General features: G+C 48.3%; 1 protein-coding gene across 1 annotated transcript; it reads left to right on the top strand.

Moving 5' to 3' along the window:
* The first annotated feature begins 5,633 nt into the window (after positions 1–5,633).
* Positions 5,634–94,277, top strand: MCM3 (minichromosome maintenance complex component 3). The gene is made up of 17 exons (XM_029596118.1): positions 5,634–5,877; positions 6,994–7,106; positions 10,702–10,910; positions 17,150–17,280; positions 18,959–19,197; positions 28,768–28,876; positions 47,794–47,947; positions 49,394–49,525; positions 50,940–51,148; positions 55,942–56,116; positions 63,163–63,289; positions 75,909–76,059; positions 77,037–77,177; positions 77,557–77,654; positions 85,905–86,011; positions 93,644–93,728; positions 94,079–94,277. Exons 1-17 carry the CDS (start codon positions 5,800–5,802, stop codon positions 94,275–94,277), a joined length of 2,457 nt encoding a protein of 818 aa, XP_029451978.1. The 5' UTR covers positions 5,634–5,799.
* Positions 94,278–122,578: the final 28,301 nt, after the last annotated feature.

Raw genomic sequence — 122,578 nt, 5'->3', positions numbered from 1 at the left:
AAAGGCACAAACACACTAAATAATATTCCCAAATAGTTAACTTTGCCCCAATACTTTTAAAAAAGTCAATGTCAATGTCCCAAGCAAAAACTTACTGATTCCTTTCAGCCACCAGCAAGGTGATCCTCTCCTCTCAGTGTTTCCACTGGAATGTGGGTTACTGAGCTCTTTCCTTCTAATTTATAATGTGCTTCTAAAGTAAATTAGCGCAAAATAATCCCTTAGGAGATGTACACTTCAGTTAGATTTCCTGAGTGACCTTTCAGTTAGATTTCCTGCGTGACCTTTCAGTTAGATTTCCTGAGTGACTCACTGCTGTGCTGATTAACAAAGAATAGCACCTATTCACAAATACACAATAGTACCTATTAACAAAACACACAATCTTCACACTTAGTTAGTCAGCCTGAGTGACTCACAGCTCCCTTGATTAACAAATGTTGTTCCCTATTCAAACCTAATCACACTACCTCAACACCTTTCCAAGGTGAGTAACTGAGCTGAAATATTCAACTTTTTTACTTTGGTATATACTGCTCCTAGCTTATTTCTAGCTTCTGGCTACTTTTTTGTTGGGTTTTTTTTTTTTTTTTTTTGTGGTTTTTTTTGTTTTTCAATACAATGCACTCAGTTATTTATTAAATAAGACACTTAGCTCTTTAAAAGTCTGGAGGACACTTTAATAGTCAGGCAGACTTTTTAAAAAATAAACACACTACCTACTGCTACCTTATTGACTGACTATTTAAAAATGCAAACAGTCTAACTTGTTTTATTTACTGACTGACTATTAAAGGCACAAACACACTAAATAATATTCCCAAATAGTTAACTTTGCTCCAATACTTTTAAAAAAGTCAATGTCAATGTCCCAAGCAAAAACTTACTGATTCCTTTCAGCCACCAGCAAGGTGATCCTCTCCTCTCAGTGTTTCCACTGGAATGTGGGTTACTGAGCTCTTTCCTTCTAATTTATAATGTGCTTCTAAAGTAAATTAGCGCAAAATAATCCCTTAGGAGATGTACACTTCAGTTAGATTTCCTGAGTGACCTTTCAGTTAGATTTCCTGCGTGACCTTTCAGTTAGATTTCCTGAGTGACTCACTGCTGTGCTGATTAACAAAGAATAGCACCTATTCACAAATACACAATAGTACCTATTAACAAAACACACAATCTTCACACTTAGTTAGTCAGCCTGAGTGACTCACAGCTCCCTTGATTAACAAATGTTGTTCCCTATTCAAACCTAATCACACTACCTCAACACCTTTCCAAGGTGAGTAACTGAGCTGAAATATTCAACTTTTTTACTTTGGTATATACTGCTCCTAGCTTATTTCTAGCTTCTGGCTACTTTTTTGTTGGGTTTTTTTTTTTTTTTTTTTTTTTTGTGGTTTTTTTTGTTTTTCAATACAATGCACTCAGTTATTTATTAAATAAGACACTTAGCTCTTTAAAAGTCTGGAGGACACTTTAATAGTCAGGCAGACTTTTTAAAAAATAAACACACTACCTACTGCTACCTTATTGACTGACTATTTAAAAATGCAAACAGTCTAACTTGTTTTATTTACTGACTGACTATTAAAGGCACAAACACACTAAATAATATTCCCAAATAGTTAACTTTGCTCCAATACTTTTAAAAAAGTCAATGTCAATGTCCCAAGCAAAAACTTACTGATTCCTTTCAGCCACCAGCAAGGTGATCCTCTCCTCTCAGTGTTTCCACTGGAATGTGGGTTACTGAGCTCTTTCCTTCTAATTTATAATGTGCTTCTAAAGTAAATTAGTGCAAAATAATCCCTTAGGAGATGTACACTTCAGTTAGATTTCCTGAGTGACCTTTCAGTTAGATTTCCTGCGTGACCTTTCAGTTAGATTTCCTGAGTGACTCACTGCTGTGCTGATTAACAAAGAATAGCACCTATTCACAAATACACAATAGTACCTATTAACAAAACACACAATCTTCACACTTAGTTAGTCAGCCTGAGTGACTCACAGCTCCCTTGATTAACAAATGTTGTTCCCTATTCAAACCTAATCACACTACCTCAACACCTTTCCAAGGTGAGTAACTGAGCTGAAATATTCAACTTTTTTACTTTGGTATATACTGCTCCTAGCTTATTTCTAGCTTCTGGCTACTTTTTTGTTGGGTTTTTTTTTTTTTTTTTGTGGTTTTTTTTTGTTTTTCAATACAATGCACTCAGTTATTTATTAAATAAGACACTTAGCTCTTTAAAAGTCTGGAGGACACTTTAATAGTCAGGCAGACTTTTTAAAAAATAAACACACTACCTACTGCTACCTTATTGACTGACTATTTAAAAATGCAAACAGTCTAACTTGTTTTATTTACTGACTTTCTCCATCACAGTAATGGATGGGTGTTGGACAGGTAGCTGAATCTATGACATTCTCTGAAGTGGTACATGCCTGCAACAAGGGAGTAGACAAAATTGTCCTCACAAAACACTTGAACTCATGGTTGAAAGACTGATGGAGAAAAAAAGATTTTGAGTTCAGTGGTGACTGAAGATGTACCTGAGAGGTTAAGGATCTTTACAAATAGGATGGTTTATATTCATAGAAGGAGGGTACTATGGTTCTTAACTTAGACCAGTATTTAAACTAAGAGATGGGGAAGTGCATACTGCTCTCCCCCACAAGCAAAAAGAGATGAGGTAAACAAGCCTTGAAGGGATAAAAGCCCAAAATAAAGCATACATCATACAGGAGACAGCATGGAAAAGCAGACAAGAGATAACATATGGAACAGTTATACTGTTCCATATGTTATACGGTTCCATGTAAAGCTCCGCTATCTGTTGAGCAGTTCTTCGTTTTATGTAAACCGGAGTGATTTGTAGTCCCTACTAGAACTTCGGTATATAAAAATTAAAAATAAATAAATAAATAAATAACTTCCATTCTTAACAATAATAAACCCCCCACCAGACAAAAAAAGAGCAGCTCATGATAACCTCCTAAACCTTTCGTTGTGGTTATAACTGAAGAACCTACTTGAATAAATTAGTTTTCTCTAATTCTCAACAACATTGTGTTGATTCTAAACAAAGACAAGAGAAGGGGAGGAACAAATTATTTTGTTCCTCTGAGTATCAGGCTTACAGCAATCGTGTGAATACCTTGGTACTCAGTCGTCCAGCAGTATGTCCACACTTTATATATTCCTTAACTGACCAATCAAAGTACATTCAGAATGTTGTTTCTAGATAAGTATAGTCCATTTCATTTGAGAATGTATCAGGCCAATCAGCTAATGGGTCTGGGGTGTTGGCTGGCTGCATTCCAGCATGTAGGCTTGGCTGCATTCCAGCACGTACACTGGGTCCTCAGTGGTCTTAAACTAAAACTAGCATTCTTGAATACAGCAGAGATGAGGTACTTTAGAAAGTCAATGCACAATATCACATACAATTGCTTGTCAAGTGAACTTCAACAGGCTCCCATAGTTTGTTCACACTACTCCACATCAAACTGATATTTTCAGTTAACAAATCCATTTTCAGTCACTTCCTTCTTTCTTCCAATCTTCAAGAGAGGGAGAGCAACTCTTTCACAAGGCTTGTGCAATGGTATTTGATGCCCTAGGTGAAACTTACAGTCTCATAAGAACATAAGAAATTGCCATGCTGGGTCAGACCAAGGGTCCATCAAGCCCAGATTCCTGTTTCCAAAAGAGGCCAAACCAGGCCACAAGAACCTGGCAATTACCCAAACACCTAGAAGATCCCATGCTACTGATGCAATTAATAGCAGTGGCTATTCCCTCTTCACGTTCTCCCCTCTTCCTCTTGGAAGCACAAGGCCATCAGCAGCTTCCACCTTCAGCCCCCTGTGGCCGAAGGGACTCTTCCTCTTACTTTTCAGGCTGCGGGGGCTAATGCTCTGCATTCTGCTTCTACTGCTGATCATGGACTGGGGTTAATGCTGCTACTTTCTGTGGCAGGCGCGGTCACACTGCTGCTGTTCTTCCTGCTCTTGAATGCCACACAGGCCTGAAGCCAATACTACCTTTTTCTGCAGCAGGGGATGCTATTACTACTACTACTTAACATTTCTATAGAGCTACACGACATATGCAGTGCTGTACAAACATACAAAAAGTCCTTGCTCAACAGAGCATACAATTTAATAAGAAAAACATACAGGACAAGAGACGGGATATTTCATAAAGCAAGACAATGGTTAAAAAGAAAAAGTTAGTTAACAAGTCTAAAAGCAATCAAGCATAAGATTTAAAATTGGTTTTAAAAAGGTGGGTCTTTAGATGGGATTTAAACACGGCAAGAGAGGGAGCAAAACACACCAGTGCAGGAAGGTAGAAAGCACAGTCTGGAATTAGCAGTAGAGAAGGGTACAGATAGGAGTGACTTGTCCAATGAGCAGAGTGCACGAGGAGGGGTGTACAGAGAGATAAGAGAGGAGAAGTAGTGAGGTGCTGCAGAGTGAAGGCATTTGTAGGTGAGAAAGAGGAGCTTGAACTGTATGCAGGAGTGGATAGAGAGCCACTGCAGTGACTTCAGAAGAAGAGTTATGTGAGCATAGTGACTCTGGCTGAAATGCTGAATTTAGGATGGATTGCAGTGGAGAGAGATGGGTTATATATACTGTGATCTCAGCTTGCTCTGTCTCCCTCTGCTGGCAGAGGGAGACAGATGTCTAACCAGAGATGTGAAACATTATGCAAAATTATACACGTCATAACTGCCAAATAACTTTTAAAGATTGTCACAGAATTTGCTAACTTTTGCAACAGAATCTTGAAAAATCTGGAGGATCCGAGTATAGTCCATTTCCCTCTACTGCTTCTGCAATTATGGTGTTTTTCAGTGGGTACATTAAAAGTTTTATTTTGACATCTTCCTAACAGAGGCCTGGATTTATCAAAATGCGAAAAATATCGCATGCGATAGGAAAAGGGGCATGTTTTATGGTAATAGGCAGTTTATCACAAACTGCACTAATACCTGTGTGTGTGAGTGAGAGCGAGCGAGCCTAGCCATAATGCCCTCACACTAGATAGATATTAATATCTCTATGGGAGGCCCACCTAGTAACTCAGGGTGAAGTTTAGGTATTAGTTTAGGGGTTAGGGGCCACTTTGACATTCAAAGTGAGACCTTCGAACAGCACAGTGCTTTCTTGTGAAGATTTGAGGACCTTCGGAGTGAGGAAACTCACTCAAAGATGAGATTTGTGCGTTCAGGTGGACTTCGCATAAAGATATAAATACCTATCTAGTGTGAGGGCATTATGGCTAGTCTCTCTCTCTCTGTGAGCCCAGCACATACAAATACATCTACACTGTTAGAAGTTACCGTATCTCGTAATACCCCAGCGAAACACCTGAGAAAAAAAATTACAGGACACCAAAGAACATCTAAATTAATTACTTCCAAACGTAAAGAGCTCGCAGCTTTATACCGTCAGAAAAGCATAACAACCCCTACGTCGGTCAGCCTCTTGTGGATGGGTGGCTTACGTTTCGCTGGCTTGACCCCACGCTAGCGTACCATTCGCCTTCGCGATTGGGTGTTACAGTGAAGACACGCAACAGGGTTCTGCTCCGCCGCCCAATAGGAAGCTAAGACGACCGGCGACGGCGACCTTTGCTGGCGGGAAACTGAGAATTTCGCGCCACTTTTGTACCGTGGAGAAAGAGTTTATTGGGTCTTACCGTAAGGTTCTGTCGGAGAGCAGAGCGTGTGCACCTTTTTTTTTTTGCTTTTCTTTCGGTGGACAGGCACAGGGGAAGTTCCGAATATGGCCGCTACAGCCTTGTTAGATGACCGGGAGATGCGAGAAGCACAGAGAGATTATCTGGATTTCTTGGATGATGAGGTGATTGGGGGCCGTTCTGTGATGTCTTCGTGAAGTTGTGTAGTGGCGTCCAGGATCAGCTGTTGGCGGGGTTTTCAGTGCTTCGTTGTTATTTTATTACTAAAAATACCTACAGTACCTGGATGTAACTCGCCTTGAGCTACAATGAAAAGGCGTGAGCTAAAATACATAAATCACTAATACTTGCGATGTGTTTTATGCATGTTCATTTGAAGGCAGTGGTGTGGGGCGGCTCGGGAAAGTTTCTCCTTTTAGCAGCTTCTCAGGGTGAGGTGACTAGCACAAGGACATTATCAGCGCATTACTTCAGTTTTCCTTTCCTAGCTATAAACTGGATTAAGTGATCTTCCAAGAAGCTGAATAGAAGTTACAGCACGCTGTAGATCGTATACGTGAAGTATTGGTTAATATACGTGAAGTATTGGTTAATATAATTTTTAGACATCTTGATACAAAAATGTTATCTCTCGGGCCTTTATTGGGTCCTTTCGCTTGCGATATCCTATAAACTAGTGTTGCGTTTGGGGGAAAAGATTTCTTAGAAAACATTCCCTGTGTAGTAGTATTTTGTTTCGAAAAGTGTAACGGGGTGATCGTTTTAAGAATCTGTTTGCTCCAGTTATTTATTTGTGTTGACATTACGAAATGAGTCTATGAAAAAAAATATGGGCGGGTTTCTGTTTTTTTTTAAACAGAACTGGGATGTTTGTCGTTATTTTTATTTATTTATTTATTTATTTATTTATTTATTTAACTGGTGACTAAAAAACAAATATCCTTGCCTCGGGTCATGCTCCACATTCTTAACTAAAAGATTTTGCAGCCTGTGCTGTACAGCTGATTGACAAGTCACTTAACACACTGCGCTCTTGTTTTAAGGGATCTGTAGTTGTGGCTCTTAATCTTCATCTTTATTGGCACATTGCAGCAACGTTTTTCTGGCAAAAATATAAGGCTTATTATAGTGTTTGCATTTTTCCAGTGTACTTTTTTGGGTACCTCCTAAGATTTTTGAAACAAGGGTTCATACAAAACTGCTCAGTGGCCTGAATGGTTTACGTTTTTAGGACTATTGACTTAAGATCTTTAACAGTAAGACCAATGTTTATGTTGCAGGAAGATCAAGGGATTTATCAGAGTAAAGTGCGGGATATGATCAGCGACAATCTGTACCGTCTCATTGTAAACATCAATGATCTTCGCAGAAAGAACGAGAAGAGAGCCAGCCAGTAAGTATAAAGGGGGATTCCCCTCTCTCTAGTGGGGTACAAAAGAATTAAGTGCTGTTACTAGTCGGTGTTCAGATGCAGGGTTGTGATAAACCATGGAGAGTGATACATGCCCAGGCAGGGCATATTCCCTCTTCCTATTCCTGTGCAAACTTGTTTTCATTTCACTTCAGCCGAACACAGTTATGAGACGCTGTGACCCCAGTACAAGCAAAGGGGTAACAAAAGTACCACAGCACCTACAAGTCTCCAGCTTTCATTCTCTTGGGGGTGATTTAGCACATCTCAGAACTCTGCCAGACCTTGCTAGTTACCCCTACCCCCAGTTGGTTTCCCATTAACTTCACTGTGGTTGTTTTAAGTTTGTCTGCAGGAATAAATAGGAAAGTTGGCACTCTGGTAAAGCATCTAGAGAGAGCTTGGCATAGAATTGAATGGGGAGAGCAGAAAAGGTGGATTATTGACTGCCCCATGATCACAAGCAGGTTATCATGAAATGACTGGACCTACAGTTTAAAGAGAGGCTTCAAATATGGATGTATAAGCCTCCTCCCTTCACTTGTATCCATACAGAGGTATAAGAACATGCCATACTGAGTCAGACCAAGGGTCTATCAAGCCCAGCATCCTGTTTCCAACAGTGGCCAATCCAGGCCATAAGAACCTGGCAAGTACCCCAAAACTAAGTCTATTCCATGTTACCGTTGCTAGTAATAGCAGTGGCTATTTTCTAAGTCAACTTAATTAATAGCAGGTAATGGACTTCTCCTCCAAGAACTTATCCAATCCTTTTTTAAACACAGCTATACTAACTGTACTAACCACATCCTCTAGCAACAAATTCCAGAGTTTAATTGTGCGTTGAGTAAAAAAGAACTTTCTCCGATTAGTTTTAAATGTGCCACATGCTAACTTCATGGAGTGCCCCCTAGTCTTTCTATTATCCGAAAGAGTAAATAACTGATTCACATCTACCCGTTCTAGGCCTCTCATGATTTTAAACACGTCTATCATATCCCCCCTCAGCCGTCTCTTCTTCAAGCTGAAAAGTCCTAACCTCTTTAGTCTTTCCTCATAAGGGAGCTGTTCCATTCCCCTTATCATTTTGGTAGCCCTTCTCTGTACCTTCTCCATCGCAATAATATCTTTTTTGAGATCGGTGACCAGAATTGTACACAGTATTCAAGGTGTGGTCTCACCATGGAGCGATACAGAGGCATTATGACATTTTCCGTTTTATTCACCATTCCCTTTTCTAATAATTCCCAACATTCTGTTTGCTTTTCTGACTGCCGCAGCACACTGAACTGACGATTTCAATGTGTTATCCACTATGACGCCTAGATCTTTCTTGGGTTGTAGCACCTAATATGGAACCTAACATTGTGTAACTATAGCATGGGTTATTTTTCCCTATATGCATCATCTTGCACTTATCCATATTAAATTTCATCTGCCATTTTGATGCCCAATTTTCCAGTTATGTCATAGTGGATAACACATTGAAATAGTCAGTTCAGTGTGCTGCGGTAGTCAAAAAAGCAAACATATTGTTGGGAATTATTAGAAAGGGAATGGTGAATAAAATGGAAAATGTCATAATTCCTGCAATTTATCACAATCTGCTTGTGATTTATCTACTCTGAACAATTTTGTATCATCTGCAAATTTGATTATCTCACTCTTATTTCTTTCCAGATCATTTATAAATATATTGAAAAGTAAGGGTCCCAATACAGATTCCTGAGGCACTCCACTGCCCACTCCCTTCTCATTTTATCAAAGTTTCCCTTTTGAAAGTTTAGCACGAGAGCCGTGGATTTGCATACTGTTCCTCTTCTAGTCATTAATTCAAATTTGATCATATTATGATCACTATTGCCAAGCGGCCCCACCACCATTACCTCTCACCAAATCCTGTGCTCCACTGAGAATTAGATCTAAAATTGCTCCCTCTCTCGTCTGTTCCTGAACCAATTGCTCCATAAAGCTACCATTTATTCCATCCAGGAACGTTTTCTCTCTAGCGTGTCCCGATGATACATTTACACAGTCAATATTGGGGTAATTGAAGTCTAAAAGAGTCAAGAAGCAAACACCTTGCACATCCGCAAATATCAATATACACTGGTGCAGGGTAAAATGTATCACCACCAAGAGATTCGAAAAGAGATTTTTATTTAATGTTTCAAGTAAAGTGAAACAATGTTGAAACGGCAACTCCACAAGTTACATAGTATATCAATTAAAGCGATCCCCCGACACGGACCGTGTTTCGCTAGGCTGCATCGGGAGGGACCAGCACGCACATTTAAATCTTCTCATATGTGCAACTTGTGGAGTTGCCGTTTCAACATTGTTTCACTTTACTTGAAACATTAAATAAAAATCTCTTTTCGAATCTCTTGGTGGTGATACATTTTACCCTGCACCAGTGTATATTGGTAATTGAAGTCTCCCATTATTACCGCACTACCAATTTGGTTAGCTTCCCTAATTTCTCTTAGCATTTCACTGTCCATCTCACCATCTTGACCAGGTGGACGGTAGTATACTCCTATCACCTATAGTCTTCCCCGACACACAAGCGATTTCTACCCATAAAGATTCAATTTTGCATTTAGTCTCAAGCAGGATGTTTATCCTGTTGGACTCTATGCCATCCCGGACATAAAGCGCCACACCGCCTCTCTGGTGCTCCTCTCTGTCATTACGATATAATTTGTTCCCCGGTATAGCACTGTCCCATTGGTTGTCCTCCTTCCACCATGTCTCTGAGATGCCAATTAAGTCTGTCATCATTTACTGCTGTACATTCTAATTCTCCCATCTTACTTCTTAGACTTCTGGCATTAGCATACAAACATTTCAAAGTTTGTTTTTTGTTTGTATTTTCATTCTGCTTTTTAATTGATAGGGATAAGTTAGAATTTTTTAGCTCAGGTGAGTTTTTAATTACAGGCACTTGGACTACTTTTCTTATTATTGGAACCTCTCTGTTGGGATCCCCTAACTCTAATGCTTCATTAGTATCCTTTGAAGATACCTCCCTCCGAACCATGCGCTGCTGAGCGATTGTCTGCTTTCCCCTTTGTTCTAGTTTAAAAGCTGCTCTATCTCCTGCCGCTGCTTGACTACTTACTGTACTTGTAGTACAGTGTACCTCAGAACAAATACCAGTTCCCACAACCTCATAAGAAAAGGGGGAAGTGACAGCCGGGATCCAGATAACCCACTGCAGAAATATGGCTGTTCCCCAGCTTAAAAGACAAAGGCAGACAGATTTGTCTAGTCACTGTAAACCTTTCCTATTGAGACTGAGTGGAATTTGGTAGGCCTGCACCATTGGACTTTTGCAGGATGGAGTGAGTCCGAGCTTCTTTGCGTTCCCACGTAATAGCCCAGAGACGGTGCATCTGGGCTGTTAGGGTGAAACACTGAGAGAACCAATCAGCAGGCAAGAATTACCTTGTGCTTTCCTCCAATCGGGACCTTTTGGTTTCAGTGTTCAGTGAATAGGTTTGAGTTTGGGGCATGATGGTGCAATCCACTCTGTTGTATTGACACTGGCTGTTTGTGTTTGTCCCTGTACCAGACTCTTGAGCAATGCCTTCGAGGAGCTGGTTGCCTTCCAGCGTGCGCTGAAGGACTTCGTGGCTTCCATTGATGCCACCTATGCTAAACAGTACGAAGAGTTCTACGTTGGCCTGGAGGGCAGCTTCGGGGCGAAGCACGTCACCCCCCGCACCTTAACATCTCGCTTTCTCAGCTGTGTCGTTTGCGTAGAGGGAATTGTCACAAAATGTGAGTTGGGGGGGGGGGGGAGGGGGGTGGGTGGAATTTTAAAAGGGGCAGGAGAATCCCAGGTGACTGTTAGAAAGTCAAAAGCTATAGGAGATATAAAACCGGACATCGGGCTGTGTGTTATACAGAAAACATTCTGGAGGGAGGCGATACAGGGGAGATGTTCTTAAATTTCTTGTTTCACATCATTGGTAAGAATCCAAGGCTAATTGTGGTATCAAAAAACATTTTGCCTACGTGACCACCTTGGTTTCTGCTATGAAGCTTTTGCCAGCACTGCTTTGTTTGGTGAGATGTGCTTAATTGTTTGAATAAAATAAGGGGCTCCTGGGCTCCCCCTGCAGCGACTGGCCGTCTGACCCTGGGCATTTGGTGGGGGTTAGACTACCAAAGTTAAGTGGAGATCCTGCACTTCAGTTGAATGTGAGTTTCAGGAATAAGACCTTGGTGTCCCGGTAAAAGATTTCCTGTTCATATCCAGATCAGTCCAGACTCCTGAGTTTTGCCTCCCTTCCAGCAGATGGAGACAGAGAAAGTTTCACTGACCTTGGCATATAACCTGGTGTGCCACCTGCAGTCCCTCAGTATTTCTCTGTCTTCAGCAGATGGTAGAGGTGCAATCCCTGGGGGTGGGGGAAGAAATTCAGATAATTCTTTTCAGTGCTAGGCCCTGATATTGAGGAGATTGAGCAGAGGGCCTGTCTCTCTTTTGCCGGCGGGGGGGGGGGGGTGTGTATAGCTGGTGGGGCCAGTTCCCTCCCCCCTAGGAGAACAGTTGGAGGCCCACAGCTCTTGAGCCACAGGGAAGTACCCTTGGTGTTTTCTTCATGGCTTTTGGCAGTTAAAAAAAAAAAAAGGAAGCGAGAGGAGAGCGGCAGGGTTTTAGCAGCCAGGATGGCTGCGGGGAGACCTTGCACTGCTAGATAGTTGCTGGGAAGGGAGTTCTCAGATGGCAGAGCTGGTCGACTGTGTGGTGCGGCAGTGGGTTTGCCATGCTGTTAGGCCTCTTTCGTGTTGGTGCAGCATTTGGAGATGGCGCACGGCAGTGCTTTCCGCTCGTACGGCTTTCCCGCTCCAGGCTTTGTTCCCAATGCCTCTCTGGTGGAGAGGATGCGTTGCGGCCGGCAGAAGCCATGCCGGAGCGGCAGCCTAAACAAAAGACAGGTGCTGGAACGCCTTTGAAGTTGGCCACCCTTCCCCTGCTGGTGCAGGAAAGGCAGCCAAGTTGTCAGGGGCTGAAGGCCCTTCAGGGCAGGTTTGGGGGTATGAGGATTTCCGCCCCCCCCCCCCCCATTATCTCTGGTAATGCAGGGTTCTGCTAACTGGAGGGAGCCTGATTCTGACAACGAGGGGGATCCTTCCGTGTATGGATCAGAGGATCCCGCAAATGTTTTCATCAGAGTTCATCCTACTCATGCGTGAGGCATATTTGGCGTGAAAGGCAGCTGGGAGGCAGTCGGATCGGGTTCAGGGGCTCTAAGGTCTGGTTCTTGGCAAAAGACCTGTAAGTTCCAAGGGTCCGGTTCCGTGGGATGAGGATGGGTCCAGACATGGGTCCAGGCAGGGGACGGGGCTCCGCAGGTATCTGCCGCTCTGGATCCAGCGGTGTCTGACAGTAGCCTGGATGTGCCAGACCCAGATGGAAGGTTGAACCAGGTGTCTGTTGCTGAAGGGGATGACCCAAAAGTGGTGTATCTTTTCCATAAAAAAGAGTTGTGGCCCTTAATCCCTCATGTTCTCAAGGAGCCAGGGAGCTATGGATCAAGGTTCCTCAGGAGGAGTCCGATGAAGAGGGAATGGACCTAGTCATGGACGGCCTGAGGGTCCAGTGAAAGTCTTCCCTTTTTACAAGTCAGTGAAAAAGCTGGTGGTCAGGGAGTGGGACACTCCAGAGATGGACCTGAAGGTAGGCCGGGCGATGGCGAAGTTGTATCCGTTGACTGAAGACACGCTTGAGCTGTTGGCGGTCACTAAGAAGACCTCCATACCTGTGGCTGGTTCAGTGGCGCTGAAGGATTTGCAGGACAGGAAGTTGGAAATTCATCTCAAGAAGATATTTGAGGTTTTTGCGCTTGGCATTTGTGCTGCTGTGCAGCAGCTTTATGCAGAAGGCAAGTTTATGCTGGGTTCAGCAAATGCAGGCTACAAGAAAGCTATCTGCGTTTTGAGGCAGCAGCTTGTGTCACGGATACCCTGTATGACATCCTCAGAACTTCTTCGAGAATTATGTCTGCAGTCTCTGCCAGACGGCTTCTTTGGTCAAGGAACTGGTCGGAAGGTGTTTGGTCTAAGTCTCGTTTTAGGAGCATTAACTTTCAAGTGAAAGCTTCTGTGTGGCGAAGACTTAGAGAAGCTTGTGAAGCATCTTGGAGAGACCAAAGGGCTATCAGAAGATACAAAGGAAACAAAGGCTCCTTTGAGGGGCCTTTCCAGTTTTGGGTGACTAGAAGGTTTCATCAGAGTGTAGGCCCTTGGTAGGAGTTCAGAGACAAGGCACCGGGAGGCAGCAACCCTGGAACCAGCCCTTTCGAGGGGGCAGAAAACCGAGCAGAGAAAGTCTTGACCAGGGCTCTGGCGGAGCAAAGTCCTCACAATGAAGTGAGGCTGGTCCACTCTCTCTTCCTCCTTTTGGAGGGCATATGACTCTGTTGTACAAGGAATGGACCAAAATCATGACAGACCAGTGGGTCCTCAGCGTAATAAGAGATGACTATGCGTTAGAATTCTCTCATCCACTGCGGGACTTGTTTATGGTTTCCCCTTGCGCTCTGTTCAGAAAGAGAAAGGTGGTCTAAGGCACCATGGAGCGGTTGCAAGAGTTGGGGGCCATAGTTCCCGTTCCTATGGGGAAACAAAAGATGGGAAAGTATTCCATATATTTTGTGGTGCCAAAGAAGGAAGGGTCCTTCAGTCCCATTTTGGGTTTAAAGAAAGTGAATCTGTCTCTCAGGGTTCCTCCTTTTTGAATGGAAACTCTGCATTCAGTGATCGCAGCAGTGCGCAAAGGAGAGTTCCTGGCTTCTCTAGACTTGACCAAGGCGTACCTGCACGAAGCAGTCTGCCCGGATCACCAGTGGTTTCTGCGATTCATGGTCCTCGAGGGAAACCTTTTCAGTTTTGTGCTCTGCCATTCGGTCTGGCAATGGCGCCACATACATTTACTAAGGTGATGGTAGTTGTGGTAGTGACTCTCAGGAAGAAGGGCATTTTGGTTCATCCATATCTGGACGACTGGCTCATTCGGGCGAAGTTGGAAGCCCTCTGTACTCAAGCAGTGGCACAGGTCTTACAGCAGTTGAGGTCTCTAGGCTGGATGGTGAATCTGGCAAAAAGTCTTCTCACCCAGTCTCAGGTTCTGGGGTTTTTGACCGCGTGCCTCGACACCGGGTTAGGAAATCTTTTCTTGCTGAAGGTTGCATTCTCGAGCTGCGGAAGCAGGTACGCGGACTGGATACGGCAGTGCCCAGGGTCTGGGATTACCTTCAAAGTATTGGGCTTTATGGCCTCGATGTTGGAGTTAGTTACTTGGGCCTTTGTGTACAATGAAGCCTCTGCAGAGGTCTCTCCTTTCCTGATGGAATCCTTTGTTGAAACAGTTTCATCTTCCGCTGTCACTCGAGGAGTCTGCCAAGTCCAGTCTTTCATGGAGGCTTGGCCAGGATCATCTAAGTTGCAGAGCGGACTTGGAGGTCCGCTCTGCAACTCATGCCAGCCTTTCCATCTGGGGGGCAGTTTGCCAGAATCAGTTGGCCCAGGGACAAGGTCCAAGGAAGAGGTAGCCTGGTCTAGCAGTCATTTGGAGATGAAGGTGGTGGGGTTCACGATACTTGCTTTTCTGCGTCTGTAAAGCGGCCACTCATTGCACATCTTGTCCGACAACGCAACCACGGTAGCTTATATAAACCGACAAGGGGGAACCAAGAGTCAGGTGGTGGCCCAGGAAGCTCAGGAGTCTTCTCTAGGTGGAACAGCATCTAGTGCTGCTAGCAGCGTCTCACATAGCGGGGTGGACAGTGTTCAAGCAGATTTTGTTAGTTGCCAGAAGAGGGATCCTGGGAAGTGGGCGCTGTTGGAGGCGGCAATGACTCTTTTGTGTCACAGGTGGTGTACTCCCTGCCTGGACTTGATGGCTTCGCACAGGAATGCTAAGGTGCCCCGTTTCTTCAGTCACAGAAGAGAGCACTGAGCAGAAGGAGTTGATGCCCTGGTCCTACCTTGGCGATGAGGGATCTTTCTTTACGTGCTCCCTCCGTGGCCTCGGAGTGGCCACGTCACCTGAGGTTCACGGACCTAGTCCACCTGGCGGTGGACAGTCTGCTGCAGCTCATCCATTTGCTGAAGCTTCTTCGTCGGGGTCCAATATTTTCGGATCAGGTAAATTGCTTTTGTCTTGCGGCTTGGCGTTTGAGAGAGAGGATATCCAGAGGATGTCATTTCCACTTTGTTGCAGGCTAGAAAGACTTCCACTTCCTTGTCCTATGTGAGGGCCTGGTGTACTGGTCAGGGAGTAAGATCTACTCAGGCCTTGATAGTTCATATCCTAGCCTTTTTGCAGAAAGTATTGGTGAAAGGCTTGGCCTTTAACTCTCTTAAGTTTCAGGTTGCGGCTTTGGTTCGAGCAAAATATATGGAATGTCCTTGGCTGCTCACCTGGATGTGATTTGCTTCCTTCGAGGAGCAAAACATCTATGTCCTCTAGTGCAGAAAATATGTCCCTCATGGAATCTTAATTTAGTCCTAAGAAGGATGTGAGTGGCACCCTTTGAGCATTTAAAAAGGGCAACAGTAAATGATCTTACTTTGAAGGTGTTTTTTTTTGGTAGCAGTTTGTTTGGCCAGAAGAATTTCAGAACTACAAGGTTTGTTGTGTAGAGATCCTTTTCTGAAGATCTCGGATTCTGGGATCTCTTTGTGGATGGTACCCTCTTTTCTCCCGAAGGTTGTGTCAGTGTTCCATCTGAATCAGACAGTAGAACTCCCGGCTTTCCCAGATTTGGATGCATCAGCTCTGCATGCTAGAGACCTGCAAATTTTTTTTTTCTTTGGATGTGAAGCTTTCTTTGATGCGTTACTTCAAGTTCACCAATAACTTCAGGGTGATTGACCATCTCTTTGTGCTATGGAGTGGGCCTAAGAAAGGGCAGAAGGCTTCAAAGTTCACGATAGCAAGGTCGTTGAAGGAGGCAATACGCTCGGCTTTTATCTGTAAGGGGCATCCTATCCCGGTGGGATTGAGAGCTCACTCAGTTCGGTCACAGGCAGCTTCTTGGGCCGAGTGCCAGCAGGTGTCACCGCAAGAAATTTGTTGGGTGACTACTTGAAAGTCGTTGAATGCTTTCGCCAGACATTCTCGTTTGGATATCCAGGGGTTTCAGTGAGAGCGTTCTTCGAGCAGGACTCTCGCAATCCTACCATAATTAGGGAAGCTTGGGTACATCTCAGGAGTCTGGACTGATCTGGGTATGAACAGGAAAGGAAAATTGGTTCTTACTTGCTAATTTTCGTTCCTGGAATACCACAGATCAGTCAGGAGTTTCACCCCGGGTGAGGAGAAGAGTCTGCTTGTATTTCTGTTGTATTCCTATTGTGTATATAGGCGGCAGAACTGCTCAACTGCTCAGGATTTCAGGTTGTTCTGGTTTGGAATTGCAAACAGATTTTTCGAGAGCGGGATTCCGCTTTTCCTCCTGCTCGTTGTGGGAAGCTGTTGTCTATTTCGTTATAATTGTTATAGGATGAATCTTGGCTTGGGTACAGGACAATACTGAGGGACTGCAGGTGACACACCAGGTGTTATGCCAGTGTTTGGTAAAATTTTCTCTTTCTCCATCTGTTGGAAGGGAGGCAGAACCCAGGAGTCTGGACTGATCTATGGTATTCCAGGAATGAAAATTAGCAGGTAAGAACCAATTTTCCTTTTTAGTGGAGACAAAAATTGCTTTCCAAATAAAATAACTTCTGTTTCAGAGTCTGTTACCTATCAAATTAGTAATTGCTATGTTACCAGTCCTGGCCCTTGGGGTGGGTAGGTAGAGTCCTGCATGAAGTTTTTCATCCGCTTTAGAAATGTTTTGGTATTCTGCTCCTGAAAGACTAGGGTGAGGTTAGGATAGGGTCACAGGTCACCCTTGCATTAGCTTTTCGTGTCTTGCATTTTAATAGCATGGGAAACATGTTTGCTGGTATTACTTAACAGGGCTTTCCATTGAAGTATTTTTCCCTTCACTTTGTGTTGCTAGGTTCTTTGGTGCGACCTAAGATTGTTCGCAGTGTCCATTACTGCCCTGCCACCCAGAAGACCATTGAACGGCGCTACACAGACATGACCAGCCTGGAAGCCTTCCCCTCTAGTGCAGTATATCCTACTAAGGTGAGCCAAGGTTGTGGGACAGGCATTCAGACACAAAGACTCGGAGGCACACTGACCTCTAAAGCATCTCCCCAGACCCTGCACGTTAGGTGATCGAACATTTATTCTTCCTTTTTAATCCTTGTCACTTTCTTCTTTGCCTTGAGGGTGTTTCATAGGTCACCCCAGGCCATTTCTGGCTATAATTGGGAGAAGCTGTTTTGGCTGGCTTTCAGGCTGCCTCCAGGGTTGACCCTCAGCACTGCTTGTAATAAGATGAATAACTCGGGCTGCATATACTGCCTGCCTCCCTTCCGGAGGTCTATGTACATCACCCAAATGACTTGCCACTGTCCCTGCTGTCCCAGGCACACATGAGGCCTGCACTGATGCCACATGTGTTGTGGCACACTGATGCTACCAAGCTCCGCATGCTGTTATGTAGCCAGACCTCTGAGGCAGTGGTGCTAGGATTTGATCACAGCCTCTTCCCAGCATTGTTGGGTAGAATACAGGCGATAACGTTTGCAGCTTTGTTCTGCACCCCCGCACGTGGATGCATCTGTGCTGCTCATGCTGCAAGGAGATTCATTTATTTCTAAAGTGCAATATGTAAAGCTCTATGCGGTGTATTAAAGAATCAAAATGATAAACAGATATACCGACCAAAACAGAGAATAAACACGCATGGCACATGTTATAGCTATCTTAATCAAACCAGCACAGGCCCTAATATCAGTCGCGCTGCACAATCACAAAAACCTATTTATGCCACAGCTTTTAGGCAGGTACTGTAAAAATTTTAAACTGGGGCTCAACGTGGAGCACACTTGGAAGCCCTACATTCAGTATCTCTAACCTTGCTACCCAAAAGCCCAAACAAATAGCAATGCTTTGAAGACGTTTTTTCAACAGTTGCCAAACAGGTCCCCGCTCTCAGATATTGGGGAATGGAGTTCCATAGTAAGGGGCCTGCAACTGAAAATGTGTTTTCTTGTGTCTCGGATAGATATGCACATTTCAATGATGGTACATCCACAGGATTCTGTAGTGATGTCTCCTTTCCAGAGCTGGAAGTGCACGACTGGAACAGAATTGACATGGCAAGGCAAAGCTAGGAGAGGGTCTCTCCCTGGTGCCAGAAGAGCATTTTCGCAAGGAGCGATTAGGGATTAAATAGGTCTTGTGAACTCTGTATTCCTCGGATGTTGAGATGTTAATGGTTGCTTATTCAACTGCATTTTAAATTTGGATGGCATGCTTTTATGCTGCACCCCTGATATGATTGTGATTTCAGGGACTGTAAGTTGTTTTGTTAATGTACGAACTTTAGCTTCCACTGGATGATTGAGATTCTTTTTTAAGTTCTTAGATTTTGTTTAAGATCACTATTGCTGTCCCATGATTGAGTTGATTTGATATGTAGTGTCTTACCCATTTCTTGTAGCTGTGTGTATTTTTAAAGTGCTTTGTCTTTTATTTACTCATGTTTCTGTCAAGGGCTCCTCCCAAAAGTTAATTTGTATTATTCTAATTATCTGTTATCTGTAAGGGCCCCACCCAAATGTTTTTGCTTTTTGTGAACCCATGCGATGTGCGAACGGATATCGGTATAAAAGAGACGTTAAATAAATAAATAAATAAAATAAGAATAATTTTTTTTCTTGGTTTAATAAAAAAAACTCTTGTGCTTCTGTAGGATGAAGAGAACAACCCCCTGGAGACAGAGTTTGGCTTGTCCTTATACAAGGATCACCAAACTATCACCATTCAGGAGATGCCGGAGAAGGCACCCGCAGGACAGCTGCCACGCTCTGTGGACATCATTCTCGATGACGACCTCGTGGATAAGGTGAAACCGGGGGACCGAGTGCAGGTGATTGGGACATATCGCTGCCTGCCTGGGAAAAAGGGAGGCTACACCTCTGGCACATTCAGGTAAGAGGATTGTTATTCTCTCCTGTTCCTGTATTTATTGGAACTTTCTAAGAGGAATGAGCCAGGCAGGAGATCGGGGCTCAATTGTCAACCCATCATCTGTGGATCATTTGATTCTGTAGGGTGTCCCTACTGTTGCTCCTCTGGCTGGTTCGAGGGTACACTTTGTGCCAAACATTTGCAGTCCTTGTCTATCTGCAAAAGAAGCATACATGCAATGGTTGAGCTGGTGCTGGAGGAGGTGGGAGGCTTAATTGGGAAGGAAAACCCAAGCTGCTGTGGCTGCTGAGCTTCCTGCCTCCCACCCTGTCTCCATAAGCAGCAACACCATGGGCTGAAGCAGGTTCAGTTTAACTGAAAACTCTGGAGAGTGTTTTGCCCAAGCAGAGCCTGAACTGGTGTGCATTCAATATAACAGTGCTCGGAGTTTAACGAGGAATACCTTATAAGAGGGGAAGAGCCTGATCAGACTCTTTGTACAGGTCTTCTTGGGTAGCTAATTTCTGAAGGCCTCGCTTTATTGCTTGTGTTGCAGTTGAGCACAGATATGAGATTACCGTTCTTTCTCCTCTACTGAAAAACAGTGTAGGATTTTTTTTTAAATATCCAGTCAGTTGGTGGGAGCTTGGGCTTAACATCTCGTCTGAAAGTTGGCACCCTTGGGGCACATCTAACCACAATAAATATGTAAGAGAGGCATTTGCATGCACTGCCTCCAGTGTAAACTGTAATATGTATGCAGATCAGTCCAGACTCTCCTGGGTTTTGCCTCCCTTCCAGCAGATGGGACAGAGGTGTGCCACCTGCAGTCCTTCAATATTTCTCTGTCTCCAGAAGATGGAGGTGCAAACCTGCAGTCTGTTAGATTTAAAAAAAAAAAAAAAAAAAAAAAAGTAAACTTGGATTAGTGTAGTGAAGTTAAAGAAAAGAAGACTGGGAGATCCAAGATGGCACGCTAGGGTGAGGACGTATGGCGACTCTCTCTTCACTTACCTTCAGAATTTTTCCTAAATGCCTCATTCGGGGCGAAAGTGGAGGGCCCGCGAGAGGCTGGTTTTGGAAGCCTCATCGCCGGGTACTATTCGAGGGCAGATGGACGCCCATTTCCTCAGACGAAATGGCTTGCCGGGTGAAGAATCGCAGGAGGAACGCCGAGGAGACGTGCAGACATCCGGCATCCTCCATGACTCCTTGACATCATTATCCCCGGCCGAGAGAATAGCCCCTGAAAATCCGGTGGTGAGTCAGACAGCCAACCTGACTCATCTGGAGTCACTCTCAGATGACATCAGGGAGGGGGTCCTGCAAGGAATGGAGGTAGCTCTGACCAGAGCGGCGACACCAGGAGAAATCGGGCTGGAAGGGGAAGACCCACATAAAGGTTCTATAGGAGCTAATATTGGGGCGAAGCAGAGGAGAACTTAAAGAAGAAACACCATGCGAATCTGGACTGGAACTGACTCCAATGGTAAGACCTGAAGTCTTTACCTTTAGAAACAATATGGAAGGCAATAGAGACATTGAATAGTAATGTAATGGCACAAATTAGCCCAATAGTAAAGAAAGTGGGGCAAATGGAGGTTCAACTACAGAAATTGAAGGAGAAGCAAGTAGAAAATAAACGGGAAGTGGACTTATTTGAAAGCAAATTATGGGGATATGAAAAGTCAGTGTCAAGACCTGATGAAGGATAATTTGTATCTTTTAAGGAAGTTGGAAAATTGGATACTCAGCAGACAGGCAGAAATCTAAGATTAATTAACTTCCCAAAGAAGAACCAGTGTCCCCAACAGAGATGTGGACAAAGAATGCATTAGAAGTTCTGAAAATACCTCAAGCAACTTTACCACCATTCTCAAAGATTTTTTACCTTCCTTCAAGAAAACAAATACCTGTTGAAGGTAAAGAGTTACAACAGTTATCCCCATTGAATCTCTCAGAGATCTTTGAATCGTCAAGTGAAGAAGAGGCCCAGCCAGCAACTCTGGTTATTTCCTTTTAATTAGATTCCGACAGAGACTGGGTGCTCAAAGTATACTTTCGAAATCAGCGAGAATTATTCATGGGAATGAAAGTACAGATCTTTCCAGATTTATCCAAAGAGACACAGTTAAGAACGAAGCAATTCTTGGAGCTGAGATCTAGTGTAATACAATTGGAAGTGATATTTTTTCTGAAATTTCCGTGCAAGTGTGTGGTTAGGTTTAAAGATTTAACTTACACTTTTTTCCAGCCTTCTCAGTTGGGTAAATTTTATAAAAGATAGATCTTCTGTTTTGCTGGAGAGTAGTCCCGTATTAGAGCCTGTATAACCTCATAATATGTGGGTAAAAGTTCTCTGAATTAGAAACCGTTTCAGGATCCAGCACTTTCAATCAATTGTAATTGTTTTTCTTTTTCCTCTTAAGTATAAATAAGTCGTCTTTTGTGGTGGGTCTCCCGTATGGTATAGAGGGCTATGGATATTTATGACAATATTGTATTTTCTTTAAAAGGTTTAAGAGGTTATGTATGTTGTGGAATGTCATTATTTTCTTTTCAAATGTATACAAATGTATAATTGAAAAAAGAAGTTAATAAACAGAAAATTTAAAAAAAAAATACTGGAGCTTCTAGAGGTGTTAGGCACCTTCATAGGCCATCTCTCTGGTCAAGCAGGGTGAACAGGGGGTTGGATATCCCTGGCCAGGCTCGACCCTTGTTTCCAGGGGGAGGAAAAGCCAGGTGTCCTGGTTCTCTCACTCCCTCTGAGGGTCTTCCTCCTCATGTGGCCTACTGCAGCTTCCTGGAGAGTATCCTTTTTATTTAAAAAAAAAATCATAATAATAATTAGACCAGAGAATTCCCTCCCAGGAGGTTGATAGGTCCTGGTGGGGCCATCCCTCCTGGTTTGAGGTGGACAAGCAAGGGGTCGGGGACCCTTGGTGCTCAATTTTTTCATGCCGGGAGGCAGGAAGCTGGTGGATCCAGTAACCACCTCCAGGAGCACTAGCAGAGCATGCTGCCAATCTTCGCTTCAGGGAAGTTCTTTATTTTCTTGTTCTTTTGATAAACTTCTCTTTTTTTTGTAACTTTATTTGCTTTCCTGGTTGGTGACGTTTGCACACAGCTGCCTTTGATAGGGGCTTTGCTCCAGCGGCTGCTGCTGGTGTTGTGCTTCAGGTGTCTGCTGTGTGGTCAGCGCAGGGCCACAGCATGCCACATGGTTGCCATGCACCGCATGTGGAGAGATGTGCACACGTCTCTCGTGTTCCGGACAGTGTTACCAATGTCTCTCTGGGAGAGAGGGCACATAGGGAGCGACCGCGGCGGATGTGACTCAGCAGTGTGGGCCTGGGAGGTCTTTAGCTGCGTCGGGGGAAGTGGCCGATGTGTTCCTGGTGAGTGCGGAAATGGTGACCATTTTGTATTCCTTTGCGGCTGCTACAGAGACTGCTGCAGGGGGGAGGGATCTCCCCCACCCCCACCCACCACCACGTTTTCTGGCACAGAGCCCCCGAGGAGGCCTGGGTGTGGGGCAGTCAGAGGACTTTTTCTTCTGATTTCGTCCTCTTACTGCACGGGGCTTATTTGACCTGGAAAAACCACGGGGCGGCACATTTCCGAACAAGGAGCGTCAGAAGGTCTGCTGCCCAAGAAGAGGTCCAGGCTTTCAGGGACTTCTATGGCTACCAGGGTTCGGCGTCCTGCCTGCGCAGGGAGCGACTAAGGATGACTCCTCTGACTATTCTGAGCATGGGAGCCTGTCTGGCGGAGGTTCCCCGGAGGCAGATCCTTCCCTGGATCTAAATGCGGAGTAGGGGAAACTCCCGGCTGTGGAAGGGGTTGATCCCAAAGTGATTCAGCTGTTCCACAGAGAAGAATTGGGACCCTTGATCCCCTATGACCTTGTGGAATTAGGCATAATTATTCTGCAGGAGGAGTCTAATCAGGAGGACATGGACCCGGTTATGGATGGCTTATAGGGTCCATTTTCATGCCTGCAAGGAATTGTTTATTTTTGGCTCCTCGACCTGAAATTTACCCCTTTGTTGACGACTGTGTGGCTGGGCGGGTCGGCTCATGGCGCCCCAAGTAAAAATGCCGACATGATGTGCGTGTGTCACGGCATCACAGGCCCTGGATTCTTTTTCCCTCTGTGCGGCCTGTACTTCAGGGCAGGAGGGAACGTCATTGGGAGAGAGGCCTGGCAGGCAGGGGCTTCGTTCCTCAGGGCCAATGCATCCCGCAGCAGAGGAGGAGGGCTCGCAGCGGAGGTCACAGGAGGAGGACGCCCCTCCCATGCTATCCCTTGTAGAGCAGGTTTGCTCCTTTGGGGATGACTTTGTGCTACTGGACCCCCCTCAGCTGAGGGGGGGGGGGGGGGGTGACGACTCGGGAGTTCTGTCCTGAGTTTGTGCTGCTGCTGCTGCACCAGGCATTCCTGGCAAGGAAACAGGCGATACTGAAGAGAGCAGCATGGCCGGACATTCTGTTGGAGCCTCCACCCAAGCAGGTATCCACAGGGCCTCCGGACCTTCAGCAACCTTCAGGGGTTCGGCAGGGGGCCCGAGTCGAGGATAGGCTGCCGTTCCTGCTCGGAGATACCACAGTCACCGGAGTAGATCAGGATCCGGGGCTCACCCATGAGAAGGGTGATGGGAACCAGAACGACCCGGGCCCAGATGAGCTGCCACCCTCGGAAGATGATGATCCCAGCGTGGTGCGCTTGTTTAAGCAGGAGGAGCTCCAGCCTCTCACCCCCCAGATCTTGGAGGTCCTGGGGATCAAGGTGTTGCAAGAAGAGAAAGAGTTAACCCAGTCCTGAATGGGATTTGGGGACTGGTGACTTGGTTCCCGTTGCCAAAGAAGGTCCACAAGCTGATGACCTGGGAGTGGGACTCGCCAGAAGCGATTTTGAAAGTGGGTAGAGCGATGGCAAAATTTATCCCCTTTCGCAAGATGTTTTGGATCATCTGAGGGTACCCAAGGTGGACACGGAGGTGTCTGCCGTGACTAAGAAGACCACCATTCCCGTGGCCAGCGCTGCTGCGCAGAAGGACATACAGGACCGCAAGCTGGCCATTCAGCTTAAGCGAGTCTTTGAGGTCTCCGCGCTGAGTCTCCGGGCAGTTATTTGTGCCAGCCTCATGCAGAGAGCCTGCCTTTGTTGGGTCCAGGCGGCATCCGCGTGCTGATGGTGGTGGGCCCTTGCAGGCCGTGCAGTTGGAGGCAGGTGTTGCCTATGTTGCAGGCGCTTTGTATGATTTGGTTCGGACCTCAGCGCGTAGTATGGTATCCGCTGTCACGGCTCGTAGACTCCTCTGGTTGCGGAATTGGTCAGCAGATTTATCTTCCAAGTCTCAGCTCTGTAACCTCCCTTTTAAGGACAGGCTTCTCTTCAGGGAGGACCTGGATCAATTGGTAAAATTGCTTGGGGAGTTCAAGGGCAACCGGCTTTCGGAGGATAGGAAACCTTCAGGGAAGGTTTTTCCCCCTCAAGCTCGATTTCGGGACTCTCGCAGATTTAGCACTGGTAGGTCTTCAGCTCCTTCGGGGTCCAGGCTGGCCTCTGGGCATCAACAGTCCTTTCGTGGAGGTTATCGCCCAGGCAGAGAGTCCACGGGCCAGGATGCTAGACATGGAAAATCCTCCCAATGAAGCCAGGGGCACCCATTCCGTCGAAGAAGCTGACTGAGGCAGATTGTCTAACTTTTATGCAGAGTGGGCAAGGATTACCTCGGACCGCTGGGTCTTGGAAGTGGTCTGGGAAGGTTACGCTTGCTTGCGCCTGGTGCGGGAGGCCTTTGTGGAGTCTTGCGTAGCTTCGTGGGCCAAACGTGAGGCAGTGCAGGGGACCCTACAACGGTTTTCGACCTCAGGGCCATTGTTCCAGTTCCCCTAGTGGAACAGGACAAGGGACGGTATTCGGTGTACTTTGTGGTTCCCAAGAAAGAGGGCACCTTTCATCCCATTTTGGATTTGCAGAAGTGAACCGGTGTCTGCGAGTTCCTCGTTTTTGCATGGAGACCTTGAGGACAGTGGTAGCTGCTGTGCGCAAAGGGGAGTTTCTCGCATCCTTAGACCTCACCGAGGCGTATCTCCACATCCCGATCCGCCAGGATCACCAGCAGTATCTCCAATTCAAGGTGCTGGGTCAACATTTCCAGTTTCAAGCTCTTCCTTTCGGCCTGGCGACTGCTCCGCATACCTTCACCAAGGTCATAGTGGTCGTGGCGGCGTTCCTGCATGAGGAGGGAGTCCTAGTTCACGGGAGGACTGTGAGAGATCGGTCCAGAGGGTGAAGCTCACATTGCAGTTGCTCGGCTAGGTCATAAATGTCCAGAAAAGTCACTTGGAGCCCACTCAGTTGATGGTTTACTTAGGAGCGCTTTTCAATTCCTCTCAAGGCAAGGTTTTTCTAGCATCAGACCGTGTGACGAAGTTGCAAGATCAGGTCAAGGCCCTCCTTCAGAGGAAGGATCCGACTGTTTGGCATCACTTACAAGTCCTGGGACCATGGCCTCCACCTTGGATTTGGTCCCGTGAGTGTTTACTCATTTGCAGCTGTTGCAGTGTGCGCTGTTGTCGAGGTGGAGCCCAGTGTCGGAACAGTTCCATGTACCGTACCGTTGCCTCTGCTTCCAGAGTCAGTCTATTGTGGTGGTTTTTGTGCAGCAACCTGAAGCAGGGAGTGGATTTGTATCCGCCGAATTGGGTTGTATCTCCACAGATGCCAGGCTGGGGAGCAGTTTGCCTAAACAAATCCAGTGGTCCCCAGTGGAAAGATCCTGGTCCATCAACCGCCTTGAGACGAGGGCTGTCCGATTGGCCCTGCAAGCATTTCTGCCCCTAGTCGAGAACAGAATGGTTCGAGTGTTCTCAGACAACGCGATGACAGTAGATCACATCAACCGGCAAGGCGGGACAAGGAGTCTCATGGTAGCGCTGGAAGCAAGGCTTTTGTTCGCTTGGGTGGAGCGCCTTCTCAAAGGAATCGTTACGTCGCATGTCGCGGGGGTGGAAAATGTTCAGGCGAACTTCCTCAGCAGGCAACAGCTCGATCCAGAGGAGTGGGAGCTAGTTCCCAAAGCTTGGAACCTCATTTGCGCCAGGTGGGGCGTGCCTCATTTGGATCTGTTGGCAACTTGGACCAATGCGAAGACAACGCTTTTTCAGTCATCTTTGAGAGGTGGGCTCTGTAGGATTAGACGCCCTAGTGTGTCCTTGGCCCACGGGAATTCTTCTCTATGCCTTCCCCCCTGGCCTCTCATCGGTCGGTTTCTCCAACGCATAGAGAGACATCCAGGCAGCGTAGTGCTGGTGGCTCTGGAGTGGCCGCTTCGTCCATGGTTTGCGGTCCTGGTTCGAATAGTGCTGGAAGGTCCCCTGCAGTTGGCTTATCTCCCACGCCTGCTCCGTCAGGGGCCCATATTTTCGGATTGGGAGGATCACTTTCTTACGTCTTGGTTTTTGAGAGGCGATGATTGCGATTGAGGGGATATTCAGAGCAGGTCATTTCCACTCTTCTTCAGCGCGTCGATCGGCTACTTATATGGCCTGTGTTAGGGTCTGGAAGCTGTTTGAGGCATGGTGCCTCCAGCGCTCCTTGGATCCATTGTCAATGGAGGTTCCCCAGGTGTTGGATTTCCTTCACAGGGGTTGGCTAAGGGGCTGGCTTTCAATTCCCCTCTGGTCCAGGTAGCGGCCATAGGTGCCTTAAGGGGCAGGTTTCACGGTCGTTCGCTGGCGGTTCACCCAGATATTTCACGGTTCCTCAAGGGAGTCAAACATTTACGCCCGCCTGTTATGTCTGGATTGGAGCTTGAATCTGGTGCTTCTTGGGCTTTGCGGAGCCCCCTTTGAGCCTTTACGCAGGGCTCAGATTTAAGGATTTGACCTTGAAGACTGTTTTCCTGGTAACTATTTGTTTTGCGTGACGGATTTCAGAGTTTCAGGCTTTGTCGTGTCGGGATCCTTTCCTTAGGATTTACGATGATAGTTTTGCTGCGCACGGTTCCTTCTTCGTTCCCAACGTGGTGTCTGCCTTTCATGTCAATCAGGCAGTGGATCTGCCAGGATTCCCACAGTGGTCCCGGGATTCCCCTCAGGAGAAGGAGCTTCATCGTTTGGATGTGTGTTACGCTCTTTTGCGCTATTTGGAGGTTACAAATGACTTCCGGCGGTCAGACCATCTGTTTGTCTTGTTCGGTGGACCTAAGAAAGGTGACAAGTCTTCTAAGGTGATGATTTTGCGCTGGATTAAGGAGGCTATCTGCTCGTCCTACGTTGCCCGAGGGCATCAGGTCCCCTTGGGTCTGAGGGCTCATTTCACTAGGGCCCAGGCTACCTCCTGGGCTGAGTGTCAGCTTCTGTTGCCACAGGAAATCTGCAGAGCGGCGGTTTGGTCCTCCCTTCACACTTTCACCAAGCATTATTGTTTGGATGTTAGGGCGCAAGATGAATCGTCCTTCGGTGAGAGTGTTTGTGTGCGGATCTTTCGGGTTCCCGCCCAGTATAGGGTGGCTTGGATACATCCCACTGGTCTGGACTGATCTGGGTATGTTCAGGAAAGGAAAATTGGTTCTTACCTGCTAATTTTTGTTCCTGTAATACCACAGATCAGTCCAGAGCCCCACCCCCAGTTCAGATTCCGAAAGACTGCCTTGAGAGATGATATTTTCCTGAAGAAAGAAAATTGTTCTATTGCAGTTGAAGGAGCAGGTTCCAAGGTGGGCTAGTGGTTTTGTTGTTTTTTCCGTTATGGGCGACGGGTTGGCTGTTGTGTTTTTGGGTTCCAACCCCCTTCACCCTTTAGTAAGGTTAGTTATTTGGGCTTGGGTACAGGCCAGTACTGAGGGACTGCAGGTGGCACTCTCGGTTATGTAGCAGTGCCCAAAGTTTTTGTTCTCTGACTCCATCTGCTGGTAGGAATGCACAACCCCACTGGGCTGGACTGATCTGTGGTATTACACGAACGAAAATTAGCAGGTAAGAACCAATTTTCCTTTCCAGGACCTCATACTATAGCTTGGTGGGTTTTTAGGAAAGGTCTGTCTTGGGCAGCTTCAGAGGGCGGTAAGTGCAATGTATTTGGGAAAGGATTTGCCTACACTATTTCTACACATGACAGAAATTAAGAACAAAAAAATCTGTAGGTTTGGATAGGGTAGAATGTGGTTGGGGGGGGGCGGGACAGAGAGCAGCCAGGATTATATGCTTTATGTTGTAGCAAAAAATTCAAGTTTTTCTGGTACAAGATTCCATGGAGCCCCATCCTCCCCTTCCCCAGTTTGAGGTTTTGGCTTGGGCTGTGATAGATCTCTGCTGGTGTTACACCCTTTAGTGGCCAGTTGCACAACTATCTGCTCCCCTGTAACAGCTAGCTCCAGGTCTCTGCCCAATGCTCCAACTTCTTGCTGCTTCTCTGGGAATTCACCATATAAACATTTTTAAATGTACACAAAATGGAGCAAAAAAAGTCTAAAGTTCCCCATCCCTCCACCCTCTCTGTTGTGCAGGACGTAGTAAGGGGGTGGTATTTTGGTATTGGGTGCGAGGGTTAATGTGGCTTTCTGGACCTTTTCCTAGGACCATCATGATCGCCTGCAATGTGAACCAGCTGAACAAGGAGGCGCAGCCATCCTTCTCTGCTGACGATGTGGCCAAAATTAAGCGTTTCAGCAAGAGCCGCTCCAAGGTACGGGATCTCTCCCCCCCCCCCCCCCCCTCCCTCCGAATCTCTGGACAAGTTGGGAACCCAAAACCAGAGTTTAGAAATGAGCAAGCTACTGCATCACGTTGGCTGAGTGCACATGGGAGATGCTGGAGGGAGAGGACACTGCAGGAAACTTTCTTTCTAGCCGTGTGTCCTCTAGAGGACCTGAATCATCTGGGCTAGAAGAAAAAAAAAAAGGAAAAATAAATCCTCCACCCTTATAAAATAAATGTATTTTTATGACCCAGAACAATTGGAGGGATTTTTACAAAATAGAGAGTAGCCCACTGAGAGTCCTGTTTAAAACCTTGTTGAGGTTTTTATACATACAAATAAGTTGATTAATCTTCTTTGACCTTTCTAATACTCCTCCTGCGCGCCCCCCCCCCCCCCCCCAGTATTTGTGCTCTCAAAGAATGGGGATTATTTGCTTTTTATCTTTTTTTTTTTTTTTTTAATGTTGTGCATCTGATTTTCTTTTTAACCCAGTATTACTTGAATGTAAAGGTTTGCTTGACCATAATGTTGAAATATTATTTCTTCTGCACTCGGGCAGACCAATCTGCACGAGTAGGTTATGCACGTCTACCAGCAGATGGAGACGGAGTGAAAGCTGATGTCACAGATGCATAGCGCTGCTCCGATATCAGCCCGCCAGTATTCTCTGTCTCCAGCAGATGGTGGCATGCATTTCCCTACTGGGGATTGCCTGTTTAAAAAATAAATTTTAAAAAAGACGACAATGGACTATTTCTGAAGAGATGAGCGATTTGGATAGCACCACTTGCCTCCTGAGGTGATACCGATGGGTCCCTCCCTCAGTTGAGAGCCTTGAGTCCGGTAGCCTGGTTCTGGCATGGACTTAAAAAAAAAAAAAAAAAAAAGTGGTTAAAGGCTGAGAGAGGCTCGGCGGTGAAGGCTTTCACCACATTCCTCCCCCCCGGAGACCTGTTCCTACTTGCAGCTAGGGGAGGGCTGAACTCAGGTTAAACAGAAAAATTTTATTTTAAGAGAGCAGTTTTAGAGAGGCTCTCCTCCTGCCTTTCGAGTGGTCTTCAAGGCATTGGTGTTTGGCATCCCCTGTTCACTTCTCTGGTGAGTGTAGTGAGGTGTGGTAGCGCAGGCTTGGTGGATTGAGCTGCCTTTTGGGCTAGGCCCCGCTTCCAGGCTTCCTTTCGCTGGCTGCATGGTAGGTTGCAATGGTCCTTTGTGTGTGACGGTGTGTGCCTGTGTGCCTATTTCTGCGTCTCCTGTTGTGCAAGTACCTGGGTGGCCTATCAGTGTGTGCGCTTTGCAGTGCCTGTATTACATGTGGGACCTGTGTGTGCATTGTGTATGTGTGTTTGTGCACAGTTAAGCATGTAGCTGAGCATGTGTTGTGCGCACAGGGCTGAGTGTGTATAATGCGCCTAGTTAAGCGTGTAGCTGCGCGTGCAGTTGTGCATGAAACCTGGCTGCGTAATTGCCCACTGTGAGTGTATTTGGCGCATATCTTTCTGAGTTCACAACACACCTTGGACCTGGCACCGAAGAAAACTAAGCGCTTGGCTATCTGAGCTGCATGCTGTATAAGGATGTTCTCCTGTATGTACCCAGATCATTCCAGACTCCTGGGTTTATGCATCTGTGCCAGCAGACGGAAACAGAGAAAGTTTAACTGACATGACTTGATAAGCACTGGTGCCACCTGCAGTTCCTCAGTATTTCTCGATCTCCAGCAGATGGTGGCTGGTGCATTCATCTGCAGTTTGTAGTGATTTTTCGGTCTTTTTTTTTTTCTTTTTCCATTTCTTTTTCTCAGGAGCATTTCTCCCAGGGGTCAGGTTCCCTAGGGGAACCCTTCCCTGTTTGGTTGCGGTGGACAAGCTGGAGTTGGTGACATGCCCATCTCCTCAATGACATGTAGGTGTTCCCTTCTTCAGATGATCCATTGACAGAGATGTCCTCTGCAGATTCTCGCTCCCAGGATATCAGGTTTGGATCTGTGGAGTCTGATATGGAACCGGCCACCTTTTCCTGGGTGGAATTTTTTCCAGGGACTACAGCCTTCTGTAAGGGCGTCCTGCAGAGATGGTAATGCCTCATAAATCGGAGTCGCATGGTCAAGGCCCTCCTGTGTTCGCCACCGCATGCAAACACTTTGGTGCAATAATCACTGACAGTGTTCAAGTGGAAGTGGATCAGGACGACACTGATGATGATTTGAGTTGCTCCCCTCTTGAGGACGGGGAAAATCCCTCGGATTTAAAGCCACATAGAACTCTTTTCTGTTTCTTTCATAGAGGTGAGTTATTGAGTCTGGTTTCTCAGACCTTGAAAATTCTTGGGGAGGCTGGGAGTGTCTCTTCGGGTGTACAGAAGGAGGATCCCATATTAGTCACCCTCTGCAAGGCTTCATGTTTCTTTCCCCTCCAGGATGTGATTCAAGAGTTGATTGACCTTGAATGGAGTGCATCGCAGGCGAGTTTTAAAGGAGGACTGTTCTTGTCTGGGTTTATATCCCTTGGATCCGCAGGCCAGAGAATAGTTGCGTTTCCCAAAGATGGATGCCTTGGTGTGTTCTGTCACTAAACGAACCACCATATCTGTTGCAGGATGTGCAGCTCGTAGAAGGATTGAAGCTATCCTTAAAGAAGCCTTTGGGCCATGGTGACAAATTTACATATCGCTGCATATTGTTTCCTGGTGGCTTGAGCTACTCTGTGCTTCTTCAGGAGTCTGAGAGGACTGGTTTCGGATGGCAAAGTGGTAATAGAATCTGGGGTAGCCTTTTTAGCTGATGTGGGCTGGGACCTTGTTAGCACTGGCACTAGGTCCAATCTCATCAAACTGACCATTAAGGGTTTTCTTTTGTTTGGCAGTGAGTTGGGATAGATGATGAATAAATGGGAATGCTCAGATCCCTTGTTTGCTGGAGGATCAGAAGCTGGCTGGCCACTCCCGAGATTTCAGGCAATTTCGGCCTTATCAGGGAGCTTCCTTTGAGACCCCATTCCTTTGGTAGGTCTCAGTTCTCTCACCCCAGAAGGCTTTAGAAGGATGCGGGCTCCAGAGGTGGAGCCCCTTGATCTTTCCAATGAAAGTTTGTGGAGTCTCCTGCTAGAGCAGGAGATAGGTAGCCGCCTTTCTCCTTTTTCTCAGATCCTAGAAGTGATTCGGGATGGCTGTGCTCTAGAGTTCCTTTCCATTCTCCCAGATGCTTTCATGATCTTGCCGTACAACTCCCCTCAGAAGAGGGTAGCAGTGGAATCTATATTGAGAAGACTATTAGATCTGAAAGCTGAACTTTCTGTTCCCGAATCACAAAACAATACGGGCTGCTATTCCATCTATTTTGCCATACCCAAGGAGTCAGTCATTATTTACGAGGCACCCATTTCCAAATGGAGACTGTTTGCTCCTTCATAATGGCGGTGCAATCAGGGTGATATCTCTTGTCTCCAGCTCTGATGGAGACATATCTGCATATTCCCATTCTTCAGGAACATCAAAGATTCCTGAAGTTTGCCATTTTGGGATGTCGTCGTCATTTTCAGGCCTTGCCTTCAGGCTGGCCACTGTGCCCAAGACCACCTCCAAGGTCATAGTGGTATTAGTGACAGTTTGACGCAATGACAGCATCCTAATTCATCCATATCTATACAACTGGTTGGTTGGAGCTAAGACTGTGGAAGAGAATCATTGGACATTTCGCAAAGTGGTCTCCTTGCTGCAGGATCTAGGTTGGGTTGTGAACTTGTCCAAGAGCAACTTACAGCCGGCTCAGGCACTGGAGTATCTTGGTGTTTGTTTTGATATGAAGCAGGGAGTGTTTCTGCCAGAGAAGTTGATCTCTCAAGTTTAAACCCTTATGTCTTTTGTTATGAATGTCTGTATAGAAAAAAAGTCTCAAATAAATAAAAACCTCTATAAAAGCATGGTTATTTCCAATGGCTTTTCCAGTCAGGTTAAATTGTGAGAGGTAGATGTTTGTAGAGTGAAAGGAAATGGATTTAGAGTGTGGTGGCTATGGGACTGGAGGGATGGGTTTTTTAATTTGATTACATAATATATTATGTATGCTTTGTTTTGATGAGTGTTTAGATATTATAGTCTTAGTATTAAACAAAGTAGGGATGCAAAGATATTTTGTTCAAAAAAGTATCGGAAATAATATGCAACACAAAATGATTATCCTCAAAATTTCAGACGCTATTACCAATACATAGAGGTGTCGTTATGTCATGACCATCATACTAGGCTTCATCGTGTGGGCTTTCGCATATTGAGACTCGGCCTTATATATAATCGTAGGTCATTTCAGTTCTACCAACAAATGCAATTATAGCATATATTTTTTTTAAGAGTTTTGTTTAACTGCAATTAAAATTAGATTCTTGAAGAGCAAAATCTTGGACGTGTAAAATTCCACACTTATCTTTAAGAGTTTTTACTTCTTTCATAACGATCTTGCTGCTGTTAGCAAGAAGCTGGGTATGATGGTCATGACATAACGATACCTCTATGTATTGGTAATAGCGTCTGAAATTTTGAGGATAATCTACTGATCAGTATTGGCATTTTGTGTTGCGTAGATATTATAGTGCCATTGTTGGGTGTATTTTGCTTTTTTTTTTTGTTATGCTTATATATCACTTTGAGTGGCTGATGGAAGCGATTAACAAATATGATGATGATAAAACATTGAATGAACAGATGATCCTTGATTTGCAAGGACATGAAGGGAAAATGTTAGTTCCCTGTACATACCCGGATCAGTCCAGACCATGGGTTGAGCCTCCTTTCCAGCAGGTGGAGACAGACCAAAACTGAAAGGGTATCCTATATGAGGACAGAGCTTACCCTGTAGCACTTCAGTATTTGTCTGTCTCCAGCAGGTGGAACAGCTCACCCTGTGGTTCCCTGTTAACTTCTACGTGTCCCTTCTGGGCGTTTTTTCCTTCTGTGTGTCTATCGTGTTTGGATCAAGCAAGTATTTATGAGTTATTGTTTAAAAAAAAAAAGTGTGAACTCTGTGGATCCTTCACAGGAGACTGTCCCAGTCTCCTCACTCTTGCGGGGGCCTAGGGGGGGCTTGGCCCCTTGTTTTATATAGCCTAGGCTCCCTTTTCCTGGTGATCCTTGGCTGCAGGGGTGAAAATTGGTGGTGCCAGTCACTCCCCCTGTTCGGCTCCTTCTCTTCTGTACTGCTCTCCCTTCGGTGGGATCCATGGTTTTGTAGCTGCTGACAGGGACCTTTGTGTAAAAAAAACAAAAAAAACCCCCCAAAGAATAAATAAAAGGTGATTTTACACAGAGGAGTCCCTGATAAGTTTAACAGAAGGCTCCTGCCTTCCCTACTCACTTTTGCAGCTTGAGGGAGTGAATTGAGAGCGTGCGCAGTTCATCCTGTGCCTCCACTCCTTCAGCACTGGCAGCTCAGCTTATCTTAGTGCTGCCCCTCCCCCACCCAGCAGCCATGCCACGATCTCTGATGTGTTTAGCCTGTGGGGATTCCTCGGTCAGGCTTTCACGGGAGGGGCTCTGTTCACGCTGCCTACCGGGGGGGGGGGGGGGAAGGTTCCTCTGGGGTCCCGATGCCTTCCGGGACCCGGACCAAGCCACTAAAACGTTTCCCCCCGCTGTTCCCGGGTCCTCAAACCGCGGGAACGGTGGCCATTTTGGGTTTTTCTCCAGTTTCTTTATCGTAGCTCCCTGAAGCCCCTGACCCGATTTTTATTTATTTATTTATTTATTTTTCTGGTGCCCCACACACTCCTCTACCGGAACCTGCCCCCCCCCCCCCCCCCCGGGGCGTTGGGACCCGTTTTTCCACTGATTTTGTGCTTTTGCTGCACAAATCCTATTTAGTGAGTTTGCAGGAAGAAGCGCCCCCCCCCCCCCCCCCCCCTCCAGCTAAGGTCCCTCGGCTCTCTGTCCCTCTCTCCCCTGCGGCTCCTGATGGGCAGGGGCGACCTGGGTCCGGGTGGTTCAGGGAGCACCTCAGTCTTGCCCACCGGCTCCCGCGGCCCCCCTGCCTGCCCAGGATCCAGACCAGGACCCAGATTCGGCTGACGCTCCCCCTCTCCCCCCCCCCCCGGAGGGAGATGACACCCGGGTTCTCCATCTCTTCCGCAGGGAGGCACTAGAGCCACTTCTCCCCTTCATCTCACAGGAATTGGGGATTGACTGTCCCTCAGTGGACGAGTTCTCGACAGCGATGCCAGCTTCCTCTGACCTGGTCCTTGTGGGGCTCAGGGCCCTCCCGTGCTCTTTTCCGTTCCATCCCATGCACAAATTAATGCTTCTAAGGGAATGGCAGGCCCCCGAGGCGGGCCTCCGGGTTGGGGGGGCCATGGAAAAACTTTATCCCCTCCCAGAGGAGTGTTTAGAATTATTAAGAATGCCTAAGGTGGACTCCTCTGTGACCGCAGTCACTAAGCATACCACTATACCAGTCCAATCCATAAACTAATCCACGATGATAAAGCCGACTGGCTTAACACGGCACTGCGCGTGCATGTACCGCAAAGAAACCTGAGATCTGCAAATAAAGCTCTACTAACTGTCCCCTCTGTCAAATCAGCACATCTCAGCAAGTAAGGGAAAGAGCACTGTCACCGGCTGGTCCTGTACTCTGGAATACCATGCCACTCGAAATAAGACTACGGACAAATCTGAAATTATTCAAAACTAATCTGAAAACCTGGCTTTTTAAACAAGCATTTTATAAAGATAAAGAAAAGGAGAAAAATAGTTGAGCGATAAGGATGCACCAAGCTAGAAATTTTTAGTAACCTACATAAGCATATTAATGTTAAAATCAAACTGCCTAATTGCAGATCAATACTGTAAAGTGCGGCTGGAGATTCCCCGTCTATAACTCGCTGTGGGCGCACAATTCGGACGCGTAAGGCGATCCTGTGATACAGTCTCCAGTTTCACGCGTCCTTAGCGCTTCTTGAAACCGACCCGTAACCCCTTCCGCATGCGGCATGTATATCTGATGTAAATGATCGAATTAGCTATTCCCTCCCATACAGTGACGCGCGCCCCGACTATCGCTACTTTACCCTGCCGTTTTGCCCCGCGTTTAACCTGCTAACTTACCGCCTACCCCTACCCCTGCGTTACAAGCAGGGGCAATGGTAGACGGCAAACTTTCCCTCAAATCATTGCACTACACATGCGATTCCTTAAATTAACTTAAAACAATAATGCTAGATCCATATATACAAACATTTGCAGCGAGCCCCGGGCGGCAGCGGGAGCCGGCGGCGAAAGCGGCCTCCAGCAGCCCCCGCCGGCAGTGAATGAATGCACGCCTGTGTACGACCGTGCAATTTCGGCGCTCAAGGCAGTCACATGCCGTGACTTCAAGCGTTGTGACGTCACGCCTTGAGCGCCGAAATTGCACGGGCGTACACATGCGTGCATTCATTCACTGCCGGCGGGGGCTGCTGGAGGCTGTTTTCGCCACCGGCTCCCTCCGCCTGGATGAATGCACGCCCACCCGCCCGCCGCCGCCTGGATAAGCGCCCTCCCGCCGCCGCCTGCATAAACGCGCGCCCTCCCGCCGCCGCCTGGATGAACAGGTGCCCACCAGCCCGCCGGCTCCCGCCGCCGCCTGGATAAACGCGCACCCTCCCGCCGCCTGGATGAACGGGCGCCCACCCGCCCGCTGGCTCCCGCTGCCGCCTGGATAAACGCGCGTGGAGATGGGGGATTCGGAAACTGACATCTAGGTATTTATATATATATATATATATATATATATATATATATTGTCGCGGGCACCTCTGGAGTTCTCACCAGCGAGATGTGGTTCCTTCACTCACAGGGCTGTCATCCCTCTAGGCATCGCTGCAAGGCTGAAACGGCTGGGCTCTGCTGCAAATTCAGACGTTCTGGCAATTCTTTAAAACAGTTTAGGAGTCAACCTGTTGAATGAGGTTTCCCATTCTGTCTCTGACTGGCCCTCCTCCAGTCAGGTATTTTTCCTGTGCTCTCACCGAGATGCAATTCCCAGTTCTTCCCCCTCCTCCACTGAGGAAGGAGTCACAAACAAACATATAATAGTTTATCAAAAATCCAGGTCTTTTTGTTTGGTTCCTAAGATTGTGCAGAAATTGCAATTCACTATTGCCTCTGCACTGAAACCGAAATGTCTGTAGTCAGGCTTCTAACCTTGCACTGACTACCCAGCGTGGGGATCCAGCATCAACTCACCCCTTCTCCCCTATAGTTGTGCTCCCCGTCCTGTCTCACCTCTATCTCTTGCGGTAATCAACCTTGTCCTCCTTGTAAGTGTGTAGTGAAACCAGGTAACACCAATGCTGCAGGACACACTCACTCCGTCTCCATGTCCGACCCAGAGGAATCCTCGGAAGGCAGCTCCCAGTCCATCTCCTCCTCACCCTCCATGCCACTGCTCTCTGAGCTTTCTTCCTCACTCCTGGACACACCCTCTGCTTCCCACAGCATGCTCTCAGCTGCCTCTAATTCCTCCAGATTACCCTCGGCCTTCACCTCAGCCTCCTTCTGGTTAGGAGCCTTCCCCTGCCGCTCTGGGATTCTGGGAACTGTAGTCCACACAGGGTGTCTCCACGCCCCCTGCTGTTTCCCCTTGGTATCTTTGGACCACTGCTGAACGGGGACCTGTAGAATATCCTGCCGTGCTAGGAGTTTGTCACTCTTCTCCTGACATATCCCCCCCCTTTTGAAAACGCTGGAACCCCTAGGATTGGGAGTTGCAGTGTTCTCCTCCAGGCGAGATAAGAAATCTGCATTTATATGCTCTTTGCCCGCTCTATGGCGCACTTCAAATGCATAGGCCTGTAGGGCTAAATACCATCGGGTTAACCGGGCATTAGAATCTTTCATTTGGTGTAACCACTTCAAGGGGGCATGGTCGGTAATAAGAACAAACTGTCTACCGCCCAAGTAATACTTTAGAGATTCCACAGCCCATTTCACAGCTAGACATTCTTTCTCTATTGTAGCATAATTCTCTTCATGGGGGTGTAATTTCCGGCTTAAATACAAAACTGGGTGTTCTTCCCCCCCTTCGAGCTGGGATAAGACAGCTCCCAAACCTCTTCCAGAGGCGTCAGTTTGTAACACGAAGGGCAGAGCAAAGTCCACTGCCTTTAGTAGGGGCTCTTGGCATAAAGCCTGCCTAAGCGTCTTGAAATCTTGGGTTGACTCCTTTTCCCATATTAACTTATTAGGAGCTCCTTTTTTTAACATATCATTCAGGGAACAGGCTGATTCTGCGAAATGTGGAATGAACCTCCTGTAATACCCTACTAGACCCAAGAAAGCTCTTAGTTGCTTCTGCGTTTGGGGCAGCACATAGTCTCTTATACTTTGCACTTTGTCCAGTAATGGCCTCACTACTCCCCTCCCCACTATGTGTCCTAAATATTTCACTTCTCTTTGAGCCAGCTTGCATTTTGTGGGATTGGCAGTTAATCCTGCCTCTCTCAAAGACTGCAGTACCGCTTTGACATGGCCCAGATGGGTTCTCCATTCTTTCGAATAAATAACAATGTCATCCATATATGCAGCGGCGTACTTTAGATGGGGCCGTAACACTCTATTCAGCAGGCGCTGACAACTTGCGGCTGCCCCTTGTAAGCCAAACGGCATTCTTACAAAATGGTACAAGCCCCTAGGTGTAGCGAAGGCTGTCTTCTCTTTTGAGCACTGCTCTAAGGGGATCTGCCAATATCCTTTGGTTAGATCCAAAGTCGTGAGATACTGAGCAGTACCTAGTTTCTCCACCAGCTCATCTACCCGAGGCATCGGATAGGCATCAAAGGTGGAAATGGAATTAACCATTCTGAAATCAATGCAAAAACGCATGGTCCCATCCGGTTTTGGTACTAATACCACTGGACTACACCACGCGCTATTGGACTCCTCAATAACTCCCAATTGTAGCATTTCTGCTACCTGCTGATCCATCTCTTTCTGCATGGTCTCTGGCAAGCGATAAGGTCTTCTTCTCACCACTTGACCTGGAGGGGTACTAATTGTGTGCGTCACTAACTTTGTGTGCCCGGGTAACGGGGAAAATACATCCCGAGCTTGGTCTATTAACCTCTTGACTTGTCTTTTCTGCATCTCCGTTAGTTCGCTTCCTATAAGTACAGTCCCTCCTAATTTTATGTCTCTTATTTGGGGGCCCAATTCTACCTCCTCTTCAGGTCTTACATCTGCCCCTAATCCCTGCCTTTCTACCCAGGGTTTGAGTAGATTAACATGATATACTTGGGGTTTTTTGGATTCGACCTGTACTTCATAATCTACGGGTCCTAATCTCCGTACCACTTTACCGGGCCCCTTCCACTTAGCCACTAATCTGTTTGGGGAAGTAGGAACCAGAATTAATACCCAATCACCTTCCCTAAATTCCCTTTCTCGGGCTTCCTTATCATAATAGGTTCTCTGTTTATCCTGGGCTTTTCTTAAATTTTCTTTAGCCATACTAAGCGCTGTTTCAGCATGTTGCTTTAGGTTTTGCATGTAACTCACGATATCTTGCTGCTCCGGTTCCTCCCCCCTCCATTGTTCACTGAGAACATCCAATAAACCTCGTGGCTGACGCCCAAAGGTCAGTTCGAAAGGGGAAAATCCTGTAGATGCTTGGGGCACTTCCCTAGTGGCAAATAATAAAAACGGCACCAACTGGTCCCAGTCACTAGAGTCTTGTTTCAAACAGCTCCGGAGCATAGCCTTCAGGGTTTGATTGTATCTTTCCACCAACCCGTCTGTTTGCGGATGGTAAGCAGCCGTAAGCAAGTGTTTAATACCGAACTGCTTCCACATTCTGGCCAACTCCCGGGACCTGAAGTTAGACCCTCTATCCGTTAGCACTGCTCTGGGGAACCCGAATTGGCAGAAAATTTTAATTAACTCCTGTCCTATTACTTTGGCTCCCGTAGACCGTAGGGGGATTGCCCAGGGGAATCTAGTAGCATAATCAATTACTACTAGTATGTATTGGTGACCTCGCTTGCTCTTTTCCAAGGGACCGATAATATCCATCGCTATTCGATCCATTGGTTCTTGCACAACAGGTAAAGGTACTAACGGCGCTTTTGGAGGCCCTCGGGGTGCAACCAATTGACAGTCCCCACATGACCTACAAAATTTCTTGACTGCCGCATATATCCCTGGCCAAAAAAAACGTCTTTTAACACGAGCCAAGGTACTATGAACCCCTAAATGGCCCGCTAGGGGATGCTCATGAGCTAACGCCAAAACCCTATCCTGGCAACTGCTAGGTATCAGTAATTGATGGTGAGGTTCTTCTGGGGTTAGCCCTTCCTCCACTCGGTATAATAAACCTTGTTGTATAACAAAATAAGGATAAATACTTTGATCTTTATTAGCCACATTCGAGCTATCCACTTTAGCCTTTTCCCAAGCTATTTTCAATGAAGGATCCCTCCTTTGTTCTTCCCTCAAATTTGGAACTTGTAATAATATTTCCCTTAACAAGTTTGGTGCTGCCACCCCCTCTGCCCCTTCCTCTAGCAGCTCATTAAAGTGCTGCTGGGCTTTCTTCCGCTGTGCCGAGGATTTGCGATCCTTCCCTGGAGGTGCTATTACCTCCTCTCCTTCAAACGGAAACACCTCCCCCAAAGTCTGACCTCTGGTTAAAGAGGCTTGCTCTTGGGCTCGCGTGGTTACAAAAGTGTGCCTATCCTCCATTAATTCTCTAAGGCGCCTCCATTCTCTCCCCAGAATGAGTTGCACTGGTAGCCCTTTCACCATAGCTACTTCTATGAAGTCCTCGTAACCCCGACATTGGATCCATACCTTCTGGACAGGGTGTCGGATCGCATGCCCGTGTACACATCTAACAGTTACATAATTTCCCTGCTCTTGGGTATCATATAACCCTATTTCCTGCGCGGTGTGGTCAGAGATCAAAGACTGGTTGGTACCTGTATCTAGTAATGCCTGAACCTCATGTCCGTTCACTTTCACCCTCTGTAAATAGGGATTGCTGGTAGAGCCATTCCCCTCCTTTTCGGTTGGTGGAGGGTAAGTGTAGGCCGCCGTATAATGCGGACATTCACTACGGTAATGCCCTACAGCCCCACAATGATAACATCTCCGGGGTCCGGCCATACTACTCCTTACTGGCCCTTTTCCTTTCTCCTTATAGGTAGGCCCCTCCCGCCTAACTCCAGCAGTGTTAATTCGAGGAACACCTAAACCTTCTTGTCCCCCATTACCTGAGGCTTTAGCTTCTTTGTGCTCCTCTACCCTCCCTTTATGGGATGAAGCTTTTATCGTAGATTCGGATTCCATATACCTTTCCGTATTTATAATGGCCCTTTCCAACCCTCCAGCCCCTTGCCGCACCACCCAGGTTCTCATGGGCAAAGGTAGCGCCTCAATATATTGTTCTAGTACCACCATTTCTATTATCTTAGAAACCGATTTGCCCTCGGGTTCTAACCAGCGATGAGCTAAATCTTTTAGCCTTTGGGCTACGGCCCTAGGGCGCTCATTAGGCTTTAGGCAAGTTTCCCTAAAACGCCGTCTATAGGAGTCTTGCGTTATACCTAATCTATCTAAGATAGCTGCTTTAACTGCAGTATAGTTCAATGCCTGTTCCGGTGTCAGGGCTCTATAAGCAGCTTGGGCTTCACCGGTTAAACAAGGTGCTAGACGCGCTGTCCATTGTTCCCTGGGCCAACAGGCCACGCTAGCTACCCTTTCAAAAGTTACTAAGAAGGCCTCCGGATCGTCCCCAGGTCCCATCTTTTCCAAATGCAGTTTCTGACCCCAGTCAGGCCGGCTTGGTCCTGCCGGATGCACTCCCCTGTCTGTGGTACCTGTGGCTTCCATAGTAGCCTGTCCCTTTAGAAGTTGCAAAGCTTTCTGTTGTTCCTCCAATAACTGCAATAAGGGTCTCTGTTGCTGCTGCTGAAGGTCCATGAATTGATGAAGCATCTGCTGCATGCCTTCTTGCTGCTTTTGCATTTGGCTTGCCAGCCAGGTTAGGATCTCCTCTGATGCCATGTCTGTAAAGAAAGGAAACACAAAAAGGAACCCAAGTGCGGTTGTATCACACAACAACCCTTCCCCTTTGTAATTCGGTAACTCCGGTTTTGCCGTGCCCACTGGAGGGGTTTGGCCTCTTACCGGATATTCCTTTTAAACAGCACCCTTTTTTTTTTTTTCCAATCCCGCCGCTTTAGTGCTCCCTGTGCACCTTTACCTTAAAACAGTTTCATCAAGCATTTAGTTGCACTTTCACATCCAATCTTCTGTGGCAGGCGAACTTCAGGATCCCACTGCTGCCACCATTTTATGTCGCGGGCACCTCTGGAGTTCTCACCAGCGAGATGTGGTTCCTTCACTCACAGGGCTGTCATCCCTCTAGGCATCGCTGCAAGGCTGAAACGGCTGGGCTCTGCTGCAAATTCAGACGTTCTGGCAATTCTTTAAAACAGTTTAGGAGTCAACCTGTTGAATGAGGTTTCCCATTCTGTCTCTGACTGGCCCTCCTCCAGTCAGGTATTTTTCCTGTGCTCTCACCGAGATGCAATTCCCAGTTCTTCCCCCTCCTCCACTGAGGAAGGAGTCACAAACAAACATATAATAGTTTATCAAAAATCCAGGTCTTTTTGTTTGGTTCCTAAGATTGTGCAGAAATTGCAATTCACTATTGCCTCTGCACTGAAACCGAAATGTCTGTAGTCAGGCTTCTAACCTTGCACTGACTACCCAGCGTGGGGATCCAGCATCAACTCACCCCTTCTCCCCTATAGTTGTGCTCCCCGTCCTGTCTCACCTCTATCTCTTGCGGTAATCAACCTTGTCCTCCTTGTAAGTGTGTAGTGAAACCAGGTAACACCAATGCTGCAGGACACACTCACTCCGTCTCCATGTCCGACCCAGAGGAATCCTCGGAAGGCAGCTCCCAGTCCATCTCCTCCTCACCCTCCATGCCACTGCTCTCTGAGCTTTCTTCCTCACTCCTGGACACACCCTCTGCTTCCCACAGCATGCTCTCAGCTGCCTCTAATTCCTCCAGATTACCCTCGGCCTTCACCTCAGCCTCCTTCTGGTTAGGAGCCTTCCCCTGCCGCTCTGGGATTCTGGGAACTGTAGTCCACACAGGGTGTCTCCACGCCCCCTGCTGTTTCCCCTTGGTATCTTTGGACCACTGCTGAACGGGGACCTGTAGAATATCCTGCCGTGCTAGGAGTTTGTCACTCTTCTCCTGACAATATATATATATATATATATATATATATATATATATATATATATGCATAACAGCTTTTGTTTTAGTTTTCGCCCTGCGCCTTCCTTCGGGAGGGGGGAAACCATCCACTTCCTGGTACCTGTCATTTCAAATGTCAGTTGAAATGACAGGTACCAGCGCACCCAGGATACTGTATAGGCGCTGTATTAAGCGCCTATACAGTAAAATGGGTTGCGCGGGCCTAACGCTTCGCAGACGCGGCTTGCATTTGCAAGCAATTTAAATAGAGTATCGAGCGGTATGTGAAGAGAACTGTGCGTGCGGGGAACGAGGGTGCGCCCGGCACTGCCACACTCTTTCTAACGCGGCATAACTGTATTGACCTGTTTGTTCCTAACAATCAGGTTTAATTTACACACCTAGTTTATTATTTTAAATTGTTACCGTACTATGATGGCACACGAGTAATTTGTAATCTATACCACCCATATTTCTCTTTATCATGCCCTTCTGTAAACCGTTGTGATGGTATTTAACTTAACGATGGTACAGAAACATTTTTAAATAAATAAATAAATGGAGGCTACGGCCTTACGGGATGTCCAAGACCGCAAGCTGGAATTCCATCTCAAGCGCATTTTTGAAGTCCTGGCCTTGGGTGTTCAGGCATCCATCTTCAGCAGTCTCATGCAGCGGGCAAGTCTTAGGTGGGTCCAACAATTACTCAGCACCCAAGACCTCCCGTCTGCAGAGGCAGAGCAGGCTGACAGGTTGTAAGGCGCCATAGCGTATGGGGCGGATGCCCTATAAGACTTGTTCCGGGTGCAGGTGAAGGCGATGGCTTTGGCGGTATCGGCCAGACGGCCCCTCTGGCTCCGACACTAAGTGGCTGATTCGTCTTCTAAGGCACAGCTGGGAACTCTCCCCTTTAAGGGTAAGTTGCTTTTCGGCGAAGATCTGGACCAGCTTATTAAATCCTTGGGGGAGAACAAGGTCCATAAGTTGCCTGAGGACCGCCCGAAACAGGCTAGATCCTTCTTCCCTACATGTACCCGCTTCTGGGGCCAACACCGCTATAACCCTAGAGCAAGGGGCGCCTTCCCCAGGGGAAATTCTTCTCGGACCCAGTCTTGGCCGTCGGCCCTTTCCAGATGCAGCTACCCACCGTCCTGTGCCCAAGCCCGCCTCCCAATGAGAATCCGCCGGCCCATCCCTCCGTTCCCAACTTAGGTGGTAGATTGTCCCTGTTCGTGGAGGAATGGGCCAAGATCACGTCGGACCAGTGGGTCCTCTAAACCATAGCAAAGGCTACGCTTTAGAGTTTGTTCGCGACTTGTACATGGTTTCTCCGTGCGGTCAACCAGACTCTTCTCAGGCTCCAGAGGCTGGGGGCCATCTGCCCGGTTCTGGTAGCGGAGCGCGGCACCGGTCAATACTCAATCTACTTCGTGGTCCTGAAGAAGGACGACTCCTTCCGTCCCATCCTGGATCTCAGAGGGTCAACCGGGTCCTCAAAGTGCCCCATTTCTGGATGGAAACCCTTCGGGTGGCGATAGTGGCGGTACATCCCGGAGAATTCTTGGCCTCACTCGATCTGACGGAGGCCTACCTGCATATTCCAATCCGTCCCGAACATCAGCAGTTCCTCCGGTTTCACATCTTGGGTCAGCACTTCCAGTTCAGGGCCCTGCCCTTCGGTCTCGCCACGGCACCACGCATGTTTACCAAGATGGTGGTGGTGGTGGCAGCAGCCCTGCGGAAGGACAGTGTCCTGGTCCATCCGTACTTGGACGATTGGTTAATCCGGGCCAAGTTGGAGACCCTATGCTGCCAGGCGGTGGACTGCGTTCTCGCTCTCCTCTTGTCCCTAGGTTGGATAGTCAACTTCTCCAAGAGCAATCTCCATCCGTCTCAGGTCTTGGAGTTCCTGGAGCTCGCTTCGATACCCGTGTCGGCAAGGTCTTTCTACCGGACTCGAGAGCTTTCAAGTTGATGGATCAGCTCCAGGGCTGCTTCTCCATGCCTCTCCCCACGGCGTGGGATTATCTGCAGGTCTTGGGGACCATGGCTTCCACAATCGACCTGGTCCCTTGGGCGTTTGCACATATGCAACTGTTACAGAGAGCCTTGCTGGCTCATTGGCAGCCGGTATCTGAGCAGTTTCAGATGCAGCTCCCGCTTTCCGACGCTATCATCAGCGAATTACAATGGTGGCTTTCTCTCAAGCATCTTCTCTGTGGAATGTCCCTTCGGACCCCGCAGTGGATGGTATTCATGACGGATGCCAGCCTGTCCGGTTGGGGTGCGGTTTGCCAGTCTCAGACCATGCAAGGGCACTGGTCCCCAGCCCAGTCTTGCTGGCACATCAACCGCCTGGAGACCCGGGCGGTTTGTCTAACACTCAAGGACTTTCTCCCCCTACTTCGGCGACGAGCAGTCCGGGTGCTCTCGGACAATTCTACCACCGTGGCGTGCATCAATCGCCAAGGGGGGGCACCAGGAGTCGACTGGTGGCTCTCGAAGCAAGTCGCCTGCTTGCGTGGGCAGAGCGGCACCTGGACTGCCTCGCGGCCTCCCACATAGCAGGCAATGAGAACGTGCAAGCCGACTTCTTGAGTCGTCAGTGCCTGGACCCCGGCGAGTGGGAGCTGTCCGCCATGTCTCTCGTCAACAGATGGGACTTGATGGCAACTCTGAACAACGCCAAGGCTCCCCGGTTCTTCAGCCGCTGGCAGGAACACTGCACGGAAGGGGTGGATGTCCTAGCCCTTCCGTGGCCGAGAGACGTTCTGCTGTACATGTTCCCTCCATGGCCCCTCAATGGGAAAGTTCTCAGACAGATGGAGCTTCACAGAGTCCCAGTCATTCTTGTAGCTCCCGAGTGGCCTCGCAGACCATAGTTCGTGGATCTAGTCAACCTGGTGTCGGACGGTCCTCTTTGCCTGGCCATCTTCAACACCTTCTCAGTCAAGGTCCTGTATCTTTCGACCAGGCGGATCTCTTCTGTCTTGCAGCTTTGCTTTTGAACGGCGCAGGCTAAGGCGGAGTGGATATGCTGAGGAAGTCATCTCCACCATTTTGCGGGCCCACAAAACTTCTACTTCCCTCACCTATGTCCGGGTCTGGAAGGTTTTCGAGCTGGCCTACATGGAAGCCGGCGTTACGAGATGATCCGCCCCGGTCTCGCTCGTGCTCTCATTCCTCCAGCGAGGTCTCTCTAAGGGTCTCACCTTTGGCTCACTCCGTGTTCAGGTGTCTGCCCTCTGTTCTCTCTTGGGCAGCCTCGACGGTCACGCGGTTGCGTCTCATCCAGATATAATCCGTTTTCTCATAGGGGTCAAAATTTGAAGCCGCTGCTGTGTCCTACTTGTCCCTCGTGGAGTTTGAACTTGGTCCTTCGGGCGCTCTGTCAAGGCTCCCTTTGAGCCCCTTCGCCGTTCCACTCTCAAGGATTTGACGCTGAAGACTGTATTCCTGGTTTCCATTTGCTCCGCCAGACGGGTGTCTGAGCTCCAAGCGTTGTCTTGCCACGAGCCCTTCTTAAGTTTTTCGGATTCCGGGGTCTCTCTCAAGACGGTTCCGGCATTTCTTACTGAAGTTCGTGTCTCCTTTTCATGTCAGTCAGTCAGTCGAGCTCCCAGCGTTCTCTCGTGCGGATATTGCAAGCCCTGGTGGGGATGACCTACGCCGTCTGGATGTGAAACGCATTCTCATGCATTATCTGGAGGTCACTAATGACTTTCAAGTGTCGGATCGTCTCTTTGTGTTATGGAGTGGCCCCAACCTCTAAGACTACGATATCTCGCTGGCTGAAGGAAGCGATATCCTCTGCTTACATATGTCAGGGACGCCCGGTCCCAGAGGGCCTCAAGGCCCATTCCTTGCGTTCACAGGCGGCTTCCTGGGCTGAAAGTCAGTCGGTCTCCCTGCAGGAGATATGCAGGGCAGCTACCTGGAAGTCTCTGCATACTTTTGCTTGACATTACTGCCTTGATGTTCAAGCGCCAGTTTTTGGTTCTTTTGGGTGGCAGGTACTTCAAGCGGGCCTGTCAAGGTCCCACCCTGTCTAGGGAAGCTTTGGTACATCCCATGGTCTGGACTGATCCGGGTACGTACAGGGAAAGGAAAATTAGTTCTTACCTGTTAATTTTCGTTCCTGTAGTACCACGGATCAGTCCAGACGCCCTTCCCTCTCTATCCTGTCCGCTCGAAGATCCTTATGCTATGTATGTCCTCATTGGAGGCACCAGAAGCATCCATGTGATGATTGTGGGCATTCATGCAAGAGTGTCCATACACAGAGTTCATTTATTCACTGTTGTTCCTAGTTCAATATTTTCAGAGTTCTCTTGTGGTTTGCTCGAGTTCTTCTGTTACTTGTTTGTTCCATGGTGTTTCTTTTCTGCTTTGACAATGGTTATACTGAAGGGCTACAGGGTAGGCTCTGTCCTCATATAGGAAACCCTTTCAGTTTTGGTCTGTCTCCACCTGCTGGAAACTAGGCTCAACCCATGGTCTGGACTGATCCGTGGTACTACAGGAACAAAAATTAACAAGTAAGAACTAATTTTCCTATAAGCAGGATTTGCAGTATTGCAACGAGAAATAAAATGAACAGACAAAATGTTCCTTGGACCCTTACTGGCCATCATTGTTTAGCTGTTACTTTTTCTGCGTTCCTCAGGATATCTTCGACCAGCTCTCACGTTCTCTGGCTCCCAGCATCCATGGACATGAGTACATTAAGAAGGCGATCCTCTGCATGCTGCTTGGAGGGGTAGAAAAGATTCTGGAGAACGGGACTCGCATACGGGGGGATATCAACGTCCTCCTGATAGGTACCGTGAGGAGAGAGACCTGGGTCGTTCCGGGAAGCTGCAGTCGCCACATGACTGTGGTTATAGCTGTGTTGGGCCATCTGAGTCTTGAACTTCTTATGGGCAGATCTTCCCTAGAAATTAGGGGCTCCCCATCACAATTGGGTTTTACTCACCTATGTTTTTTCTATCTGTTTAAAAATATCCTCTCAACTGTATTTTGTTCAGAGATAAGTTCTGAACCTGGATGCATGGCCAGCACGCAGGGACGAGTCCTGCATTGTGATTCTGATTAGTGAACTTGTGACCAAGTTAGTGAGGGGATGTAAAGGCTGCCTCTCTGAAAGAAAGCTCATGGACTATAGGTCCCAGGCATGCCAGGTAAAAATTTCCCATCTTAAGCCAGGGACTACCTGTAAATCTCAGAATTACTTAACACATTTGAGAGCCGAAGCCTGAAAAAATGCGCACAAGGGACACACAATAAAAGCTTGATTTGTAACTTAAAGGAAGTCGTTACCTTTTGGAGAAGAGCTTTTTTTCTCTTCACTTTGTTGATTCTCCCCCTTTTAAACCTTTTTATATGCCCTCTGTGGCGGAGGATTACCGGCAGAAAATTGATCTTGCCTCACAGTCGGGCCGATACAGTAATCCATGCGGGAGAGCGGGTGAGCACCCAGGCCACTTTCCTGTGCGCGCAATTCAGAAAGTTAATTTATTTAAATTAGGGCCCGCAGTAAAAAGAGGCGCCAGGGGCACTAACGCGTCCCTAGCGCCTCCTTTTTGACGGAAGCGGCGGCTGTCAGCGAGTTTGACAGCTGACGTGCAATTTTGCCGGTGTCTGTTCTCAAACTCGCTGACAGCCACGGGTTCGGAAACCGGACGCTGGCAAAATTGAGCGTCCGGTTTTCAAGCCGCGGGCCCATTTTAAATTTTTTTTTTTTTTTAATTTTTAACTTTGGGGACCTCCGACTTAATATCGCCATGATATTAAGTCGGAGGGTGCACAGAAAAGCAGTTTTTACTGCTTTTATGTGCACTTCTCCGGAGCCGGCAGAAATTAACACCTACCTTTGGGTAGGTGCTAATTTCTTAAAGTAAAATGTGCGGCTTGGCTGCACATTTTACTTTCTGTATCGCACGGGAATGACTAATAGCGCCCGCAACATGCATTTGCATGTTGCGGGCACTATTAGTCTCGGGGGGGGGGGGGGGGGGGGTGGGGGGGGGTTTGGAAGCGCGTTTTGGATGCGCTATTACCCCTTACTGAATAAAGGGTAAAGCTAGCGCGTCGAAAACGCGCGTCCAAATGCTGGTTAACAGTGCGCTCCGCTGGAGCGCACTGTACTGTATCGGCCTGAGTGAGACTGGTACTTGTTAATATCCCCTTGGTTTTTCCTCTGTGTGTGTGTGTGTGTGCGCCCTTAGGATTCCTGTGGCTGTACGCTCATCTGCTTCTTGTTTCAGGAGACCCATCTGTTGCAAAGTCTCAGTTGTTGCGTTACGTGCTATGCACGGCACCTCGGGCCATCCCCACCACGGGCAGAGGGTCGTCTGGGGTGGGACTTACCGCTGCCGTCACCACGGACCAGGAGACAGGTGAGTAGCAGCGCAGTGCGGACCTTCAGGCTGCTTTCGTTTAATGTGGCACACGGCTTGCTCTTTCTAGTGAGGGCACTTTGTGGCAGCAAGGGGGCTCCTGTCTCACTGTGTCCGTGCTTGGTGGAATATTAAGACTTATGGTGGGCAAGGAGCAGCTACAGGGTTGTTCTGGTGTGTGCACAGTAGTCATGAGCCAAACAGAAGACAGCTTTTTACTTGTCTGCTGCTACATTCTGAATGAAATATAAGCCTCGTGATACTGGTTTCCACCCCTCCCCCCATAATAATATAAATATTTCCTGGAGTTAGGTGATGGGGGCTGATACTTCCCAGTTTACTTGCATGTAAATTTGGGGTGGAGGGGAAGGGCTTAAAGAACAATGAAAAATGTCCCTCCCCTTCTGTAATATCCGCCTGTAAAATGACCCCTAAATTCTGAACATATTTTGATCTAGTTGTTGATGGTACTGTGAATGAATGAATACAAAGTGCTGGTAGTACCGAGAGCCTACACGTGCTTAATATTCAGCCAGAAGGGCGGGAGGCAGGGAGATTCCCAGTGGCACTAAGGAAAGCAGGAAAAGAGAAGGGATCTCTCTGCCATTGGCCCTTATTCTTTAATTATAAACTAAAAAGGAAGGGATCCTGCAACCTCAAGATCATTTTTTCTTCAATTTAAGAATCAGATAGGATGGAGGGAAGGGGCAGACGCAAATGTGCACAAAATACATGTATTCTTGAAGATTGCAAAAAAAAAATTTTTTTTTTGTTAAATGAAAAAGCTGGGAGGCAAGGAGTGAAATGCTTTGGCTGCTGGTGGAGCATTGTTTTCAATATTAGAGTTATGAGGGAGGGTGGCCAAATTTAGGCCTGCCAGTGCAATGCTTAAATTTGGCCTGCAAGGTGGGTGTCAAATGCTGAAAATCGGTGCCAGCTGTTTAACTTTCTCCCCTGCCCCACCCAGAATTTAACTGGCTAAATTTAGCTGCCTAGAGGAATTTAGGGGCTAAATGTATCCAGTTAGCACTGCCAGTTTCCAGAGGTATTGTTATAATATGCTAAGTCCTTACTTAGCCATATAGACCCCTTTTAAATATTGACCTTATCTACTGCTGGTCCTCTCTTGCCAGAGATGGTGAAGGAGTGGCTTACTGGTTAGAGCAGCAGGCTGATAAGCAGGAAAGCCAAGGCTCAAATCCCACTTCTCTCACTGATGATCCTTGGGCAAGTTACCTTGCCCTCCATTACCTCAGGTACCAACTTAGATGTGAGCCCTCTGGGACAGGGACCTACCAACTCTACCTGAATTTGTTACTCGCCTTGAGCTTGGGTTTGAAAAAGACAAGTAATTTAAATCTAAATCCAGCTGTGGGTGGCCTGGGCGATCTATTCACTTCTATCTGTTTCTCAGGGGAGCGGCGCTTGGAGGCAGGAGCCATGGTGCTGGCTGACCGAGGTGTAGTCTGCATCGATGAGTTTGATAAGATGTCAGATATGGACCGCACAGCCATCCACGAGGTCATGGAGCAAGGGCGTGTCACTATAGCCAAAGCCGGAATCCATGCCAGGCTGAATGCCCGCTGCAGCGTGCTTGCAGCCGCCAATCCTGTCTATGGAAGGGTGAGTGGTGCAGGGCCCAGCACAGGCAGCTCTTGGTGTAGTCCACCATGTGGAATAGGACTGGCAGAATTTGTGTACAGCAGTAAACACCTTTGGGCATCTGATTAAGAAGATCAGCTCTTAGCATGGCGGCTGGATCTGTTCCTTCACAGCCTGTCAGGACCTGGTTTAAAATCTTTGTTGTGGAAACAGGTCCCCCAGAGAGGGGAAAAACACACAGAATGTGTCAGTCCATCGGTGACATGTCTCAGCTATACAAGAACTCAAATGTTTATGGTGAAGGTCTTTGTATCGGTTCTCTTGATAGTAGCATTGACCTTGGTCATGGGCATCAGGTCCCTCTTTGTATGTGACTGCTCCTGTGTCATGCTGCTGGTTCATGTTGGGTCCATGAGGGTGTTGTTATGCCGAGGAGACCTCTGACCGTGCAAGTTCTCCATAGCCAGGTACGGTTAGCTGTGAGACACCTCTGTGAGACACCTCTTCCCCCCCCCCCCCCCCCCCCTTGGAGCACAGGTCGTGGTGATGGTGGTGCACCCTAGCGTAATATGAAGTCGGTGTGCTGCTGAGACAGTCCATGTGTTAAACCAAGGTCATGTCTGCTCTGGGCTCTTCATGTGAGTGGGGCTGTTAATTATCGGTGTCCTGGTTAGGTTCAGCATGCTGGACTCTACAGCCTGTGCCAGAAATTTCCCTTCGGGAGGATCAAACTAGGCCTGGAGCAGGGCAGGGATTTCTCTATCAGATAAATTTGGTTCCTTCTCCATCTCCCCCCTCCCCCGTCTTTGAACAAAAGTGTTCTGCGGAAGGGATACATGTTGGAATGTTTCTCTGATTTTTATCATTTAAACCCGCATTGTGACGCCAGACGAAATGGTCCCGCTGCTTGTTTATGGGATGGGCAATTTTTCAGAGGCATTTATCTGAGTAAATTGGCCCGGATGAAAGTACGAACTGACTTCCCACACTGCGGGTACTTGTGGACAGGTTAAAACTTGGGGCATGTTTAGATCAGGGAAGGGAAACTGCATTCAGGTCTTCATTGAATTTGTTAGTAAAGGCGCTTTTTAAAATTAATAATGGTAAACAATGAAGAATAAAACAAAAGGACCCTGCCAAAGAAAAGTTGAAATGAGATTTCCTGTTTGTACCCCAGATCAGTCCAGACAAGTGGGTTTTGCATCCCTACCAGCAGATGGAGGCAGAGAACTAAAAATGTTGAGGCACTGCTACATAACCAGGAGCGCCACCTGCAGTCCCTCAGTATTTCTCCAGCAGATGGTAGGGGTTCAAACCTGCAGTTAAGAAAAAAAGAAAGAAGGGACAGAAGAAGAGAAGTTAGAAGATGCTCCCTGAGGTGTTAGGTTCCTTCGTGGGCCATCCCTTAGGTTGAGTCGGGCCTCAGATTTCATTTTCAAATGTTCTTACTTATCCAGAAGTCCAGTCCAAATGGATTGGTTTTTCTCCCTTACCAAAAGATGGAGATAGAATAAAAGCTTCACTGTACTATTGGTAATTAAGGCACTGTGCCACTTGCAGTTTCTCCAGTAGATGATAAAGGAATCCATCCTGCAGTTTGATTGTTTGTAGGAAAATTACTCCCAGGGGTATTAGGTTTTGGGCCATCTTTCTGGGTGAGTAGGAGGATCAGTGGCCCTTAAGCTTGTACCCAGTCAGCATAGAAGGTTTGATAGTCGGTGGTGCTGGCTTCCTCATTCAAAATCCTTTTTCTCCCTTTCTGCCAAGATCCCTTTTTCTGCTTTCCTAGAAAAGTTCAGTAAAGAGATTTTTTTTTTTTTTTTTTTTAAACTTCTTAAAAGGAACTTCCTAGCGTGTAGCCAGATGGACTCAGGATCAATGGGTTATGTGCTCCCCTATCAGCAGATGGGAGACTGAGTCAGATTTCAAAGCTGACGTCACCCTAGATACACCCCTCCAGTGACCTCAGCCCTTCAGTATTTCTCCATCTCCAGCAGATGGACGTACCTCTCCCCATGGGGATTGCTGTATTTTTTGGAAGGAGAAATTCTACATTTAAATTGGAATACCTAAAGGTCCCTCCTCCAGTTGAGAATTCCTGAGGCAATTTCTGAGATCCCTCAAAGATGTGCCTTGGTCCGGTAGCCAGATCCCCGTGTGGAATTTGCTGCTTCAGCAGCTGAAAGGCAGCAGGCGCAGGAAGTCGAGTGTGGCAATGATGATCAAAGCCAGCTGTGTACTCAGCCAGTAAGCACTGAGCCCAGGTAAGTGAAAAAAGAAAGAAGAAGATTTACCTCCCGATTCAGAAACATTTGGAGGAGTTTCGGTAAGACTTCCTCCGGTCTCCTTGCTTGGTGTGCTGTACCGACATCGTTCCCAATCCCATTAGGGTAAGGGGAAGTGGGCTTCCAAGCGGGTTGAATGGCCCTCCGGTGGGCTAGGCTCCGCTTTAGGCTTGGTCGGCACACTGCGTGGTAGGCTGCGGTGGCACCATCTTGTGCACTTCTTTGTGCGTGCCATATTGCCCTCCATAGAACGCCGGTATGCGCAGTGTATTGGTTCTGCGTACTCATTGTGTGCATAACGTCACACGCGTACATACGTGCACAGCCTACTAAGCGCAGAATACAGGTACTGCTAGGCGCACGGGTGGTGTGTGCACCTCGCCGTTTCTCTAAGCGAACATCTATCCTAGTGGAGGGAAGAGCGGTCTTAAAGGATGCACACAATAGATGAATGGAGTCCATCCTTAAACAGGCCTTTGAACACAGTAGCAATGACCTTACAGATTGCTTCTTGTAGTGTCCTGGTAGCTTGTTCGTGCCTATTCCTCTCTCAGGAGGTGTATGACTTGGTAAATTCCAGAGCGGTTGTGGAACCTGCCCACCGCCTTTTTAGCTGATGTGGGCTCGGATCTAGTCTGAACTTCGGCCAGAGGAGTGGCCTCAGTGGTGGTGGCTGCGGAATTGATCAGCAGAGGCAAATGCCAAGGCAAATCTTACAAAGATGCCCTTTTAAAGGATCACTCCTTTTCGGAAGTGAATTGGAAAAGCTAGCTAGTAAATGGGGTGAATCTCCAATTCCCTGTATGTATCCGGATCAGTGCGGGAACAGAAGCCATTTTGTCTTCATTTCGCGTGGTGACGCAAGCAGCGATGGGGGGAGGGGAATCTCCTCCTCTTTCCCCACAGCATACTGCCCCCGAGGAGGGTGGCTCAGGCGATGCAAATGTTGGGGTGGCGGAGGAGAGCCCCAAGAGGGCCTCAGACTCCTCATCATCCTTTTCCTAAGATTTCATCCTGCTGCATAGAGCTTTCAAGGCCAGAAGGGTTAGCTAGGAAGCACTCAGGGGGCAGCGGTCGCTCCTGCGCAGTTCCGTCTTCGGGAAAATTGGGAACTCAGCCTGTTAAGTGAACAAGATCTTCGGAAGGCACGGGGGCTCCAAAACCTAAGCTCCTCCTCAGAACCAGCTCCTCCTGTCCATGGCAGGATTCTTCCTCTGAGGCCTCTGAGCTGGAGGATCTAGAGCCAGGGGCACGGCCTCCTCAGGGCGCAGCTGTAGAGGAGGTCCAGAGTCTTTCTTCCAATCCCGGCTCCCACGTGGTGGAAGGTGTTGATCCTAAGGTGGTCCGTCTCTTTCGGAAGGACAGCTTGGCCTTCTTACCCTATATAGTTTTGGTTTGGGGTCTGAGTATGGCTTTCAGGAACTTCTTGGTGAAGGGGTGTCAGGCCTCCTTTCTGGTTCACTGATGTTTGTTTTCTTCCTCCTACTCGTTTTGGAGAAGCTGGTTTAGCTTTGTTACAGGATTACTGAAAGACTGCAGGTGGCACAGTGCCTTAAGTTACCAGTAGTGAAGCTTTTATTCTCTGCAACTGCTGATAGGGGTGAAAAAACCCCATCCTTCTGGACTGGTTAAGTTAGGACTCAAAGAAAGAAAATTAGCATGTTTGACTGACAACACAAATAGCAGGTGCAAATGTACACACATGATATAGATGGGTACTTTTAAGGCTGTGTATTTTCATAGGAAATTAGTTGGGTAGTTTCCCTTTTTAAAATGAGCTGCCAGGTAAGCACATACAAAAGTCCACGTGGACATTTAGTTAGCCGCCCTACTCAGAATTATTTCTAACGCTCCAGCAGTTAAGCTGCTGCTAATATTTCCAAACTGATATTGATCCATTCTTCAGTTGCCACCTGAAGGCTTCTGCTGTGGGAATTCCCATCACAGTACACTTTCCTAGCTGTAAATGCTTCTTTCCTGCAGATTTGCAGTCTCATCTGGGGAAGGAACCACTGTGGTCTCACAAGCTCATCACCTACATTTTCTCTCTAATTCTTATCTTGGACCAATAAGATTTCACCACCAGGGGGCACTCCAGTTTTCTGCAGGTTCAGCGTGACTACTGGAACTGTGCATTAATCTCTCTTGCCAAACGAGTACATTTTATTTGGTAGTAACAAGTCAAAGACAAGGCTGTTGCTCCAGGTTAATGCCCTGAGTGTGGTTGAATAATTTGTTCTAGTCCAAGCCGGGTTGGTTCAGTATTGGCATGTCTGTACCTCGGCACTCCTTGGTGGTGGTAACAGTAGGAGTGGCTAAGCAGGAGGAGGAGTTAGAAGCTTTAATCACTAGTGTCTTTGGATTGAAATGAGTCAGAACAGTAAAGGGGGATCTTAATGTTTTTCCTAATACAGATGCAAGCAGAAATTATTTTAGAGAAATAAAAGCAAAATGATAGCTAATAGTGGTGTCATGACCTTTGGTGCTGAGTGATGTATTTAATTTTTTTTGTGACTCCTCTCCTCCCAGTATGACCAGTATAAGACTCCCATGGAGAACATTGGGTTGCAGGACTCCTTGCTGTCTCGCTTTGACCTGCTCTTCATCGTGCTGGATCAGATGGACCCAGAGCAAGACCGGGAGATCTCTGACCACGTCTTGCGGATGCACCGATTCCGTGCTGCTGGGGAGCAGGATGGCGATGGTGAGCTCATTCCTCTTCACCCCTCCCCCACCCTTTATTGGTTGGTGAAGTCTCTTATGCTGACCTGTTGCTTCCTCACCTCTCTTCTTCATCATATGCATTGCGGCAATCACATTACCCTCCATTCCAGACATATTGGTATTTTGGGTCCTGGCCTACATTGTCATGAAAAGCCTGTCTAGCTACAGACAGTTGGTAGCCCTGGGGATTGTGGGAACTAGGGAAAAGGCGGGAGTAGGAGGCTTGTTTTCTGCGCAAAAGCAGGAATAGGTTTCCTAGAAGCCCTCTTTCTTTGTAATTTTTCTGAACTCATTCAGCAAGGTAATGTTCAAATAGTAACAGGTTGCCAGGTGATAGTTTAGTTTAAAAAGAAAAGTCTATAAAAATAATTTCTTGTAAGTAAAAATGTCATGAGTGACTCTTCTGTAACATAGGTTTAGGCTCTGCGAAGCAGTCGTGGAATAAGCCCTTTCAAGGCCACCGGCTTGGCAGAAGCAGGATGCCCCAAGGAAAGGTAGCAGCAAAATCTTCCCAATGAGGCAATGCCGGTCCACTCCTATGTTCCGTTAATAGGAGACCGGTTGGCTCTTTTTTACGAGGAGTGGGCCAAAATTACTTCCGACCAGTGGGTCTTAGACATTGTAAGCCACGACTACGCTTTAGAATTTGCTCGGCCTCTCAGAGATCGTTTCCTCGCCTCCCTGTGCTCTTATGAACTGAAGAAGCTGGTGGTGCAAGCCACCGTACATTGCCTCTATGATCTGGGGACCGTTGTGCCGGTGCCACTGGCAGTGCGAAGGACAGGCAAGTATTCAATCTACTTCATAGTGCCAAAAAAGGAGGGCACGTTCCGGCTCATTCTCAACTTGAAGGTAAACAAGGTACTCTGGGTCCCGCGTTTTCCCATGGAAGACCTTGCGGTCAGTAATTGCAGTGGTTAACAAGGGAGGGTACCTGGCGTCCTTGGACTTGACAGAGGCTTACTTGCACATAGGAATTTGGCTCGACCACCAAAGGTTCCTGAGGTTCATGATCCTAGGGGAACATTATCAGTTTTGCGCCCTACCCTTCGGCCTCGTAACTGTGCCCAGGACTTTCACCTAGGTGATGGTGGCGCAGCGGCTCTCCAGATGGAGGGAATGCTGGTGCACCCTTATCTGAACAACTGGCTAATTCGAGCAGAGACTCTCTGTCAGGAGGCGGTCGATCGTGTCCTACGTCTCCTGCGATCTTTGGGGTGGATAGTCAATTGGCCCAAGAGTCACCTTGTCCCCTCCTAGACCCTGGAGTTCTTAGCAGCTGTGTTCGACATGCGGTTGGGCAAGGTGTCCCTCACCGTGGAGCGGATTCAGAAGTTGCAATCTCAGGTTCGCTCGTTGCTGACAGTCTGTATACCCAGGGTCTGGGATTACCTGCAAGTCCTTGGATCAATGACTTCCACCCTGGAACTAGTTCAACAGGTCTTTGTGCATATGATACCTCGTCAATCAGCTTTGCTTTCCGGATGAGATCCACTCTCCAAGCGCAGGTCCAGCTACTGCTCCCTCTTACAGAGTCTGCACGGGTGGCTCCTCCCAGACAAGCTTCACCGGGGGATGGACCTGGACGTCCCCTCTTGGACAGTGGTAACGACGGATGCGAGCATTTCCTTTTTTTTTTTTTTTTTAAATTTATGCATTTTCACATTACAAATAAGGATTTAAACTCATGAATACAGAGTATTCTTATCAAGGTAAATAGTAAACATTTAAGGTTGTCTTAGTATTCATAGTTAATTGAAAAAGGTAGTAGTAATATTATCACATGAAGAGTACGTAAAGGAGCACATCAAGAAAAAATAGTAGATTGAACCCTACTATATGAACAATTGAAATACTTGAGACTACCAACAGACATTATTTCTTTTAAGCCACAAGATCTACTGCCGCATTTTCTTGGGGTCTAGAATCTAAAAATATTCGTAACTGTGAAACCTCAAAAAATACATTTTTCTGTTGTATTTCCATCTCACATTTGCAGGGGAATTTCAACAGCATTTTCCCTCCTTTTCTTTCTACCTCTGCTCTTAAATCTAGGAATTTTCTTCTTCTATCCTGAGTTTGTTTGGATAAATCTGGATAAATCCAAATTCTACAACCATGAAATAAATTCATTCTATTCCTCATATATGATCTAAACACATTATCTCTGTCTATAGCAAAAGAAAATGATACATGTAATACAGACCTAGTAGATATAACTGTGTCTATAGTTGACTATCACTCCTGTTAGGAATTAGGATTCTGCTGTAATACTAATCCTTTCGGGTCAACATAATACATTTTAGAAGTGGTAGGAATAGCTTGTTGTGGGATTTTCAAAATTTCCAACAAGTATTCTTTAAACATATCATAAGGGGAGATTAGATTATGTTTTGGGAAATGTAATATTCTTAAATTCAAATATTGAAACGAATTTTCCAAAATTTCCAGCTTTTTATCATAAACTATTTCTGCTCTAGCAAACTTTTGCTGCCACACTTCTAAATTTTCAAACCTCTTCTTTACACGTTCAGATTGTAAATTAAATTTAGACATCTCTGATTCTATTTTATTGAACCGCAGATTAGAGTCCGTAGTTATCTTCGTCAAATTTAAAACAGCGACTTCTAATGCTTTGATGGCATCCCATAGAATTTCCATTGTTATTGAGGATGGTTTTTCCAAATGTAAAGATAATTTCACTGATGTTCCAGAGTCTAGCTCGCCAAATGCGGCAGATGCTCCTTCCCCTTGCCGCTGATTATCAGACTATAATCTTAAAAAAATCTGTGGAAATCTGTAGTGGAGGAGGAGGAGTACTTGGGGCACAGGGACTTAAAAGTTGTTTCTGCCAGGGAGGCAGGTATTTGCTCCATATCACTGCCTCCAGCGGCCCGTTCCACCGGTTCTATACCCATTGCAGGGGCAAAGAAAGCTGGAATCAGAGGTTGGGAGGCATTCAGTACAGGGGACGACGTGGACATCTCCCTGATTCTTGCCTTACACTTGGTATGAGGCATTAATATGGAGGAAATTAATAAAAAGTTTACCTCGGATGTACGTTCCTTTGACCCAACTTCTCAGATATAATATATTTTTCTTCATGCAATGGAGGCGGGTGGAGGAATCGAAATTAATTTTAGTTACTCACTTTTTAGGAATTTATATCCTTCTCTTGTTTTGTGGCTTCCTGCGGGACTAAGCCGCGCGCCCCTTTGGTGCACGTGGCTTCAGCGCTGGCGTTGATCTTTATGCGCCTCGTTGGTCCCTCCTCCTGACGTCAGGTACCCGGAAGTGTCTCACAGCTATTCTCTCGGTGCAAAATCACCTGAAAATTTCTCAGTCCACTACGTTCAAGGAAAGTGAGTTCAGGAAATGTAGGTACTCAAATAATTCGCAAGCAGTCTTTCCTCCACCTCCACCTCGCGAGCATTTCCAGTTGGGGTGCGGTCTGTTAGGACAGATCGGTGCAGGGCCATTGGTCCGTGGTGGAGACCTCATGGTCCATCAACCGGTGGGAGACCAGAGCCGTGCACCTTGTTCTTCAGGCTCTTCTCCCCTTGGTGCAAGGGAGATCAGTACGGATTCTGTGTGACAATGCGACGGCAGTGGCTTACATAAATCGCCAAGGGGGCACCAAGAGCTGACTAGTCGCCCTGGAAGTCCAGGAGCTAATCCACTGGGCAGAACTACATCTAGAGAGGATCGCAGCTTCACACATCGCAGGCAAGGAGAACGTTCAGGTGGACTTCCTGAGCCATCACCAGCTGGATCCCAGAGAGAGGGAGCTGTCGGAGGCAGCTTTCCTACTCATCTGCCGCAGGTGGGCCACACAGTGCATGGATCTCATGGCGACATTCCACAACACCAAGGCTCTGAGATTCTTCAGCTGACGTCGGGAGCCAGGAGCAGAAGGGGTGGACATCCTAGTTCTCCCTTGGCTGTCGGATGTGCTCCTGTACATTTTTCCTTCATGGCCCTTGATCGGCAAGGTATTAAACCACATAGAGCTTCATCCAAGCATTGTAATTCTGGTGGCTCCGGAGTGGCTGAGACGGCCCTGATTCGCGGATCTTGTCAACCTGGTGGCAGACGGGCCCTTGCGGTTTTACCGGATGCCACAGCTACAGTGTCAGGGCCCCGTTTGTTTAGAAAGGGCGGATCGCTTTTTTCCTAGCAGCCTAGCTTTTGAGAGGGAACGTTTGAAGAATAAGGGATATTCGGATGCAGTTGTAACCACTCTCTTGCAGCCCAGGAAGACCTCCTCTTCCTTGGCATATGTCAGGGCGTGGTGCACGGAGCGCAAAGTGGTGCCTATCAAGGCCACGGTGGCGGATGTTTTGGCCTTTTTACAGGAAAGGTTTGTCCTTTTAATTCTCTGAGGGTTCAGGTGGCGGCCCTTTGCTGTCTGCTGTAAAGCTTAGCAGCAAGGTGTGGGGGGTTGCCCTGTTGGCACATCTGGACGTGGTGCATTTTCTTCAGGGGGTAAAGCATTTGCGTCCTCCGGTCCAGAATCCCTTTCCCTCGTGGATCCTTAATGTGATCCTGAAGGCAATGTGTGCTCCCCTGTTTGTACCGCGGACGCAGACAATGTTAAAGGACCTTACTTTGAAAGTGATTTTCTTGGTGGCTATCTCTTCTGCTAGGAGGGGATTGGAGCTCCAAGCCTTGTCGTGTAGGGGAAACCTTCTTGCTGATCACAAATTCAGGAGAGTCCTTGAGAACAGTTCCCTCCTTTCTTCCTAAGGTGGTGTCATCTTTTCATCTGAATCAGTTGGTGGAGCTCCCTTCCCGGATTTGAATTCTTCCTCTCCTCTTGCTAAGGATTTACGGAAATTGGATGTCAGGCGGGCTCTGTTGCGTACTTAGGGGTGACTAATAGTTTCCGCCTCTCAGATCATCTTTTTGTCTTGTGGAGCGGCCCCAGGAGGGGGCACAAGACCTCTAGGGCCACCATTGTGCGCTTGTTGAAGGAAGCTATTAGCTCTGCCTACATTGTTCAGGCCGTCTGGTCCCGGTCGGTCTTCGGGCACATTCTGCCCATTCACAAGCAGCCTCTTGGGCCGAGTGTCAGCAGGTTTCACCCCAGGAGATTTGTAGAGCTGTGACGTGGAAATCTTTGCACGCATTCACGAGACATTACTATTTGGATGTCCAGGCCCCAGATTCTGAGGGTTTTGGGGGAAATGTGCTTCGAGTGGGACTCTCAGGGTCCCATCCCATGTAGGGAGGCTGGATACATCCCAACAATCTGGACTGATCCTGGTACGTACAAGGAAAGAAAAACTGGTTCTTACCTGCTAATTTTCGTTACTGCTGTACCACGGATCAATTCAGAGGCCCGCCCAATTCAGACTAGAGTGTTTGGAGAGTCCCTTGAACAGTTCTTCTTTACCAGGAGGATATACTCAGGTCAAGTCCTGCGCAGGATGAGTGTGTGGGCATGATTTTTATTATTATTATTATTATTTTTTTTTTTTTTTTTAAGGTTCCTTATCCCTCTGCTCAGGGGAAAAAACAGTTTCTCATAATTGTTGATGTTCATTGTCTTTTTAATGAGTTCCTTCTTATATGGCTTGGGTACAGTTCAATAAGGACAGACTGCAGGTGGCACCTCAGGGTATAGGGCAGTGTCAGTCAAAAACTTCTCTGACTCCATCTGCTGGACGGGAGGCAAAACCCAAGAGTCTGGACTGATCCGTGGTACTAAAGAATGAAAATTAGCAGGTAAGAACCAATTTTCCTGTCTTCCTCCGTGTAGCTGGATTTGGGGTTATTTAAAATCCTGGATAGAATGTTTGAGGATTTTTTAAGACTTGGTTATGTTGCTGCTGTTTAGTCCACATGATTTTGGCCTGAGTTGAAGTAGTTATTCCATAAGGAGTTCCAATCCTGCTCACCTGCTAATGTATGACCAAGTCACTCTCCCCTGTTCATTCTCCTAACAGGCCGATACAGTAGAGTGCGCGCCGGCGGAGCGCACTGTTAACCCGTGGTTGGACGCGTGTTTTCGACGCGTTAGCTTTACCCCTTATTCAGTAAGGGGTAATAGCGCATCGAAAACGCGCGTCCAACCTCCCAAAACTAATAGCGCCCGCAACATGCAAATGCATGTTGATGGCCCTATTAGTTATTCCCGTGCGATTCAGTAAGTAAAATGTGCAGCCAAGCCGCAAACTTTACTTTCAGGAATTAGTGCCTACCCAAATGTAGGCGTTAATTTCTCTTGGCACCGGGAAAGTGTACAGAAAAGCTGTAAAACCTGCTTTTCTGTACACCCTCCGACTTAATATCATGGCGATATTAAGTCAGAGATCCCAAAAGTAAAAAATAATTAAAAATTAAAAAATGTAAAATTAGCCCGCAGCTCGTGTGTTGAAAACTGGATGCTCAATTTTGCCGGCGTCCGGTTTCCGAACCCTTGGCTGTCAGTGGGTCCGAGAATTGACGCCAGCAAAATTGAGCGTCTACTGTCAAACCCGCTGACAGCCGCCGCTCCTGTCAAAAAGGAGGCGCTAGGGACGTGCCTCCTTTTTGACAGGAGCGTGTCCCTAGCGGGCCCTAATTAACATATTTTTATTTACTGGATTGCGCACACAGGACACTGGCATGTGCGCGCGCCGGGAGAGCAGGCGCTCTCCCGCGTTTCTTTCTGTATCTGGGAATCATTTTACTGTCTTCCCTATCCTTTTTCTGCTCTGTCTTTAAAAATTGGACACCAAAATTTAGCCACAATTTCTGCAGTGGAGGTAGTTGCATGTCTGTTTTCGCCCTCTCACTATTTAAGTATTTTATTCTGTTTGGTTGAAAGAAGCCATGTATTATCCTTTCTTGAGATGCATGTATGTGTTTAACTGTTCAGCTTGTTATGCAGCCCTGCTGACAGCACTCTTTTAGCTCACTATAGACTGGACAGAGGATGGCTGAACTCTTGCCTAGGGCCGTCCTGGAAGTTTGGCATTTGTGAATCTAGTGCTGAAGGCCTCACGACTATAGCCATTCTTATGCAGCCTGCTCTCTTTGCAGCCATGCCTCTGGGCAGCGCAGTGGAGGTTCTGGCCACAGATGACCCCAACGTGATACAAGAGGAACAGCAGGAGCTGCAGGTGTATGAGAAGCACGACAACCTCCTGCACGGAGCCAAGCGGCGCAAGTATGTTTTGGCATCTACCCCCAGGGAGGGAGGGAAAGGTGGGGATAGAGTGGTGGCACTATGGTACTGATATTTGTTTGGTACATTTCTTCATGGTCTGAAATTCATGAACTCCCAGCACTGAAAATCCAGTAACCCTCACTGGAGTAAGTTCTGCAGTAGTTCAGTTGCAAATTGACTGAAGGCTTGCCATGTTCTCAGAATGTAAAACATCTCTACCCATCTTGGGAAAGGGATGCATATCTGTTGCCCAGCAGGGTCTGTCCAAAAAGCTAAGGAATTGCAGGTCCTGTTGCCTGGAGTGACTGCTGGCACACCAGGAAGCTCAATAGCTTTGCCTCGTTTCATGCTATCACTTGGTGGTGTCTTTGTTTGTGTTTTTGTTTTTGCAGCATTGAGGTTACTTCTCTGTCTCTCTTGTTGGGGCTTGATTCTCGTGGGTGATTTAGGTATTGGAGCAGGAAGACAATATCTGGCTGTTGGGAAGAAGTGTGCTTTGTGCTGGGTGCCTCTGCTGTGTGCATGGTCCGAGTGCAATGGTTCTTGTGTTCCAGAGATCATCATCATCTAGCTAAACCTGCAGAGAGATTCTCTCTTTTTACATTTAGCTGCCATGGATAGCGATGCCATGGGGCAGTTGACAGGCTGGCATGTTCAGCTGATTGGATTACTCCAGCTCTTTCCTCTTCTGGTTGCAGTTTAGGTTTTCAAGTGTGTCAGATTAGTAAAATCCCTCTTCCACCTCCAGGAAGCTGTAGGCATGAGCTAGTCATTCTGCTACCCAGCACTGCCATCGTTTATCTACTGAGACTGCTGCACTGAAAGCCAGCAGCGGTTTCTTTGAGTTGCCAAACTGGGTCAGAGCAAAGGTCCATGTAGAGGAAGCTTTTATAAGAAATGTGTAGAGTTGTCTGTCTGCCACATCTTTTCGGTTTCTAACAATCATGGTTTCCTGGAGGAAAATTGGGAAAGGCAATGCTTATCCCTGGGAGCGAGCAACAAGAAATGGATCTGCTTTTTTGGATCTTCTCATTGGTACTTGTGACCACCGTAGGTGATAGGATGCTGCACCTTTGAATCGGCCCACCGTGACATGTTATGATGTGCAGATCACAGTATGACATTTCTGATTTACGCTAAGCAGCCCGGGATTGCTCAGTTTTCCACAAATTTGTCTAATCCATTTTTAAGTTTTGTAGTGTCCCTTGTTAGTAGCTTCCACAAGCTAACAAACGCCTGCCATCTGATAGTTTCTTCTTTATTTCATCTATATGAGACATTGTGAATAAAAGTTCCTAAATGTATCTTCTCTACTCCCTTTCATGATTCAATATACTTCTGTCATGTTTCCTCAAATGCTTTGTTTTCTAAGCTGAAAATTTCTCAGTTTTTGAGTCTCTCTTCATGTAGAAGTTGCTGCATACCCTAATTCTTACTGCCTTTCTCTTTATCTTTTCTATTCGTGCTGTTTTGGTTTTTTTATGTTTAAATATCTTTATTTCCTGCTCATATCCAGATCAGTCCAGACTAGTGAGTTTATGCATCCCTACCTGCAGATGGTGGCAGAGAACAAAACTTTGAGGCCCTGCTAGATAACCAAGAGTGCCACTTGCAGTCCCTCAGAATTTCTCTGTCTCCAGCAGATGGTAGAGAAGCATACCTGCAGTCCTGACTGATCTGGAGTTGGAGATTTGGAGCTGCTCCCCAAGGTGCCAGGTTCCTTAGTGGGCCATTCCTAGGGTTGAGGTGGGCGAACGGGGGGTTAGATACCCCTGGCTATAGCTGCCCGCTGGTTCTGTGGCCCCTGAAAGCCAGGATATTGGCTCTCTCTTCGTGCCCTGAGACCCCCTCCTGTCCTCTACTGGCTCCCTGAGAGAAGTATCCCCTTTGGGGTTTTCTTCTAGTCCTTTTGTTCCTTTTGTAATGTTTTGTTTAAAAAAAAAAAATAAAAAAAAATAAAGGATTTTAATTTTTATCTTATAAGGAACATAGAGGGAGAGCCAGGAGAGTCTACCTGTGGTGAAGTGCCTGGGCGGTCGACTTCTATAAGTGTCGGGGTCGCTGAGGGAGTGGGAGCTGCGTGTGCTGGCATGATTTCTGTGAACTCCCTGCAGGGATCTGTACATAACATAACATAAGTTCCCTGTACGTACCTGGATCAGTCCAGACAGTGGGTTATGTCCCCAATCCAGCAGATGGAGTCAGCACAAGCTTTGAGGGGGCGTATCCATATATACTACTACCCCCTCTGCAGGAGTTCAGTATCTTCTGACTCCAGCAGATGCGAGTAGGGGAATCAGACTTCCCCTCCTTTTTCTTCACTTTCTTGCTTGATTATGGCTTGTTGTTGTCTTTTTCTGTGGATCAAGTTTGTATCAAGTTTGTATTAAGTTTAAAAAAAAAAAAAAAAAAGGCAGAGTTCTTTCAACTTCTGGGGAGTGGCTTATCTTCCTTGTCTCTTCTCTGCGGCCTTGCTGTTTATTTCTCGTTGCAGCCAGGGGTAAGTTTGTTTTTCCTTTGTAGTTTTTTCCTTCACAGCTCAGCCCCCGGTGCCCGCGAAAGCCGGTGGAGCCGGCCTCTTTGCTCTTTACTCCCTCACCCGCGGCCATTTTACAGCTCCTCATGGGCTGCTGAGCCATTTAGGGAAAGATGTCTGGGGCGGGTCGTGTGGCCAGGAAGGCCCCCCCCGCGGCACCCTCCTCTATTTTCAGACAGCGGGCAGTGCGGGCCGACCGGGCCCCCCCGCAGCGGCGCCTTTGTGCGCGTGGCCCCCCCCCGTGGCTTTTTCTTTTCTCCTGCAGCGATCCCGATGCCGCGGCCGTCCCGCTGTGTGGCCTGCGGAGACCCGGGGTCCCGGATTTCCCGGGAGGGCATCTGTGCACGATGCCTTCCCGGGGGGGAAGGTACCTCACAGTCCCTGACTGATTTCTCTTTTTTTGCCCGGGCGGTGCGGGCCGGCCACTCCGCCATTTTTGGCGGGAACGGCGGCCATTTTACATTCTGAGCGCCCTGAGGCGCAGGCCACGAGGGGGAACGGATCCCTGGAGGCCACGAGGGAGAACGGATCCCTGGAGGACTCTACCAGCGGGGGTGTTCCCCCGATTTTGGTGCAGGAACCAAGCACCCAGAGCCAGGGAGCAGGAACCACGCCGCCCCCGAAGCGCACCCGAGCAGGCCGGGGTTCTCTCCGGAGTTTATCCTGCTCATGCATACCGCTTATCTGCAGGGGCTGGAAGCACCTGTGGGACCCCCCCCCCCTCCTAAGATCCCTCGGATGTCGCCCTCGACGCCGGCCCCCCCCGACCCTCCGGGAGTGGGGGCCTCCCGCCTTCCTACCCGGGTCCGATCCACGCCCGCGGCAGTGGGGGCGGTGCCAGACCCAGCGGGACATGGACTTGAACTCCCGGACGGGGGACAAGGGGACGGCACACAGGAGGGGGATGATCCGCGTACCCTACGCCTCTTCCAGAGGGAAGAGCTGGACGACCTCATCCCGCAGATCATCCAAGAATTAGATTTGGATCCGCCACCAGACCCGCCTGCCCCAGTAGCTCCCGCTGTCATCACTTCTTCAAGGAAGGGAGATCCTGTCCTGGCGGCACTCCGGCCGAGGGCTCGGGCTTTTCCCATTCATGACTCGTTTTTACAACTTCTCACCAGGGAATGGGACACCCCGGAGGCCTCCCTGAAGAGCAGCCGGGCCATGGAAAAGCTGTACCCGCTCCCCGAAGATTTTCTGGACCTCATCAAGGTCCCAAAGGTGGACTCCGCAGTGTCGGCGGTCACGAAGAGGACGACTATCCCAGTGACGGGAGGTGCGGCATTGCGGGACACACAGGATCGTAAGTTGGAAGTTTTCCTTAAGCGGGTTTTCGAGGTCTCCGCTCTGGGTATGCGGGCGGTGATGTGCAGTTCGCTTGCCCAGCGGGCTAGTCTCCTTTGGGTGCAACAACTCCTCACGTCTCAGAACCTGCCGTCCGATGAGGCTGCCCAGGCAGATCGGCTAGAAGCCGCAGTGGCGTATGGGGCGGACGCCTCGTACAACCTTTTTCGGGTCCTCACAAGATCCATGGTTTCGGTAGTGGCAGCACGACGACTACTGTGGCTACGCAATTGGGCGTCTGATACGTCCTCTAAGTCCAGTCTGGGCTCTCTTCCCTTCAGGGGCAAGTTCCTCTTCGGGGAGGATTTGGACCAGATCATCAAGTCCCTGGGGGAGAACGCTGTTCATCGGCTGCCGGAGGATAGGTTTCGACCATCCAGAGCGTTTTCTTCTTCTCGGACCAGAGCCAGAGCGCAACGGCGCTACAGGGGCTACAGACAGACGGGCTCCCGGCCATCCGCCCCCAGGTCTCAGCCCTGGTTGCGCGCCTTCCGCGGGCATCGGCCCGCACGCACTACTCCCGGAACCGGGAACCCCTATACCAAGTCTTCACAATGATGCCAGTCTCGCCCACTCCCCTGTCCCCAGGATTGGGGACCGACTAACGTATTTCTAAGCGGAGTGGGCACGGATCACCTCGGACCAGTGGGTCCTGGATACCATAAAACACGGCTACGCATTGGAATTTGTCCGCCCCCCGCAGGGAAGGTTCATCTTTTCCCCCTGTGGCTCGGACCTCAAGAGAGGAGCGGTGCAGCTGACTCTGGACAGACTCCGGGAGATAGGCGCTACTGCGCCCGTGCCCTTCGGAGAGGTGGGCTCGGGCCACTATTCCATCTATTTCGTCGTACCAAAGAAGGACGGTTCCTTCCGGCCTATCCTAGTCCTCAAGGAAGTCAACAAATCCCTTCGAGTCGTTCGGTTCCGCATGGAAACACTCCGGTCAGTGATTGCGGCGGTGCATCGGGGGGAGTTCCTCGCCTCCCTGGACTTAACGGAGGCCTACCTGCACATTCCCATCCGCCCGGACCACCACAGTTTCCTTCGTTTCAAAATTCTGGACCAGCATTTTCAGTTCACGGCTCTCGCGTTTGGATTGGCGCCGGCGCTGCACACCTTCACCAAGATCATGGTAGTTGTGGCGGCAGCTCTCCGGAAGGAGGGCATCCTGGTTCATCCTTATCTGGACGATTGGCTCCTCCGGGCGAAGTCATTCGATCATGGACGCTCAGCGGTGACTCGAGTAGTACGGTTTCTACATTCCCTGGGATGGGTAGTGAACTTCTCCAAGAGCTCCCTCATGCCCTCGCAACGCTTGGGTTTTTTTTGGGGGCAACTTTCGACACCCTACTGGGCAAAGTTTTTCTGCGCCAGGACAAAGCTCAATCCTTGCGGGATCACACACGACGATTCTCTGCGTTACCAGACCCCACCTCCTGGGACTACCTGCAACTCCTGGGAGTGATGGGGTCCACCATCGACCTTGTACCTTGGGCTTTCGCGCACCTCAGGACCTTACAGTGGGCGCTCTTCTCCCGTTGGAAACCAGTATTGCAGGACTATCAGATGATTCTCCCGCTCCCACAGAATGCCAGGGACAGTCTGGGCTGGTGGTTGGATCCGCCGAACCTGGCCCGTGGCATGTCCCTCGATCTGCCAAATTGGGTGGTGGTGACCACCTATGCCAGTCTAGCAGGCTGGGGTGCAGTCTGCGATCGAAGCGCCACGCAGGGGACGTGGTCCACGGTGGAGGCGAAGTGGTCAATCAACAGTCTGGAAACCAGAGCAGTCCGGCTAGCTCTGCGACATTTCCTCCCGCTTCTTCGGAACCGAGAAGTCAGAATCCTATCGGACAACGCTACCACCGTGGTCTACATCAACCGACAAGGAGGCACGCGCAGCCCGCAGGTCGCGCTCGAGGCGGCGCTGCTGATGCAATGGGCGGAGCGTCATCTCGTCCGGCTAGCGGCCTCGCACGTCGCCGGTGTGGACAACGTCCAGGCGGACTTCCTCAGTCGTCAACTGCTGGACCCGGAGAGTGGTCTCTCTCCGACAAAGCAATGCAACTTCTCGTCCATCGGTGGGGGGCCCCCCACTTGGATCTGATGGCGTCCGCTCTCAACGCCAAGGCTCCACGCTTCTTCAGTCGCCGGAGAGAGCGCGGAGGGAGTGGATGCCCTGGTCCTCCCGTGGCCGCCATATCTTTTCTTTTCCACCATGGCCCCTGGTGGGCAGGATGCTCCGCAGAATAGAAAGCCATCAGGGGACCGTGGTTTTCGTCACCCCAGAATGGCCCAGGCGACCCTGGTTTGCGGACCTGCTACAGCTGGTGATCGACGGGCCAATCAGGCTGGGGCACCTCCCCCAGCTCCTACATCAGGGCCCCGGTATTTTTCGAGCAGGCAGAATTCTTCTGTCTTGCGGCCTGGCTTTTGAGAGGCGCCGCCTCCGGCGTCGGGGCTACCTGGAGGCGGTAGTATCCACGCTATTGCGGGCACGAAAGACATCGGCCTATGTTCGAGTCTGGAAGGTGTTCGAGCTGTGGTGTACCAGCCAGGCCACGAGACCCGCTAAGGCTTCTGTACCTCAGATCCTTCAGTTTCTAAGGCGGGGGTGGAAAAAGGGCTCGCCTATAATTCACTACGGGTTCAGGTGGCCGCCCTTGGCTCGCTGTTGAGCGATGGGGCTCTCTTCTACAGCATTCTGACATTGCTCGTTTTCTCAAGGGTGTCAAGCATATGCGTCCTCCGTTACGGGACCCTTGTCCCTCCTGGAGTCTTAACTTTGTGCTTCGCTCCCTGTAGGGACCACCGTTCGAGCCGCTGCGCAGCGCAACGATAAAGGATCTCACTCTCAAGACTGTATTTCTTGTGGCCATCTGTTCCGCTCGACGCATCTCGGAGCTGCAGGCTCTGTTGTGTAGAGAGCCCTATCTCCGTTTCTCCGACTCTGGAGTTTCGCTTCCCACCGTTCCCTCCTTCCTTCCGAAGGTGGTTTCTGCATTCCATGTGAACCAGACGGTGGAGTTGCTGTCCTTCTCTTCCTCAGAGCCGAAGTCTCTCCGTCTCTTGAATGTCAAGCGCACTCTGCGCCTCTATCTGGAGGCTACAAATGAGTTCCGAACCTCTGACCATCTCTTTGTACTCTGGGCCGGTCCTAAGAAGGGGTCTCAGGCCTCGAAGGCTACCATTGCCAGATGGCTGAAGGCCGGCATTGCTGCTTCCTACATTGGGGCGGGTCGGACTCTCCCACCCGGAATCATAGCGCATTCTACACGTTCTCAGGCGGCTTCCTGGGCGGAGGTTCGCTCGGTATCCTCGCAGGAAATTTGTAGGGCAGCCACCTGGAAATCGTTACACACGTTCGAGGCACTATCGTCTGCACCTCGCCTCTTCGGTCTCTGGACACTTTGGCGAGCAGGTTCTCCGAGCAGGCCTCGCAGGACCCCACCCGATTTAGGGAAGCTTGGGTACATCCCACTGTCTGGACTGATCCAGGTACGTACAGGGAAAAGAAAATTATTACTTACCTGCTAATTTTCGTTCCTGTAGTACCATGGATCAGTCCAGACGCCCACCGCGTTTGGGTTCTTGATCCTGCTCAGATCTGCGCTGCTTCTTGCTCGCAGTGTTCTGTGTCTTCACAGTCGTTTCTTTTCGCTGTTTTTCACAGCTCCCTACAAGTTGGTAGGATGTTTGCAGTTACTTGTTGCGGTTACAATTGTTTTAATTATCTGTTTCCACAAACTTGATCCTTCGGGGGTTTCTACTCGGGCTTTGATATACTCGATACTGAACTCCTGCAGAGGGGGTAGTAGTATATATGGATACGCCCCCTCAAAGCTTGTGCTGACTCCATCTGCTGGATTGGGGACATAACCCACTGTCTGGACTGATCCATGGTACTACAGGAACGAAAATTAGCAGGTAAGTAATAATTTTCTTATATGCCATACTGGGTCAGACCAAGGGTCCATCAAGCCCTGTGCGCCGCGGATTGACTTTGGTCTAGGCAGCCGTTTCTTTTTTTAGCGTGCCCGTTTTCTCGTCTCTTCTGATCTGGCCTCGCGATTAGGGAAGTCTCCCCAGCGGGGAATAGTCGTTTTGGTGTTCCGCAGTCTTGGTGTTTTGGAGCCATTTTCGCACACATGTTTTTCCTGCAGCTGCTGCTCCTGCAACGTGCCTTTGGAGAGTGTATGGCGACGCAGCCTAGCTCAAATTGGAAAGGGGAGTGCGGCCACGTGGTACAGCCTATCTCTGTATGGAGCACACATTTGAGCCCACGCGGTCTGGATGGAGAAACAGTATGTGGAGACCTGTAGGGCCTGCAGCACTTGGTCGGCCCACCTAAATTCCCTCTGTCTGTGCACAGGGTGTGCCTCAGGGGGAGAGGGATCCTCCACTAAGGGTCCTAGAGCCCTGAGGGCCTCTTGCTCGGCAGGGTCCACGGTAGGGTCTAAGTTGGGGGTATCCATCCTCACTGCTCCTGAGGGGTATCGCAGGCAGGGGGGCTCCAACAGGCCACGAATCTGGTGACTCCCCTCCACCTCTCTCTCTTGCAGGGCAGGGTCGCGAAGATGCTGACGATGAGGGACGGTCTCAGAGCCCAGTAGCCCTGAGAGGGTAGCTGTGGGCCCGCGGGGTTTTTCTCCCAAATTATTTTTTTGTTAATGCACAAGGCCTTTCTGGCAAGGAAGGCAGCTAAGTGGAGACCCAAGGAGAACTCTTCAGGCCCGTACAAAAGATCTCGTGTGGCCTCAGGGGTTCCCTTGGGGATGGCGGACAAGCATTGCAGGTCCCGAGCTGTGGGAGTTGGACCTCAGAGATCTGGATGACTCCAATGAGTAGCAAGAGGATGTGGCGTCCTCTCCAGCTGCAGATCTGGAGGGAGATCCAGATGCTGAGCAGAACATGAACTGGACTATGTTGAAGGAGCTGGGGCGGGTGGTACACCTGTTTTAAGAAAGAGGAGCTGCGGTCTCTTATTCCTCAGTTGTTGGAGGAGTTGGGAGTAAAGCAGCTCAGGAGGAATCTGACAACAAGGGCGTCAATCCGGTCCTTGATGGTCGGGGGGGGGGGGGGGGGGAGAGTCTATCTAGTGCCTTTCCCGTTCCTAAGAAGATTCAGAAGCTGCTTAGCTGGAAGTAGGACACCCTGGAAGTGGTCTTGAAGGTTGGATGAGCAATGGCTAAGCTATATCCTTTGTTGGAGGAGTATTTGGATCACCTTAAAATGCCTAAGGTGGATGCGGCGGTCTTGGCAGGGACCAAGAAGACCATGATTCCGGTGGCAGGAGCCACTGATCTCAAGGATATTCAGGATCTCAAGCTGGAAGTTCAATTGAAGTGCATGTTTGAGGTGTCAGCTTTGAGTCTCTGGGCTGCAGTAAGTGCTAGCATGATGCAGCGCGCCTGTTTATGTTGCATCCAAAAGCCGCAGGAGCAGGGGGCTCCAGGAGTCCTGTCCCCCACACATGCGGCTTGTCTGGAAGCAAGGGTGGCTTATGTGACAGATGCTCTATATGATCTGGTCTGCACTTTGGCTAGGAGCATAGTCTTGTGGTGGCTGTGTAGTGGCTCCTATGGCTGCACAATTGGTTGGTGAACATGTGGGCTAAGACTTTCCTTTTAAGGGAAAACTTCTCTTCGGGGAGGACCCGAATCAGGTAATGAAGTCCTTGGGGGGGGGGGGGGGGGGGAACCAAGGGCAATAGGCTACTGGAGGATAAGAAAAGTATTAAGAAGAACTTTCCTGCTCGTCCTTGTTTCCGGGGGTCGAGGAGATTTTGGTCCAGTAGAGGTTCTTCCTCCTCGGGGCCTAAGCAGTCGAATGGTCAGCATTTCTTTTGAGGGGCCAGCAGGTCCTTCAGAGGCTGTTCTGGTCAGGGGACCGGAGGAAGTAAGCCATCCCAATAAAGCCAGGGTCACCCACTCCTCATTGGTAGCAGTCGGGGGCAGGTTATCCTGTTTTTACGAGGAGTGGGTCAAGATTACCTCCGACCGGTGGGTTCTGGAGGTGGTAAGGGACGGTTACGCCTTAGAATTTGCTTGCCCGCTCAGAGACGCCTTCCCTGGAGTCGGACTGTTCTTCTCGAAACAAATGGGAAGCGCTAGAAGGGAATCTGCACAGGTTGATAAGCTTGGAAGCTATCCTGGAACCTCTTGAGTGGGCAGGGAAGGTATTTTCATCTATTTTGTGGTGCCAAAAAAAGAGGGCACCTTCTGTCCCATCTTGGATTTGCGGAAGGTGAACTGGAGTTTACGGGTTCCACGCTTCTGGATGGAGATGTATACAGTAATTGCGGCAGTTTGCAAAGGAGAGTTCCTGGTGTCGTTGGATCTTACAAAGGCTTATCTGCATATTCCCATTCGAAAGGACCATCAGATGTTCCTACCATTCAAGGTGCTGGGTCAGCATTTCCAGATTCTGGCCCTTTCCTTCGGTCTGGTCACAGTTCCTCGAACCTTCACAAAAGGTGATAGTGGTAGCGGCAGCCTTGAAGAGGAAAGGGTCGTTGGTTCACCCATACCTGGACGATTGGCTCGTCTGGGCAAAGACGGAAGAGTAGTGCATTCGTTCAGGTCAGTGAGTGAGGCATCTCCTGAGCTCCTTGGGATGGGTGATCAATATTGCAAAGAGCCACCTGGTCCCATCTCAATCTCTGGATTGCCTAGGAGCTCATTTCGATACCCGGGGTGGCAAGGTATATCTGACAGCAAACATGTTGGCGAAGTTGCAGGAGCAAGTTTTTCGACTTCTACATCTCCCAGTTCTGAAGGTCTGGGATTACCTGCAGGTCCTGGGGTCCATGGCCTTTGACGTTGGACCTGGTTCCGTGGGCCTTTGGTCGTAATGCGGCCGCTGCAAAGGGTGTTGTCCTGATGGGATCCGAGGGTTGGAAAAGCATTTTGTCTCCTTGCCTCTGCGAAGGGATGCCAAGTCCAGCCTGGCATGGTGGCTGTCAAGGAGCAATTTGGAAAGGGGCGTGGACTTTGAAGTTCCAGATTAGGTGGTGCTGACCACAGATGCCAGTCTAAAGGGCTGGGGAGCAGTATGCCTGGGATGTTTGGCCCGGGGTCTCTGCTCGATGGCAGAGAAGGTCTGCTCCATCAATTGCCTGGAAATGAGATCGGTGCTAAGAGCTCTGGAAGTGTTTCTTTTTTTTTTATTTACTGTTTATTAAATTTATAACATTGTTTACAATGAAATATTTAAGCATTTAAAGGAAAATCAATCAGAAAAAAGAAACCAATATATACCCACATATGTAATAATTTAGTCCATGTCCAGAGGGAGGATAGAGAACAATCCTGTAAAGCAGCATCCTAATTACATTTGCAACCTGTATTAATCTTCAACACAACATTGCTGCATAACTGTTTTATCCCTTATAAATTGCTCTAAATGTAGAGGATCATAAAACACAAATTTATTACTACGATACATCATCAAGCATTTGCAGGGATATTTTAAGAAAGAAACTGGCTCCCAAACTTAGAACCCTTTGCTTGTATTCTAAGAAAAGCTTCCTACGTGCCTGAGTGGCTCGGGAAATATCCTGGAAAATCTGCACTCTCTAACCACAAAACCGTAAATTATCAGACCTCATTTTGTTTTCCAGCATTTCAATTTGATTATAAAGGAATAATTTATCCTTAATAAAAGATGTACTAGCAACCTGTAACTGTGCTAATTGAGTGCTTAAACTGGAAATAGAGGCCTCTACATTCCTTATCCTAGTGTCTTAGCTCTAGTTTGTACAGAAAAATTATGTACTTGAGATAAAGAGCTTGACACTTTATCTACTTTGGCAACAAGTTTCCATACATCCTTTAAAGAGACAGTTTCTGGTTCCATATCATTATCAGGTAAATCCATCATATCTGGGATTATAGAGGGAAGAGGAAACATTAACATATTACTATCTTTGGCCTCCATGGTATTAACCTCTAAAGGCTGAATGATAGATCCCTTATGTCTCTCCGTCCTACCAATTCCTTCTCCAGCTATACACTGTGAGTTATCAATGGTAACAGGAGGAATCCCCCTTGCTGCCCCAGATAATGTCCCAATATCCATATGCAATGATGCAGGCTGAAGAGGAGGTTGCTGGGGCCCGGGACTTAAAGAAGTCCCCGAGGGTGAATTAACCTCTGCATTGTCCCTCATGGAAGACTCACCCAGATGAAAGATGTGGTCGTCCATCAGCCCAATCTTCATGGATGTTGAGGGCAAGGTGGAAGAAGTCCAGGTTTTTGATTTCCTCTTCTTCCCCATTTTTTACCCAGGGGCGCGCCCCTTTGGTGCGCGGCTTCGGCTGCGTGCCGCCGGTCCCTGATTTTATCAGATCTTCCGGGCTCCTCCCGATGACGTCAGTTCCTCAACGAGGCAGGGCATGCCCCTCTCTCTTTCTCCCTTGGCATCTCAGCAGCCTGCAGCAAAAAAAAAAACCTCACTGGCAGCTTTCAGTAAGTCTTTCTGGGGTCCTCTCTGCTCACAGGGCTTTCTTTCCTCCCTCTCTGGAGGTGTTTCTGTTGCTGGTCCAAGGTTGAATGGTGCGAGTGTTCTCAGCCAATGCGACAACAGTAGCTTACATCAACTGCCTTGCCCAAGGTTACAAGGAGCAACAGCAGGATTTGAACCCTGGTTTCTGGAAGTACTTTTGTCTGTCTGAAGCCTGCAAGCATCGGAAGGGGCTCATCCCTGTCCTATCTTTTTTTTTTTTTCCTGTTTGCAGGGAGAAGGCGGTGAGTGTGGAGTTCATGAGGAAGTACATCCACGTGGCAAAGATCATCAAACCCATCTTGACTCAAGAGTCTGCCAACTACATTGCAGATGAGTACTCCCGCCTGCGCAGCCAAGACCAGATTAGTACGGACGTTGCCAGAGTGAGTGCACCAGCATGAGGAGGAGCAATTCACATCTCTCTAGCAAACTTTTACTTAGCTTTCGTTGGAAGCTGGGAGAGGGATGGTATTCACAAATTTGTTTTACAAGTTCCACAAATACTTGATACGCTTTCTTCACCGTGCATAAGACATACAGCTTGTTCCAGTCTTTTCTTGTGGTGGATCGCCAGCTTGGTAGAAAAAAGTGGCTTCAAAGCCATCTGAGCAGACTCATCCTATGGTTGCTTTTAAACTGAGGCATTTCTGCATGCCCGGGAATGTAGTTCTGATTTCCTTAAGTCTTTGCCTGCCCTCCCTAGACATGGAGCTTCATGGTCACCCTTGATATATAGCTTATTGTAAACTTTACATTCTAGCTATGGGAAACATTTTCATTCTGGGAGGCAAATTTGTACCCTTGATAATTTGTCTTACGCATGATAGACTGACCCTCTCTCCCTCCTCCCCCCCCCCCCCCCCCCCCCCAACCCCTGCACTTTTTATTGTCTGCCCTACTGGGCGGTAAAGCATTGATGAATAAGCTGCCATGGTTGGAAGAGATTGAAATTTAGGAGGTTGTCAGGCTGGTGCCGGTGGAGTCAGTGTGGGCCAGTTACATACCAAGGTGGGAGTGAATACTGTGTGACTCTCTGTAATACAACTGCATGCCGGGGCCCTGGTAACAGGGTGGTAATTGTGGCCTGGGCACAGGCTACATCTTAGCTGTTTGCTGGCAGCAGGTTTCAACTACTTGGTTAGCTGCAGCTTTCTTCTGATAATTTGTGCTGCAGGATTTTGGTTGGGGTTTCTCTCCACAGGGCAACACTGTCTTTATCACGTAACTGGCAAAGCAGGAGTTGTTCATCCTGCTTAATGTGAACATATGGGTTTCTGCACTGTCTTATTCATTTGCTGTGGACGAAGAAGTGGAGAAGACTGCAGTGACAATCTCTGCTTTCTACCATAACTGTTTGCAGACTGCTCCTGTCACTGCCCGGAGTCTAGAGACACTGATTCGTCTGTCCACGGCCCATGCCAAGGCACGAATGAGCAAAACGATTGACCTCCAAGATGCCGAGGCAGCTGTCGAGCTAGTGCAATACGCGTACTTCAAGAAGGTGAGCACCGGTCGGTGGGTTTTTGTTCCTTAGCAAGGCTTCTGCTGCTTGGGGCTATAGATGCGTGGGGCAGTCCAGCCGCAGCTCAACATCTGCATGTATAAGCCAGGCTTGGGGAATGCATATAGTCGGGTTCTGAAGGAGCTGTAGGACTCCTATTGCAGTGTCTGGGCTATAGGGAGAAGGGTTTAAAAATGTGGGAAAGACCTTGTGATTAAGAGCGAATACAAGGAAGAACTGGTGGGAGAAGGCAATTGGCTGCTCGCTCTACAATGGGTGGAACAGTAGAGAAGAAACTATGGTGGGACGTGGGTTTCTCTTCTGCTCCTGCTTTTTTTTTTGGGCATGTCATGAGAGTGGCCTGACTTTGGTTTTGAAGGTACTGGAGAAAGAGAAGAAGCGCCGCAGGCAGGAGGACTCTGACACAGAGGGTGAGGTGGAGCAGTCCCAGACGGATGCAGGGTCTGAGAAGAAGAGGTGAGTGGGGATATCAGTGTGAGGTGTAACACAGGCACTTAAGCACATTGGGCCTTTACAGCAAGTAAGGTACATAGATAGATCTTGATGAAAACTTTGTTAACTTTTCTGGGTCTGGGGATTATCTGCCTCATTTCTGGCAAAGTTTTAGTTTCTGCTGCACTGAGTGTTGTAACCTGTGGCTTTAAAATTGTGAGTGCAATTTTTGCCTTCTCAGCTGACTGCCAGTCGTTTGAAGTTTTTATAAGTCTAAATCTCTTTTGTCATGCTGGCATAGGTGGAAGGGGGTAAGGGAGGAAGTGCATCATTTGGGATCTGCTCCTGGAGGCAGGGCCACGTCTGGAACATGGACTCGCCAGTTTCTCCCATTTTGTCTGTGAACTGTGGGCAGCAAACATCTACTACACTGGTTTCTCTCTTACTTTTCCATTTCCCTGTACGTACCCGGATCACTCCAGACTGTGGGTTGAGCCTCCTGTCCAGCAGATGGAGACAGACCAAAACTGAAAGGTCTATATCAGAATAGAGCCTACCCTGCAGCCCTTCAGTATTTGTCTGTCTCCAGCAGATGCAGGCAGCTCACCCTGCAGTTCCCTGGTTTCTTCCTTAGCCCTTTCTTGTGGGGCTTTTCTTATTCTAATTCTGACAGGATCAAGCAAGTATTATTGTTCTTGACTTTAAGTTTAAAAAAAAAAAAAGTTGGATTCTCTTCAGGAGACAGTTCTGTCTCCTCGCTCTTGGGGAGCCTAGGGGGGGGCTTGGCCCCTTGTTTGATACAGCCTAGGCTCCCTATTCCCGCTGTACCTCAGCTGTGGGGCGATACTGGTGGTCCAGTCACTCCCCCTACACAGCTGTCTCTCTCCCGGGACGTTTTATTCCCCGGCGCTGCCAGCAGGGACGATTCTTTCCCCTGCACTACTCAGTTAAACCAAAAAAAAAACCAGTTAAAGTTGATCAGGTGCCCGTCTTACTTCGGCAGCTGTATTTGAGAGACAGGAGCGAGCAGAGTTCAGTCTCCTGCTCCCTCAGGCACTGCAGCTCAGCTGATTTAACTTTTTTTTTCTTTCCTCTATCTGCCTCGCGGTTTCTTTCAGCTGCGTTCTAAACTCATGCCTTGCCTGCGAGAAGCCTTCGATTCGGCTCTCCCGTGAAAGGCTGTGTTCGGGTGTCTGCCGGGGGGTGAGGGGCCCATCCTCGGCAGCGAATAGATCAGTACCCCAGGGCAGGTCTATCAAAAGCATGGCCAGGCTGTTCCGGGTTGGCAAACCGCGGGAACGGCGGACATCTTGGGGATACGGCGTTCCTGTGACTGGGACTGCAGGACACAGTGAGCTTGATTTTACTGTTTCACCCCCCTGATTTGAGCCCCATGCAGACTCCTGATGCGGTACTGACCCTTCCCCCCCCCCCCCCCCCCCCCCCCCCCCCCCCCCCCCCCCCCGGAAGTCCAGACCTCATTTGTCTTCTGAATTTGTGCTTCTCATGCACAAATCTTACTTAGCTTGCAAGAGGAGGTAGACCCCAGGTCCCCCTCCTCCCTTGGATGCCTTCCCAGCCCGCTCCCGTGGCTACGGATGCGCAGGGGTCTATCGGAGTGCGGATGGTCCCTGGGAGCCTCCCCCTGCTCCTTTGGCGGTTCTGGATCCGGATGCGGATTTGACAGGGGCACCCCACCTCCCCTGGAGGGGGATGACACACGAGTTCTTCGCCTATTTCTTTTTTTTTTTTTTTTTTTTAATTTTTTATTTATGCTGATTTTGACAATCTTACATAGAAGAAAATAAACAAATGGTTACAGATTTTCCATATTATTATATCAATAATAACTGAAGTATATATCTCTAATCTGCAATAAGAAATGTAAGAGGTAGTGCTCCAGGATTGAGAGAGAAATTTGAAGCGGTTTAAGGAAAACAGGAATTACCTTTTACAATTCGTTTCCTGTTGCTAATTTTCACGGGGGGGAAGATTCAAGAAACTTTTTTAACTGTGTTATCTCAAAATAAACATATTTTTGACCATTTCTCCAAACTTCACACCTACATGGATATTTTACAATCATTTTCCCACCTTTACTTTCCACATCTGTTCTTAATTCTAAGAATTTTTTTCTCTTTAATTGAGTTGTTCTGGAAAGATCTGGGTAAATCCAGATCTTTCCACCGTGGAAAAGTTCTGTTCTCTTCTTCATAAACAATCTGAATATAGCATCCCTATCTGTTGCAAAAACAAAACTAACATGTAAGGTAGTTCTATCCTCAATTTTTGATTCTAACGTCATTTCTAACACTTCTGATAAATTTAATGACAATCCCTCCTCTTTCTTTCCCTCAGCTGTATTTCTCTTAATATCCACATAGTATATTTTGGATATAGTAGGCATTGATTTCTCAGGCCATTTCAATATACATGATAAATATTCCTTAAACATGTCCAAGGGTGAGACTAGATTGAGCTTAGGGAAATTGAGTACTCTTAAGTTTAAGTACTTTTGTTGATTCTCAATCATCTCTAATCTCTTGTTGTGTAATATCTCTGTTTTTGTAAACCTTTGATGGCAGGTTTCAAGCGCATTCAATCTTAGTTCCACTCCTTGTTTTTCCTTGTTCATTTTTTCTAATGAAAATTCCAAATTTTTTGTTTGCAGATTCGCATCTGTGGTTTGTTGTGTTAGTTTTATTATTGCAGTTTCGAGAGAGACAATAGCAGACCATAGGGAATCAAGTGATATTTCGCTTGGTTTAGGTGGTAAAACTTTCAAATCTGTTCCTGTTCCTGATTCTTCTTTCCCCTTATTAGCCAGGACCTCTCCACTGCCTTCACTTAAAGATAAGGAAACTTTTGATACTTCCAAAGAATTTACTTGTGGCTGTGGAGGGGTACACGGAGCTCCGGGGCTCAAAGATGTTTCGGTCGGTAGATTAAGCGCCCGCTCAGTGCTTTGATCTACAATGACCACCTCCTCCGGCTCTATTCTAGGAGTGGATGGAAAGAATGCTGGTATCTGAGATTGATGTGGCTCAGATAGAGAGGGTGTTGTTGCCTCTCTTATCTTTGCCTTTCTTTTTGTATGCGGCATTTTTTAAAGAATTTATATAATGATACCAGATATTACTTTTCTCCAAGTCTTCTCCAATTTAAGACTCTAACCTGGGCGGGTTGGGAGCAGGGAGAAAATATAAAGAGTGATTACTCACTTTACTTGTGTCCAATCAAGTCCAAATATTCCCTGGTAGCGACACGCGCCGGGACGGCGACAAGCGCCGAGGGAGACTGGCTTTTAAGCTCCAGCCCCTAGCTGCTGACGTCGACGTTGCTGTTCAGTGGGCGTCACCCCAGGAACCAGGAAGCAAGCAGTCTTTACCTTCTCCAAGAAAGTATTCAGGCACAGACGAGAGGTAATTGTTACAAAGAAATATTTTGTCCCCCTGCTCCTTCTCCAACAAACGCCGAGGGAGACTGGCTTTTAAGCTCCAGCCCCTAGTTGCTGACGTCGACGTTGCTGTTCAGTGGGCATCACCCCAGGAACCAGGAAGCAAGCAGTCTTTACCTTCTCCAAGAAAGTATTCAGGCACAGACGAGAGGTAATTGTTACAAAGAAATCTTTTGTCCCCCTGCTCCTCTTCGCCTATTTCTAAGGGAGGAATTGGATCCGCTTATTCCTTTCATCATTCAGGAGCTGGGAATTGAGTCCTTCAGTGGATGCATTCACGGCCGCAATGCCGGCTTGCGTGGACCCGGTCCTGGCGGGACTCAGGGCTCTTCCGCGCACTTCCCCTTCCATCCCATGCACAAGCTGATGCTCCTCCGGGAATGGGAAGCTCCCGAGTCGGGGCTTCAAGTGGGGAAGGGCTATGGACAAGCTCTATCCTCTCCCCGAGGTGTGCCTGGACATGCTAAAAATCCCTAAGGTGGATTCTTCGGTGTCGGCAGTCACTAAGCACGCCACCATCCCGGTGGTGGGTGTTACGGCCCTGAAGGAAGTTCAAGACCGCAAGCTTGAATTCTATCTCAAGCGCATCTTTGAATTCTTGGCCTTGGGAGTTCGGGCGTCGATCTGCTGCAGTCTCATGCAGCGGGCAAGCATTAGGTGGGTTCCGCAGAGGCAGAGCAGGCTGAAAGTTTGGAAGACGCTATAGTGTATGGGGCGGATGCCCTTTACGACTTGTTCCGCGTCCAGGTGAAAGCAATGGCTTCAGCGATCTCGGCCAGACAGCTCCTCTGGCTCTGGAATTGGTCGGCTGACTCCTCTTCAAAGACGCAGTTGGGCATGCTTCCTTTTAAGGGTAAGTTGCTTTTTGGCGAGGACCTGGAGCAGCTTATTAAATCCTTGGGTGAGAACAAGGTTTATAAAGTGCCTGAGGACCGCCTGAAACAGTCACGAGCCTTCTTCCCTACTCGCTTCCAGGGTCAGCGGAGATATAATGCTTGGGCGAGAGGGGCTTTCTCTAGGGGAAACTCCTCCAGATCTCAGTCCTGGTCTCAGTCCTTTCGAGGACGCCGCGCCTTCTGAGATAGCATCCCACAGCGTCCCAATGAGATTCGGCTGGCCCATTCCTCCATTCCAAACTTAGGTGGTCGTCTATCTCTCTTCCTCGAGGAATGGGCCAAAATCACATCTGATCAGTGGGTCCTTGAGATAATCGAGAGAGGCTACGCTTTAGAATTTGTTCGAGACCTACCGGATCTGCACATAGTGTCCCCATGCGGACATCGGAAGCTGGCAGCCGTATCCCGGACTCTCTCCAGACTGCAAGGGCTGGGGGCCATAGTTCCAGTCCCCACGGAGGGACAAGGCGCCGGCCAGTATTCCATCTACTTCGTGGTACCGAAAAAGGACAGTTCTTTCCGCCCCGTCTTAGACCTCAAGAGAGTCAATCGAACCCTCAAGATGCCTCATTTTCGGATGGAGACCCTGAGGGCGGTAATAGTGGCTGTTCACCCCAGAGAATTTTTGGCCACCCTGGACTTGACGGAGGCCTACTTACACATCCCAATCCGGGCCGAGCATCAGAGGTATCTCCGTTTCGAGATCTTGGGCCAGCACTTTCAGTTCCGGGCTCTGCACTTCGGTCTCGCCACAGCTCCACGCACATTTACCAAGGTCGTGGTGGTGGTGGCCGCTCTCCGGGAAGGAGTCCTGGTCCATCCTTATCTGGATGATTGGCTAGTGCGGGCCAAGTCGGAGACTCTATGCCAGCTGGCAGTCGACAGAGTCCTAGCTCTACTCACTTCGCTGGGGTGGATAGTCAACTTTCCCAAAAGCAATCTGTGGCCCTCCCAGGTCTTGGAATTCCTGGGGGCTCACTTCGATACCAGTTGGCAAGGTATTCCTTCCGGACGTTCGAGCATTCAAGCTGATGGACCAGGTCCGGAATTTCTTTTTCATGCCTCTTCCTACAGCGTGGGATTACCTTCAAGTTCTAGGGTCCATGGCTTCCACTATTGACCTGGTCCCCTGGGATTTTGCGCATATTGTGTCCATTACAGAAAGCTTTGCTATCCCATTGGAAACCGGTCTCGGAACAGTTTCGGATGACTCTTCCGCTCTCCGACTCTAAGATCAGTGACATACAGTGGTGGCTATCGCTCAAGCACCTTCTGAAAGTAATATCCCTACAGACTCCGCAGTGGATTGTAGTAACGACGGATGCCAGCCTCTCCAGGTGGGGACAAGTCTGCCAGTCTCAATCTCATCAGGGACAGTGGTCCCCGGTCCAATCCCGCTGGCACATCAATCGCCTGGAGGCATGGGTTGGAGAGTCTGGAGGCTCTCCAAGCCTTCCTCCCGCTGATTTTTCGCAGGGCGGTGCGCGTGCTCTCGGACAATTCCACCATGGTGGCTTATATCAATCGACAGGGGGGCACCAAGAGTCGCCTGGTGGCCCTAGAAGCCAGCAAGCTCTTCGCCTGGGCGGAGAGCCACCTGGAGTGCCTGGCAGCTTCTCACATAGAGGGCAAAGAGAATGTGCAAGCCGATTTCTTGAGTCGACAGCGTCTCGATCCGGGCGAGTGGGAGTTGTCCGGAGCAATGGAGCTGATTGTCAGCAGGTGGGGCCCTCCTCACCTGGACCTGATGGCAACCTTGGGCAATGCAAAGGCTCCCAGGTTCTTCAGCCGCTGGAGGGAGCACTGCTCGGAAGGAGTAGATGCTCTAGTCCTTCCTTGGCCATGCGATGTCCTTCTTTGTGTTCTCTCCTTGGCCCCTAGTGGGAAAGGTCCTCAGAAGAGTAGAACTTCACAGGGGTCCGGTCATCCTCGTAGCTCCCAAATGGCCCTGCAGACAGTGGTTCGCGGATCTGGTAAATCTGGCGACGGACAGCCCTCTTCGTCTCGGTCATTTTTCGTGTCTGCTCCGGCAGGGTCCCCTATTTTTCGACCAGGCGGATTGCTTCTGTCTAGCAGCCTGGCTTTTGAACGGCAGAGATTAAGAAGGAAGGGATACAAAGAAGAAGTTATATCCACTCTACTGCGCGCCCGCAAGACTTCTATCTCGCTCGCCTATGTCCGTGTTTGGAAGGTCTTTGAAAATGTCTGTGCAGAATCGGGTGCCTCGGCTCGTTCTGCTCTGGTTTCTATGATTCTTTCCTTCCTCTAGAAGGGCTTCACCAAGGGTCTCTCTCTCAGCTCGTTGCGCGTCCAAGTGTCCGTTCTCGGCTCTCTTTTAGATAACGTTGATGGTCACGCCGTGGTGTCTCACCCGGATGATGTCCGTTTTCTCAAGGGTGTCAAGCATTTGATGCCGCCTGTCCAGGCCATTTGTCCTTTGTGGAGTCTTAATTTAGTCCTTCGGGCTCTCTGTGAGACTCCTTTCGAACCTCTCCATCAGGCTACCCTTAAGGACCTGATGCTCAAGACAGTTTTCCTGGTTTCTATCTACTCTGCCAGACAAGGGTCGGAGATCCAAGCATTGTCCTGTCAGGAGCCCTTTTTGCGGTTCTCTGATTCTGGAGTTTCTCTCAAGACTTGTACCCTCCTTCTTGCCGAAGGTTGTTTCTTCCTTTCATGTCAATCAGTTGGTGGAGCTTCCCGTGTTCTCTCCTGAGGATATAGCGGGTCCTGTCGGGAGCGATCATTGCCACCTTGATGTAAAACGCGTCCTCTTGCGTTACCTCCAGGCCACAAATGAGTTTCGGGTCTCCGACCACCGCTTTGTCCTGTGGAGTGGAGTGGTCCAAATAGGGGTAACCAGGCTTCTAAGACCACAATCGCTTGGTGGTTGAAGGAGGCGATCTTGTCGGCCTATATCTGCCAAGGCCGGGCGGTTCCGGAGGACCTAAAGGCTCATTCCTTGCGTTCTCAGGCTACTTCTTGGGCAGAGAGTCAATCTGTTTCTCCGCAGGAAATATGCAGGGCCATTATATGGAAATCTCTGCATACCTTTGCTCATCATTACCACCTGGATGTCCAGGCGCCAGTTTTTGGTTCCTTTGGTCGGCAGGTGCTTCGAGTGGGACTGTCTCTGTCCCACCCTGTTTAGGGAAGCTTTGGTACATCCCACGGTCTGGACTGATCCAGGTACGTACAGGGAAAGGAAAATTTAGTTTTTACCTGTTAATTTTCATTCCTGTAGTACCACGGATCAGTCCAGACACCCTTCCCTATACTGCCTGCCGTCTGCTCGAAGCTTCCTTCCTCTTTTTGCAGGATGCGGCATGTGGTTCATCCGTGATTCTAATTAGAGGCACCGTAAACGTCTCTTTGACAATGGACATTCAGACAAGAGTGTTCTTCTACAGGGTCCATTCAATGTTTGCAATTGTTAGTTTCTGAGTTCCCTTGTTACTTGCTCGAGTTCTCTCGTTACTTGCTTCATCCATTACTGTTTATCTTTATGCTTTTCTGCTTTGACAATGGTTATACTGAAGGGCTGCAGGGTAGGCTCTGTCCTGATATAGGATACCCTTTCTGTTTTGGTCTGTCTCCATCTGCTGGACAGGAGGCTCAACCCATGGTCTGGACTGATCCGTGGTACCACAGGAACGAAAATTAACAGGTAAGAACTAATTTTCCTTTTTTTTTCTCGCGAGTTCCCTGTGCTTATGAATCTTTAGTAGTTATCTGTTGGTGGAAAGGAATTTCTAGAGTTTTACTGGAAAAGAAAACCATTCTCTAGGGGAATGTTATTGGACTTACAGTCACAGGTAGCATCTTGCTTTATCTCTGGCATGGTCACGCTGGCAAAACTTAGTCTGCAACAAATTGGGAGCGATCCTGCAGGTGACGTGTTGTGGCTAAACCCCCATACAGGAGGAAGCTGCGCCGAAAGGACGGGACGGGTCAGGCAGCTGAGGCGAAGGACGGGGACTCTTACGACCCCTACGATTTCAGCGATGCAGAGGGAGAAACGCCAGATGGTAAGGCTTCCTGCTGAATCTTCAATTGAGAATAATAAATTTAATTTAAAAAAGGAAAGTTGCATGAAATTTAACAAATTTCTGGGCAGGAAGTTTAGGATGGGATGCATTTTTCAACCCATCGTTTTTTTGTTTTTTTTTTCTTTGAGTATGTGTTTGTGCATAGCCCGGTTTTAATCCTTGAGGTGTGTATGTTGTAGGTTACATCAGTTGTTTGCACTTCCACCTTTCACAGTATTTGTAGGAAAGGGTGTTGTGTAAGTAGGGACCTTCTTCGTTTTCAAATTGTATTTAATTTTTCCTGAGAATTTCAGTCTTTATTACAAACAAGAACAAAAAATGTTTATTCCCTGTACGTACCTGGATCAGTCCAGACTCCTGGGTTTTGCCCTCCCCCTCTAGCAGATGGAGACAGAAGTTTAACAAACAAAACTCCGCCTTATCTAGGCTGGTGCCAGCTACAGTCCTGGCAGTATTCTTCTGTCTCCTAGCAGGTGGAGGAGGTGCAAAACTTAGTCTGTGCTGAGGCCTAGTTTTTCAGTTCTACATAGTATTGTTAGCTGGGAAAAAAAAAAAAGAAAGATAGAATAGGGTATAGGACCGCAGTGGTTTGCCTGCAGGTCCAGTCTCCTGCCTCCCAGGGGGTTGTGAGGTCCTGAGGGGAGCATCCCCCCTGGTTTCCGAGGCTGCTGAGGTGTGGGGTGCTATGCCTCCCTGCCAGCTTGACTTCATCACTGGGGGTGATACCAGGGAGCCCGGCTCACTCCCCCCAGTTGGTCCAGGACCCGGAAGCTATTGGCTAACTATATTTAAAACAAACAAAAAAAAAAAAGTTAAAATAATTTTTTTTGTGTGTTTGTTGGGGTTTGATTCTCCTTCCCTTCCTGTCGCGTTCGGGGTGCTTGCGCTCCATTTTCGCTGCTGTCCGAGCGATTTTCGGGGCCATTTTTCGCTGCAGCATGCCGCGTCGAGCCGCTTGAAGGGCCTGCGGCGCCGCACGGGCACGACTGTCTTGGGACAATTTGTGTTCCGATTGCCTCTCCGGAGGCAAGGGAGTCTCTGCGGCCCCAGGCAGGGTCCTGGTGAGGGTCCAAACAGTCACCGGAGCATTTGGGGACTTGCAGTCTTCAGGTGCTGACCCGTTCCTGTGGATCGCGGGAACGGGCGCCATTTTGGGTTCAGTAGGGTCAGCTTCGGCGGGAGCGGCCGCCATTTTGGCCCCACTGTTATCTGCAGCTGCCAAGGCGCTGGCGGCACGGGGGGAGGACGACCCCCCACTGCGATTGTCACTACAATGCAGAGTCCCTGAGGGGGGACGGACCTGCGAGACCCGGCTGCGCTGCCAATCCAGAGGTCCCTGAGGGGGATCAGACTGATTTATCTTCACTCTTCTTTTTCGTCTGATTTTGTTTTACTTATGCATAAAGCCTTCAAGGCCCGCAAAGCGGGCAGGAAAAGAGCACAAGGACCGGACCCCACTAGGATCTGGGAAACGGGCCAAGCCCGCTCAGGACCCAGATCTCACGGAGGGGCCACGCCCTTTCAGATTGCCGACCCCTCTGGTGGATCCAGATTCCTCTTTGGATCCGGAGGACCAGCCGGGGGACCAGGACCTGCCGTCGCAACCCCCGAGAGGGGTTGAAGGGGATGGTGACCAGCTGTCCGGAAATCTGAGAGGTGCCCATGGGGCAGACGGTGATGACCCGAAGGTGGTCCATCTCTTTCAACGGGATGAACTGGGTCCCCTCATCCCGGCAATACTCGGGGAATTAGGGATACAGCCGCCTCAGGAAGAGTCCAGGCTTGGGGCTACGGACCCGGTGGTATTGGGTCTGAGGGGTCCTCCCTCAGCTTTTCCCTTTCATTTTTCAGTGACTGATTTGCTCTTCGAGGAATGGGATACCCCAGACTTAGGCCTCAAGGTGGCTAAAGCGATGGACAAGCTCTACCCCCTGCCAGAGGAGGCCTTGGAGCTGCTAAGGGTCCCTAAGGTAGATTCGGCTGTGGCGGCTGTCACGAAGAAGACCACCATTCCGGTTACTGGGGGGATGGCTCTTAAAGACTTGCAGGACTGTAAGCTGGAGATCCAGCTTAAGAAGATATTTGAGGTCTCTGTGCTAGGGATTCGTGCAGCTATCTGCAGTAATTTCTCCTTGTGAGCAGGGCTTCGTTGGGTGCAACAGCTACTAACCAACGACTCGCTTTTCTCAAAGGAAGCGCGCCAGGCGGGACATCTGGAAGTGGTGATTGCTTACAGTGCGGATGCCTTTTATGATTTGCTTCGAACATCGGCCAGATCCATGGTGCCGGCGGTTTCAGCGCGGCACTTGTGGCTCCGCCATTGGGCAGCAGATGTGTCCTCTAAATCACGGCTGGGTTCGTTGCCGTTTAAGGGCAAGTTGCTGTTTGGAAAGGAATTGGAGGATCTGATTGAGTCCCTAGATGAGAACAAGGTGCATAGTTTGCCAGAGGATAGACCAAAGTCAAGAAGTGCTTTGTCTTCCTGTTCACGATATAGGGGATGTCGGAGGCCTCTGACTTCTCGGGGGTCAGTTTCCTCCTTCCGCCATAGTGCCAACAGGCAGCAGATGTACTCTCAGTCCTTTCGCGGGCGCTGCTTCGGCCAACTGGGGGCTGGTCAGAATGTGCAGGGTGGAAAGCCCTCACAATGATGTGCAGCCGGTCCATTCCTCCGTACCAGTAGTCAGAGGCAGGTTGTCTCGGTTTTACGAGGGTGGACCCCTCGTAAAACCATTCTGCTTTGACATTAAATAATACTGCCAGACTGTAGGTGGCACCAGCCTAGATAAGGCGGAGTTTTTTGTTTGTTAAACTTCTGTCTCCATATGCTAGAGGGGGCGCAAAACCGAGGAGTCTGGACTGATCCATGGTACTACAGTAACGAAAATTAGCAGGTAAGAACCAATTTTTTTTTTTACTTGGAAAAATAACAACTCATTTTGTTTGCACTGATTCTCCCATTATTGCACTTGTTTTAATAAATGTTGATAAATTCCCAGGAAAATAAAATAAGATAACTGCAAATGAAGGTCCCTGTATGTACAAAATGGTGTACTGCACCTTACTTTATCCCAGGGGCGTGCAAGGTGGATGTCCTGTTACATGCCATAGGCAAGAGGGATGGTAAAGGAAAGTGGGGGAGGAGAGGGAGAGAAGCCGGCTAGTGCAGCCTCCACCAGAGTCCCACTTCTGTTTTGTTAAGTGACAGGGAGAAGGCTCCTGCACAGTGTGCAAGTGACCCCCTCCCCACTGCTGCTAAATGTGTTATTCGCCGTTCGTAGGATAAGCCTAGAGTGGCGAGGAATTCCTAGTCTAGGCATGTGCATTTCCGAGGGAACAGGCCAATTTTTTTCCAGGCGATTTTTCCTGCCTCGGGGAGGAGCAGTCCTACAACCAGTCCTTTTGAGGGTGAAAGCCCGGTCGAGACGGCTCCGGACAGAATAGTTCTGGGGCTGAGTCAGTGCAATGAAGTGAGGCCGGTCCACTCCTCTGTCCCGCTTTTTGGGGATTGACTGATTCTCTTTTACAGGGAGTGGGCCAGAATCACTACGGATCAGTGGGTCTTAAGCATGAATAGAACAAGGTTAAGCTTTAGAAGTTTCTCATCCGCTTCAGGACCGGTTCATGGTCTCCCCTTGCGATTACGCAGAAAAAAGGTGGATAGTACCAACAGACTCTCAACCATCTGCGGATACTTGGTACCATTGTTTCCTTACCCGTAAACAGGGGCAGGTCATTATTCCATTAACTTCGTGGTTCCAAAGAAAGAGGGGACTTTTCATCCAGTTCTGGATTTGAAGAATGTCAACAAGGCCCTCAAGCTTCCTAATTTTTGCATGGAAACTCTCTCCGTTCAGTCATCGCAGCAATGTGCAAGGGAGAGTTTTTAGTGTCCCTGGATCTAACCAAAGCATACTTGCATTTAGGCATCTAGCCCGACCATCAGAGATTTCTGAGGTTCAAGATTCTGGACATGCATTTTCAATTTTGCGCTCTGCCGTTTGTTTTAGTGACGGCTCCAAGGACTTTCACCAAGATGATGGTGGTGGTCGCACCTGCGGAAGGAGGGGGGTCCTGGTGCACCCGTATCTGGACAATTGGCTCATTCGCCGAAGTCGAAGACCACTGCAAGCAAGCGGTAGATCTGGTACTACAGCACTTACGGTCGCTCAGCTAGATAGTAAATTGGGCCAAGAATCAGCTCGTCCCCTCTCGGGAGCTGGAGTTTCTGGGAGTACGTTTCAATACCAAATTGGGGAAGATTTTTCTGACAGAGGAGCGCATCGTCAAGTTGCAGTCACAAGTTCATCGTTTATTGGAGAGCGAGATACCCAGGGTCTTGGATTATTTATTTATTTATTTATTTCGAATTTTTATATACCGACATTCTCAATACAAGTATCGAATCAGGTCGGTTTACATAGAACAAAACTGTCGCAATAAAGGCGTTACATTAAACAGCGTTTCTTAACATATGAGTAACATATAACATCTACCTTATAAATGGGCTCTGACCGACGGCCCGCACATGCGCAGTAGAGAGCAGCTCTACCGCGCATGTGCGGGCCAGCACGTTGGTCAGAGCCGTGCGTGCCCGGAAAAAAAAAATGGCGGTGGGGCCGCAGGAGCGGGAGGAGAAGCAGCGGCGCCGCGCGCGCGAGTGACAACCCCCCCCCCCCCCCCCCCGAGATCTGCCGGCAGGAGCGGGAGGAGAAGTGGCGGCGCCGCGCGCCCGCGGGAGTAACAACCCCCCCCCCCCCGAGATCTGCCGGCAGGAGCGGGAGGAGAAGTGGCGGCGCCGCGCGCCCGCGGGAGTAACAACCCCCCCCCCCCCCCCCCGAGATCTGCCGGCAAGAGCGGGAGGAGAAGTGGCGGCGGCGCCACGCGCGCGGGACACCCCCCCCCCCCCCCGAGATCTGCCGGTTGTGGACGATCGTAAAGGGGAGGGGATCGAGAGAGGGGGGAGGGGAAGGTGAGAGAGGGGGGGAGGGTGAGGGGAAGGGGAGAGGGAGGAGAGGGAGAGGTGGGTGGGAGGAGAGGGAAGGGGAGAGGGAGGAGAGGGAGGGGGAAGTGAGAGGGAGGGGGGAGAGAGTGAAGGAGGAGGGAGAATGAGGGGGAGGGAGTGGAAGGAAACGGACCGAGCCCGTTGTTACGGGCTAACGGCTAGTATAAATATAAATAATACAAATTAAATATTACGTACAAGGTTGTTGGCCTCCATGGCATCACATTGGAACTTGTGTCTTGGATGTTTGCCCATATGAGGCCTCTGCAGGTGGCATTCCTTTCCCGGTGGGATCTTTTGTCAGAGCAATTTCAACTCCTGCTACCGCTGACAGATTGTGCCATATCCAGTCTCTCATGGTGGCTTGTTTGGGACCAGTTGTGTCAAGGGGTGGACTTGGAGGTCCCGGAATGGACAGTGGTCACCACGGACGCCAGTCTCTCTGGTGGGGAGCTGTCTGTCAAGATCAGATGGTACAAGCTCAATGGTTGCCAGAGGAGGCATCATTGTCGCACCGCCTAGGGACGAGGGAGGTGCGGCTGGCACTGGCTGCATTTCTCCTTCTTGTGTGTGGCTTTCCGGTCAGGATCTTGTCTGACAGTGTGACCACAGTGGCTTATATCAGCCATCAGGGTGTGATACCAGGAGTCGAGCAGAGCTCAGGAGCTGATTCACTGGGCAGAACACCACCTATCGTTGCTTTGGCATCTCACATCTGACAATGTGCAGGCGGATTTCCTCAGTCATCAGAATCTGGATCCCGGGGAGTGGAAGCTGTCAGAGGAGGCAATGTCTCTCATCAGTGCCAGATGGGGCAAACCCTGCATGGACTTGACGGTAACGCAGCGAAATGCCAAGGTGACCCGTTTCTTCAGTCGCAGGAGGAGTCGATGTCTTAATTCTTCCTTGGCTGAAGGATGTTCTGCTTTATGAATTCCTGCTGTGGCCTCTGATGGGCAAAATATTGTGGCATGGGGAGGTCCATCAAGGAGACATGATTCTAGTGGCTCTGGAATGGCCTCTGAGGCCTTGGTTTGCAGACCTGGTGAATTGGGGGGTAGACGGCCTGTTGCGGCTTGCTCATCTTCCGAAACTCCTATGGCATGGTCCTATATTTTCGGATCAGGTGGATCGTTTCTATCCCGTGGCTTGGCTTTTGAGAGGAAACACTTAAGGGACAAAGGCTACTCTGAAGAGGTTAGTGCTACTCTGTTACAGGCTAGGAAGTCTTCCACCTCCTTGGTGTATGTGAGGGTCTGGAAGGCATTTGAGGATTGATGCTTGGGGCAAGGTGGTGTTCTTATGCGAGCCTCCATAGCGAATATTTTTACTTTTTTGCAAAGAGGTTTGGTAAAGGGTTTGTCCTTCAATTCTCTGAGTACAAGTGGCAGCCTTGTGATGTCTCCAGGGCAAAGTGCATAGAGTGACGCTGTCCACACACCCGGATGTGGTACATTATCTCCGTGAAACGAAGCAATTGCATCCTCCGGTTCAGAAGCTGTATCCCTCATGGAGCCTCAATGTGGTTTTGAAGGGCATATGTTCGGCACCGTTCCAGCCTCTCAAAAGGTCTACCATAAAGAATCTGACGTTGAAGGTGGTTTTCTCAGTGGCGATTTGTTCCACCAGAAGGATTTTGGAGCTTCGAGCCTTGTTATGTAGGGAGCCTTTCTTCAGAATTTCAGATTCGGGGGTTTCCTTGAGGACGGTTGGAGATTGTGATAGGAGGTGACTTGGAGCTTTGTTCTAAAAGTTGTGGAGCCCGCCTGAGGCAGTTATCCAAAATGGTTTCATTAGCTGAAAACCCAGGTTTAGGAACCATGTCGCTGGAAAAAATGAGTGAAACTGCTGACTTTATTGCCGCATGGTGGTGATTATTGTCCCTTTTTCTTTATTAAAGTTTTAAAGCATCCTTTGAGATTTTTTTATAGACATTTCATTTTTTTTTTCCATCCTGGTCTCTGGGTTTTCTCTTTTCCTATGTCACAGAGCAATTTGAGAAGGGAATAATTGAGCAATGAATATTGGGCATATGCTGAGCAGATATGCCCAGGTGAAAGGCTGTCATGATCCAAAGTGCAGAAAACTCCCTTCTAACAGTGAATGTGGGAAGTGGGGGAAAAACAATTTCATTTCTCTCTGTTGGGTTTTTGTGGCTTCATATATGTGCCAGTTGGTAGCAGGCAGGAAGGAAATGGCTTAGCACTTCTCGTCATTTGCCCCGGCACTGTATGGGCAGACAGGTTTTTCTGTAATTTTTTTGCCAGCTCAGTCATAATGTAAGATTGTCTAGTACAGTGGCCCTGAAAGTTTGTTAGGGGGAGCCCCGTGCACAGGGTTTCACTGCTGCTTGCTGGTCCCTTTTTGTGTAGAGGCTTTCGTGGCGGGCACCCTTTTTTAAACACTTTGTTTTGCATATTTCAGGAAAGGCTTTAAAAGTTGATTTTTATTCCCCCCCCCCCTTTTTTTTTTTTGAAAAACATTATCTTGAGGGTGGCTTCTTGATTCTCTCTCTCGCGAGTCTTTCTGCTCAAGTCAGGGTCCCAGAAAATATGATGGCACCGTATCTTGTGTCTAAATGTGTGTTTTTTCTTTTGAACTTCCAGTCCAAGCCCATCCTGTAAAGACACCTGAACGAGAGGAGCCAATGGAAACGGGAGAGGCCAAGAAGTCTGTTCTGACCGATGGGAGGTGAGATGTGGCCTTCCCCCTTTCTGTTCCTGCAGTGCCACAAGATATCACGATAGAGCTCGCTCTCAGGAGAGGTCCTGGGTTGTGGCCGTCATGATGATTCTGACTGTGCCAGCAAGCGCCCGCGGAACTCCAAGAAAACCCCATAACTAGCAAAGCGAATATGTTGTGGTGTGTTTTTTTTTTTTTTTTTTCTTCAGTATGTGATCGGTATGTGGTGATTTTTGCTCAGTGGAAAAACCATTGCAGCAGACGCAGAGCTTATGACTGAAGAACGGGACCTGTAGTAGCAGGACGGGGGTTTGCTTTCTCTCTTTATGGTGTTAATCTTTCTCCTCCTTGTTTGGCAGGTTGAAAGAGTTTAAGGCTGCGCTGCTGGGGGCCTTCAAATCTGCCCGCGCCCAGAGCATCGGCCTGCAGAGCCTGATGGAAGCCATCAACCGGGACAACCAGGCTCCCTTCTCCCCAGCGGAGGTGCAGGTGGCCCTGGGCCATATGCAAGACCAGAACCAGATCATGCTGTCCGATGAAATTGTCTTCTTAATCTGAACTGGCCACAGGCTAAATCTTTTTTTTTTTTTTGCCTTTCTAGGACTTTATTCCTTTTCTGTCTGTACAGTATTTCTACACAGTGGCGCAGGACAGCCTGGGATTGTCTGCTAAGAGTATGAAAGGTCCTCTTTGCTTTATGCTTGAGGGGGGAACGAGAACTTTACTGACAGGCCACCATGGCTTCTTAGCCCAAGGGAAAGCTACAGGAGTTCAGTCCCAGGCAGTACTGAATTTCTTCAGTCACCTAAAGGAGATCTTCCGTCCCCCTTCCCTTTTTTTTTTTTTTAAATATCCCTAGGAAAAGACTGTTTTGGCTCTCCATTAAGAAAATAGAGGGTAAACAAGGTGGTACACATAACACACACAGAAAAACTAGGAATGCCCATACAAATACTGCCAGTTTAGTTCAAATAAATAATAAATAAATAAAATCTGTTATCAAACCTGCTGCATTCTTTGAAAATACTGACGAGATTTTAGTGGATCAAAAATGGCTCTTTGAGACCAAGAAAAGTTTGTAGAGGTTAGCTGTTTCCACTAGCTTCCTTTTAGAGGTTTTTGGAAGAGGGAAATCTCCAGTTACATGTCATGCTTATCCCCAAAAGCGGAGAAGATCTGTGTCCAACTGGAATGCATTTGGCCCGTCACTGAGCTTCCACTCTGGAGAGCTTTTTCTAAAACTGTAAAGTTTGTGGGGGTGTTTTATTTAATTTCTTGGAGTATTTTTAGCCTAGTTTTTTCATTTGTGATTCCCATGTATTGCCTGTCCCCTGTGATGTCTGAGAGTTGCCTTTTAGTTGTGTTTTGAGTTCTGGTTTGGAGCTCCAGTGGGCAGGGAATACTTGAAGTCTGCTCCATCTTGAGTGGTTTTTGAGACTTTTCCAGCATTTCCCAGGAAGATAGGTCGGTAGAAGGCCTGTAAGTCTGCCTACAGGAGAAGTGGGAGGTTGCTGGAGGTTTAAAACCAGCCCTTCACTACTGGGGACTCCCATTTGGAGGAGAAGGCCCAGTCCCAGGACGCAGTTGCTGGTGATCCTACCTGTATGCGGTGTTGCCTCTGTATTGTATGTTACGGAAACCAATGTGAGGTGCATTTGAGGCAGACAGAGGAAAAACTTCCACATAAGCCCAGGAAGTGACATTTTTCTTTAATGGGTTGAGTGTTTGATTAGAATATTTGTTGAAGAAATCTGTATATTCCTGTCTGAATGCTGCTAGATAGTTTGCTGGAGCCTTGACTGTAGCTATGCTTTGCTTTATAAATTGTTGTTGGTGCGACTTTTTATCAGTGTCTTGGAGCTGCTGTGCGAACATCTTAACAGAGAAGTTTTAAGATCTTGTCTTGACCTTTTTTTTTTTTTTTTGTTTACACTTTTTTTTTTTTCCCCCTTCGGCCAGACCCTCTTTCCTTAAGCACAGAGCCTGAGACTGCCATACATACAGGTAAAGTGCAGTACATAGCATCTCTGCCTGGAAGATCAAGAGTATGGAAACCGTCCTCTGAGCAGAGGGTTTTCAGAGTTACTTGGGTGCAGATTTGCTCGCTTTATCCATCCATGCAGTGAAGTTGTGAATCTGGTTGGACAGGAGGGACCTAGTCTAGTGGTTCCTGGGTAGGTGGTGCACTGCCACATGGAGGGATCTGGGCTTTTAGCTGTGGTGGCCGCATTGTGCAGTACCTGGGGTGGAGCTCATGATTGTGCGGTGATTTTGACTTGGGGGCCTTGACATGGGGGCCTGTGATTAAAGGATTCTGCAAGGAGCTGAAGATTATTGCTGTAATAGCTGGGGAGATAGGGGGAGGATCCCCAAGTAGTTTGCAATTAATGATCATGGTGCTGGATCCCAGCCCCAGTTCTGACAAAATGGAAGCCCTAAGGAGCAGAAGAAAACTACCAAGCCAAAAAAAAAAACCAAACAAATAAAGGAACAGGTAAGGGGCAAGGTTAAGGAAGGGTGGCTCAAAAACATTTTTACTTGGGAGCTGTAAAACATCCTCCCTTTTAGAGGCATTAAATTCAGTGCATAACTTGCATCAGCTCTTGGTTTTGTGTTTGCATATGGTGGCCCTGCCAGTTTAATAGCTCTTTGGGCTAAGCTACTGGAGACTGTATGTACTAGGATGTTCTTCGTCAGATGCAGTTTAGCCTCTGGTTACTGAGCTCTGCTGACAGGTAGACCTTCAAAATCCTTCTCATCTGAGAGCTACCTACAGCCTTGCCCCTGCATTTCAGAGCTTTTTGGTTTTGTTTTCTTCCATGTTTTTCTAGCCCAGGTGTGTGCTTCTAATGTGACCACTCCAGATCATGCTCCCTGGTCCTCTTGAGTTTTCTCTGCTTCCTATACTGTGTATATACAGATGTCCAGTTTTGTAATGATCCATGTTTGGCAAAGGCTTTAGACCCTTGTAATGTTTTCTATGTAGAATACATAAATAAATGGACAAGTACATAATGTGCAGAAAGTTAGGATTGCATTTTACACTTTTCTGTTTTTAAATTGTGAAACAGGTTTTTGTGTAGAAGTAAAGTGAGCGTGTCTCAGCAGCTTGAAAACAAATGTTTGGAAGTATTTTGCACTGCAGCACTCATCAATAAAGACTGCTCAAAACTGGGCCAGGCGGAGGTTCATATCATGTTAAAAGGAGGGGGGTGGAAGTTTTTTGCTGATTTTTTTTTCCTTTTCCTCTAGCTCTGCAGGTGCAGTGCTGATAACACTGTGCTGGTCTGCTTCTTTAGGCCTCCTGGCCCACGCTATGGAAGTTGATGGGGCCAGGGCTATAGAGGGAGGAGTCTGTGGGGGTTCCCCATGAACTAGCTGGGATGTCTGACCTTTTTGCCCAGTTACTTTGTGGGTGGGTGTAAATGAATGTCATCAGCATTAAACTTGAAGCGTAAAGAAACCTAATGGAAAGGTAGCGAACTCTTAAAATTTGAGAATATAGGAACACTTGTGAACAAGAAGAGATGAAACATGAAGGGAGCAGGAGGGATGAAGCAGAAGCTGAAAATTTAGATTGGAGAATATTATAGTCAAAATAATTGAACAGTTGAGTGAGATGAGAAAACTGCTTTTGCTTTTTCAGGGCCATGAGCAGGGTGCCAAGTGCCCTTTTCAGCCCCAGTACAGCATGGCGAGACTTGTACCTAAATATACTGGCTCAAGGGACTGACCTGATGGGGTCAGCTGCAGCTCTGCTATGTAGTTTGATTCCTGATCTGGGCTCAGAGGCTGGGGATGCTGTGGAGGTAGCACTCAGAATCTGGGATGAGGCAGAAGGGAGTCCAAGCAATTACGGTAGGCAAGCGTGAATCTGGCTCAAGAAGGTATTGGCACTGATGTCTGGAGCAGACCTTTAGTTTGCTCTCTGGTGGCTGCAGGACAGTTGCAGGGATGGGGAGTGGAGCAAAATCAGTTGGGTAGGTGTGAATGAAGGCTCAAGCTGCTGTAACCAAATTTTGGGTGGGTTGGGTTTGAGCTGAAGATGTATAAAAAGGAGGAAGAAGTCACTACCCAAATAAAATAGAGGACCCAGTAGGTGTATTCTGTAGAGTTCTGGCTCATGTGTGCATACAATCAGGTGGATGCAATACAGTGCGCTCAGCTGAGCGCAGTTTACTACGTGGTTGGACGCGGGTTTTGAACACATGTCCACAACCCCTTATTCTATAAGGTGATAAGCGCTTCCAAAACATGCATCCAACCCCCCTCCCCTGTGAAACTAATAGCGCTCATCACATGCAAATGCATGTAGATGAGGCTTTTAGCAATTCTCTGATTTAAAAAAAAAAAAAAATGCACCCCATGCGCACATTTTTTACCCTCAGAAATTGTCTGCCCAGAGCAGGCCAAAAAGTGTACAGAAAAGCAGAAAATACTGTTCTTCTGTACTTCTTCCAACTTAATATCATGGTGATATTAAGTCTGAGAAACAAAAAGGACATCCTTTAAAAAAAATAAATAAATAAATAAAAAATGTGCCAGCTTTCAGGTTAGGAAAACAGACACTCGTAAAAATTGAGCGTCTGTTTTCCTAACTGGCTGACAGTCTACCTTCTGGGCACCCACAGCTGAGGAGACGCTAGGGGTGCACAGTTTCTTAGCGCCTCCTTTTTACTGCAGCACCCGATTTAAATATTAAATTGGGCATTCCTGAGAGGTTGATCGGTGTGCGTTGGGAGAGCGGGTTGCTCAATCTTGAGTGCCTGTTTCCCCCGCACTGATATTGCATCGGCCTGAATATGTTTCACAAGTGTGTTCTGTCCATATCCCTGCTTGCAGATTGTTAAAATAGGGATTAGAGACTTGGGGGAAACAAAAGAACATAAGACATTTTTGCACTCTTGTTGCCTTATATCCAATGCTAGTTTAATGTTATTCAGCAGGTCCATAAATAAAACTAAATTAATAATAAATTAAACACTAAATGCCTGAAGTGGTTAAAAAGGTTTCACATTTCACTCACATTTGTGTGAAAACTAAAATTAGCAAGACATGGAAATAAATATAGAAACAGCATGAGGACAGATGAGGACCTTAAGGCATTGGAGTAGGTCCTGTTTAATTCCTGCTCCAATGTCTTATATTCCGGTTGCTTCTTGCTTTTCCCCTCCCTTTTTCACACCCGTGAATTCTCTGTGCTTCTGACAGGTTTTCTTGCATTCTAGAACTGCTTTTGTCTCTTCTACCTCCCCTGCTGGCAGGAAGGAAGGGGAGAGGAGGAAGAGAAAGGTGTAGCTGTTGGTTTCCCTCAGGTCTGTGCTTTGAGCTGTGAGCTGGCCCTTCTCTGGAAGTAACGCATGCAGACTCCTGCCTGGTTCTGTATGAAAGAAAACAATGCATGTGAGAGTAAGTATATGGATACCACTAGTGAACATCGTGTAACTCCTATCTTGCCACTTTCTGGCACAGAAGCTTTCTCCCTTGCAAATTTCCTGACCCTGCATTAGTGGCAGAACAGCTGGAAATAGTTTGGCCTGTGGAAGTTTTTCTCCTGCTGTACAGGACCGCAGTATGCATATCTGATTCTGGGTTAAAAACGTTCCTGCATGTAATATTCTGCACCGCCTTTGCTGTTCTCAGACTGGAGGACAGCCTGAAGAGGGGAAAGGCCGAGATGTGTGCAGTGATTAGATTAAGGTCACAGGTTCGCCCAGTGCCCATCCTGGATGATAACAGTAACAGTATCCTTATTTATTTTTCATTCCTGTTCGAACCCGGATCCGTCCAGATGAGTAGGTTTATGCATCTCTACCAGTAGATGGAGGCAGAGAACAAAACTTTGAGGCACTGCTACCGTATATAGCCTAGAGTGTCACCTGCAGTCTGTCTATTTCTCTGTTTCCAGCAATCTGGAGTTGTTTGAAGAAAAATATCAGATAACAAGAGGATTCCGCTTCCCGAAGTGTTAGGTTCCTTAAAGGGCCATCCCTCAGATGGCGTAGGGTGAGCGGGGGGTTGGTGATTCCTGTCTGGATTCGGCCCTTCTTGCCGGGGGGGATAGCCAGGGGACCTGGTTCCCTCACCCTCTGGGCCCTTTACTCCCTCGGTGGGTCTGACTCCTCAGCCTCCTATTTCCAGAAGCAGGGGAGCAGTTCTTCCCCCTTATTTGTGGCCTGTTGAAGCAACCAGACAGCTGTGGGAGCGTTTGTATCGGCATTGTTTATTTTTAGGCCTGACCGCCCTTACCTGTCGGCTCCTGCACAGCACGGCAAACTTTGCCGTGGCTGCAGTTTGAGGCAAGCTCACCTTGATGTGGCCTTGTTTTGTTCGAATGTGGGTCTGGACCCCTGGGGAGTGGCAAGAAGTTGCAGGCAGCAGGGATGGCTCTGGAGGCTCTGGGGGTGGGGGGAGTCAGAGGAGCCGGTGGCCATTTTGGCAGCACATGCTGAAGTGAAGGCTGCCATTTCTAAACCCCGGGACTCCCACACTCTTGCCCGTAGGAAAGGACCCTGCTGGTGGCAGGGGACAGGGATGGGCTCTTGAGGGAGCGGATCAGGACTCATCCTCCTTTGACCTGGAGGTGTTTTCCACGGGGTTCATACTTCTCCTTTATAAGGCTTATTTAGTCAGGAAGGAGTTGGGGCAAAGAGCCCTTTGCCTAGGAAGTCCCGGACAGCCAAAAAGGCTAGAGGCTGGTGGAGTCGGGAAGGTTCCTGTGTATGCTGGGTCTTGGAAGAGCCCTGGAGGAGGACTATTTGTTGGATAGCCTGGATGATCCTGATCAGCTTCAAGTGGATCTGGTGAGACCGGACAAAGACCCTGTTGGTGCCCTGGGAGATCCAAGGCAGGACCTGGATCGGGATCCATTAGATACTTTGGGGGATCTCATGCAGGATCCGGATGCTCAGGCCCCAGATGCAATTCCGGTCACGGACGGAGATGACCTGCGAGTGGTCCAGCTGTTCCGGAGGGAGGAACTGGGTCCATTGATTCCCCAGGTGCTGGAGGAGCTGGGGATTAAAGACGCCCAGGAAGACTCGGACAAGGAAAGGGTGAACCCACACCTGGAGGGATTGCAGGAGCCCCCTACCACTTTCCTGTTGCCGATGCAGGTGAAGAATTTGGTGGATCGGGAGTGGGAATCTCCCAAGGTGGGCCTGAAGGTCGTTAGGACTATGGGGAAACTATATCTCTTGCCGGAACAGACCTTGGAGTTGTGGAGAATTCCCAAGGTGGATGCGGCAATGTCGGAGATTACCAAAAAGACGACCATCCCGGTAGCAGGAGCAGCAGCACTCAACGATGTCCAGGATAGGAAGCTGGAGATCCTACTCAAGTCAGCTTTGACCCTTTGGGCAGCAGTGTGCAGAAGTCTGATGCAGAGAGCCTGTTTGTCCTGGGTGCACAAGGCACATAACATTTCAGGAATGGCATCTAACGCAGTGCAGGCAGCCCATTTATTTGGCTGATGCTCTGTATGACATGGTCCAGACTTCTGCCAGGCATATGGTCTCAGCAGTGGCAACGCGAAGGCTCCTGTGGCTGAAAAATTAGCGGACATGTAGTCTAAAGCCCAGCTGTCTAACCTCCCCTTCAGGGGGACGTTCCTCTTTGGGGAGGACTTGGAGCAGCTCATGAAACAGTTGGGAGAGTCGAAAGGTAATAAATTACCTGAGGACAGAAAGGGTCCTAGGAAGTCCTTCCGCCGTGAGCCATTTTCGAGAGGCTAAGAGATTTCAAGCATAGAGGATGCCTGCACCAGCATCACAGAAACAGAGTTTGGGCAGACAGCAGCCCTTTCGGATTCAGTGCAGATCCCAGAGGGATGGTGGGTCCCAAGGAGGGAGCGGAAACAAAATTGGGCAGTGAAGGTGAGTTGGTAGCTTCCCTCTGATAGCTTCCAGGGAGAAGCATATCTCTTTTTACAAGGAGTGGACCAGAATCATGTCGGACTGGTGGGTCCTGGAGGAGATAAGAGATGGTTACACCTTAGAATTTTCTTGACTGCTCAGGGACACCTTTGTAGTCTCCCGCTGCATCTCCCAGTGCAAACGGGAAGTCGTGTGGGCATAATATAGCACTTACAGTTTCTGCACGCCATTGTTCCTGTGCTACCTCAGGAGAGGGGGCAAGGCAGGTATTCCAAGTATTCCATGGTGCCAAAGAAAGAGGGGACTTTTTGACCCATTCTCGATCTGCAGGTGAACGCTGCCCTCCAGGTGCCACGTTTTTGGATGGAGATGCTGTGCACAGTAAATAGTGGTGGTGTGCAAAGGGGAGTTTCTAGCTTCCTTGGACTTGTCAGAGGCCTATCATCATATCCCCATTTGGCCCAAGCATCAGAGGTTTCTGAGATTCATGGTTCTGGGAAAACATTTCCAGTTTCAAGCTCTTCCCTTTGGGTTGGCAACAGTGCTGTGCCCATTCACAAAGATGATGGTGGTAGTGGCGGCAGCTCTCAGGGAGGAGGGTGTCCTGGTCCATCTGTACCTGGACGATTGGCAGATATGAGCTAAGTTAGAGGTAGAGTGTGATCGCTCAGTCCAGCGTGTACTTCAGCTTCTGGGGGCGTTGGGCTGGGTGATGAATCTCGCAGAGTGTCATCTGAAGCTGACCCAATTCTTGGAGTATCTGGGCGCATGTTTCGATACGTGGCTGGGGAAGGTGTTCCTGACTTCGGAGAGAGTCCTCAAGTTGTAGAGTTAGGTTCTTCGGTTGCTGAGCCTGCCGGTGCCCAAGATCTGGGATTGCCTGCAGGTTTTGGAGTGCATGGCTTCTATGCTGGATTTAGTACCATGGACTTTTGCTCACATGCGTACTCTGCAGGGGACTCTGTTATCCTGTTGGAATCCTCTGTCTGAGGAATTTCAGCTTCTTTTAACGTTGCCAGAGGATGCCAGGTTCAGTCTTTCATGGTGGCTGTCTCGGCACAATTTGGAGAAGGGAATGGATATGGAAATACCTGACTGGGTACTGGTGACCATGGATGCCAGCCTCTCTGGATGGGGGCGAATTGTCAAGGAAAATCAGCCCAGGGTCGGTGGAGGAGGCAGCTTGGTCGATCAATCGGCTGGAAACCAGGGCTGTGTGCAAGGCCTTGTTGGCGTTTCTTCCGCTTGTTAGGGACAAGTCAGTACAAGTATTCTTGGACAATGTGACGACAGTAGCGTACATCAAGCGTCAAGGCTGAATGAAAAGTTTTCTAGTGGCGCTGGAGATGCAGGAGCTGTTTGTGTGGGCGGAGAAACATCTGGTGAGACTAGCTACTCATGTGGCCAGAGTGGACAATGTACAGGCGGACTTCCTCAGCAGACAGCATCTGGATCCAGGGGAATGGGAGTTGTTGGTGGAAATCTTCGCCTTGCTGCAAGCAAGGTGGGGCAGACCGGTGATAGACCTCATGGCGACTCCAGCAAATGATATAATCAAAGTAATCAGAAGTGCACATAGTTTGGTATATGTTTGTGTTAAATCAAGGGGACCTAGTTTGCAGGGTCTCCAACTTTCTCTGTTTGCCCAAAGTTTATTGGGGTTTGTTAAGGTAGACATCTTGGCTTGGGTATAGGTCAACACTGAGGGGACCGCAGGTGTCACTCTGTTATGTAGCAGTGCCTCAAAGTTTTCTTCTCTGCCCCCATCTGCTTGTAGGGATGTATAAACCCACTTGTCTGGACTGATCCGTGGTACTTTGGGAATAAAAATTAGCAGGTAAGAACCAATTTTCCTTTAAGTGTGAACAGTTATTCACATACAATATCCAAATTAAGAAATCAAGAAAGTAATAACATGTATTGAAATTGATCCCCACCAGTAGCCTCCACTCCATCCATGACCATTTACACCAAGAACTAGAGGAGGAGATACAACACTATGATGGTGCCATTATTAAATTCAAAATTTTACAAAATCATTTTTAAAATGTTTTCTTTCTGTGGTTGTGAGACACAAACTCTATGTTTACAGTATTATTCCAAGAGTAGATAACTTCAGAAAGTAATAGGCTTTCCTGATCTATGTAATGTTTTTCATAGTGAGTGCAGCCCACCCAGTAAAAAAGATGACAGAAGGCATGCAAGCATAACCGGCCCAGGCTGAGACCACAGAATCATCAGCAGTCTCTTATATAAGCAATCAGTGAGAGCTGTTGCAGGCTTGTGACCTGAGTAATACATCAAAAGGATCCAAAGTCCATGACGGACGTACAGGGGCACCTGTCTGACCATGATGACTACACGATTGGCCCTTGGCATTAGATCAGGGTGCTGCCCTTGGAAAGGGAGGGAGGTAAAAAGAATTAGCTCAGTGGGACACTGTCTTACATGAGGGAGAGTGGTACTATGCAAATAATACATGGCAGCATTCAGTAAAGCTCTTCAAAACGAGCATTTCCCATGTGATGGCTGCCTGTTCTAGCAACCTCTTAAATCGGCTAGTGCTTTAAGTGTGATGCATCTCCCAAGAAGGATCCCTTTTCTGTCACTAAGAATCCTTGGAGCTGGTTCTGGGTGGGAGAGAATACTTTAACCTAAGCTGAACTTGTGGAATGAAGAGAGTGGTTATACTATAGGAAAGCAGAAGCTGTCAGTTACTATTCAGTGGAACATATGGGGAGTGTGGTATCTTGAACAGCCAGTAGATGGCATCCCATTTGGTAAAATTACACTCTGCATTTGCACTGTGTACATATGGGAAAAGTGATTCATGTTTTGTATGGGGAATGTCTCTTAAGAAAGATGGGAAGAGAAGTCCTGTAGAGCAGCAATTCTCAACTGGGGTGTTGCCACACACCAGCAGGTGTCGAAGACCGGAGCCGCTAGCCACCGCTGGTGGGGTCAAAGACCAGAACTGCTGACCTCTGCTAGAAGCCAGGCTGGCAGGGCTGAAGACCCGAAGATTGCTGCTGATGGCTCCCACCCAAGATCAGAGTCGCTGCTGCCTGAGACCAGGCCGGCGGGGCTGAAGACGAGCTGTTCAGCTGGGTGCTGGTGTGTATGTGTGGTGTGAGAGTATTTGAGATTGTAAGGGTGCTTTTGTGTGCGTGTGATGTGTATGTGAGACAGGGAGGGTGCTACTGAATGTGTGTGTGGTGTGTATGTGAGACAGGGAGGGTGCTACTGAATGTGTGTGTGGTGTGTATGTGAGACTGGGAGGGTGCTACTGAATGTGTGTGTGGTGTGTATGTGAGACTGGGAGGGTGCTACTGAATGTGTGTGTGGTGTGTATGTGAGACTGGGAGGGTGCTACTGAATGTGTGTGTGGTGTGTATGTGAGACTGGGAGGGTGCTACTGAATGTGTGTGTGGTGTGTATGTGAGACTGGGAGGGTGCTACTGAATGTGTGTGTGGTGTGTATGAGAGACTGGGAGGGTGCTACTGAATGTGTGTGTGGTGTGTATGTGAGACTGGGAGGGTGCTACTGAATGTGTGTGTGGTGTGTATGTGAGACTGGGAGGGTGCTACTGAATGTGTGTGTGGTGTGTATGTGAGACTGGGAGGGTGCTACTGAATGTGTGTGTGGTGTGTATGTGAGACTGGGAGGGTGCTACTGAATGTGTGTGTGGTGTGTATGTGAGACTGGGAGGGTGCTACTGAATGTGTGTGTGGTGTGTATGTGAGACTGGGAGGGTGCTCCTGTGTGTGTGTGTGTGAGAGACTGGGAGGGTGCTCCTGTGTGTGTGTGTGTGTGTGTGTGAGTGAGAGACTGGGAGGGTGCTCGTGTGTGGGTGGGTGGGTGGAGTGTATGTGAGACTAGGAGGGTGCTCCTGTGTGTGTGTGTGAGAGAGAGACTGGGAAGGGTGCTCCTGTGGGTGGTGTGTGTGAGACAGTGGAGGATACTCCTGTGTGTGTGTGAGACAGTGGAGGGTGCTCGTGGTGAGAGTGGATGGTGTGTGTGAGACAGTGGAGGGTGCTGGTGTGTGTGTGAGATATTGGAGGGTGCTTCTGTGTGTATGGTGTGTATGTGAGACAGTGGAGGGTGCCTCAGTGTGTGTGAGACAGTAGAGGGTGCTTCTGTGTGTGTGTGTGGTGTGTGAGAGACAGTGGAAGGTGCTTGTGTGTGTCTGTGTGTGGTGTGTGAGACAGTGGAGGGTGCTTGTGTGTGTCTGTGTGTGGTGTGTGAGAGACAGTGGAGGGTGCTTCTGTGTGTATGTGTGTGTGTGTGTGTGGTGTGTGAGAAACAGTGGAGGTTACTCCTGTGTGTGTGTGTGTGACAGTGAAGGGTGCTTCTATGTGTGTGTGAGACAGTGAAGGGTGCTTCTATGTGTGTGGTGTGTGTATGAGAGACAGTGGAGGGTACTCCTGTGTGTGTGTGTGGTGTGTGTATGAGAGACAGTGGAGGGTACTCCTGTGTGTGTGTGTGGTATGTGTGAGAGACAGTGGAGGGTGCTTCTGTGTATGTGTGTGACAGTGAAGGGTGCTTCTATGTGTGTGAGAAACAGGAGGGTGCTCCTGTGTGTGTGGTGTGTGTGTGGGACAGGAGGGTGCTCTTGTGTGTGTGTGTGGTGTATATGTGGGACAGGAGGATGCTCGTGTGTGTGTGTGTGTGTGTGTGTGTGTGTGTGTGTGTGTGTGGGGGGGGGGGGGGGTGTATGTGAGAGAGAAGAGACTGGTTGTGTCCCTAAGGAAGAGGACCTTGAGGACAGCTTCAGCAAATACTGCTGCTTCTGGTGTCGCCTGCAAGGGAAAGGAGTAGGAGAACTGCTGGAGAGGGTAAGTAAACGTGGCTTTTTAAGTTCAGTTTTCTTGATTGCCATTTTAATTATTAGGTATTATGTGATGTCTCTGCTGTTTTGAAATATTTTATTGATGTTTGGATAATTTTTAAGAGTTTTTAATTGTTAGATATTCGGTTCACCAGCTGTTTTGAAACATATTCATATAGGAGTAAACATTTAAAGGCCCACATGTGGTTCCCGGCGCGCACACGTTATTAAATTATATACCTGCACGCACATGCGAGCCCAATTTTGTATCAGCATGTGCATGTGCAGACGGGTGCCCACTCGCACATGCAGGGAGGGAGCTTTTTAAACTCACTTGCGGTGATGCGATTGGGCCTTTGTCTATTTCCCTCTCAGTCTGCTCCTATTAAGTAGAGTCGTAGCCTAGTGGTCAGAGCAATGGGCCCTGAACCAGGGAAGCCAGGGTTCAGTTCCCACTCAGGGATTGCTAAGGCAAATTACCTCTCCTATTAAGGAGCAGACTGGGCAGGAACTTCCCTATCCCCCTTAACTTCCCTTCCTCCCTTTTCCCCTCTCCACCCCCGGACCCTAAACCCTCCCAGCTACCCTATATTTTTATCAAAACTTACCTACTCCTTTGAGCAACGCAAAATGGCGCTGTTCCAGCTGGGCCCCTGCCCCGCCCATTTTCCACATCCCGGCACTTCTGCACATAACAGCAGACACGCGTGTGGCCGGGCCGCTACAAAAATGTGTTCGGTGCGGCCACGCATGTATCTCTCAGTATTTGCGTGCACCAGGTTTTGAAAATTTTACCCAATAGTTTTACAATTATTTCTGTGTGAGAATATATAACAACTTGGCTTTTTCTGTTTCCTAATTGGAGGTATATTGGTGTTTAGGGCCTCCTTTAATATTTGTAGTGTTGCCATTTTACAGGTAGGGTTGTTCCATTTGAGTGCATTCCATAATGCAGGTGTAACTTTGTGCGGATTAGTTTGTGTGCATTATTGCAGATCCTGGGACTATGTTAGCTGCTATATTTCTGTTTCCATTTCTCCAGTTTTGCACTGCATGCAGAGAGGCATTTTTGGGTTTCCATTCCAGTTTGTCTCCATATTTGTAATTTGTGGTCTTTCTGTACTTGATGAAGGTCGACCTTGTGTGTATGACTGAGGTAAGGTATTTAACCAGCATGTAGGTTAGTAAAATACCTCACCTTATTTGTTGTGTTTTCTCAATAGGACATGCATTGGTGGTGAGGGACTGCCTCTTCAAGGGGCAAATAGGGTTTTCTCAAGGGGAAGCAACCATGGGCCCAAGCTGAATCCCGGAAGTGGAGGAGAGTCTGGAGCTCCCACAGTGGCTGGGAGACCATGGAGTGAAGGATCCTCAGAAGGCTGAGAGCCAGGGACACTAGGAAAGTCCCTTGCTCGTGTATCGAGAAGAAACTTCTGAAAGATTACAGAGTTTCTGTTGTCCAGTGAGTGAGTACTGATGCACCTAATGTGGTATATTTTATGCTTAGACTGTGAGAACCATGGTCTTCTAAGAGAAGGGAGGAACTTTGTCTGAAGTGAGAGGAGGGGAGAGTTGGGAAGATTTTTGTAAGTTTTCCTAATGAAGGGGAAGGTGTATATAATGAGGAGCCAGCACATTACCCTCTCTTGCTTTCCTGAAACTGCTGCAACCTAGCTGTGCAAGCCTATGCACCCTGATTCAGTCAGTGGCTTTCACTTTGTTACATATTCTGACTGCTGCTGTCACCAGAAAAACAAGTTTTGTTGACAGGTATTTTTGGACTGAGTCCCTATTTCATTTATTGGGACAACCAGGAGAGCAGTCAGAGGCTGGGCCCTAGAGGGAATTCTTATTCGGTGAGCTTCATGCAGCTCAGAAAGTTTTAGCCGTGTTTCCTTCAGGGCCCAATCCTCCACACCATCTGTTCGATTCAAATTCTTTTGAACCCTACCCTGAGACTGGAATTTGGCTCACTCAAGCACCAGGCCCTCTCACATATTCTGTGCCCCTTCTGGGAGGGTTTGCACAATAGCCAGAGCCATACAGAAGCGGTAACTTGAATGCTTGCTCTCTTTAAAGGGGCTGATGTAATAAGAGGCGCTAGCATTAGCACAGGTTTTTACTCCTGTTTTAGCTCACATGTTGCAGGACTAAGTTAACTGTTATGGAATGGATATTAATCCCTAAAAAATATGTGCTAAAACAGGCATAAAGCCCGTGCTGCGATTAGCGAGGCTGCATGCAAATCCCATGTAAAAGATGGCATTCGCTATTCCCCACCAATGCAGGGAGGTGCATTAATGGGCAGACAGCTTAAAGAATATTTCCTTATCACTGGAAATTTAACTCCTGGGTCAGAGCAGGAGTAAAACTTAACTCATTTTTCTGGTGGCCACATTATACTATTGCTATGCCCAGTGTGGTAGTGTCTAGCCGCTTCTACCACATTGGGCACAGCAATAGAATAATTTTGGCCACCAGAAATGTGAGTTTACTCCTCCTTGGAGCCAGGAATCTTATATCCGGTGCTCTCTGGCAGGGCTCCTGCAGTTGCATAGTTCACCGGCACCATGCATCCAACTTTTTTGTATTGCTTATCTGAAGATGCCCATCCCAGGGAGCTTTATACTTTTGTTCAGCTGTAAGTACCCGCTCCAAAGAGCAATTCTTGTATCCAGGACCCTTTTGGCAGAGAATGGCAATTAAAATCGAAGCATGAACTCTCTGGGGAAGGTGGCTGGTGCTGGGTGGGGGGCACCAACAGTCCACACTTCAGCACTACATGTGCATGTGCTGTTCAGGAAAACAAACAAAACCTGTGAGTGGTGCCTTCCTCAGAGAGTTTGCATTGGAAATGTAGCTCCTGAGACTGAAGAGGAATAAACTCACATTTCTGGTGGTAAATGTCTATTGTGCTCAGTGTGTAACCACACCTCAGACCTAGGAGGATTTACAGTTCCAATACAAGTTCTCTGGGGTGGGCACTTACAGCTTAGCAGTACTTCAAAGTTGGAATCATAATACCGACTGAATACCATTCCGCCGCAGGTGCCTTCCCTATAGAGCTGATAGTTTGTTCAGCTTTTGGTGCAAGCCCCAGAGAGCTTACATCTTCTTTGGTCCGAGGTGACGTGCGGTCACATTTCTGGTGGCCAAAGTTATTCTGTTGCTGTGCACAGTCTTGTAGAAAAATATTACCACGTGAGCAAAGCAAATAGAATATCATGGCCACAGAAATGTGAGTTTACTTTTGCTCCACCTCATGGTCCACTTAAGTGCATTAAATCAGGAGTACGGAGGTAAGCACTTGGAGTATGACCAAAATGGACTTGCATACAAGATTGTACCCAAGTTGGGATGCCCAATGCCAATCTCGCATGCAAGCTCACTATGGTCATCACTCTCCTTCCAACTTCAAGCACTTATTTCTTTATTCTTGTTTTAAAGCACTGTTCTCCATTAGCGTACATTTTTCAAGGTAACTCACATTTTAGTGTGCTTTGTTTTTTCACTGAATGCACTTTTTAAACCCCTGTTTGATTTTTGTATCCCACTAGCTTACTTTTTTTTTGTGTGTGCGTTAAATAAAACCCATGCCAAAATTAAACTCCAGTTTTAGTGTAGGTTTTATTACATCGGTCCCTTTGTGTCTGCTCTGCTGAAGAGTAACAGAGGTGTCGTCCTGATACTACTGTCCTTTTTCTGTAAGCTGACAGTCAGAGCGATGCCTTCTGCGGCAAGGCTCCCTGTGCCTCCGTGTCTTTGCTCTTGCTGCTATTCCCGTGTCCATGCGGCTTGTTGGCAGTTGTGAATCTGCTTGACTTGTTGTTCTGCATTACCCTGCAAAAGGTGCCCCTCCCCCCCCCCCCCCCCCCCCCCCCAGCGGAGTATGGCTTGTGGTTGCCCGCTGATTTGTAGTTCAACTTTCTCGTGGTGGAGGCAAAATGCAAATACATGGCGCGTCCGGTTACTTCTAGAAATGTCTGGATTATTGTCACAAAAGGGGCACGGATTGTAAAAGCAAACCCACTTTGGTTCTGAGGGTAGGTTACGCACCTTAATTTGAGTGTGACGTGTACGTCTAGTCTGGCGTGACACAGGTGCACCCAACAGTGACCATCATTTTCTCCAAGGTATGGGTGCAGGTGTCTGCCTTTTTCTTCAGCACATAGATTTGCTGCTCAATGGGAGCGGAGTTGAAACGATTGCCAAGGCCAACGCAATAGTCAGTCTTGCACTGGGCCTGGAAGACGACAGATGGGAATCTCAAGTTGTCGCTGTCCTTTCTGTAAACATACAAAAGAGAGGTTAGGAAATAAATACCCATCAGCTTAGAGGAGGAGCACGATTATGAGGTATTTGTATAAAACATGTGGAAAAAGGTGCATGGTGCTGGAAGAAAGTGTAAACTACAGTTTCTGCCTCCAATGTACTTTTAAGCCTCTAGTGTAGCTTGTTGTCAGAATGTTCACTGGATCATCTGGAGCAGGTAAGTTTGGACCCTGCTCCTGCCAAATATATATATAATTTTTTTCTTGTTATGGGATGGGGGAAAGTGTACAGTGGCAGCATTATATAATAAAGAACTGGGGTAGAGGAGGAGCTGGAACTTTTTTTTTTAATTTAAGAGAGGATTAAGGGGTCGGGGGGGGGGGGGGGGTGGGGGAGGGGTTCATAGCCTGACAAGGCCATATATCGATTTTTGGGATGGAAGAGAAAAGGAATGGGCCCTAGGTTCTGTATCTCTATCTATATAATTAATTTTTTTTCTATTTACCATGCTTCTAAACTGGATATCTTTTGAAAAAAAGACATCTGAACCCATATGGTATTAGGCCTATTGTAAGGTACATTGGGTGTTGGCTTAGTCCTCAGAAAGCCATTAGTAAACAAATTACAATATTGTAATTCTACCATGCCAAAACAGCACTAAGTGCCAGCACTCAAACAGTAACAACCCTACCTCTGAAAAGGCAACACTACAAATATACCAGGCCCTAAAATACCAACACACCTATTAGGAAAACAGATCAAGCCAGGCTGCTATAGATCCCTAAACAGAAACTACACACTACTGCCCGGACAGTATATCTCATTACATATAACCAAAAACACCTCTCCAACTGACTTGGGAATTAATTTATTTATAATATACAACCAGACCTCATATGTTATGTAGGAGAGTCTTCAAAATCTTACACGATTACTCTCACTAAGAAATTACCACATGTTATATATTCATCTGTGGTTCCTCTATTCTTATAATCATCGGTTGCACTTTTTTAAAAATTTATATAGTGAATGCCACTTATCTTTTATGTTGAGTGACCGAAACGCTGGAGGAGTGATCGTGTGCCCTTTAATGCTTCATCAGGGGCAATGTTTCAACTTTTGTTTGCTTTTCTGTGCTGACAGTTTTGGGAAACGCTGAACGGAACGGGTGACAGCACAGAAAAGCAAACAAAAGTTGAAACATTGCCCCTGACGAAGCATTAAAGGGCACAAGATCACTCCTCCAGCATTTCGGTCCCTCAACATAAAAGATAAGTGGCATTCACTATATAAATTTTAAAAAAAGTGCAACCAAGACCGATGATTATAAGAATAGAGGAACCACAGATGAATATATAACATGTGGTAATTTCTTAGTGAGAGTAATCGTGCAAGATTTTGAAGACTCTCTTACATAACATATGAGGTCTGGTTGTATATTATAAATAAATGAATTCCCAATTCATTTGGAGAGGAGTTTTTGGTTATAAGAAACTACACACTAGCATATAGGGATGTGCAGCAGGGATGGATTCGTCCCATTCGGTATTCGTATTCGTCGGGACCCAAATCCGTTACATCCATTCTTGGGGGACCCCGATCCGTTCATTAGTTACATATGTATTCATTTCCCAAAAAATCTCCCATTCCAACCCTTTAAATTTAATTAACTACAACCCCCCACCCTCCTGACCCCCGCAAGAGTTGCCAAAAGTCCATGGTGGTCCAGCGGGGTTCTTGGAGCGATCTCCTACACTCGGGCTGCCAGTATTCAAAATGGCGCCGATAGTCTTTGCCCTTACTATGTCACAGGGGCTACCGGTGCCATTAGTTGACCCCTGTCACATGGTAGGAGCAATGGACAGCCGGCGCCATCTTGTGCTCCTACCATGTGACGGGGTCAACCAATGGCACCGGTAGCCCCTGTGACATAGTAAGGGCAAAGGCTATCGGTGCCATTTTGAATACTGGCAGCCGACGGCCTGAGTGCAGGATATGGCTCCAGGACCCCCGCTGGACCACCAGGGACTTTTGTCAAGTTCGGAGGGGGGGGGGTTTATTCGTTAGTGATACATTGTATTCGTGGGGGTTCGTCATACGTTTCGAGACCCCCACGAATACAACGAATATGGCACATACGTTGCGGATTGCCAATACGTTGCAAACGAATGATCACCCCTACTAGCAGAATACCTCTCCTCAATCACACATGCAGAACACAGACATACTCTCACCAAATACAAAATAGAGATACCATAAATTATAAATGGAAATGTGCAGACAAAATATTGAAGTGGAAACCGCAAACCACACTCTGTATGCAGTGCGACAATGGGGAAATAGAAAAAAATATTTCTCATAAAACAAAATCAAGAAATACAAAACAAATCATAACAGTTCTTACACAAAAAATTTCCAAAACAGCTGACACACAGAATTATATCCAATTAAACTCATGAGCATTTTTTTAAATTTCCCAAAATCCAATAGAATATTTTAAAACAGCAGACATATCAAGTAACACCCAATAATCAAACCAAAAATAAAAAGATAATTTTCCTGCTCTCCATACCTAGCAACTGTTGATTTCCAGTCACCTTGAGATTGTCATATAATAGTGGGGGGATGAAGGGGAGCAAAAACTTTCTCCTTTCTCTCACACACTCGCACCCCTACCCACACCCCCCCCCCCTCTCTCTCTCTCTCTGAAATACACACACACACACACACACACTCTCCTTCTCTTCTTTCCATTCACACCCCTTCCATTCCTTCTGTCACTCTCTCCCTTTATGTCTTACTCTCAAACCATCTACCTTCCTCTTTTTGGATTCAAACCACAACTTCCCCCCCCCCCCCCCATTTTTCTACTTCTACCGGCAGTATGACACCATTAGGAACAGTTGTGCGAGTTGTCTTGCTGGCGGAATGTGAGAACCCCCCCCCCAGCATGTCATTTTGAGCTGCTGCATGGGGTCAGTCCCTTTTTGCTGTCAGGGAGTGGAAAACCTGCCAGTGTCATTCTTTCACGCTGCCTACTGCCTGCTGCTGAAGGGTTTGCTTCTTGCTGGTGAGGAATGGGAACCCTGCCACCGTTGTTCTGCTGCATTGCGGGGTTTTCTTGTTGGTGGGGAGTGGGAACCCTGCCAGTGTCATTATTCCCTGCTGATGGGGTGTAGGAATGCTGTTGCCATTAAAATTTAAAAGGGACTGTGAGGTGGTCACTGCAGCAGCTTTTTTTGGGAGCCAGTTGTTGCAGATCCCACAATTTGGCCTCCTGAAGTGAAGCAGCCACTTCACCCTGCTTCATTATAGAACCACCAGTAGGGATGTGAATCGTGTCCTCGATCGTCTTAACGATCGATTTCGGCTGGGAGGGGGAGGGAATCGTATTGTTGCCGTTTGGGGGGGTAAAATATCGTGAAAAATCGTGAAAAATCTAAAAATCTAAAAATCGCAAAACCGGCACATTAAAACCCCCTAAAACCCACCCCCGACCCTTTAAATTAAATCCCCCACCCTCCCGAACCCCCCCCAAATGACTTAAATAACCTGCGGGTCCAGCGGCGGTCCGGAACGGCAGCGGTCCGGAACGGGCTCCTGCTCCTGAATCTTGTTGTCTTCAGCCGGCGCCATTTTCCAAAATGGCGCCGAAAATGGCGGCGGCCATAGACGAACACGATTGGACGGCAGGAGGTCCTTCCGGACCCCCGCTGGACTTTTGGCAAGTCTCGTGGGGGTCAGGAGGCCCCCCACAAGCTGGCCAAAAGTTCCTGGAGGTCCAGCGGGGGTCAGGGAGCGATTTCCCGCCGCGAATCGTTTTCGTACGGAAAATGGCGCCAGCCATACGCGTATGGCCGGCGCCATTTTCCGTATGGAAAATGGCGCCGGCAGGAGATCGACTGCAGGAGGTCGTTCAGCGAGGGTTCCGGCGCCTCGCTGAACAACCTCCTGCAGTCGATCTCCTGCCGGCGCCATTTTCCGTACGAAAACGATTCGCGGCGGGAAATCGCTCCCTGACCCCCGGTGGACCTCCAGGAACTTTTGGCCAGCTTGTGGGGGGCCTCCTGACCCCCACGAGACTTGCCAAAAGTCCAGCGGGGGTCCGGAAGGACCTCCTGCCGTCCAATCGTGTTCGTCTATGGCCGCCGCCATTTTTCGGCGCCATTTTGGAAAATGGCGCCGGCTGAAGACAACAAGATTCAGGAGCAGGAGCCCGTTCCGGACCGCTGCCGTTCCGGACCGCCGCTGGACCCGCAGGTTATTTAAGTCATTGGGGGGGGGGGTTCGGGAGGGTGGGGGATTTAATTTAAAGGGTCGGGGGTGGGTTTTAGGGGGTTTTAGTGTGCCGGCTCACGATTCTAACGATTTATAACGATAAATCGTTAGAATCTCTATTGTATTGTGTTCCATAACGGTTTAAGACGATATTAAAATTATCGGACAATAATTTTAATCGTCCTAAAACGATTCACATCCCTAACCACCAGTTCTCCGGCATAAGAGGTTGTAAACCAAACTCTAGGTAAAGAGCATAATAGGTAGTGTTACAGGAAGAAATGCCCAAAAAGTTATACAGGGGAATAACCAAATTTAGTATGTTGGTTAAGGTTAGAAGCAGGGGGAATAGAATATGGAAGACCAGCAATGTAATTACCATAAACGCAGGCTGCAGAAGAAGAAATAAGGGAAAAGACTTGTGCAGAGGCACCAGCAGTAGGGCAAGCATGAGGATGATAAAAACAAGTATGGTGCACTTGGCTGAGCGCACCGTTTAACATCTGTTTGGATGCGCGTTTTCGACCCAGTCCTATTACCCCTTATATTGTAAGGGGTGTAATAGTGCTTCAAACGTGCGGCCAAACCCCCCAAAACTAATAGCACTCATCACATGCAAATGCATGTTGATGAGCCTATTAGACAGTCACCTGGGATACTTTTGGTTTATTTTGGTCTAAATCTCCCTTCTACAGTATTCTGAGGGGTTATCTAGAGTAAGTGATTTTGCTAGTGTTGCTTTGCTGGGAAATTTTGTGGCAAAGCTTAGGAGAGGAGAGACTTAGGGTGGTGGTGATAGTAAATTGATTGTGTGTATGTGATTCTTTAAAAAGAGAAATGCTAAGCTAATTTTCAGTGTCTTCCCCCCCCCCCCCCCCCCCCACACCCATCCCGAGCACATTCTTTCATTTATAGATTGTTATCCAAATTAAGAGGACAACAGGGATCCTTTTTCTCAATTCAATCAGGGATTTAGATAAAAGAAGGGCATAAGACAGCCCTTATCACAAAACAGTTATTGTCCCTTTCCAGGTAATTGCCAAACTAATATAAAATAAGAAAATTACTTCCTTACCTGCTAATTTTCGTTCCTGTAGTACCAAGGATCAGTCCAGATGGTGGGTTATGTTCCCCGTCCAACAGATGGAGTCAGACAAAGCTTCGGAGGGTGCTGACATATCAACCAGTACACCCTCCCTAGATCCTCAGTATAGAGAATATCAAAGCCAGAATAACAAACTAGAAAGGATTGGATCAAGTGTATCTGAAAGTAGATCAAATGATACTAACAATTGAAACTTGCAAAGAGAACTGTCGAACAGCCTCGAGGAATGGAGGCGAAAGACCAATAGAAAACCAAAAATAGCAATGTAATGGCAGATCGAGCAGGCAAACCCCAGTATCCCAGCAGTAACCGGGAGGGCGTCTGGACTGATCCTTGGTACTACAGGAACGAAAATTAGCAGGTAAGGAAGTAATTTTCTTTTCCCTGTACATACCAGGATCAGTCCAGACGATGGGATGTACCAAAGTTTCCCTAAATCGGGTGGGCCCCTGAAAGCCCTGCTCGAATGACCCAGTCGCCAAAGTATCTGGAGGTTGACGACTGTAGATGCAGACGGTAATGTCTTGCAAAGGTATGCAGTGTCTTCCAAGTCACAGCCCAACAAATTTCCTGAGATGAGATGGACTGGGATTCCACCCAGGAGGTTGCCTGTGAACGGAGTGAATGGACCTTGACCCCCACTGGAGGAGTCCGACCCGCACCGACATATGCGGTCACTATTGCTTCCTTGAGCCATCTCGCGATCGTGGTCTTTGTGGCCTGCGACCCTTTTCGTGGCCCCGACCAGAGGACGAGCAAGCGGTCAGAAGTCCTGAAGTCGTTAGTAACTTCTAAGTATCGGATTAGGCTGCGCTTGATGTCCAAATGTCATAGAGATCTTGGCTCGCCGGCTGCGAAGGACAGGAGCTCTATCGTCTGATTCACATGGAAAGTTGAGACAACCTTGGGAAGGAAGGAAGGCACTGTACATAAGGATACCCTGGTGTCCGTAAAATGGAGGAATGGTTCCCTGCACTAGAGTGCTTGGAGTTCCGAGATGCGGCGTGCGGAGCTAATGGCCACCAGGAAGACTGTCTTCAGGGTGAGGTCCTTGATGGTGGTGTGGCGAAGGGGCTCGAAAGGAGGACCTGCGAGAATCCTGAGGACCAGGTTACGACTGCAAGAAGGGCAAGGGTCCCGGACCGGAGGCCGTAGATGTTTCGCCCCCTTGAGGAAATGGGTGATATCCGGATGAGACGAGAGAAGGGTGATCGGTTGACAGAATGAACGAACCCAACGTGGAAACTTGTACTTGCAGAGAATTGTAGGCGAGTCCTTTGTCCAGGTCGTCCAGTAGGAATGCGAGGACCTGGGGTATTGAAACCCTGCTAGTATGAGTGTTGTGGTCAGTGCACCATGACTCAAAGACCTTCCAGACCCTCACATAGGCGACCGAAGTGGAGGTCCTCCTAGCCTGTAGAAGGGTTGAGACTACCGCGTTAGGGTAACCTTCAGGCCGCAAGACAGACACATTCTGCCTGGTTGAAAAATACCGGCCCTTGATGGAGTAGACAAGGAAGATGTCTGAAGCGCAGCGGGCCGTCCTTTGCGAGGTTGAGCAAGTTCGCAAACCACGGTCGTCGCAGCCACTCCGGGGCTACCAGGATGACTGGCCCCCGATGTATCTCTATTCTTCGTAGCACCTTGCCCACTAGAGGCCAGGGCAAGAATACGTAGAGGAGGAGATGACCCGGCCAGGGGAGGACCAGTGCGTATACACCCTCCGCCCCGTGTTCCCGCCTGCGACTGAAGAATCGTGGCGCCTTGGTGTTTTGAGGCATCGCCATGAGGTCCAGGCAGGGTGTCCCCCAGTGACTGATAAGGAGCTGCATTGCCTCATCGGAGAGACACCACTCCCTGGGATCCAGAGTCTGTCTGCTCAAGTAGTCCGCCTGAATGTTGTCTACACCTGTGATGTGGGAAGCTGCCAGGCGTGTGAGGAACCACTCTGCCCATGCCATCAGGCGGGCTGCTTCGAGAGCCACATGTCGGCTCCTCGTTCCGCCTTGACGGTTGATGTAGGCTACAGTGGTTGCGTTGTCTGACAGGATCTGCACTGCTCGATTTCTCACGAGAGGCAGGAAATGAATAAGCGCCAAACGCACCGCCCTCGTTTCCAGGCGATTGATTGGCCAGACGGCTTGTGCCTTTGTCCACTGCCCCTGGGCGGAGCTCCATTGACACATTGCTCCCCAACCTATCAGGCTGGCGTCGGTGGTGACCCAATCCGGCATTTCGAGTGAGGTGCCTTGTGCGAGATGCAGTGGATCCAACCACCAAAGGAGGCTGGATCTGGCAATCGAGGGGAGAGGGAGGACGAGTTGGTAGTCCTGTGATACCGGTTTCCAGCGCGAGAGTAGTGCTGCTTGTAAGGGACGCAGATGCGCAAATGCCCATGGTACTAGATCGATGGTGGAGGCCATGGATCCCAGGATCTGCAGATGATCCCAAGAGGTGGGCTCCAGAAGCTCGGCGAAGCATTGGATCTGGTCTCAGAGAGATTGCGCCTTGTCTGGGTGTAGAAAACCTTGCCCTGAACTGTCGAAGCGTGCGCCCAAGAAATCCAAATGCTGCGAAGGCCTAAGACTGCTCTTGGCGAAGTTCACCACCCAGCCGAGAGATTGAAGGAGTTGAACGACCCGAGAGACTGCCCGCTGTCCCTGGGAGAAGGTCTTCGCCCAGATGAGCCAATCGTCCAGGTAGGGATGGACTAGGATTCCCTCCCTTCGGAGAGCTACTGCCACTACAATCATGATCTTTGTGAACGTCCGCGGTGCGGTCGCCAATCCGAAGGGGAGAGCCTGGAATTGAAAGTGCTGGTTGAGAATCTTGAAACGCAGAAATCTGATGAGCCTTGCGGATTGGAATGTGGAGATAGGCCTCTGTCAGGTCCAGAGAGGCGAGGAACTCTCCCTGATGTACCGCTGCGATCACAGAGCGCAGGGTCTCCATTCGGAAGCGAAGGATCCAGAGGGACTTGTTGACCTCCTTGAGATCCAAGATTGGGCAGAAGGCTCCGTCCTTTTTGGGTAAGATGAAGTAGATTGAATAATGGCCTGAACCTACCTCTCCGGAGGGGATGGGCGAGATGGCCCCGAGATCCAGGAGCCTGTCGAGGGTTTGTTGCACAACCTGTCGCTTGTGACTCGGACTGCACGGTGAGAAGAGAAATCTGTCCCTTGGGGTGCGAGCAAACTCCAATGCATAGCCGTTCCTTAGGATGTCTAGGACCCACTGGTCCGAGGTAATTTGAACCCACTCCTCATAGAAGAGGGATAGTCGTCCTCCGATCCGGGGGGTCGAGGAGTGGGTGAGCCTGGCATCATTGGGGGGATTTGGAGGAAACCCCTTGCAGAGCCCCCTCCCTGGGTGGTCTGCGCCACAAAAGGAACGGGGCCACGACTGTGTTCTGGTGGATGGAGCCCGGGGCACTGTCTGCCGGGGTCCACGATAGCGGCGTTGAGTGCGGGGCTGACTCCGGAAAGAAGTGATCGATTAGGCCGCTGGCAGTCCTCGGGCAGACGATGGAACGCATTTTCCCCCAAAGACTTAATGATCTGGTCGAGGTCGTCTCTGAAGAGAAACTTGCCCTTGAAAGGAAGAGATTACAGGCTGGATTTGGAAGAGGAATCTGCCGACCAGTTGCGAAGCCAGAGGAGATGCCTTGCCGAGACCATGGACCATGCTAAGACCCGGAGCAGATCGTACAGAGCATCCGCTCCGTAGGCTATGATGCCCTCCAGGCGGTCCGCTTGGACTGCGTCCTCCGGCGGTGGTTCCTGGGAGGTGAGAAGTTGTTGGACCCAACAGAGTCCAGCCCTCTGTGCGAAAGAACTACAAATGGCAGTGCGAACACCCAGGGCCGAGACCTCAAAAACCTGGAAGATGTAGTAGGCCAGATTGACAAACTAAAGAGTAGCAAATCACCTGGACTGGATAGTATGCATCCTAGGGTTCTGAAGGAACCCAAAAATGAAATTTCTGATCTATTAGTTAAAATTTGTAACCTATCATGAAAATAATCCATTGTACCTGAAGACTGGAGGGTGGCCAATGTAACCCCAATATTTAAAAAAGGCTCCAGGGGCGATCCAGGTAACTATAGACCAGTGAGCCTGACTTCAGTGCCGGGAAAAATAGTGGAAACTATTCTCAAGAACAAAATTGTAAAGCATATAGAAAGACATGATTTAATGGAACATAGTCAACATGGATTTACCCAAGGGAAGTCTTGCCTAACAAATCTGCTTCATTTTTTTGAAGGGGTTAATAAACATGTGGATAAAGGTGAACCGGTAGATGTAGTGTATTGGATTTTCAGAAGGCGTTTGACAAAGTCCCTCATGAGAGGCTTCTACGAAAACTAAAAGTCATGGGATAGGAGGCGATGTCCTTTCGTGGATTACAAGCTGGTTAAAAGACAGGAAACAGAGAGTAGGATTAAATGGTCAATTTTCTCAGTGGAAAAGGGTAAACAGTGGAGTGTCTCAGGGATCTGTACTTGGACCGGTGCTTTTCAATATATATATATAAATGATCTGGAAAGGAATACGAGTGAGGTTATCAAATTTGCGGATGATACAAAATTATTCAGAGTAGTTAAATCACAAGCAGACTGTGATACATTACAGGATGACCTTGCAAGACTGGAAGATTGGGCATCCAAATGGCAGATGAAATTTAATGTGGACAAGTGCAAGGTGTTGCATATAGGGAAAAATAACCGTTGCTGTAGTTACACGATGTTAGGTTCCATATTAGGAGCTACCACCCAGGAAAAAGATCTAGGCATCATAGTGGATAATACTTTAAAATCGTCAGCTCAGTTTGCTGCAGCAGTCAAAAAAGCAAATAGAATGTTAGGAATTATTAGGATGGGAATGGTTAATAGAACGGAAAATGTCATAATGTCTCTATATCGCTCCATGGTGAGACCACACCTTGAATACTGTGTACAATTCTGGTCGCCGCGTCTCAAAAAAGATATAGTTGCGATGGAGAAGGTACAGAGAAGGGCAACCAAAATGATAAAGGGGATGGAACAGCTTCCCTATGAGGAAAGGCTGAAGAGGTTAGGGCTGTTCAGCTTGGAGAAGAGACGGCTGAGGGGGGATATGATAGAGGTCTTTAAGATCATGAGAGGTCTTGAACAAGTAGATGTGACTCGGTTATTTTCACTTTCGAATAATAGAAGGACTAGGGGGCATTCCATGAAGTTAGCAAGTAGCACATTTTTTTTTCAATTTATTTTTTATTGAATTTCATTTAAAATCAATTTAAACAAAATATACAGATAGCAATTTACAGATCATAATTATCCAACATTTGCACAAAACACATTTATGTCTGTAATTACTGAACCCATAATTGGAGGAGAGAAAACAAAAAATATTTATGTTCCATATTAACAAAGATTCAATGAGAGAGATTATCTACCTTAGCAAGTAGCACATTTAAGACTAATCGGAGAAAATTCTTTTTCACTCAACGCACAATAAAGCTCTGGAATTTGTTGCCAGAGGATGTGGTTAGTGCAGTTAGTGTAGCTGGGTTCAAAAAAGGTTTGGATAAGTTCTTGGAGAAGTCCATTAATGGCTATTAATCAATTTTACTTAGGGAATAGCCACTGCTATTAATTGCATCAGTAGCATGGGATCTTCTTAGTGTTTGGGTAATTGCCAGGTTCTTATGGCCTGGATTGGCCTCTGTTGGAAACAGGATGCTGGGCTTGATGGACCCTTGGTCTGACCCAGCATGGCAATTTCTTATGTTCTTATGTTCCAGCTTCCTATCCTGGAGGTCACGCAGGGCCGTCCCACCAGTGACCGGTATTGTAGTCCGTTTGGTAACCGCCGACACCGCTGAATCCACCTTAGGAACCCTGAGGAGCTCCAGGAAGTCCTCTGGAAGCGGATAAAGTTTTTCCATTGCCCGGCCGACCCTGAGGGAGACTTCGGGAGTATCCCATTCCTTGGACAGGAGCTGTAGGAAGGTGGCATGGGTGGGAAAGGCCCGGGATGAGGGGCGCAGGCCAGCCAGAACTGGATCCCCTTTCTTGCTAGAAGAGGCGACGACTGGCGTGGGGGGTCTAGGGGAGGCTTGAGGTCCAGCTCCTGCAGGACATGAGGGATTAGGTCCTCTAGCTCCTCCTTTTGAAAGATGCGAAGGACCCGCGGATCATCTCCTTCCAGTTGCTTAGCGAGGAGCAGATCATCCCCAAGTGAAGATGGCAGATCTCCCCCCGGATCCGGGAGAGGGGCTGCCCCTCCCCCCGAGGGGAGAGCAAAATGTATCCTGGGTGCCCCCTGGTCCGGCCCTGGGCCCCCATGGGTGTCTCCGATAGCCGGGGAGCCTTGGCTGGTAGTGGCTTGAACCCGGAAACCCTAGGATTCTCCAGGCGCTGCAGGTAAGCATTGTGCATAAGCACAATGAACTCCGCCGAGAACGCGGGGGGGTCCCGGGGGGGGGGGGGGGTGTCAGTAAGGGAGTCCCCCGGGGGTA

Source organism: Rhinatrema bivittatum, chromosome 3 (assembly GCF_901001135.1).
Source record: "Rhinatrema bivittatum chromosome 3, aRhiBiv1.1, whole genome shotgun sequence".
NCBI lineage: Eukaryota > Metazoa > Chordata > Amphibia > Gymnophiona > Rhinatrematidae > Rhinatrema > Rhinatrema bivittatum.
This window is presented reverse-complemented; position numbering and strand designations above follow the sequence as displayed.

Excerpts from the sequence above, each read along its gene's own strand:
- MCM3 (XM_029596118.1), top strand. The coding sequence starts at position 5,800 with ATGGCCGCTACAGCCTTGTTAGATGACCGGGAGATGCGAGAAGCACAG. Across the intron at positions 76,060-77,036 it reads TTAGTACGGACGTTGCCAGA|ACTGCTCCTGTCACTGCCCG; the intron begins GTGAGTGCACCA and ends AACTGTTTGCAG. Across the intron at positions 77,178-77,556 it reads AATACGCGTACTTCAAGAAG|GTACTGGAGAAAGAGAAGAA; the intron begins GTGAGCACCGGT and ends TTGGTTTTGAAG.